The following is a 121,315-nucleotide window of genomic DNA, read 5'->3' as shown; positions in this document are numbered from 1 at the left end:
TTGGATTCCCATGCTAAACATGGACAAAGTTTCAAAAATTAAGTTGTACGTTTGAAGGAGTATTTTTGTTCCCAAAATACTCCTTCCGGTTTGTCACAAGTTTTGGAAAGTTTTTTTTGAGTATGGCTCTGTGTGACGTTAGATGGAGCGGAATTTCCTTATATGGGTCCTGAGGGCGCGTCTGCCTGAAGAGCGCGCGCTCCCGTATAGCAGAGCACTGAGAGCACAACAGACTTTACTGATCAGAGCGAGAGCGTAGCGAAATGTCACAAAAGGAGTGTGTTTTTGGTTGCCAGGGCAAGACATCCCTGCACAGATTACCAAAAAAAAAAAACAGCATTAAGGGACCAGTGGATGGAGTTTATTTTTACAGAGCATCAGCGGAGTTGTGCAAGTGTTTTTGTTTGTTCCCTGAATTTCGAAGATGCTTGTTTTACAAGCAAGGTCCAGTTTGACGACGGATTTGCGTATCGTTTATTTCTTAAAGATGATGCAATCCCAACGAAAAAGGGTCACAATCGTGTGTCGGAACCGCAGGCGGTGAGTAAAACTGCTTCAAATATCTCTGCCTCCTTGTTAGTGCGTCCCCTCCCATGCCGGAGACCCGGGTTCGAGCCCCGCTCGGAGCGAGTTGTTGCTGCTGCTGCTCTCGTTCAGTTTCAGCCTCTGGATCTGATTCTGGATCATAAATATACGCTGAATCTGACTGTTAGCCATGGTTTGTTTTGGATGTTTTTTTTCCTCACGGTGTCACAGCTTCCAAACGCTATCAAAGCAAAAGCCTACTGGCGCTCGTGATTCTTTAGCTCCGCCCACACGTCACGCCTCCAGCCGGTCGTGTTTTTCCGGGAAAAATCGGTACAGACTATCTTTCTCTTATGAATATAATAAAACTAAAGACTTTTTGGAGTTATGAAGGATGCAGTACTACTCTATAGGTACTCAAGATTAACAGGATATTGAGTGAAAACGAGCATTTCACCCCCCCTTTAAAGTTCACCAAAATTGAGCTTTCAAATGCACTAATGCTAAACTTCTTTGCATCAGATAGTGCTTCCAGTCTCTTGCATTCATGCGAATATGACTCTATGGACTTCATGGTACTCTATGGAATGAAAAATCTAACGTGACCACCTTTTTAGTCGCAGTCCAGTCTATGCTCGATGAACAACAAGTTATTTATGCTGTAAAGAATTATCCTGTCAGTCTTAATGTTTACCTAATTTGTTATTGCATACGAATCTCAAGAGCTATCATACACAGCCGCAGTAGGAGCTGGCAGAAAACAGACAATACAGATTAATGGCACATTAGGGCAGATTGAAATCGTGTCACAACCTAGAAGAGGCAAACCCATGATGGCTTATATAAGATATTTTAATCAATTTATTTTTCCAATAATGCCTTTTTTTTAAGCTGACGAGGCAAACCATTGTATTGAGCAGCCAATACTATACAAATTTCGTCCAACTGTAGGTGAACTGTTGGCAGTTCTGAGAGATATCACAGCTTTTAATGTGGAGCAGGACTACACTTATCTTGTCATTTGTTTCTATGGAGTAACGTGTCAACCCATAACAAAATTCACCGCACACAATCTTATACACTGCAGATTCAGTCTGTATCCTCATTAAAACCACAATGTGTGACTAACCTGGGCTTTTTTAAAGTTGAAATGAATCTAAAGTAGCTAAAGATCAGTTGTTCTGCATTGTGATCCGAGTCAAACTAGGTTGCAGCAACACAATAAACCAACAAACATCAATCGTATATACACACAAATATTTGTATATGATATATATGATATGATGTTTGTTGATTTGGTGTGCTGCTGCAACCAGTTTGATTCTGGTCACAATGCATCACAACAGATATATATATATATATATATATATATATATATATATATATATATATATATATATATATATATATATATATATATATATATATATATATATAAAACGGTGTGTTCTTAAATCTGATTGGATGATAAGAGTGTGATATTCTAGTGTGAACAGAACTCCAACCATTTCACAGTTTGAATCACTCTGCTAGCATTATTTCTCACAGGGAGTCATGGCAGATGCCCAAATCCACTATAAGTGTTAAAATAATGCTGTTTTTGTATCACAAAATATAGTTGTAAGTTTTTTAGGAGATAATTTACTTTAGAATGCACTTTAATGTAGACTTTAAATATGCAGTTTGTTAATAAATACTACCTGCAGCCTCCAGCCGAGTCACAGCCGTGCCGATATACAGCCATATCGCGCTAGTGTGATTTTGCTCATATATACATATATAACTACATATAACTGACATACCTGGCTGTCAGTTAATCAGCATGCATTAGAAAGAAACATCTGCTCCTCTATTTATTTTTTATCTTATTTTATTTTATACTGTATTTTATACCCTCTCCATAAGCCTTTTTCAATCTTTCCTTTAGATTTTCCTCTCTGTTGTCTCCGTTGAATTTAAAATCACCATGCATTTTTGACGAGACATGAATAACGTGTTAAGGTTAAGGAATTTGGGCAAAAGCATGAAAGATGGGAGAACGGTAAAGTCTTACTCTTTTTCGTTTTTTCTTCCTCTTTACTTTCCTCCCTTAAATGATTCTTGTAATCACACAGCTTTTTTGATGGTCTAGTTAAAGCACTTTAAAAACACTGCGTTCTTTGGGAAAATGGTGCGTGCACATTCAGTAAACAAGACTGTCAGAATAAATGGCATGGTTTATACCTTATATCACAAAAGCAATAGGAGTTGTGGTGGTGATTGAATGTTGAGCTCTAGAAAGTATCGGTTAGCTCTAAACTGATGCAGAGGCATTTGGTTTTCTCTGAATGTGTTATATGATTAGGATCTATCGATCAATAAACAAACACGAGAAAGCTACACTTCCTCACCACTGCTGTTAACAATTACGTTTGTCTTTTGAAACATATGCTGGGCACAACAATTGTTTCATTGTACATCATGACTTGGCTCAATCAAACATATTCAAAGCAGCGTTTTAACCATAATGGGTAATTTTCTCCATTCTTCCCCTCCTACTCGTCTTCCACAAATCTGACAGTGCTTTAGTGTTCTCAACCACTAATTGCTACATGTGGTTTTATACAATGTGGAACAACAGTGCATTCAGCTTTACATGAGAGCAAAACATGGCCGTCAACTGATTGCCTCCAATTTCTCAGTTTGACCCAAACGGCAGGCTGTGTTTATACTGAGACTGTTTATCATTGTCATTACTACATGAGTGCTCTGTTGTACGGTTAAGAGGCCATGGAAAACAAGACTGTTTGATGTTACTGGATAGGAGAAGTGTGGGAATAGTTGAAGAAGTGTTTCTGTAGGTCTGACACATTGTATGGGCATCGTCTCCAGGGCATGATGTCGGATAATACTACACGACTGTAAGTACACCAGTGTAGAGTTTCTGCTGCATTACAGAGAATGTAAACGTGAAGGATCATGACAAAGCCAGGCATCTGTGCTCTGAGGTAATTTCTGTAGGGTTCATAATAGGTTCACTCAGCATTATGCAATTCTGTAGGCCTCCTTACAGCTGAGAGCACACCACATACCTATTACAGCTCAAGCACTGACTGTGTGCTGGAAAGTACATACTGTACATGCATGCATAATAAATGGTATAGCCTTTTATTATTATTTCATGATGTCATTTATAGACTGTTATAACCTCTGCTGTCTTCTGTTTGAATGATACTTCATTTATCATTTTTGAATGCTATCACTAGTCTTTTTGAGATTTTATATACACTACAATTTGAAAGTTTGAGGTAAGTATATATATATATATATATATATATATATATATATATATATATATATATATATATATATATATATATATATATATATATATATATATATATTGGTCTCATTGATCTATATCTTCCAGAGCAAATAGGTTTGGCTGAGGGCAAAATCTCATCATGTTATATTTTGTGCTACTTCAAATCAGAATGCTGCCTTTGTATTTTTGACTGAATTGCCTATATAGTAATTTTTATGATTGGTGTTGTTGTTTATGAAATATTATTATTCAATAAATAATATTTTATATAAATAATAGTAGTATTTAGTACTGCAAAACGGTCACAATAGATATACTTTTTTACATGTTTTGAAGTAGCTTATTAATTTGAAGTATTTCATTTTGATTAATCTTAAGCCCAAAACAACACACTACATGATTTTAACAATCCTATAAGATCACTGCATGTCCCACTGTGCAACATGGATCTAATAAACTTGGCTACCAAGTTTGTGTATTGTAGACTGTACGACGATGACACTTATCAACTCGTACGCTACGATGCACATTACTATATAAGAATAAAACATTATCAGCATATGCTAGTGGTTAACAAAAAGAGCATGATAAATCACACTTTAACAATTGTAGTTTATATGTGTACTGAAAAAAGCGGTGTAAGGTTGAGGTTGAGTTTGAGGTAAGCAGTTTTATGTTTTAGCGCAATGTTGTGTTGATTTCATGTCACATTTTTAATGGTTGGTCAAGACCACTGATTAGGAGCCACGATCACAGAAATCACTTCGACTGTTTTATCAGGTTTTATGATTCCAATCTTTTTGTCTGGGACAGCCAAAAACTGTCCAGTGTGTTTAGGGTTTAAGATTAATAAAAAATGAATGATAATCCCAATTATTTGGAATTGGATGATAAATATTTGTTCATATTGAATTTTTTTTGGGAAATTTGAGCACAGTTTGAGAAATTAAACTAAGAATTCAAGTTAGATACTTAAATGTAGTTATGTTGCAAATAATGTTCTGTTTCTTCTATACAGTAGACCAATCATTTCGTGTCATAAGACCACATGCATTTTATGAATTTTTGCATTTCTATATTAATGAAATCTTATTTGTGTTTGTTTTTTTGTTTTTTTTTACTTTCTTTCCAAGTGACTAACTGATCACCTTCTTACGAAAGCTCATGTGTCTTTCTTTTTCTCTGTTTTGTATTAGTTTGAGCTGAGGTGGTTGACACAGGACATAATTAACAGAAGAACTCAATAGGATCATTGGTAATGTCTGGTCTCTGTAACATTCAGAATGATACAGTGGCATTTGAAAGAGCTGCACAAAGAGTGTGTCTTGACAGTGAGTCTTCAGCTCAGATGAGAAGACTTTTGGACTTCACCAAGGCTGCTTCAGAAGGAACTGATGGCTCTTTTTTAGCAGAAGAATATATGCTCTTGCATCATTTGCAGCCTACCAGGATTCCAGTCACTAAATAGGTAAGTATCTGATATGATTGTTAATTACATGTGGCTGTAAAGTTGAACAGAGATTAAGGGTTTTTAACACACCCAGTTGTCCAGTTCCTCTCTTTCAGCTGTCCTTTAGGACTATCAAGACTGTAGAGGCGTACCCTTTGGGTCAGTAACATGAGCTGTGAAGAAAGACTTTGCGGCTATCTGTGCCAGAAATGGGAGAGGAGATGGGTAGCTGTAGGTGCTGGCTAATGGCTTGTGTCATTGTAATGTAGTGGACTGTGTGGCAGGATGGAATTAAGATCAAATGACAAAGTCTGGTCAGCACTTCACCAGGGCCACTTTCAAAACACAGTTTGTATTATTATTAATAAATGTGTAATTTCCACTCCCCTCATTTTCATAAAATTGAAAATCAAGTTTACGGTAAGACATTTACAGTTTTGTTTAGCATTTTATAAAAGCTTTTCCATTAGTTATTTTGATAAAACTTGTTTGTATTATTTGAGCTGTAGAACTATTAATAATTTTTGCAGTTGTTGAAGTGTTTGTGATGTTATATGGTCATAGCAAAAGGCTAGTTAGGTTTTTTCACACTAAAATCGTTTACTTTTTGTGGTGATATTAGTAAAAAAAAATGTTTATTTCAACATTTACAAATTTTTTTAGAGAACTTTAGGGAGAACTTATTAAAATGTATTTATAATATAATAATATAATATAATATAATATAATATAATATAATATAATATAATATAATATGCTTCTCCTTTGTCATATTGTGATGACATTTGATTCTTTTCATCAGGTTTCATTTTTCCAAAGCATTTGAGTCCCACATGCCAGATAGACACAAAAGTCATGGGATCAGAGTGATGACATCATGGTGTGTGTTATTCTGAGCTGCTTTGACATTGGGATCTTGGTGAGCGGTGATGTGTATGGGGTGTAAAAGGGAAGCAGAAGTGTCATCCTAAGCAACCGCAGCGGCGCTGCAGTGACAGTCACACTCACATTATGGCATCTGTGTCTCCCACATAAGGATGATCACTCTGTTACAAAGCACAATTTGTACAGACACACTGCCTCACACACTAAGGATGTGTGAGTCGATGATAGTAAGAAGGAGCCAAATTTGACAGAGTTTCACACTGAGCATTTCCCAAATTGTTCTGCTTGGTTAATACAAGGACTGCCCTAGGTTTATATTTTTGATCAGTCATATTTCAGAAAAAGTGCATATCAAAGCAAAATTGTGTGTGTGTAATTTGCCAGAGGTGTAAGGCTGAAAGACTGATTTTTCAAGTGGATGACTTTGAAATTGTGCATCTCCAGAGATATCTGGCAAAGTTATAATCACGGCATCTGTGCCTCTGATCATTCATCATAGGGAACATTATTTGGGCACAAAGGAAGAGGAAGTGTGAGAGAGAAGACGCTCTCATTGTACAGTTTATTGTCATCCCTGACAAATAGGATTGCATGGTTTGGATGAACAGCAGAAGTTCCTCAAAAAATAAAACTATTCAGGTTCATTGCAACCCCTAACTGTATATCTCATGAATTACCACATTGAAACTATATTAAATATTGTTTATACAGTATATTTACATGTACATGGCTATTAGCATAAAAAAGATCGTCAAATGCCAAGGCTGTAAATCAGTGTGCCATCACAAATTTACCAAAAACTCGCTCATATGCTTCTTCCTGCTGAATTAAGTGTGTGTATCATCCACAAGTCTTAAAATCACAGATTCTTTTCCTCTTGCTTTCCTTTTATTTTGGGGTTTGAGGAATCCGAACACTCTTTTTATATGTCACTCACAGCAGAAGTGAAACTGCAGTAGAAAAAAAAACAAAAACAAAATGGCAGTATTCTGGAAAAACAACATAGTCAAGGTAGAAGGTTATAGGCTTTCTATAAAATGTATATCTTCATTAAATGTCCTCCATTATAGAGAAATCTAAGAAGAAGCAAATTTTATAGCAAAGACTATATACTATACAGATGTTTTGGACACTTTAAATGCATGAATGTCATTGTATTTTACATATACATTTCAAGGAATAGTTCATAAAAAATTAGCATTTCCTGGAAATGTACTTCGATGAGGCTGCATCTTCATCCCAACAGATTTGGAGAAATTTTGCATTACATCACTTACTCAGCAATGGATCTTCTGCAGTGAATGGGAGCTGTCAAAATGACATCATGACAGAATTACATCAAAATAAGTACAAGTAATCCACATGACTCCAGTCCATCAATTAATGTCAGATGTTTTAACTCTCATTCTGACGGCACCTATCCACTGCAGAGGGTTGATGTAATGCTAAATTGATCCAAATCTGTTCTGATGAAGAAACAAACTCATATACATCTGAGATGGCCTGAGGGTGAGTACATTTTCAGCAGATTTTCAATTTTCAATTTGCTATTCACATGTTTTCAGGTTCAGTATGTATTGATCCAGATTAAAAACAGCAACAATTCATTGTCAGAGTGAAGAGATCCCTTCTTTATATAACAAAAAGAGAAAAATTGTGCACCCATTGCATATAGACCTTTCTTTTCATGTTTAAAATACAGATGTTCATCCAATTGTACTTAAGAGTGACACCATCGCTAAAGCAGCAGACTGCACCCGGAGTCCACTGTTAAGCTCCAAATGGCTCCAATTGAGTTTAATGAGCATGTTCATTGGAGGGGGCATGTGAGGGTGAGAGGTTACACCAGACTCTTGGCCTGATGATGGTGGAGCGCCTGTGAGTTGACCTGACTCTGACCCAATCTGTAGTGAAGTTCGCCTGACTGTGGCCTCTCCAGGGCATTACAAAATGGAAGAGTCTCAGTGTGAGGGGGCATCTAGGGGAGACTGTGATGGCCAACATACTGTAAGCAGCTGTAAATCAACCTTGGACTTGGGAAAGCTTTAAATAATACATGTAAGAATGTGGTAAACAAGGACAATAAATGCATTGTTGTTTCTTTTTTATTCAAATTATCTTCCATGAAGAAAAAACAAGTCAGTATATACAGTAGCACCAAAACATTCAGACACTTAAGATGCTCATAAATTTGACTGTGCTCGATATAAAATATCAAACCTATTTTTGCAAACAGTATTATTTTAGTCTCACTATTAATATTTTTTTTATTAGTTTTAATTTTCCTATTTTTAGTTGAAGTTTTGTTCATTTGAAAAGAGCATGGTATTAGTTTTATACTAAATATCTTTTAATATCACCATCTTTCCACTTTGCTGCCATCTGGTAAGCGCTTCCGTAGCCTGATGGCAAAAACCGAGAGACTCAGGAGGAGTTTCTTCCCCCAGCCTCTTATCATCTTTTTATCTCCACTTAATGTTCACTTTATCAGTAAGATATTCTTTATTTACTACCTCACATAGACACACTGACAGTGTCAACCTTGGATATTTGCCTCTTGTACATTCCTGTGTATCTTAATATTTAAGACTACAGTTTACTTTCATTTATTATTATTTTGCTTTCTATATTTAATTCTACAATATAGATCTTTTTTATATTTTATTCTTATATTTTTATTGTTTACTTTTATTTCATTCCTTCATAGCTATATTTATGTATATTTTCATCTGTATTGTATTCTTTAATAATTGCACTGTCCATGGAGCGGATCTGACTCACATTTCACTGCTGGTTATATGCTCTATATAATTTTGTATGTGACGAATAAAGATCTTGAATCTTGAAAAAATAGAATTACTCTCCTTCTAATGCATTCGGATCTCATGGTTTTTAGTGGATGTATAAAGACAGTTGTTTTCAAGTTCAAGCAGATGTAGTTCATCACATTAATTATAAACATGATCCACAAATGTTTGACAATCAGACATATTTTCATTTCTTTAAAATCAATTACACTTGGTTTAGATTTAGATTTAGAGCTCAGTTTGTCATAATTATTTTACTTTTCCAGATTTATTTTCATTGTCGGCTCTTTACATTTGGTTTAGAGAGTTTAAGGTGAGTCTCACCCTCTGGTCGCATCTGTACCTTAAGTATTTAAAGGACAGGTCGTTCACATTACAGACTTGGAACTCATATCATAGAGCCAGGTGGTTTTCTAAGCACCCTCTCCATATGGTGCCCTTTTGTTTGCCTCGGTCTCTCTTTCTCTCACTCTCTCTCCTTTGCCTTTTACATCTTGAGAAAGTCCTAACTGTTGACAGCTCTTTGAGCAACAGCAGGCTGTTGTTGTGAATGTATATAGAGCGAGCAAGTGAGCGGGAGACAGAGAGGGAGCGTGTGTGTGCTGGATGCTAATGAAAAGCAGATGTTGGGTCAGTGTCGGAGCCTGTGGTTCTTTGTGTGTCTGTGTGTGTGTGTGGGTCCGCACTCATGCACATTTGTCTGTGTGCATATGTGTGTGTGTTTACATGTTTTCCCCCCTACTGTCTCCTAACCGCTGAGTGCTCTTGGTGTCCCAGCACCTGATAGGACGGCAGTTATTGATAAATAATATGCAGGCTGCATGGTGTAGCTAGCCCAGGGAGTTCATAGTGAGTTGACCATCTGGATACACTGGTGGAGATGCAAACAGGGAGAGAGTGTGCCAAGTATCTAGGGCTATGGAGAAGTCAGCCACACTTCACTTACAAATTTTTCACAGCAGTAAATCTTTCGACTCATTCTGAAGCTCATACAGTGGGACTGGGCCTCAGCGCTTTGAACAATGTAGTTCAGGACTGTGTATTTTCGTTTTACTTTGTGTGTGCTCTGCTGGCAAATACACACCCCTTGTCAATTTTGGATGTGGGTTTTGAATAAAACATGAATCTTATAGCATTTGTAGAAGCAAGCGAAATAGATCTGGTAATCTAACAGAGAGATGGATCTGGTCAAATATAACTTTAAGCCAAAAGTACAAGGAAAAATGTTTAAAATTACATTTAGAAATAGTATAAAAAATTTAAACACGTTTTTGTTTGTTTGTTTGTTTGTTTTTAAATTAGTACTGTTATGCATTAAATTTATCAAAATGTTACGTAACATTCCTATTTGAAAAGAAGCTGTTCTTTTTCACATTCTATTAATCAAAGAATCCTGAAAAAAAGTATATCATAGTTCTCAGACAAATATTAAGCAGCACAACTGTTTTCATTTATAATGAGAAATGTTTCTTGAGCACAAAATCAGGATAATTTATATACAGTATATATATATACATATATATATATATATATATATATATATATATATATATATATATATATATATATATATATATATATATAGTTTTTATTTTATATTTTGAATCAATTGTTATTTTATATTTGTAATGTATTTTTAATAATAAAGTTTGAGTTGTTAAAAATAACATTTTAATAATTTTGTTGTTTACACACACACACTTTTGTTTTAATTGTAGTCATTTTAGTTCATTTATTTAAACTAAAAGAAGATTTTTATAAAAATGGGACATTTTAAAAAATATAAACACTTCTTCTTGCCAGCCCCCACCAAAAAAAAAAAAATCACACATAAAAGTTTGATGTGTGAAATGCTACTTTATGTTTTTATGTGCGGTTGGATAATTAACTGCATATGGGTTTAAAATAACATGAGGATAAATAAAAAATTACAGAATGTTTCTTTTTCCATGAGCTATTCCTTTAATTTCAGCCTTTTCTGTAATGCTTTCATACTTTCAGCAGTCCAAACATTTTTATATTTAGTTCATGACACTTTTTTTCCAGAACTCTCATGATGAATGCAACGAAGAGACATGAAATGACTGATTACTTGCTGCTGTGTCAGACTTCAGCGGATTGTGTGTGTGTGTGTGTGTGTGTGTGTGTCCAGGGGCAAACAGGTTTAATGGGCTGTGTACGAGGGGGTTGGGGGTATTTCTCTTGAACTGGTGATGGTGGGAGGAAGTGTAGAGATTTATGACGAGGCTGATTGCCCCTCTCTTTCCTCCACAGTGGCTGACCAGCAGAGAGAGTGAGACACAGTAAATCACTCTTGCCACTGAGCCCCTGCACTTGGCGTTGATCCTTAAGGGATCAGTCAGTCAGACACATCTCAATTTGTCTCATTGAGAAAGTCACACTGCACAAGGATTTTTGTTTTCTATCACTAACCCTTGATAATACCACTGTTTGGTGGAGTCGCTTCTGTTTTGTGGGGTGTGATGTGCTCATGTGGCCTGCACCATCACTGTTTGTAAATCTCTTTAGGAAAGCATAGTTCCCGAGAGTACAGACTTATTCTGACAGAGTAATTACAAAACCTGAAAAAGCCAATATAAATAATAATTTATGTAATTGTATTTATTCCTTTTTCCTTTATTTTAGTATTTATATTTTCATTTTTGTTTATTTTATTATTATTTATAAGCCTTTCTGTCTCCTCTCTTATTTTTATCCCTTTTTTTCGCCCTGCATGAGTATTGAAGTTAACAGGAAAGACTGACCTCAGGGCTGTTTCTAGCTCTTGATCGATAGTGAGGGATGTGAGCCTAAGACTTCCAAACTGACCAAACTACTGTTCTACTGTCATACACACAAGAATAAGAAAACACTGAGCTTGCTTCATCCCGCCCAACCCTGAAACTATAAATGAAATTATGCCAGTTTAAATGAACAATTGTAAAAATTCAACATTCTTGTAGAAAGATAGCAAGAACTGAAAAACATTTAATATAAGTGTACATGAGTAGAACTGAATGAATTATATAAGTATTTAAAGGGACAGTTCACCCCAAAGTGAAAATTCTGTCAACATTTACTCACCCTCAAGTTGTTTCAAACCTGTATGGGTTTCTCTCTTCTGTTGAACAAAAAATAAGTATTGCTGTAGCAAACATTTGCACTCCCCATTGACTTGGTAGACCCTGGGCCACAAAACCAATCAAAGGGCTCAATTTTTTTAAATTGAGATTTATACATCTCCTGAAACCTGAAAAAATAAGCTGTCCATTTATGTATGGTTAGATAGGATAGGACAATATTTGGCCGAGATACAAATGCGGGTGCAAAAAATCTAAATATTGAGAAAATCGCCTTTAAAGTTGTCCAAATGAAATTCTTAGCAAGGTATAAGACAAATCAAAGACGAAGTTTTGATATGTTTAGGGTAGGAAATTTACAAATTGTCCTACTGGAACATGATTGTTACGTAATATTCTAATGATTTTTGCCATAAATGTAAAATCTATAATTTTGACCCATAATGCATTGTTGGCTCTTGCTACAGATATACCCATGCTACTTATGACTGGTTTTGTGCTTCCACACTATTAACATCAGTGGCTACCATAAACTATTTGGTTCTATATTTTTATAATACATTTTTGTGTTCAGCGGAAGAAAGTAACTCATACAAGTTTGGAACAACATGAAGCTGAGAAAATGCTGATTAAAAATGTTTTTGGGTAAACTATCCTTTTAATTTCAGTGATACATTTAAATAAAAAGGGATTGCATTCTGAAATTGAACTTATTCTTATATTGCAATTTATTAGAGATACTGATATCATATTAAAACCACATTTAGATTTATTTAGCTGGATAAATTCTCTCCATAAGGGTGCTTGAACTGAGGAACAATTGCAATCATTCTTGAAAAGCCATTTTGGTCTCTTCAGAGTAAGATGCTGTTTGAAAAGTGAGTATGCTCTCCCAATCTCAGCAGCTGTTATTGTAACCTATGACTCTCTCCTCATCCGTTTTTACAGCTATGAGTTGCCGTATAGCTAGAACTCAGAAGCTAAACTGTGCCATTTGGTTTGAAAAGCTTTTCGACCTCTAAACTTACAATTTAATTAGATCTGAGGCAGCATTTTCTTTGCTCAGACAAGCACTATTGGAGAGGTGTCAAGTTTGCATTGAAATAGTGCAGTATAATGTGAACCTATAGGATAGAAATGTCAAGCCATTTAAACAAACATCAAATCTGATCACACAGCTAATTACAGCTTCAAATAATCTAAAGAGCTCCAAACTATCAAAACCAAATTTGTTTCCTTCCGTGTCAAAACTTGTGTAAAAGCTTGCTGTTATTGCTTGCTGTATGCAATAATTATGATACATTTTCCCATTGAAAATAGTACAAACTATTTTTTTCTAATTATTTTTCAATGAATGCAGTATTTCAGATTAAAACAGAGACTGCATCTTTTTTCCTGGTGAGAGCAAAAAACAAAAACAAAAAACTGTGATTTCATGTTGTAACCACTATATTCCTGTATAGGACTTGGGAGGCTTGTTCCCAAGTTGTAAAAAAAAATCCCTAGTTGTTTTTATACATAATTGTTTACTTTTATTAGGTTGATGATTTAAATGTATATTAAGGCATTCTCAAAGACTACTTTTGTCAAGGTTTATATTTTTTTGTTGTTTTAAATGTTGATTTGAAGTGTAGGTTTTTGCATTATTTTTGCATTATTATCACTACATTCAAACCTGAAAGCATTTTGTTACAAAAAACATTACAATTCTATAAAAATGTAACAAAAATAAACAGGAATGCTATAGTTCATCCCAAAATGAAAATTGCATGTTTATCTACTTACCCCCAGGCCATCCAAGATGTGTAGTTGACTTTGTTTCTTTCTCAGATTTTTAGCTCAAACCGTTGCAGTCTATCACTCTTATAATATAAGTGGATGGGAATCATGGCTAAAACATAAAATAATACAAACAAACAAAAAAACACACACAAACGAAACCAAATTAAACCCTGCAGCTTGTGATGATAAGTTGATGTGTAAAGACACAAAACGATTGGTTTGTGCAAGAAACTGAACAGTATTTATATCATTTTTTACGTCTGATTCACACAATGTCCAAACTGTTCCAACTCGTCCTGTTGTGCACGTTCTCAGCAGCAGGCAAGTGAGGCGTCTTCATCTTCTTCTTGCTTTAGGGTGGATTGCAGACTTATAAGTGTATTACTGCCACCAATCTCTCAAGTAGACCATTGACACTCCTAATTGAGATTGTTGATAGAGCACACACTTGCTGCTGAGAATGCACACAACAGGACGTGCTCAGGAGAGTTCTAACAGTTCGGAACATTGCACAGCAAAGTCAGATAAACATTGGATTTTCATTTTGAGTGATTTATCTCTTTAATCCTTCTGGGTCTTTAACTTCAGTGTGATTATAGCCATACCAATTCATTTGATGTATAATTCTATATGTGTGTGTCTGTGAGTGTAAGTGTGTGTGTGTGTGAGTGGATGTATTCATTTTACACTGTTGATGTTTTAGAGCAGTGATCCTCAAATCTGGCTCGCGAGATCCACTTTCTTGCGAAGTTTAGCTCTAACCCTAATCAAACACGCATGAGTTTGCTAATCAGTGTCTTCAGGATCATTAGAAAATCACAGGCAGGTGTGTTCAATTAGAGTCGGAGCTAAACTCTGCAGGAAACTGGATCTCGCGAGCCAAAAGATAAACTAAAGGAGCCAAAGATAAACTAAATAATAGTTGTCAAAAATTACATAATCAAGAACCTAATATTAGAAATAATATTAGAAAATAATCTAGGATCTATACACCTTTTCCTTGAAATGCAGAAGTAAGATAAGATAAGACTTTAAATTTATTAGCCATTAAAAAACCAAGAACAAAGGTTTTAAATGGTACAGTAAATGGTAAGAATATTTTCCTGAAAAAACAGTTTGTTCATGAATACGATAATAAATAAAAAGCAGTTGATAAGAAATAGCCTACCAGTTTGCAATGTCATGCATCAAAAAGGAGCTAAAATAACTGGAATTGAATGACACCGGAAACTTTTTTATTCATTTGAATATGACGTCTAAAACGAATAAGGACTATAGTGATACCAGTGGGCCTATAAATATTGCTAAATACATATTTTAATGGAATTATCTTATAGTCTGAAGGGGGTGTTTGCAAGAGTACCAGCAACACACACACACACACACACACACAAAATTGAAGTGGCTTGTCGCTGCAAAAGTGCTGGTGGTCAGAGTTCCCCTCGGTAGGGTCCCTATGGTGAGGCAGTGCTTGATCGCTGAAGGAATACTGGGAGTGAGTGAGCGAGCGCTCTTGCGGAGTTACAAACTGGATGGAGCCGATTGAAGTAGGCTAGATACTTTAGTTATAATAAGTGGATTTTGACAGCGGATCTCTGGCTTCAGTCTGACAGCGTTTCCTACTGGATCTAATAGCGTGCCCACTGGAGAAAATAAATCTTTATCTGCAAGAAACATAGCTGGCATGCGCTAATATGGAAACCAAACCATTCTTGTCTCTAGGTGAGTTGGACTCTAGGGAAATATGGTTTCTATTATGTTAACTCTGATGTCACGCAGAGGTAGCTACAGACATCTACCAGTTTCTGCTCAGAAGTACTGAACGAGTTGAAACTCTAAATGTTTACGCTAGTGCCTTAAACATGTTGTCCTCGAAATAGTAGCATTTCTTAATTTTTCGTGGGCAGGTAATGGGAATGAAATAAAAGTAACAAGCAAGCGTGCTCGTAGAGTTAATAAAATGATGATGAGCGAGATTTCCATGTAAGTTTAAATGCTATGATATTATCACTATACTAATAAGATAAGTGTTATTAGGTAAGTTAAGGTGTGTGACTAATAATTCATGTAGTGTAGACTCGATGACTTCTGTCAAACAGTTAATGTTAACAGTTTATTGAAGCGCGCTTATTCTTCAGTTGTGCGCTGTCACATTTATCACTCTAAACGCCTATGGCAAGCTGTTTCAACAATTATTTCTGTAAACGAACAAGCATTTCTTTCTACTTCTCTAGTACCTTTTTATGCGTTTAATTATGTATTTGCTAGTCACTATATTAACAATGACAACTGGTAACTATTTCATTGTTACTGGTGATAAGTAGGTTTTTAATTATTTGAATTATTCTTTTTTTATGTCATTTAATTCAGTGGAAATCTACTCACTTTAGACTAGTGTGTATTCCAGTTGTTATAGGTTGAACTGATTTTACTAGTAATTTATCTGGTGCAAATAACCTACTTCAAACTTTTCAAATGATTATTAATGTATTTTTCCAATCCAGTTTTCTTAGTACTAATTTAATAGACACTTCTGCCTATTTATTAACTGTTCTTTGTATTCTTTTTGTTACTGGTAATATTTGAATCTTACTATAAAGTGACCACAAAGAAGCAATTCTGACTAGTCTTCACATATAGCAAGTAAAAAAGCAACTTAGTGAGATAATTGCTATTGTAGCAAATGGGACAAATGCTAGTGTCTTGTGAAGAAGGTCTAAAATCTAATATATAAGTAGTAGTAAAGCTGAAATAGATAGGTGCTATTTGAATAGTTACAAATAATGCTGATTTATAATGGAATACATATGGCTATTAGTCAGAAGTGGATAGATTATATCTGAACTACAGTTCCCATTAGAATTCAATGGCAAAATGGCAACATAATAGTTACTTTGCACTACTGGAGTAGCAACTAGTAACAAAAGACTAGCAAAGGAAAAAGTACTGTTGACCCTAATCAAATTAGATGCCATACTGAATTTAACAGGAATTAAAACTAGCCTATAAAGGATAAACTTGGAGTCTTTACAATGGCAAAATATATCATCATTAAAACTCCTGGCATACACTTTATTTACATGTATTTACTCTATTAGTAGATATGCACCTATTGCAATTTTTTGTCTGATTACGATTTCTGAGTTTTGTTAGTCAGATTTTTGTTGATTTAGATTTTTTTTTCTAAGAACTATAATTGACAGCATATACAAACAAAAATCTACTTTTCTTCAATGCAAAGTTTATTACACAACATGCCTTCTCTTTCTTAACTATTTAACATTCCAAAACTGTATGTGTTTAACTGCATAAAGACGGGCATTTTGACATAATTTGATATGTATTTGAAAGTTTTAGCTCAGTTAGCCACTCACTTTGGTATTTTTGGCTCACAAGCTGTTTGAGACTGACCGCGGATTGTGCGCTCCACTAATATAGATCAGTGATGTTGCGTGCACTTTTGGTGTAAGCGCGAAACGTGCAGGAATTACTAAAATAATGCGCAGTACAAGCACTATTTAACCGGTGTGAATGAGACATGTGTGAGAGAGAAGGGATCGTCGGAGAGAAGAGAGCGAGAATGTGTGGCAGACATTATTGCCTGTGCCACTGGTAACGAAATGGATCGGCTCAAAATCAGAAAGAAGTAAGACTGATTGGCCAGTAACCCATCCGGGCTGATGATGAGGAATCTCTAATCATTGTATCTCGAACTATAAGTAATAGAAAAGTAATATAAAAGTAGTCCATTTAAAGAAATAAATGTTAAAATGGCTTGCCATAAAAGCTCAACAAATCAATGCCAGCACACTTCAGTAGTTATCTCAACCACTTCAAAGGCTGGTCCAGCAGGCTCTGAGTCCAGATGAGAATTGAGAATTTAACTAGATCTCTCAGATTTATTAAGGTCTTTCTTTTCTTCGATTTGCTTGGTAATTATGTGCTGCATCATGATAGAGTGCATTAGTAATCTGTTCTTACCAGAGTTTTTCCTACACCACATCAGCCTCTTTTAACTCTCAAATGAGATGACTTACTCATGATGACTGTAGCCACTAAGATTTTTAGAGTAATAACTCATGACATATGTGATGGTACAGAGCTTGTTGTGTAAACTTGCACTGAAATTGTATTGCAACAATATTAATTTTCCAAGCCACCTATTTATACATTCCTTCTGCATGTTGGAGTCCCACTGTAAACAGCGAGTTGAGTTTTGAGGCTTAATGTGCACAACTTTAATGGCATTTTAAAAGTTTACTCTCTATAGGTCTCTGGGGGCCACAACCTTTCCCTGGAGCGTCCCAAGTCCATGAGCGTTATTAAGAAATAGAGGGTCCCATTGTAAGAAGTCCCATCTGTGGTAGTGAGGGGGCTGTATACGGGATGCCGGACCACCCCAATAAAAGAGAACCAGTTTGGTTTATGGCAGGACAGTTTTGTGTTTCTGAAGAGGTGATTGGTCCTTTGTGAATGTCTGCAGCTGTCAGTTTTATAAGAGTGGCTTTAAAGAGAAAGTTAATTGCTTAAAGTGACAGCGTCTCTCAGACACCCTCCAGCCACTGTCTGTGTCCAAATCAAAAGCAGTGTGGGGTGTTTCTAGACAGAATTACACAGAAGGCCAAACTGCACTTGAGAAAGTTTTTCTGAATTGTCAGGTGATACACACACTTTGGAGGGGGAGCGAGTGTTTAGATCTCTTGTTTCACTGTTGTACAAACTGTTGCAATTTAAGCATCAGCTCTTAAAGCCTTTTGAAAGTGATGAGTGATGGCAGAGGAGGTATATTTGATCTACTGCCCTGTTAATCATTTGCTCTATGCAGTGTATGCATGGCTCCTTGATAAAGGCAACTCTGCACCTTGTACTGTGGATCTTGTTTGGTTGCATACATTTAGAGTATGTTTACAGTGTAACAGTAGGCACCAAAGTCTGAGATCACACTGAAAATCTGGATTTATATATTTTTTATTTTTAACATGGAAATAAACTAAGAGTTAAATATTTTGAAACATTAAAAATGAAGAAACATTATGAAGTTGAATAAATACTATGAAAGCTGTTTTTGTCACATAATAAAAAAAAAAATGGTGATTGTGATTTTTTTTATCTCACAATTCAGCCTTTTTTGAGAAAAATATTTTGGATGAGTTTGTATCTCACAGTTCTGTTTCCAACACAGAATAAAACAATAAAAAGGTAATTGCAACTTTATATATCATAATTTTCTAGCAATCGTGAGTTTGTATTTCACAATTCAGACATTTCAGAATTGCACGTTTATATCTCTCAATTATGAGTTTTTACCTTGGCGTTCTATAAACAACAACAACAACAAAAACACTAAGAACTGTATGGGGAAAAAAATGGTTGGCAGAATGGTTAGGCTTTTTTGTGGCATTGAATATGTGAGTCCTTGTGGAGTTTAGCCTGAGTCCTTCTGTAATTAAAGCAAAAGAAAGACAAATCAGTCACTAAAACAGTGATGAATATTTGTCATTTATCAGTTCAGCGTAATTTTTGTATTCATAAAATAAAATAATCGTGTTGGTTTAGCTAATTAACCAAATGTACTTACTAGGGGTTTGGGTTCGCTGATAGAAAATATCATAAACCTGATAGAAAATCTATACAATATATACAAAGTCTATACAATGTCCTCACTTAGAAGGGGAAACTATCATGTGTGTGTGTGTGTGTGTGGGCATGTTTTTGTGACATCAGGACACAACTTTGTATAATGACATAGGTGTGACACAGGTATTACAAGGAGAGGGTGACTTATGAGGACATAAACCCCATTTTTCTAGTTTTTTTTTTTTTTGAGAAAGTAAAAATGCACAAAGTTTCCTGTGAGGGTTAGGTTTAGGGGTAGGGTTGGTGTAGGGCCATAGAATATACAGTTTGTACAGTATAAAAACCATTACGCCTATGGGATGTCCCCACTTTTCACAAAAACAAACGTGAGTGAGTGAGTATGTGTGTGTGTGTGTGTGTGTGTGTTTGATTTGTAAAATATTTATGTAGGTGGATTATGTCATCAGCAGCAAACCTCAGACAAATTGAAAATAGCATGCATTAACAACTTCTTTAAGAGAGTGTTTTAGGCCAGTAAAGTTCCTTTTTCTCTGGTGCGGTGTTAATGGGATTACACATGACCTTATGCATGGCAATTCAGTTTAACTTAATGGATTTGGAGAATCTAAAGAATGTACAATACTCTTCCATCCCCACTTTCCATCTTTATGGCACAATAAGTACCGTGTCATTTAGAGTGTGAAGGATGTGTGTGTGTGTGTGTGTGTGTGTGTGTGGACTGTAGACTCGTCTGAATTAAATGCTGCACATTGTCTAGGGGCAGGTCACCGCCAGTGTAATTATCTAATATGTTTAAGTCTGTGTCTATCTTTGTTTTTGCGTGCAGCAACAGACAAGTTAATGAGAGGTCCAGCTGTCTAATTACCAGGTGCAAACTTATGAGGTCAACTTCTTTAGTGCACATGACACTGATATTTACAAGCTGATCTCTGTCTGTGGTTGAGCTGAGTATAGTGTATGCAAGGCCTGTTTCGGGCTGCGCATACAAGCAGTATGTAAGCAAAGCAGCAGTAACATGCCAAGCGTTTATGCTGTCCCCCCAAAAGTGATATGTATTCAGTAGGTTTTTTGCTTTATTATTACACAATTCAGCAAGTAAACATTAAACTTAAAGGGGTCATATAATTGAACCTTTTCCAAAGGGATATGTTTATAAAAAATTAGTCAACCATGCCCTTCTAAAACGTCTCGTCCTAACACGCCCCCACGTCTACATCACAATGTGGGAAGATTTGCATAATTCCACCCAAAGGTTCATGCAAAGAAAGAAGGCGTGACTTTTATTCTCGCTGTTGCTGCCGCTGCCATGCTTTTTTTTTTTATAAGGAAACGCTGTGTGTTTCCTTGTAAAAGCAAAACTACTTTGTTTGGCCTTCCGAAAGAGGACACAACTAGAAACCAGTGGTTAAATTGTATTTACAACAGTGTTCCAGAACAGTTCAACCCAAATATTGAGATGTGTGCAGTGCATATTATGGAGGACTGTATCCTAATCCTAGGAGAGAAGAGTACAATGCAGACTGTTCTGACTCACGGTCTGTAAGTACGTTTACATATTTAAAGGATTTGCCACTGATGATTCAAACACGAGTTTTGAACGGTGTAGAGTAGCGCTTGTTGTTTTTCATTTCTCATTAAATGTGTGTGAAGACGTTGTGCATTGCAAATCTGTGAATGAATGTTCCGAAGTGAAGTAAACTTCAACAGATTTCCCCTGCTCAGGGAGTAGGGAGCAATGAACACTGTGTAGAGACCATGTCAATTAGAACACAGTTCATGCACGGAGCTCACTTCTAATGAGCTGATTATCTGAATCAGGTGTGTTAACAAAGAGAGACGTGTGAATTATGCAGAGTTGTGGGGCACGAGGACTGGAATTGAGAACCGCTGGTATTGTCATTATAATCCGTAATTATGTCACCACTGGATGCAACAAATGCCTTGTTTGGGTTTGGGTTTGGGTTTTAGTGTTTTGTCACAGTATAGCAAGGGGCGTAACATTTCCGTCAATGTACAGTATGTGGAAAATAATGTGTATTTTGATACCTGAACCACATAAACACATTTTATTACTCCAAATACACAAAATAATCATATGACCCCTTTAAATCAAAGTATTGAGCCATTATAAATGACATTTACAAAATGTTTCTACTTCAAATGAACGCTGTTCTTTCAGCTTTCTATTAATCAATGTTTTTTTTATATCACAGATTCCTTAGAAATAACTGTTGTCAACATTGATAATATGAAATGGTTCTTGAGCACCAAATCATAATTTTGAGTGATTTCTGAAGGATCCTGTTACACCAAAATGTCTTAGGACAACTTTGATTCACTTTTATGATCCACTTCAAATGTTGACTACTGTATATTAAAGAAAGAGCTAATTAAGTTGAAATTATATTTTATAATATTACTATTTTTATTTTAAGAGACTTTCAAAAGCATAAAAAAAACGCCTCTCTATTTTTTTTTCATCACTTATGTTATGTTAAGCTCACCCTTGTGCATATGGTTTAATGCTTTCATCTGGTTTATGTGTTTTGTTCCAGACAGTACATTCTACAAAGTGCAAGTCTGAACATATCGTAACTTAAACCTCTACTGACTGTAAATACTGTCCATAAAAACCTACTATGTCTGCTTAAGGTATCCTTTCCTCCCTTTTCGCCTTTCACTGCTCTTTTCGTCTCCTCATCCTGTACACACTCCACTTCTTTTGAAGGATATGTTACAGGCCGAATGCAGAACAGTCAGTAATTCAGATAAGATCTGATGGAGATATGGATCTTGCATTTCTTCTCCCATGAGAGCAGCAAATTATACACACCGAAAAATTCCATTAAGCAGCAACGGGGCCCCCAAACTACTGTTCATGTGATACTCAAACAGGTGTTATTTGCTGCACTTACACCCTACAGGACAGACGGATCCAATTTGCACCCTGGAGGAGACGGCCATTTGAAAGGAAGTTCAGTTCCTCTGAGTCACTGGCTTGTTTTAGAATCGCCTGTAGTGCGATTCTGTTTTATATATATCTTTGATAATTAGTTAAATCATTGCTATTTTAGAAAAAATACTTTATGACATTTAATATAGAAAAAGGCCTTTTAAGGGTGTCAATATTAATTTACCCTCATGTTGTTTTTAAACCTTTAAGACTTTCTTTCTTCTGTGGAACAACTGATGACACAATTTTCTAATTTGGGTGAACCGTCCCTGAAAATTACAGCAAAACTGCTTATCCACAGACTGAGGCTAAAAAATGAAACGCAGATTAGTAATGGCAACTCAGGTGTCACACAAATTATGGTTCCTACTGGACATGCTGGGAGTATTTTTATGCTTAGATTGCTATGTCCATGCAAGCGTGAGCTTCTGTCCCTCTTCATGCTCCACATATGAGCTCTGTTGACAGGAGACACACTTGCGCTATGTGTCTTTAGCTCTGTTACCATCATAGTAATGAGCATCTACCACCACATATGTGTTTGCTAAATCACTTTTTCTGACATTAAAGAATTTTGAAGGCTGTTCAAAGCACTTTGAAAGCTCAATGCTGATGCAACACTTTTGGTTGCCTTCCCTTCATGTCTATGCAAATACCTCATATATAGACCCATTTCAAGTTTCCATGTGAGGTTGCCTCTATAGATTTCATTATAAACTTGATATATTTCATAACACATGCTCAGAACATATATTAAAGGGCCTGCAAGCCTGGGTTATAAGCAAATACTGGTTTTGAATAATACTGACTTCTCTTCTTATGTAAATTGCATTAAAAATGGAGACTGGAGCTTTCAATCTTCAAAACCGGCACACCATAAAAGTATCATAAAAGTTGTCTAGACGTCTTCATTCTATTTTAGGTCTTTTAAAGCCATAGCAGTGCAATTTAAGTATATATACATTTTATTATAGTATTTATTAATATTTTAAATTAACTTTTTTTTTTTTTACAGTTTTCATTTCAATTATAGTTTAAGTATTTTTTTTTATTTTATTATTTTTTTTATTTTTTGTTGAGTTCTTCTATTTAGCTTTTATTTTTATTTCACTTTTAGTACTTCAACTTAAACTTATTGAATGTTTTCGCGTGTATATCAAAATTTTGAATAGTTGTTGTTCCAGTTTTAGTTTAGTTTAGTTACAATGAACCATAGATAACTTTATAACCAGACACCACAAAAAAATATTGACATCTTCTTTAGCTCTGTATGATGTGAGAGAACAGTTAAGTCTGACTAATGATTTTTTTGGCATTGTGTGATTTGCTCTCAATGATTATTTAGTAAAATATATGTACTGTTTTTTTTTTTTAAACCAACAGTGGTTTAAAATACTTTATACGTTATATTTACATGTCAAATGCTAAATTAAATGAATGTTAAACCTTTTTATTGAAATGTGTCCTTCTAAAGCTGCAGTTTACGTCAGTTCTCACTTATGAAGGTCATACTTTCATTATAAATGAAAAATGTCTGACAAATCTGCAACTTTACCAAGATGAGGACAAGATTTGCTTTTACATTCTCCTTTTTTATATTCTCAGAAGCAAGATTCTTTCCCAAGTTTTCATTAAACTTTGCATTGTCAGAGAACATAGAAGATTGTCATTTACAACAGCACTGAACATTGTTAGGCTACTATTTCTCTCCACTTCTGTACTGCACTGGTAATTGCAACAAATGTTGACTGTGTAAATGTGCCAGCTTCATTTTGTACCTAATAACATAACTGAATCATGACTCATGTGGTTAGATTGGTCCAATAGCTGTTGCATGACAATTTAAAAAGAGGAAGACAATGTGTTTTCCCTTTTTATGATTTTTACATTAAACAGTTAAAAATCAATGTTATTTTTTATGTATTTAATATTAGTTTTTAATGAGAAATGGCACTTGGAGTGTATTCTCTGGCTGTAGGTGTCACTTCACTTTAAAATGATGTGTGGCTTTGACACATGACACCTTCTCATGTTCATGTAAAGTTCATGTTCGTTTGTGTCTAATATGCGTTTGCCCCAAGGTGACACTCTTTCTCTGGAAGAGAACTGGAGGTGCATAACTGACCAGATCTCATTCCAGCTCTAATACCTTGAGGCCTTGAGAACCCCCCAAATTCACCTTCAATCCAAACACTTTCTGGTTTGCCTAATTAATTAGCTTGCCCAAGTAAACTCATTAAAACAGATCCTGAAGGGCACTGCGATCTGTCCACCTTTTCTTCAGTAGGAGACATTTTTACATTATTCATTCAGTACAATCTGTTTTTAGAGCGTAATTAGGATGTGTGATTCCCAACATGGCTGCAGTCCCTAAAGCATTGCGTCTTTCAAATGAAATCATGGCATCGCTTTTTGATTTCATTTGAGATGATTGTGTTCACAGAATGAGAGATGCTTTGTCCTCCTCATCCTTGCTTTAAAACTCAACCTCTGTGCGGTTGGAGTGTGTTTTGTGTATGACATCATTGTAGATTGGATATAGGTTTTTGTTTCTTCCTTGGGCGTGAAAGATAAGACTGAATTGTGCTATACATTTCTTTCGGCTTTTTTACGCTTGTACGTTTCCTTCCAGACTTATTTAGATGTCTCTGGGGTGAAGTTGCACGTTAAAGAATGTTTAGGAACAAATGAACCTTTCACCCTTTGCCCTCTTCCGGTCAGATGATTTTCCGAGCCATCAGACCCATCCGATTTAATTGTTTTGTAATGTGATACAGCATCAGGACCTAATGTCGATGGAATGATATGATATTCCATCATTCTTTTCGCTGTATTTTTCCTGTCAGAGCTTTTCCGAGTGATGCAACCGATGGCATGTTTTGCAGGACGGGACATGAAGCGTTCGCTGTCTTCTTTTTACACTTTTTTCCACTCGCCGGTTTATTTTCCCTCCGAGTTGTTTACATTGGTGAGTGTGTGATTTGGTACAGCAGGAAGTCATAAGAGAACAATGAGGAGGCGAGGAACAGGATGTGAGAGCGATGCGTCTGTGTGTATGTGTGTGCCTGGAAGGGGGGCTATTTACCTGCTGGAGACACAGCTCTAATCGGCTCCTGAGATGAGAACATGCATAAACGCATGCTAATTAATGCATACCAGTTATCTGCTTTCATGTCAAATAACCATTTGAGTAAATAGGGCTCTAGTGTGTGCATGTTTATGAAGGAGTGGATTACAAGAGATTAGAGGTAATTGTAACTGAGACTAAATTGAAGCTGAAAACGCTGTGATATTATCGAGAAGTAGTGAGAGATTTGTTATGGAATGTTGAAAAATAAATAAATGCAGGACAAGGGACTTGGTTCTTTGCATCAGTTGTTTATTGGATATTGCTATGTTGGCATTATTCAAAAATGGCTTGCAACCAAACATCTGAAAACGCTTAAACCACTTTGCTGCATATGTGTAAAATGTCATAGAATCTCACTTAGATGATACTGATAGACCAGACTTAAAAATAGTCTTACACTATTCTTCTGGTATCCTCATTTTAGTTGAAAAATATCCCACCTAGGTCGGGAGGTGCATCTACTGTAGGTTGTAATGTTCATTCCATGTAGGGTCAAAAACGCCACTGTCAACATTTTTTTGTCGCATGGCAGCAAATGCAAAGTGTAAGTGGCCTAAAAAATGTAAGTAGCCTATTCTGTAATCTTTGCAGATTGTGCGAAGTAGCATTAGTCTTTAGCAACACTGTGAAAATGATTAGCAACCATAGATATATGGGTACGGTATGAGACACATGAGTAAACATGAATCTTTGTTTTCACAGTTCACACTGCAATGCAAAAACAGCATTTTTAAACTGATCCACTTGGTAAACCATCTTTAAAAGCTACTCAGTGTAGAAAAAAGGCCAAAATACAGAGCATTTTTTTTCATATTTATCTGGATTGTTTGTTGACATATTTATGACATTTTGATGAATACATTTTTGTAAAAACTGAATTATATACACAGATAAATCATTCATAGTAAGATCTATAACAAGCATTTAAAAAATAGATAGTGTGAAATTTCATATCATGCCAAAAATTCTCCTGTGCTTCGAAAGAGCAATCTCTGAGAATTTCGAATAAGGTTTAGAGGGAGACTGAGTTGAGCAGCTTCTCCAGCACACTAACTGTCCTTCATTCTCCCTGTTAGATCTGCTCTGATGATCTATATCAAATATACCTATATTTCTTGTAAATAATAATTATAACATCTTCTGAGGAACTCATCCAATTATTTCCAATCCTCTGGTTGCTTCCAGTATTCCACATTGCCCTATATAATTCTTCCCCACTGCATAATTAATGTTAGGATTGTAAGCAAGCCAAATATTTCCTAAAATTTATTCTTGGTATAGCCAACATACTTTCCAAATGAACTCAGCTCACAGGCCCTCATGTGTCTTACACCAGGGATATATGGACCTCATCGCTAGCGAAGCAGGCAGACTGAAAAATGGATGGCACATTCTGTAGTCAGCCAATCATATATCTAGAAAAGAGTGTGTGCGTGTGTTTACACATGTGCTTGCTGGTTATTTTAAGTGTGAGCGGTCAGATGTTCAAGACTGAATTTGTTGTTTTGTATTGATGACGTCAGTTATTAAAAGCCTTTCCACAGTATTTTTCCACATAATTTCATTGAACCGTTGCTGTTGAGTGGCAGACTGGTGTATCTATGGAGAGATTAATGGACAGGACGCTCCAACAGACATAAACTCTCCACGCTCTTCCTTCCATAGGAAATAGAAAAAAATGGGCTGATGAAAATATTGGAGTAGATTTCAATAAGCTGGAGCTTTTTTGTCATTGGTCTGCAAGCTCTTCTCTCGTTGAACTTATTTCACTTTATTTTCCTATTTTAACATTTCCTCTCTCATATTTGGATTTGAGTGATCCAGTTATCAGGAAGTTTCTTACGTCAGGGGACTCAAATTTTGGAAATGTTTAAAAACCTTCTTTTCAGACTTCTCATAGTCCTCGGCATTGAATAATTTAACAAGCTCATATTGAAATTATCATGCGCATCCCGTCAATAAATCTGGTTGTGTGATTAGTAGTAAATTTCCATCACGTGCTTTCAGTTGGAGTGACATTTAATACACAGAGCCGTAAAATCACTGACAATATGTAATATCACGTTCATAATTGCAGATGAATCATATCGATTATGAATGTGATATTGCTTAGCTTGTCAGTGAACTATGGCTCTGTGTATTCAAATAATATAAATAAATAATATAAATATAGTATTATAGGAAAGCACAATCTATCCTTTCACTGTTATGCTGATGACTTGCAGATTTATTTGCCTTTAAAACCGAATGATAATGTCTCACTAGACTCCCTACTTAGTTGTATCGATGATATTAGGATGTGGTTGTCACAAAATTTTCTTAGTTTAAATAATGAAAAAACGGAGTGTATCATCTTCGGCAACCCAAACGGTTCAGCGGTGACTTTGGGGGCTTTGGCTCCATACCTTAAGCCTGCTGTCAGAAATTTAGGGGTTACTTTTGATTGCGACATGAAATTTGACAAGCAAATCAGCAATATTGTCAAAATGAGTTTTTTTCAGCTTCGTCTTCTAGCTAAAGTTAAGCCTTTTCTTAATAGGCATGATCTAGAAAAGGTGATTCATGCTTTTATTAGTTCGAGGTTGGATTATTGTAATGCTCTCTATGTAGGTTTAAGTCAAGGCTCTATTGCACGACTTCAACTTGTGCAAAATGCTGCCGCTCGGTTTTTAACAAATACACCTAAGCGTGTACACATTACTCCTGTCCTCTATTCCTTACACTGGCTTCCAGTACAGTTTAGAATAGATTTTAAGATTTTGTTGTTCGTTTTTAAGGCCCTAAATGGCCGAGCACCGGAGTACATAAGTGAGATTTTAACCCTGCGTGAGCACAGCCGGTCGTTACGGTCTTCAAATCAACTGGTTTTAGAAGTCCCAAGGTCAAAGTACAAGCGTTGGGGTGATCAGGCGTTTGCAGTTGCTGCCCCAAGACTTTGGAACAAGTTACCCCCTGATATCCGTACAACTGCAGATGAAACTCTTTTTAGGTCTAAACTTAAAACCCACCTGTTTAGGATGGCTTTTAATACATAGTAGTGGTGACACAATTTCCCTCTTGCTGTTTTCTTTTTTGTTATATGTATTTATTGTATGATATGATGTTTATTGTATTCTATGATGTGAAGCACTTTGGATACCTGACAGTTGTTGTAAAGCGCTATACAAATAAATGTTGATTGATTGATTGATTGATAAATGATATGATTACAAAGATATACTTGTAAATATGTAAATATTTTCAAATATACTGTATGTGTATGTATTTATGTATACATAATATATATTATGTATATTGTAATAATACATGTACACAGTACACACACAGCTTTATTTTGGATGTGATTAATCATAATTAATCGTTTGACAGCACTTATATATAATCAGGGTTCATTAACACATTCATTGAGTAACACCGATAATTATTTTATTGCGCATTAATGCAGTTTTTTTATTATTATGAAAGTCCGTTGTTCACTGGCTGTGAATACACATACATTGTCATGGGTAACATGACAATCATGGGTAACAGGAGGGGATACTGCCGATCAAATTATCTAGGCTAAGCACCAGCATTCACAAACTACTGTCCACTGTTATTTTTAACAGAAAATAATGCAACAAGCTCGTAATCACGTCTTCATAAATGGGAAATAGGAAGTTTCCTGTGAAGCGCTTGCTCAGCAGAGTGGAGTGCAATGTTTTGTTAAGTTTGTGGTTTATTATTTTAAATCGTATGGGACACGGTAACACACAACCCTCTCACAATACATTAAGTGTTGTCCTGCACCGCACTCTGCTGTGTTAGGTCCCACGATCGTGCAGGTCTTTTCTCGGAAGATGCCAGTTATAATGTTATGAACGAGGCTCTGGACTCTGAGCATAAGTTATTTTATATCTATAAAAAAACTATAAAATATTTTCTATAAAAACGTTAATGTCCTGGCAGTGACAAATAGCTTGTTTTATATTTAATTTAATTGCATTAATGTTATAAGTTAAGATTTAAAATAAATATTTTAACTGCTATATGTAAAAGGAATACTGCTGTAAAAAAACACCTTATTTGTTTAAAGTGTTTGCAAACCAAATGTGACCCTGGACCACAAAGTGTCTTAAGTGTCAATTGTTTTTAATTTATACATCAATAATAATAAATAAGCTTTCCATTGATGTATGGTTTATTAGGATCGGAAAATATTTGGCCGAGATACAACTATCTCATTCCAGAAAATCTGGAATCTGAGGGTGCAAAAAAAAAACAACAACAAAAAAACGAAATACTGAGAAAATTGCCTTTAAAGTTCAAATTAATTCTTAGCATTGCATATTAAAAATAAAACATTACGTTTTGATATACAGTAAAAATTTACTAAATATCTTTATGGAACACAATCTTTACTTTTAATATCCTAATGATGTTTGGCATAAAAGAAAAATGGATAATTGTGACCAATACAATGTATTTTTGGCTAAAAATACACCCCAGCAACTGAAGACTGGGGCACTTTTGTTCATATAGCAGTACTTTTAAATGAAAAAAGTGCATAATGCTCTACTTTTAAATGCATTATTAGTTTTGTGCATCACAATGTGATTAATTGTGATTAATCGCAGACAATCATGCGATTAATCGCAATTTAATTTTTTTATCTTTGCCCAACACTAATATATATACACTCACCTAGAGGCGGGCGTACACGGTGCGATTTTTGCTGTCGTACGAGTTCGCATGCGATTTTTTTCAATCGTGTGGAAATCGCGTATTCTCGTATGGTCGCGGCTCGTATCATTTGCGATGAATTACGAGCTGAGCAGAGTGGCTTACGAGCACTTCCCGACCTCCCGATCATTTTTAAACATGTCTAAAAAGTTTGTGAGCTATCGGTTTGAATTAGTGCCATTTGTGCTGTTGAACGAGCCGATTTGTTGATTTATCTGAAGTTGACCAATCACGAACTACGAAAACCACAGAAGAAGAAAGACGAAGACGGCAGCTGAAGTCTGTCAGCAACAGCGAGCGCTGTAAGATGTTTCTAGCAACGTATTCCAATGCCTTCTCTCTCTCCCTCTCTCTCTCACACACGCATACGTAGTTTACAGGGACTCTCCATAAACGTAACGGTATTCTATACTGTATATCCCCATACACTACCTCTATCCATCACGGAAAATGCATGTTTAAATTTTCTATTAAACACTGTATAGTATTTTTTAAAGCCATTTGGTTTACGAGGGCACAGTAATTGTCCTCATAAACCATGTTTACATTTTAATACCCATTTCAGATATTTATAAACCATATACAAGAACACACACACAGGGTAACCAAACGTCCCGGTTTCCTATTTCTGAAAAATAACCTGTACGTGTAGGAAACAGTCACGGCTCGTATCAATATTTTATATGCAGTTATAAGAGAGGGAGAGCAGTTATATTAGGCTCGTTCCACTTGCACCGCTGCACGCACAGAATGATCACCTGTATGGCATCAAAGTACCGCGAGAGTGATTCGAATGCATTGGATATGTGTGCTGTCATATCGCTCTCGCGGTAATGTCATACAGTGATCCTTCTGTGCGTGCTGCGGTGCTTCAAGTCGAACGCGTCTATCAATTTCGTGCGATTGCTTCTGGAATTCGCAGGTTGTAAAATCATGTCGTATATCATCTCGTCCGTACGATTTTCAGATAAACTCACTCGTGCCGTGTGCGTGGACATACGATCTTCCGACCATCCGAATTCGCACCGTGTACGCCCGCCCTAAAGGAATTTTACAGTTACTGGGATTTTCACGCACAACCATTTCTAGGGTTTACAAAGAATGGTGTGAAAAACATCCAGTATGCGGCAGTCCTGTGGGTGGAAATATTTTAATCACAGAACCGGCTTTACTGACAAGATGAGCATGACAGTCACATGCGATTTATCGTGCAGCCCTTGTTTGTTGATCAAAAAGTACAAAGTACATGAGGAAAACTGGGATGCCGGATGTATTCAAAGAGCCCCCATTACTGTCTAAAATGTGAGTGGAATGGTGCGTTGTGATTTTATGAAAAATTAAAAATTGACTTTTCAATACCGACCAGATACAAAAGTGATTTTGGCGGAAATGTAAAAAATAAAATGCTGTTTATTGGGTTTTGGAACCAAACTCTCTCTCTCTCTCTCTCTCTCTCTCTCTCTCTCTCTCTCTCTCTCTATATATATATATATATATATATATATATATATATATATATATAAACTGTAGATAGATAGATAGATAGATAGATAGATAGACATAACACAATATCATGTGTTTCGTAGATGTTATTGTGTCATTGAGCCATTTTCCTACAGCTCTGCTTTTCCTGTCTGTCTCGTAAAGATTGTGTTTATGTTTATGTGTGCAGCTATAAGGAGGATGGTTGGAATTCTGCAGCTATTTTAAAAGCCTTTCTTAGTTTAGACTGCTTCTCTCGCCATCTATTGAAACATCTATGTGTCTCTTCCTGGCAGCGTCTCATGAAAGGTTATGGATCAGACCTTTTGTTCCAGCAAACTATCTTGACTATTTCAACTGCACTGCCAAAGAAAGAAGTTATTCTCATTCCCATTTACTGACAGGTTATGACACAACACAACCTAAAAACAGCCTCAGGCAGTCATTACTACATCTTATCCCAGTGTTAATGTCATTTAAAAAATATTATGGTTGCCTTGTTGTGAATAATAGCACATATGTGGCAGATCTTCATTATTCTGACAGTCATTGATCTTTAGCACAAGCATCTTAGTATCCAGAACTCATTGCAAATGCTGTCGTCAAATCACACATTCTAATCAATCACAAAGAAGATAAGGTTTTAAACTAAAACCCCTCAACCTCTATGCATCTCTAATGCAGCTTTCAAGGCTACTAAGAGGCACTTGAAGGTTGTCTAATGTTCACATGGTTAAGGCAACAGCTTCTGCATGTGCTGTGGTCCATCATTCAAGTCACTTTCTAAGGAGCTAATCAAGAACCTTTGAAAGAGAGATTTTTATGACGTTCATGATGAATTGAATGGCAGGTTTGATCTTTGACCTTGAGCTTGATTGTCTTAGAGATGAGATGGAAACCTTGAAAAAAAGAATCTGCTCTTCGTGCCATGGCCTCTCATCAAGGTCTCGTAAATGAGGGCTTTGAAACGAGCAAATATCCCGGGTCTCATAAAGAGACCCTGCAGATTTTGCCTTTAGCCTGTTTGTGTGTGTGTGTGTGTGTGTGTGTCCTTTGTTGCTCAAGGTCATAGTGAGTCAAGAGTATTGGGTGGTCTGAAAGTTCATATTCAGAGATGGATGAAAATGAGGCATTTGCAGTTTTACTAGCAAACAAATAAAACCTCTTGAGGTCAAGTTATTTCCATATCAATCAGAGATATGTAGTATTGGCCACACACATTTAGTCACAAACACATGGGTCTTTCTCATAAAAATGTATTCTAGTTAAGTTATACATGACACTACACAATTGTTGAAATGTTGAAAAGTTTTATTTGTGTAGGACACTTGTTAATTGCAGATGATTTAAGTACAAGTATTGAAGCCCAGTTCTCCTCCATTGATGTTCATTCCACCAAAACTTTGACACTTCAGATTGCTCATAAAAGAAAATGTAATCCATATGAATTAAGCGTTTTAACCCAAGTTTTCTGAGGAGACACAATCACTTTATATGATGAACAGATGTCAAACATACTTTGTTGACACAAGAGACAAACCTCTGTGTTCTTGCATATAAGCAAGCACGGTTGAGCTTACATTTACCATATTTGATGAGCTCTATGATTGTGTGTGGTGAATAAAATGCTAAATTACATATGTTCATCATAAATTTGATTCATATGAATTACTTTAACAATGTCTTTGTAAACTTAAAGGTGCCATATGCAAAAATTTAGGTAAAAATATCCATAACATGACCTACACGCATCAAAAGAATGAGAAGAAATAAGGGCGATGATGTCATTAAAAAAATATCAAGTTATAGTGCTGCAGAGATATCAACCTTAATTAACATTAGCATTACTAGCCCCGGCCCGACAGGTGTCCTAATACCAGTTTCGGTCATGGGAGGCGGTATGCGGGCAACATAACCACCAGCCAACCTGCAATACACGAATAACTCGCACGGCTTGTGGGCGTGCCTGAACCTGATGTCAATCATGTGGAAAGTACAGCCCAGTACTTCATTTCAGTTCAGGGAAGAGAGAGAAAGGATGGCTCAAGCCCTTGGCAAGAGACCACCACCCGCTACAGGGAAACAACCACGCTCGGAATCACAAATCAAATCCGATAAGAAAGGGAGTCGAACCAGAGTAAACATCGGCACTGCTTTTAATCGCTGGAGACAACTGATGGACCTGAAAGAAATTAGGTTCGACTCCGAACTTGCAACATTTCTTTTGGATTGGTAAGTTAGATGCTGTTAGTATTTCGCTAGAAGTTTGTTTTATATGTTTGTGTATTTGTTTTAGGGAAGTTATAACATAGAAATGTATCGAAGGCTGTTCGATAAACGTGCTAATGTTAGTGATGGCTAACCGTAGCTGCGTTTGATAATTAGCTAGCTATAACTTAACGTTACCCATTTTCCTCTTTGCTTCATGTTTTTTCTGTGCATGAAAAAATTGTGTGGCGTGGCGTGAAAGCGTGTGAAAAGAGTCAATTGCGTGTGTCTCACGGTGAATGCTTGAGAGTTGGCAGCTCTGGTTATGTTGGTTGGCGCTAGCTTGGTCAACATCAGCTGTCTGATGTTGACCAATGATGTTGACAGAATGCTGTCTGTCAAATTAATTTAATTCAAATAATGTGTATATACAACTCAAAATGTAATATGAACAAAACGTATAGGAACATATTGACTGGTAAAGGTGAAGGGGAGTAGCTTGATGTTTCAAAAATCACTTGACATCACCCAACGTTCCTCTGGAGGCAAAACGTCCTCTTTGCTTCGGCTATGGCTTTAGTGTTGTTGTGAAAGAAGGGGCGGAGCATAGAGACTATGCCGTTTCTCGTTTGTTACTCTAGAGTAGACCAATTCACTTTATTGAGGCATACTGCCCCCATCTGGTATGGAATGTGGAGTATGACTTGATTTTTTTTTTGCCAAACATTACAGATGGCATCTTTAAAGCTGCAGTCAGTAAGTTTTGCCTCTTTGTCGCCATCTCTATTTGAAATGCTGCAATTGCAGTTATTTGCGCAATTATCTTCATTACGTGGGTCGTGCGCCGGCACAGCACCAGCGCGGATGAATCTTGTGTTAGAGTACGTGTGGCTGTCATTCACTGCACCAGTGTGGATACTCTACTTCAGAATCACAGATTCTAGCCTACGTCTTGGAATATGTGACCCAAATAAGAATTTTCACCGGATATTGTCATCTGAACGAGTAAGTAACAAGCCTGCCACTTTTGTTCTGACCATCTGAGGAAAAAACATTACAATAAATTGTGCTATCAATGGGGATTTAATCTAACAATCAGCTAGCTCATATCACTTCAAACCGTATATTATTGCTACACTTTGTTATCAAATTGTTAATATTATCAACATCAATATTGCGTGACTAGTATGTAGTGTACTAGCGTGCAGATTTCAATTTCTGTACAGTCTAATCTCAGATTTCCATACCATTTGAATTTTATATTGAGAATTTTTTTTAACCCAAAAAGCAAATTATTCTGGTTCTCTTTAAAATCCAAATCTTGTGTAATCCCAGGCTATCCCTAATCAGATGCATGTTTAAAACGGGAATATAATTTAATTTCAGTCACATGTGTTTCAGTCTTTTCTGGATTACAATCCACCATCAAAATGATAAATTAAATGTTTCCAGCTGTGGTGAGGAAATGCTATAAACGATCCGCCACCTGCAGGATCCTCACATGCGATAGCCTACTAGTTGTGAAAACTTCTTTTTATTTACAGACGTAATCTAATGATGCAGCAACATGCTCAGATTTTCGTGTAGTCCAGTACTACTCTGGTTATGAACACTGGCTCGTTATGTACTTGCTCAAATATTGATTTTGGATAAATGAACTTTTGGTGGAATGGCTTTAAATGGAAAGAGAGAAATCTTTCAGGTTTCATTGAAAAAATATCTTAATTTAAACTTAATTTGTGTTTCAAGGATGAACATGGGAAATAAATTTGTGATGGTAATTTTTGCCAGAATTTAGATTTTTGGGTGAGCCAACCTTAAGTGAAGGCTTGATTTCTGCTTGATTTTTTTTTTTTAAGTTGTAAATACAACAAAGATTATGGGATTATGTTTTATATATAAAAAAGTACTATTTCAGTCTTTCTACTTCAAAATTTCACATTTAATTCAGTGTGGTACTGGCCATTTCTTTGTGATTATTTGTGAAATGTATTATCAATTTCTGAGTAAAAATTGTTTCAAAGACAGATTGTATTTTCTTTTGTACTACCAAGTAAATTAAAGCACTGCATATTGAAGATTCAACTGAGATCCATTCATAACAGTTTTGAGGAATATTGGTCTGAAATCCTCACCTGATTGTAGTTGAAGTGAGTGACTTTCACCCACTTCTTTTGTGTCACACACACAGGGCTCCTGAAAAACCCCTGCTCAGTAGCACCGCCGTGTTTGCGGAGCCGGCCGGGCGATGCTGGCAGTTCGTCCAATGGCTGCTCAGGCTTCACGGGTACATACCCGCTACAACAGCGCAGGATATCCACAGGTATAAAACACACATTCACATGTACAAACACATCAGAGCACCTGTGCTTGCCACATAGACACATTCAATCAGTATTTTAATTCAGAGGAAAGCCATCTGGTTTCTGTTGAACTGATTTTGCCCTACAGTTCTGAATCATCCACGCGTAACATCAGCGATTCAATGCTGTAGGGCAAAATCAGTCTTCATTCCAAGTGTAGGATGTCTTCTCCTGTCATTCCCAAACAGAGCTCAAGATACAGTTTCTCTCATGAGAAATAGTTTCTGGTTCAAACGTGTTACAACAAAGCTCTTGTAGAGAGCGTCTCCCCTGGCCCCGGCATTAATGGACACGTTTCACTGGTCTTATTCCTGCATGTGATGTTTCAACAAGATGTATTGTCATGCTGTAGGTCTCTTTGTTTTCAGTTGGTTTTCAGCTGTCGTACAGCAAGTTTGTTTTCCCCCAGGTTTGTTGATTCTTCAAAGTCAGTTGTCAGTTTCAGAGATAATATATGAGGCTAATTGGCAACACTTTACAATACAGACACATTAGTTAATGTTAATGTTAACAATGAGTATTATATTTGTTACAGTATTTATTCACCTTTGTTAATATTGGTTAATAAAAATCCAACTTTTCATAGCCAGTTCATGTCAGCTCAGGTCCATTAAAGGGTTAGTTCACCCAAAAAAGAAATTCTTGTTCTTAATTACTTACCTTTGTGGTGTTCCAAACCCATAAGACCTTCATTCATCTTCGGAATTCACATTTTCGATGAAATCCGAGAGTTTCTGACCCTCCATAAACAGCTCGGGTCCTACCACGGTCAAGGCACAGAAACGTATAGGACATTGTTAAAATAGTCTATGTAACATGAGTGGTTCAACCGTAATGCAACCGAAGCTACGAGAATACTTTTTGTGCACAAAGAAAACCAAAATAGTGACTTTATTCAACAAATCTTTTCCTCCGTGTCATCATTCGCGCAATTAATGAGAGTACCATGATGCAGGAGGAGAAGAATAATCGAATAAAGTTGTTATTTTAGTTTTTTCGTTGCACACAAAAAGTAAAAAATTACTTGTGGTAATACTCTTAATTTGTTAATGTGTGTTCCGAAGATGAGCGAAGGTCTTACAGGTTTGGAATGAAGGTGAGTAATTATTGACCGAATTTTCATTTGAACTATCCCTTCAAATATTCTTAACAGATGCAAGTTTTGAGTTTGCTGATATGGTAGTAAATGTTAAAGTCCTGCAGTCACAGGACCTTAAAACTTATCTTTGATCATCAAAATAACATATTTCAATTATATTCCCAGTGAAAATATTGTTTTTATGCCCCTTAAAATTGCTTGAATATAACTCTACATCAGTGGTTTTATGTATCACTCTGTACATCATCAGACACACAACATTAGTTGATATCATTATGATTATGTTATTAAACTGCTAATTATGTGTTGCTAATGTTACACAAACCATGTTACACACCCCCTCGCCATCTCAGACAGCTACCTCCTAGAAATCAACATCCTTCCTTATGATATAAAAGCTCCAAGCCGTAAGTTGATGGGTTTGGTTTTGTATTTGTGACTGCATTGGAGTTGACTGATAAATATGCATGTTTTATTTTTAAGCATATTCAAAACTGTTAGTTCATTGGTGGTTCACTTATTATAACGAATAGAATTTTACTGTAAAGCGTTTTGGTTAATAACTGGTTAATATGAAGCATATTAAAGAAAGCTTCTCCAGCGCGATCACTCAACGGCATGTTTAGGCAGGATTGTGTATCTCAGGCGCTTAACATGAGGACTTATGTAAATATTGTGCTTCAGAATGCATGAAATGTGTGGGTTGCATCAAAATGACCATCCCAGAATTCACAGTAGCTGTCATTTCCACAGCTGGCACAAATCTAAACAGGTTCCTGTAACCTCTAGCGAGCAGCCGCATTTGAAGTGTGAGAGAATGCTATAATATGGCTCTTTCTCTCTAGTTTGTGCCCACCATAATTACAGCCTTTTGTTGCAAGTTCAGAGAGAGCGAGCAGAACAAAGACTGGGATGCTGGGAAAAGTAGGCGAAGCTCCAGAAGCAAACATAGCTCAGCTTCTCTCCCAAACCTTTGTGATGTGGTGATGGCCCTAATTCGGAGGCTCATATTACTAGCTTTCTGTAGAAAATAACTTTACTGGAAGGTGCAGGGAGAGCTGGGAACGAAGGCCGATATGTATTTCAGCTCCATACGGTTCACTTAAAACACACTGACTGAGTCAGAAAGCGCTAGTGAAGAGGCTACACAAAGCCAGCCTTGTGCTGTAGTTGCGCTTTGAGGAAAACAGACTGAGTGTGAGAGGGAGAAAGACAAGAGAGTGGAGGGATGGAAAAGATTATCCATTGGAATGTCTGAGCTGACCTCAAATGGAGCGGACGGGCCCGGCAGCCAATAAGATCATGCTGCTTAGTGCTTCGGCTAATTTCTTCCTGATGATCGAGGCAGTTGTCTCCATAAAGCAGACGGAGGTGCTGCAGCGGCCTGAGCTAACATCACATGTGTAATGTGTTGGATGATTCAAGTGACAGATGCTTCTGAGGGAAAACGAAATATTTTGCTGGCATTTGAGATTTACTTTAGCAAAGTTGTAGTCGATGTTGAGCTGAGCGGTGCTCTCACTGACATGAAATTGAAAATAGTTCAACGCAGCGTTGATAATTGATAACTGGATATTTCCTCAGCCATGGGCACTTTTGTGCTTGGGAACGTTTAGGAAATGAAGTCTCTTGAAAAACTTTTCACACTCAAACTAGTTTCTTTCTTTCTTTGAAATTTGTCTACTCAAAATAATAAACATAGATCATGAGACAATTCATTTTTGCCTTTTTCTATTCTAAAAGTCATGGTCATTTCCACCATACTGTTATTTCCAACATTATATCATGTTGTTATACATTCTGTGATGTGGTAGAAATGGCATTTTTATAACTGTATTTTTTAATAAAATAGCTGGTTTCTTTGTCTTGCTAAGTGCAAATTCCTAACTAATATTTTATGCATGCTAAATACACAAAATTAAATAATTTCACAATTGTTTAATAATTTGACAAAATGACAGCTTTTTGGAAATGATATGCTACCTAAATATTCTTCTGAATCATATTAACCTCAAACGCATCTCAAAATGTATTTATTTTTTAATCTCTTTAACAAGTACACCGACTTTTGGTAAAAATTAGATATTTTTTATTTGTATAAAATAACCAGTCTATATACAGTATGTATATATACTGTATAGTTATTTCATTTTTATTAAGTTTTTTTAGGTTATTTAGCTTTACTTATTTTTAGTATTTTCAAAATAAATGAAAATGAAAATAATGTTGGCTTTGTAAATCAAACAATGCCGTTTTTTTTTGTTTTTTTTTTTGTTTTGGTTTAGTTATTGATAACCTTGAATGAGGCACAGTCACAATTTGCATTAAAATTATATCCTGTTGTATAAAATTATAAATTATATTATGTCTATTTCATTCTAATTGTAGATTGTCATGTTTAAATTATGTAAGAATGTTTTCTATTTAACGTTTGAAGGTGATTGGGGAAAAAAAAGATAACACCATTACATTCATGCAAAAAAAAAAAAAAAAATTAGAAGCAAAAATGTATTATAATAGTATATAAAAATAAGTTTGTTTAAAAAAAATCATCTCTAGTTAGAAGAAATACAGTACATGAATCTCCTCAAAAGCAGCAGTTTCCATTTAGTGCAAATCTTAATGAGTCAGAATTATGGAATTAGATTTGAAATTGAATCTAATTCCATAATTCTGACTTTGTGGATATGGTACACAAATGGTACTGAGAGGCAGCCAAAAGCAAGAGATTGAGAAAATGTACATTATCGGCAATACAAATCACTCATCAGTATCAAAACAGTATCATTTTTCATTGTGAATTCTTGCACTTTTTGGTTTAAGAATCTGGAAATAGTTTCTCTTGATCTTTTAACAAGAGCAATGTGACAAAGGCTTTTTTCAGAAGACTCTTTAGTGACTGAGGTTTATATTGGCCTTTTCACAGGACACCGATGGTCTGTGAGAATGAAATGAAATGCACATGCCTCCCCCCAAAACAGCTTGTTGGGCTTAGATTGGCAGACACACAGTATAAGCTCCAGTTCTCAGGGCATCAGGCCAGACATCCAGTCCCACCGGTGATTGTGCAATAGTGTGTGTGTGTGTGTGTGTGTGTGTGTGTTTGAATCCTAAAAGTGGGGCAGCTTGCAATCTTACTGCAGGGATACACTGAGAGAGAATGACAGGATATCTACTGTACCGATTTAAAGGAGAGATCTGTAGAGATGATGGTCTATTGTCGGGCATTGAGGGAGAAGCTTATGATCTACAGCACACTTCAAATCATCAGACATACATCTTTTATTTGTTGCTGATGGAAGTCATTTGTTATACTCAAACCTTAGGCTGTATGTTTTTTATTTATTATTATTATTCATTTGTTCTTCTGTCTATATATTTTTTATTAGGTTTTAATTTTTAGTTTCTTAAGTTTTACATTTAAATATATATATATATATATATATATATATATATATATATATATATATATATATATATATATATATATATATATATATATATATATACATATATATATATATATATATATATATATATATATATATATATATATACATATATATATATATATATATATATATATATATATATATTGACAGACTTTTCTGAGAGTGTAGTTATTTTCGTATTTCAAGTCAACTAAATGAAAATGAGCTATGTTGTCATGGGATTTATCTGAAATAAAATATGTTTTAGGGTTTGCACACACACACACACACACTCACAAACATACTTTAATTTATTAGTTTTAGTTCTGGTATGTGATAAATGATACATGATAAATGATGGTTTATCACATCCAAATTAAATGCTTTTGCGTACATAATATATTTGTTTAATATGTATTATGTATATAAATGCATACACATGTATGTATATATTTCAGAAAATTATGTTATGATTATATATGAAATATATTTATATATACATATATTTACACATAAATACATGTAAATATTTTCTAAATATATACTGTATGTGTGTCTTTCAATATATACAATAAATATACTTAGTACACACACTTATATTATGTACACAAAAACTTTTATTTTGGATGTGATTAATCGGGATTAATCATTGCTCGGCAGAAATTAATCAAATGTATTTACTTTTTTTTTTATACATTAACCATGATTGGACATTTATATATATATATATATATATATATATATATATATATATATATATATATATATATATATATATATATATATATATATATATATGTAATCTAATCTAGTCATTTTATTTAACTAAGCAAAATGTGTAATATTCCCAAATATCCATTCTAGTACATATACCCCAGTTTATATATGATAGGTTTAGTTTTATCTTATAAAAATGTTCAAACAGTCAAACCAGACCATATTTTAAATCATTCATTCATGAATTAATCATTAAAGCAGTGAGTTCAAAGCATGTCAGGTCTGTTGCCACTGTATGTTCAATGTGTCATGTCGACTAATGCAGTGCTCTGTCACTGGCCCCTAGACTCCTGCAAGCAGTTCTCTCCATACCAGCAGTTCATATCTGTCCATCTCTGTGCAAACACGTGTAGCCGAGTGTGTCCGATAGCACTGGCTCAATCTCACAGGTGGCTTATAGAGAGCGAGCTTTCTCCCTGCACTACATAGACCCTTATCTGATTGTCTCATTCACTCTAGTCTTGTAGTGGAAACTGATAACATTTGAGTTTCAGGGACCAGCTTCCCATGCCCTGAAATCACACAAACATTGGAGCTATGCTGTGCCTGTAACCTGTGCATTAGCGTGGTTCGCATGAAGCCTGTGTTTCTGCAAATAATGTAAAGAAAATGTTTTGTTTAACATGCCAACACCATAAGGACAGCAGATGCTTGGCCTGATATCTGACACAGTCAGCAAGATCTTTAAACAGGTGCATCACCTTGGGCTCTGCTGCTTATATTAGCTCGACTAAAACAATCTGCTCCGACTTCAAAAATGTGCGGCAGCTTCCTGAATCAACATCCTTGGTGGTACCAGGACAGTAATTTTTTCATCCAGTCATGAACACAGTTTGTGCTATGGACATTTCTGATGAAATCCAAGAGCTTTCTGACCCTCCAGAGACAGCAAGGGTACTACCATGTTCAAGGCCCAGAAAGGAAGTAAGGACATTGTTGAAATTGTCCATGTGACATCGATGGTTCAACTGTAATTTTATAAAGCTACTTTTTGTGTGCAAAGAAAATATACTCACATTTCCTTGATAATTTGAAGGGAAAGTTCACCCAAAAATAAAAATCACTTTAAGTCATTGAAAAGAATATATGTGAAGTTTTACTTAAACCAGTAGATATTTTAACGTTTACTAGCATGCACTTTTAAAAAATAACAGTTCATGTACAAAAAAAAATAATGATATGGGATAACTTTTAAGATTTTTTTTTTTCTTTCAGTAAAACTTACATGTTTGCAGGTTTTCTAAGTATCCAAAAAATCTATGTGAAGTTTGAAGTCATTTGTTACAGTGAAAGTGGAAAAAGTGAAAGTTGTGACATTTGCCAGGTATGGTTACCCATACTCGGAATTGGTGCTCTGGATTTAACCCATCCGAGTGCACACACACAGCAGTAAGAAGTGAACACACCATGAACACACACCCGGAGCAGTGGGCAGCTATAGATCCAGCGCCCGAGGAGCAACTGCGGGTTCAGTGCCTTGCTCAAGGGCACTTCAGTCTTATTGAGGGTGGAAGAGGGCACTGTCCATTCACTCCCTCCCACCTACAACTCTTGCCATGACGAGACTCAAACCGGCAACCTTTTGGTAACTAGTCCGGCTCTCTGACCATTAGGCCACAGCTGCCCCCAGGACAAGGTCCCACCCATCTATTTATGAGTCTAACTGAAGTCTACAATGAATTTTTGGACTCCCAGACTCAAGTCACCATCTTTGCCAACAAAAGTTGTAAAATCTTGGGAATCACCGGGGGAATGTTGATGGCTATTATTAGTCATTCACATATGAAATTTCTCAGTGATACTAAATCAGATGAAAGCAGTAAGATTAATATCAAGCATCCAGTTGAACATTTTAAGGCTGACCACTCTGTCATATACGTGATGTACTGCCTCTGTCTGTCAGTTCTAGATAAAAGCTTGTTTAAAAATGAATTCTCTCTGGAACTGAGATTGAAACATTATGGTGGTCGTTTCACATGAAAACCCAGAGGGGGGAAGAGGATCATGAATATTTCAGATATCTCAGTGGCTGCCTGTGGTTTATACCACCAGGCAAAAAATACAAATGCTGATGCATAGCGTTCATCAGATCATTTTTCCTTTTCTTCTCTGAACAGGATGAGGTGTGTTGTAAATCGTGGGTCCTATTTATCTGTTTTTAATTTCAGAGCAAGTCGTCACATTTTTGCCATTCGTCATGAAATAATTTGCCCGAAGAATGAATTCAAAAGATTTTGTGTCTCAACCAGGATTAAACCTGTAGAGGAAATCCTGGATGTTCAGTTTCAAACTATTTATCCTGTCTTTGTTCAAGGTTTTCATTAAAAGTGACAGCTGGAGATGAATCATATAGATTAGTTACAATGCTGTGTGTTATTCACCAAACTGCTTATTTTGCATTATTCACCGCATGAGCAACTGCATATTTCCTTTAGCGCTGATTATCTGGTTATTTTGAAGCGGTCGGATGAATCTTTAGTCTAGACTTGTACAGTATGTTACCAAATTGGCAGTGTAGTTAATTTTCGGTGGGTTGGATAGTCTGGTACTTTGTCTGCAGCTTATGTATATGTGTGCGCGTGTGTGAGTTTATATGTGTGTGGGAGTGAGAAATGGTGTGTAAAGTCGACTGAATGTCCTTCCTGGACCTGATGGCCACACGCACTGTGTTTGAGTAGATCTGTGTAGATCTGTGAAGGAAGACGAAACCGAGAGGAGAAATAAGGTGCTGAGGAAGCGTCAGACTAAACACATTAGGGAGGTTTTGATTTAAACTCTCTGTGCTGATTGAATGTAGGAAGCCACGAAAACCACTCTCTTCCTCTATATTCAAATGACTCTGCAGCACTGCCAAGCACAGGGTGAATTGAGAACAGACTCATCTGGGTTGTTTGACTGATTCCCCACGCTTTTAGCTCAAGTGTCTTGTTTTGTACCTGCTTAAAGAGATCAGTCCATAATCATCTTTGGAGTTGCCGAGTGTTGACCTCATCAACAATACTGACTCAGTATTTACTCATCATCATGCTTTTTTATTAATAGGTCTCATAACAATCCCATAACCCTTAGTATTACACTGGCAGGTGACGAGCTGATGATAAAACATATAAATACATCCCAAATGGGCTTGCATCTAAGAACGCCCCAAGATGTCATAGAGGCATGGGCTTTTTTGTGGAGATTTGGCAACCACCTAGCAATGCTCCAGAACAAGCAGCCAGAACTGCATAACAGTGCATTAAAAAACACTCAATACGCCTTATCAACAACCTGGAAATAACCAACTACACCCTTCATTGCAGTGGTGAGTACACAAAAAAAAAAAAAAAAAAAAACATAACACCCAACATAACATAATATCAAGAAATAAATAATGCTAAAATAAAGTACAATTAAATAGGCAAAGTTTTTATATCTTACATAAATAATAGAATGGAAATTCAAAGTGTTTTACATATCACTCATTTAAATTGTCAAATAAAATAAATAGAAAAATAATAAATAATAAATGGCTCATATGAAATAAAAATAGCAGTGAAGTCAGTAAATACACAACTCACTGTGTTTTTAATCTGGATTTGTAGAATAAAGTTCAAACATATTAGAAGGTTAAAAAAATCTCACTCTTTCTGTGCTTCAAGTTCAGTAGCATTGTGAGTTGTGTGTCCATGTGGTTCAGCAGTGTGTCAGCGCTTCACATCATCCCTCATCCTCCGACTAATCAGGCCTGTGCTTCGCTCCTCGCTGCCTCATTAGCGAACTATAACGTTGTTTTGCTCAAATCCTTTTTGCTTAGGCTGGCGGTATATCCTTATCCCCTCGTCTGTTTATCTCCCGCCCTTGATTTACATTTCAGTGAGTAGGTGTTTGTGGTGATTGAGTAAACATTTTGTGTGGCAGTATTTATACAGCGGTCGAGTCAAGATTGTTGTGTTTACGTGATAAGACCAGATCATTTTCTCAATTGACACAAAGAGTCTACTGCTTGTCTATATTCAAATAAAACAGAGCCAAAACCCAGGGTTGAGATAGTAATGGCGAGTTTGTGTTTTCCATGAGTTTAGCTTGAAACTGGACATATACTTGAGTTTTTCAGAAAATTGTTAAGAGTGTGTTTTACAAGAAAACACCATGTCAGTCTTTCAAGTGCTCATGTTTAATTCAGTGTGCTACTTGCCATTTCTTACATTTAATAGCAGTTTTTAAGTAAAAAAATCAATTCAGAATAAATCCTAGACCAAACTTTGTAGGCCGGTTTTTCTAAGTCATACTTATGCTGCAGTTCTCAGTGGAAGAATTTGAGCTGTAAATCTTGCTGTCAGCATGTGGTCATCTTTGGGAGAAAACCACAATTCTCTGTTCCTCAGAATAGCCCAGATTCTCGTTCAGAATTAGTTTTGTGGTGTGTAAGTGTGTGAGCATGTGTGTGTGGGAGGGACTACACTTTGAGCTGTCTAATGATCTTCCTACACACCTTGTTTATGATCTGAAATCTTCTTCCAGTGCTCTTGGAATGTGTGTGTAGGTGTGTGTTGATGTTCATAGTCTATGTGAGTGTAGTCTGCATGCCTGTATGTACCTGTGCCCACAAGTTGTGTAACGCTGTAGGCTGTTGTATAGTGTGTTCATGTGTGTGGTGTGTCATCAGAGACACACATTGCCAGTAATCATTTGTTGCAGACTCTTACTCTGTCATGTAGATGGGGTGGGAAGCCAGATCAAAACCCATTTAAACTGTCCATTGAGGGCTCTCCGCCAGATCTTTGAAAGGAAACATGAGTTCTTGTACTATTCAACATGTCCATTCACCACTTTTGAGTCTTCTCATGAACAAATGCTGCTGACAGTCTGCAGGGCTGGTGTGGGTTGGCGGTAAGAATTCCTGGCGGAAATCCAACCTGACAAATCTTAAACTTACTGTAGCTTCTCGGATCCTTCAGTGGCTTGGCTTCACGTTGTTATGTGCATCATTAAAGGGATAGTTCAGCCAAAATTCATCATTTACTCACCTTCATGTGTTCCTAAACAGTTTGACTTTATTTCTAAAGTGAAACATAAAAGAAGATATACCAGTGTTTTTTTTTTTTTTTTCAGTGGTGACAGTTTGGCTACCAACATTTTTTTTTAAAATAGCTTCTTTTGTGAAGAGAAGAAGGAGGTCTGGAATGACACGAGACACATAAATGATGACAGAAATATCATTTTTAAGTATAAATCTTTTTATAAATCTTTTCTGGGAGGATTTTTATATCATGGTAACAGAATCAGGCCTTTTGATAATCCAGTGAATTCAGTATTTTACAAATTAACGGTTCTTATTTTCTCCTTTTATTTATAACTTGGTGAATGCAAACCAAAAGATACGATTATCCAGAACAACTGAAGTATGTCGTAACTAGAAGCTGATAACAGCACACATATATTTACCCTAGTATTTATAGAAAAATGTATTAATGTCTGTACCTGTAGGTGTACATAATGATTTACATCTTATAGCATCATTCAGCCCAGCACTATTCAGTCCTATATGGATATTCTATCAACTTAAACTCACTGTAAACTTGTTTTAAGGTAAGTACTGTAGTCTCCATTTCAGTGGACTTTTCTCTGGACTTGTTAGGACACGTCTTATAAAAAGACCTGGCTGATTTCAACAGAATAACTTGATTGTGTTCATGCCTTTTCAATAGACACAAATCAAAATCATATTACAGACATTCTTTTTCCCGAGAGTGACTAATAATGGCCTTCAGAAGGTTTCACAATAGACAGAGTGGGAAAATGAGCTGGTGTGATTATATTATTATTATATATTATATTATATTATTTGCTATGACACTTGAACATTGACCTTTTCCTGATATGTGCTTCTGGATGTATAGAAAGACTGATATTGTGTTCATTTCACTCAAGGTCTTGTAGCTGTGGGGGGAAAACAAGGATGAGTAATTAAGCCCTCTGTGTTTCCTCCGCGTGTGTTTACTGTCTCTGTAAAGAGAAGGCAAGTTGTGGCTGAAGTCCACTGTGTTATCAGAGCAAACAGTGTCAACAAAACAACTGACTGTACTGTATATAAGTGCATATGGAAGAGCAAACACACACACACAAAAAGAGCATAACGAGTGTGTAAGAGGCCTCACACATGATTACACTAAATACATGATAATTAATGTTTTGGGGAAAAATAAGGTATTTCATGCTAACTATTGCTACAATTATTTGATGATAAATCCTGTAAAAACAGCAATATTGTGAAATATTATACAATTTTAATTAACTGTTTTCTTATGTCTTCAGTGTCACGTGGTCCTTTAAAATCATGATAATACTCTGTGGATAAGGAAAAATTTATTATTATTATCAATGCTGAAAAGAGTTTTGCTGCTTAATATTTTTGTGACCAACATTTTTTTGTGAAAACCTTGAGACTGAGATGTTTTGATGAATAAAAAGTTCAAGAGAACATTCGATTTTAAATAGATTTTATTTGTTTGTAATAAAATAAAAGTTTTTACTCGTTTCATGATAATTAATGTTTTTTACACTTGTCTTCTTCTGCATTGAAAATAACTGTAATATAGTTCATTCATCATCTGTTTATTTGTATTATTTTATCATATAGTTTAATATAACGTGACTATGTTATTTGTAATTACATAATGTAACAGTTTTTCTTGCCACACAGTTTGAAAGAAAAAAAAAACAAAGAAAAAAAACTTGCTGTTTAGTTTGAGTATGTGGTCTTTTTGGACAAGAGTGAAATGTTTGAAGAGCAGAAGAAATATTTACATTGTACATTAAACTCTTATATTTCTAAAGTTAAAGGAAATTGTGCCTTTTCGAGATAAGAACTTTTAAAATGAAAAAAAAGGTATTTGTACATCAAGTTCACATTCTTAAACATTTTTCCACATTATTCATCCATTCAGCTGCTCTGTAAAAAGACCGAACCAAACCCCAATGCCATTGTTTACCTCACAAAGCAAAATATTCCTGAAATTTCCTGTGTGGGTTAACACTTTTTTCCTCTCGCCGTCCTGCAGACTCCTCTGGTCAGCTCTCGTCATCTCCTCTGAGCTCCTCCTCGGGTCACCGAGGCATCAGTAACCATCCTCTCCACCCGCCCCTGCTCGGCCCTTCTGCCATGAACTCCAGCCAGGGTCAGCTGCACTCGCCCATCAGCACCCTCAGCTCGCCCATCAACGGCCTGCCCTCGCCGTTCCCCATCATCAACTCACCCATGGGCCACCCCTCCACTAGCATGACCTTCAGACCCAGCCTGAGCCCACAGGTAAGACGTCACTGCACTTACTCTGGACTCATTTCTGAGCTTTAGCACTGATTGCTGTGGGCAGCAGCGTCGAGTCCTATTGCAGATTCTTTTGAGAGGCCTGCAGCTGATCAATATTTTTTTTCTTGGGTGTGCTCGGGCTGAACTTATACTGAATTTTCCTGCTAAATTGGCTAAACTTGACCTGAACTCTGCTGGAAATTAAAGATCTATTTTAAAGCATCTGATTGCTCAAATGAGTTTGATTGCACGAGTTCGTGATGCACAAAATCACACAGACGGACACAAATATTTATTCGAATCATTACCTCTATTATTTAATCAATCAGACAATTTAGCAGGGTTTTGAAAAATTGCTTTTAATTTAAAAAAAAATGTTTCCTACAATGAGATATGATAATCTGCTTGTTCATTGTAGATGTAATTGATTTGGCAGTAGTGGCAAGGGCTGTCTGCATAACTCAGAGCTCAAAAAGCTCTGCTAAAATTTCTCAGCGGTGAAAAATGCCAGCAATTATAAAGTCTGGACATTCAAGGTCTTTAGAAATGCATAAATAGTTTCATTGCATTTTCCATATGGTGCACACATGCATACACACCGTTTACCTCATTAATTTTAGCAATCAGAGTTTAGTGATGTTTTGAAAAATCACAGCAAATGAGCTTTTTTTGCACACTGCAGTCTTCTGCTTATTCACAGAAAATCTAATCAATTCAGCATCAGTGCTATTGGCTTTATGACTGGGTTTTATTTAATAACACATAGCTTAGCGTTTCATTGGTGGAAAATGCAGCTACTTGTAAAATTTGGTGGTGTTATTGGATTTCTGTTAAATCCCTCTCAATATGAGCTGGGTTTTATGAGACATCATGCAAGAAATATTACAGTTTCCAAGTGATGTAATTCCACTTTTTTATTATTATTGTCTACATCTGGTTTCCAGGATACTAGCTTGGTTTAATCTGTTATATTTAAGCATATGTGTAGGTGGTTCAGGTTTATTTCAAGGCTACATAGATAGGAAATAAACAGATAAACACTTAAAGTAGGAATTTGTGCTCAAGTATTTATGGAAGAGCTTTCTTTTGCAAGGTTGAGTAAAATAAAAAAATTATTAGAATGCAGGCGGAACTATTTCTGATCGTGTTCTTTGTAACATGTAGCTTCGTCAAAAATAAACTTCATGCTGGATTTGAATAATTAACGAATAGACTAGGAAACATAAAGATTATTAAAACTGCAGTCTATAACTTTTTTTTTTGTAAAAGAATTATCCAAAATCAATATACGTATGTGCAAGTATGTAACCAGCCAGTGTTCAAAACTATCGCCTAACTTTAGGAAATTCAAACATGGCACTGCGTCACTACATCACATCTTTAAATATAAAGACGTTGTCCCAGCTACTAGGTTATTGCATGTGAGGATGCTGCAGGTGTGGGATCGTTTAACTATAGCCTATTCCCACAGCAGCTGGAATAATTAAATGTCAAATATCATTTTGATGGGATTGTAATCAAGAAAGATTATATGAAACACGTGAATTAAATTAAATGATTACAGATTTTATACAGGGTTTATACAAGATGTGTATTTTAAAGACAACCAGGGGTGTGTTTCCCAAAAGCATCATTAGCCAACTATTGTCGCAAGTTCCGTCGTTACCAACACAGTTCAGCGATTCGGTGTTTCCCGAAACCATAGTTCAAACGAACATTCGCAAACAGCATCGCAAACTTACGTGGTTGGAACTACAGCCCTCGACCTGGGGTTAGAAGCATAGTTTCTTGTTAGAAAGGGATATGGGCTTAAATAAATATGCTCTCGGGCACAATAACCAAGCTAACATGAAGTGCAATATATATATATATATATATATATATATATTCCATTCTATCTAAATATAGATGCATTTTATTCTATGTATGTTTGCGCTTCCTCTAAAAGCGCCGTTTCTGAATAGTGCACATGAGCACAAATACCTAAGGGAACCCCCGGGGTTATGCCGTAAGAGGGAACCCGCGGTGAATCAAACATCAAATAAAGCTAAATACCAGGGAACAAAAAACTGTAAAATAGTCATCAGTCTAATCGGTTAAATAGGTGGAGTTATTCCTCCACCACATGCTTGTGACGTCATTAACAATGGCTCTGTGTTGTTGAACTAATGTGTTTCAAACGACGGAGATGCGACCCTGTTTGGGAAACAGTGATAACTAGCCAGTTTGTTTCAACAACAATGCATCGTACTATGGTGGTTAATCAGCGAGTAACGTCGTTGTATGGGAAATGCACCCCAGTTTGATGGGAGCATAGTTTGCTATTTGAGTTAAAAGAATTTCTTTGGGTCATATATTCCAAGACTTAGGCTAGAATATGTGATTACTAAGTACAGTGAATATCCACAGCGGTGCGGTGACTGACAGCTACACATTCACCTCAAAACAGATTCATCTGCACTGGAAAACAACCCAAGCATGGAATATGATTCCGCAAGGAACTGCAATTCCAGGTTTTCAAACATAAAAGGCGACTAAGGGGCAAAACTTATGGACTGCAGCTTTAAATTTAAAATGACTTTTCAAGATTTGAACACCAAACCTGGTGGTTTTGTACTTTTTAGAACTTTGCATACATTCTCATTTACTACAGGGGGAAAAATCTGATAAAAAAATTACAAAGTAAATAATTTAGATGTTACCTTTTGCCTTTATGATACTATATAATATCGACGTTTAAAGCTCTGATTTGAGAAGAATTATAGAAAGACAGTTCTGAATGTTTGAGTTTTTCTTTGTTTTTATTTTATAGTTCCTGTTTATAAAATATTACCTTTTTATAGAATATTTCACATCATATTACATTTTTAAATGCTTGTCTTTGAGGTTAAATACAAGAAAGTAAATTGCATACTCTTCATAATAGACAGTTTTCATTTGAGGACAATATTTTGGCAGTGTATGATATGATAATATAATTGACCGAACAAATGTTTCGAACACTGGATTTTTTTTTCATTGCACTGGAGTTGTAGAAACGCTTTATTTGAGTGTGTTTGAATTACAGATGTAATCATTAACGTATAACTTTAAATCTGTAGAGATAAGCGAGATGGATTCGAGTCAGACTTTGGCACCGTGAAATCACTGAGTGCCTGCCAGAGTCATTGGAGAATCAGTAAAACCATTTAGTGTAATTCAAGTCATATCAAATAACAGCCTTTTATAAATTCAATTGAAGACCATTGGGTTTTATCAGACACCAGATGGTATATGAGAACTGAAATCCCTGCAATACAGTTTAAGATAAACCACATGCTATACTCATTATAAACATGTTATTGTGGAGGGCTTTGTCTTAACATTTTTTTTTCTCATATCGCCTCCCTCCTACAACCAGTAGTGAAGTGTTCAGTCGTAACTGTTGTACACTGAAATGGAAACAAGTTCCTATTAACAACAAGTTTGGGTTGGCATAAACACAATGGACTTCATTTTTTTCTTCCCCCACCTAAGTTTCATGCCAGACAGCTTTAATTTGGCTACTAAATGGGGAAGGGGGAGTTTCACATTAATGGTGTTGCCTTAAATAATGGTGTATGGGCTTAAGGAGAGGCGTCTTGGAGGTGCCCTGGCCCCCATTCATCCTCATTAGCCCCGTCAGAGTGCTTGATCTCTGACCGCATGGTGTCAAACATGGCCTTAGTGTGCCACATGGGCTTTCTACTTTTTATTGGCATGCTAAATGGGTTCAGAAGAGGCCTGGTTGGGGCCTGGTCAGGGCCCAATCGCACAGGAAATGAGCTGGCTTGTTAAAAACTGCAGCTTAGCCATGTGGTGTGTGTCAGAATGAAACTCTTTTAACACCCAGCCAGTCGACTCTCCTCATACACACAGACAGATACACAAACGTCCAGTTAGCTTCTACTTTTGTCCATATACACTACTGTTAAAAATTTTGGGATTAGTAAGTTTTAATTGTTTTTTAAAAGAACACTCTTATGTTCACCAATGGTGTTTATTTATTTTTATTTTTTATTAGGAGTAAGTATTATTACGATTTAAAGTTGTTTTATTAAAGTAGGGCTGTGCAAAAAAAAAAAAACTAATGCAATTTTCATGCGCATCTCGTCAGTAAAGTCAGAAGTATATCAGAAGTATATCTCCAGCACATGCGTTCAGATCAGGGTTGCCAGGTTTTCAAAACAAATCCTGCCCAGTGCTTCTCAAAACTAGTACAAAACTAGCCCAAACGCGTTTACAGGAGGTTACCCTGATAAAAAATTGCGTCCCAGGGTTAAAATACACGTGCTTCAACCCGCGGACATGAAAAACAGCCGCAGACTTGGCAACACTGGTTCAGGTGGAGCGGCATTTACTACAAAGAGCCATAGTCCACCGTCAACTAAAACAAAATCGCTTTCAAAATCGGTAAAAATCGCCTGCGATTTTGAAATCGGTTTTGTGCGGCTCTGGGAAGTAAAGGCCAAACAGTGTTGCCAAGTCTGCGGTTATTTTTCATGTCCGCGGTTTGAAGCGACCTCAATACAAATCATGTAATGTTTAGCCACTAAAATGCAAATTTTACCAAGGGAACCCTGCCAAAAAAATTTGTATTTTAACCACGGGACGCAATTTTTATTGGGGAACCTCCTGGAAAGGCGATTGGGCTAGTTCACAAAGGCTGCTTTTTTTTTAATCAAAAACATAGTAAACCTGTAATATTATGAAATATCATTTCAAGTGAAAATAACAATTATGCAAATCCTGTGATGTAAAATACTTACTTACTTACTTACTTACTTTATACTTTATTGTCAGACTGTGTCTGAAATTTTTCTTGCATAACAGTATTTATGTTTACAACATTTAACATACATTCTACATTGACATTCACTCTAGAACGTACAATTATACATTTCATACAACATTTATACATCCGCAACACCGTCCCAATACTCTTGATCTCTGATTAGGTGTTTTTGTTCAGTGCAAGGATTGCCTGGTGCACAAAAGAATTTTTCAGCTTCACTTTCTTAAATTTGGGAACTCTATACCTCCGTTGTGACGGTAATAATTCAAAGTCTTTATGCAGTATATGCGTAGGATTAGAGACTATATTGTAAGCAAGCCTAAGCATCTTCTTATAATAGGATGAATCGTAAAGCTTCTCAAGCGGCTGACCTACTATCTTTGAACAGATTTTTAATTGATTAAAAACCTTGTTTTTTAGCGCAACAGATAAACTTTTATACCAAATAGAGTTGCAGTATTGCAGTAAGCTCATTATCACAGACCTATAGAACAACAAAAGAATCTGCCTTCTTACTCCAAATGACCTAAGACGGCGAAGAAAATAGATTCTCTGCTTTGTTTTTTTACATAGAGTATCAATGTGATCTTTCCATGACAACATGTCATCTATAATTACTCCCAAGTATTTATAGGTCTTAACAAATCTAATTGTCTCGTTATGAATAAAAACAGGAGTTATATCCGCCATAGACCCGAATACAATCTCCTCAGTTTTACTTGTATTAATGATAAGGGCATTATTGTCACACCACTCTATCAATTTAGTTACACCTTGTTGATGAACCTCAGAACTATCCGAGTCATTCAACACAGATATTAAGACAGTGTCATCAGAGTACTTCAGAATATACTGATTAAACATGTCCGTTCTACAGTCGTCAGTATATAAAGTAAAAATTATAGCAGAGCTAACGCAACCTTGCGGTACTCCGACATTTGTAATGATTTCAGACGACACGGTTTTATTCACCATGACTCTCTGAACTCTATCAGTGAGAAATGATCTATACCACCAAATCAGATAAGGATTTACCCCCAGCTGTGCAAGTTTTAACACCAGTCTGTCAATCTGTATTGTGTTGAAGGCGGAAGAGAAATCCAAAAACAAAGTTAAAATATACTGCATCATTACTTCTTCAGTTCTAATATGCTGATTTGGTGTTCTAGAAACATTTCTCTTTTTTTTTACGGTTTTGTATTTAAATATGTAATAAACATTATAGTGATCCCAAACTTCTAAAAAGAAGTGTACTACCTGGTAAAATAGAGAATTAGATTTTTGTTTTAAAGAAACTCTCATACTTTCAGGTTCAGGATTGTAACAAATATAGTTCACATTTTCACTCACATTTTCTTTGGGAAATTAAAACCCTTTTGTTTAAAATCCTATCTCAAATGTTAATATAGGCATACATTTGTAAAAAATGCATTTGTGTTAAATCTCCCATAACTTTTTAAGACAAATATTCATGCATCATATAGAGAAAGGTTTGTAGCATGATTCAAAGTGCAGATGATATTTTAAGGATGTTTATGGCTCTAATGTGCAAAGCATCTCATGACTGTGATAGACTGAACAATTCTGAAATTCTGAAATACACTCAAAGCAGCAGGCATGAGATGATCATATGGTACATGTGATCTGTCTTGGAACAGCTCCTGTGGGCTCTACAGTGTAAGACACGATAATAGACTTTTTTTCTTCTTTTCATTATGTCTGTCTCCACTCACTGGACATGCTACTTATTTTAATTTGGACATCATAGATGCTTCTCATGGTTATGAAAATGTTAGTTATTCACTTTTTCCACAGCACTATAAAATAGAGTACATTTTCCCAGCCTGAATTGGCATATATTGTATGAAAAGTCATGCTACTACCTAATTATTTTAATCCAGAAGCATCCTGCCCCACATTTTTTCACATTACACAAAAGAGAATTATTATGGAAATGTCAAAGCTGATCTTTTCCACACAATCTTTTCTGGGAAATTCAGTTCACTGAAGAAAAAATAAATAAATAGTCTAAATAATTAATATTTTAAATTATATTATTTATAATATAAAATGTGTTTTGTTTTGTTTAGCTTTTTTTTTTTTTTTTTTTGCCTTGGTTCATGTTGTTTTTCTTCTTGTTTTGTTTTACTTGTTTTGTTGTTTTGGGTTTAGTTTATTTATTTTTTTGTAGGCTTTGTTAAATATATTTGTTTTGTTTTGTTTTGTTTTCTGCTTTGTTTATTGTTCATGCTTTTTCCCTTCCACCATGTGAGGAATTCCACTTGATTCACCTCAGTTTAAACATATTTATGTTGCACCTCCAATTCCTACATTTACACATTTGACAGCTGCTGTCATCAAAATGTATAATCCAATCAGTATATTCATGCAATCCCTGGCAATCCACCCCATAACCTTGTTGTTTCTAGAGCCATGCTTTACTTTTCAAGCTACTTTTGTATGATTTTGTTTGATTAAAATTTTTCGTATTTTATCTGGCTGGTAACTTTTTCATGCATTTTTAGGGATGGTTCATGATTACTGATCCTGGAGTGTGTAAATGTGGGGATCTGAGACTCTATTTCAGGGCTTAAAGTTAAGACTGTTAATATGCTCTCTGTTTCTGGTCTAAATCTAGATGCTACTGTCCCGTGGCACTGGCACACAGAGAAGCCAGGAACATATTGAATTACAGTTTACCCAAAATAGTGGGGGGTGTATGTGTGTGTACGCTCACGTGCCCCACCAGGATTTGACAAGAGCCTCCTTAAGATAGATTATGCCACTGAACAGGACATGTCAAAAGAGCCATGCCTGCATGCAAAACGAAGCAGACGGCAGCAGGTAGATCTGTGTGTGTGTGTGTGTGCAGGTGCATGTGACTGTAAACGTATGTGCAGGTGTGTGCATTTTGGTATGTATCTGGGTTCCCGCCACTCCTTTATTATCACAATTGCGTCGGTAGCTCTTTTGTTTTCGGTATGTATATACATGGCATAGTTTGTGAAGTACTTTTGGCTGAATTTGCATTTAGATTTATTGTATTGTTTTGTTGTAAGATTTTAGATTAAAAAGTCAACGGTCAGGATCTCATTAAACAAATTTAGGTCACATTTATATGTTATCCCTACCTGTGGGAGTAAGAATTCAGGGTTAAAAGCTTCATGTTAATGCATCATATTATGTAATGCTAAAGATGAATTTCTGTATGCAGGACAGTGATGTCATTTAGTTTACACCAATAGTACTGACCACAGGTGTGGGCATGTGTTTTCAAGCAGAAACGTTTATCATGAGTCAGATTTTCTTTGATTGTGTCAACAAAATGACACTGACACAATTTAAGTTTGCCAGGAGAGGGGTTTTGTTCAAATGAACACAGTTTTTAATTCTCCATGAAGCAAATCTCTTACATTTTTTTTTTTTGACATTTCAACACTAATTTATATTTTTATCACTTGACTCATACGTCATGCACTTTGTCTTTGTTTTCTTTTTGTTTTTGTTTGTTTGTTTGTTTTTTTTTGACAAAAACTGTAATTATTGTTATGTTTAGTTGGGGTGAATCGTTTGCACTTTCCTTCGTGAATCATTTGAATGTTTTCCTCGCTTCAGGAAGCTGTACAGTTTTATTCATATACAGCCTCTCAAGAATTACCAAAGAAAAACATAGCGAACATTCTTTCATCATAATGTTTCCTGTAGGCGTGTCTGTCGTGTCTTTCAGAGGGCCGCTCATCTGTCATCAAAGTTTTTGAGACTTCAGTTCTGGATAATTAAGCATGTGTAACTGATTCTGTTCCAACAGACATGTTAATGTGGAACTATACACTACCATTCAAGTTTGGGGTCAGGAAGTTTTTTTTCTTTCTATTTCAAATAAATGCTGGTCTTTTGCAGTTTCAATTAATGTAAATAAATAAAAAATAATAATAATAAATAACACAGAAATACTAAGGAGCCATTTTCAACACTGATAATAATAAGCAATGGTTCTTGAGCAGCAAATCAGCATGTTAGGATGATTTCTGAAGGCTCATGTGACACTTAAAATTAATTGAAAATTCAGGTTTGCCATCACAGGAATAAATTACATTTTATCTTATTAAAATAAAAAACAGTCATTTTAAATAGTAAGAATATTTCACAGTATCATTATATTTTTGATCAAATAAATGCAGCCTTGGAGAGCATTTGAGTCTTTAAAATATAAAAACACTGGCCCCAAACGTTTGAACAGTAGCGTATGCATAATATCTGGAATTTTTCTCTTTGTGTCATATATAAATTATACGAGTTACACAGTCACAGTGTGTTTGTTTATAGACAGTAATGATCTCAGGGGATGTGATTTACTCCCATTTCTATCAGTCCATTAATTCAGTTATTAGCAACTTCTTAATGGTTCAATATCTGTTTTTGTTTGGTTTTTTAGCTCAGTTCACCCATGAATGCAGTCAGTAGTTCGGAGGACATTAAACCCCCTCTGGGTCTGAACGGGGTGATGAAGGTCCCAGCGCAGCCTACAGGCACATCCCTCTCCCTCACTAAACACATCTGTGCCATTTGCGGAGACCGTTCATCAGGTGACACACACACACACACACATTGGAACACACATACTTAGATGATTTTAAAATTATAATAATAATAGTGTCTGTTACTACAGAACAAAATAGCTAAATTATCACAATAACCTATGAGCAGCATGATTTTTTAGTAATAAATAAATAAGTATTTATATTTCCCATTTACTTACCAAATGAAGAAAGCACATAACATATAAATTTAATTGAAAATAGTATTTATCAGTTTATTATGTGAGAAGAAAGAGCCTGCAGATTAATATAAGAGGAACAACCGTGGGATTATACAATACTGTATGACCACAGAATGCTCAAACTGACCAATCAGAATCAAGTATTGCAGAGAGCTGTTTAACTTGTTAAACTGCAGTCATGGAATTGGGCTATATATTCTGTCTTTTAGAGTAGTGTGTGACAAAAACAGATGTGGTGCTGTTGAATTATTGATATTAAATGCCAATTAAAGATAGCCCTGCTGGGAAGAATACTAAAGCATGTGTCTGCTGGCAGGTAAACACTACGGGGTGTACAGCTGCGAGGGCTGTAAGGGCTTCTTCAAGAGAACGGTGAGAAAGGATTTGACGTACACTTGCCGAGACAACAAGGACTGTATAATTGACAAACGCCAACGCAACCGCTGCCAGTACTGCCGTTACCAGAAGTGCTTAGCCATGGGAATGAAGAGAGAAGGTGCGTTTCTTTCTTTTAGTGACTGAGCACATTTAGATATCGGAATATCAGAATTTGATCCTACTCTGAATATGGATCGATCATTAACTCTTTAACATGATCAAACAGAGCAAATAGTGTTTTGATATTATCTGATTCTGAATATCTAATGTTCGTTTTTCTCTGCTTATGTCCAAATTAAAAGGAACCATCAATGCTATGAGATACAGGCGGTTTTGAAAAGCAACACAGTTTTTGGAAGCGACAGATTCTTTTTAAAGAAATCAACATGAATCAATTCGCAGTACAGATGGCTGAAAGCACTAATGACCTACCATTTGCAGTTCATTGCACTCCTGTGTGCTGTTATCAAGAAAATGAAGGCGACTGATTAATGTGTTGATTAAATTACACATTTTAAGTCTAGAGTCGTCTAAAAGTAATTACATTAGATTGCAAGATATTGCATTTCCACTATTGCCACCAGAGAATACTGGGAATAGAATGTACCTGTCATAATTTATTCAGAATACTACATGAATTTCAATATATCCAGTAGCTGGGAAGCATGTAAACCATTCATTGTTTATTACTAGAATATGATTTACGCTTATACATTTAGCAGATACTTTTATCCAAAGCAGCTTACAAATGAGGAATACTATAAGCGTTTTGATGTTCATAATACTATCCCTCATGTTCTGTTTCTTAAATTGCGGACCCAGTCAATGATGCATGTGTGAAATGGCATTTAAAAATTAAGATTTTCAAAAACCTGACCCTTGAAACTGAAAAAAAATCTTCTGAAGTAGTTAAAACCCCATATAGACAGAAAAGCTGTATCCTTCTGTTTGACCACAAAGTGGGCATGCGCATTTCAGAAATATGACTAATATTCATTCTAGTAATATGGTTCCCATCCAGGCACCACCAAATAACACACTGTAGAAAAATACACAAATAGAAAACACAGTACACAACCGGCAGCAGTGTGTACACCAGTAAAACAAGTTTAGCATGTGGAAATTGATATTGCATATATTCAATGTTTATGTCTAACACAACGTGTTGTATTAACGGAGGACAGTTGTTATCAAGTTTATTATTTTGTGCTATCAGTTCAGTTTGGAAATCTGTTCTCAAAAGAGTAGAAGAATGCCATGAAGAATAAGCCTGATATGAATATGTTAGGTCTGTTTTTCAAGCTATTAAAATAGTCTAGAGAACAAGGCTAGACCCCCTATACCGAGGCCTCTGAGAAAGAGGTAACCTGACACACTTCTCCCCCACGAGTCACTCTCTGTCTTTCTGTTTCTGAGGACGATAAAGCTGAAATAATTTCCTTGTGCCTCTCTCCTCACCTCTCAGTGACTCCTGGAGTAAAGCTTTATCCTTCAGCTGACCTCCACGGCTCCCACTCAAGAATTCCCCTCATGATCTGCTAGTGGTTTCTGTCGAACAGAAAGAGAGTCATAAAACAAGGCTTTTTACAGACAGAAGGGAAAGCTGAAATGGTCCGCAGCCTGACGGCAAGCCAGACGGGGCTCATTTCCACCAGGTCCAGACCACAGTAGACCGTCTGTGTGGTTTAGACCTGGCTCCCCCTCCGAACCAGGCCAAACATGCACACAGTATTTACTGTGTACAACTCACATTAAAATTCACATACACACACAGACCAATGCATTTGTCAACCTTCATAACCAATCATTTGAACGAGTGACGGTTTTATTGCCCGTGACTTTGTCCGTAGACTGAATAGAAGCACAGGATCATGTTTGCGCTGGATCGCACCCAAATAAAATATACATATTTTAAAGAGCCGTATACTAATAACGTCACTACAAAACGTAGGCTGACCTCCTCAACTCTCAGCCCTCTGAAGTCGGTGAATAATGGTCTGGATGCACATGCAGCCCGATGAAAAACAGCCTGAGCTGTTTTGTGGAAACGTGTAGATTAAGAGCAAACCAAAAGCAGCTGCGTGTTATTGTGCGCAAGGTCACAGTTTTGTTTGTGTATGTAACTGTACGTATTGCACATGTGAGCCGTTCTAATTCTGTTCCTGCACGTGTGCAGCCGTTCAGGACGAGCGACAGCGAGCGAAGGAGCGGAGCGAGGCTGAGTTCGGCAGCTGTGCCAATGAGGACATGCCCGTGGAGAAGATTCTGGATGCCGAACTGGCAGTGGAACCAAAGACGGAGACCTACGTGGAGGCCAACCTGAGTGCGCCTGCCAATTCTGTAAGCCAATCTCTCCCTCTAAATCTCACTCGGTGACATTCAACTTATGGAGAACATTTGGCTCATCTGAAATGTGCTGTTTCAGAGTTACACTTCACAATTGGTCCTCAGTGAGTGAGCCGGGCTTAATCATGTTCTGAATGTCAAGGCTGAAGCAAGGCTCCAGCCTGCGTGCAGATGTACAAAAAGACAGTTTTAAGAGTTTTGCAGCTGTCCAAGAAAGAGTCGGAGGCAGATTTGAGTATTTCTGTTTGTGAATAAGAAGGGCTATTTTTACAATCCCAACTCCCAGTGGATGGATTCGGGTACATAGCAATGCACTTTGGCATTGAAGGCCTCTATACAGACCCCTGGAGAGGGGACATACTGCAGAAGAAGCACATTGTCACGTCACTAGATAAGAGCGTCAGCCATTAAGCATGTCAGTTAGACACACGGAGGTTAGTGCTGTGTGTATATTTATGCCTTGTGCACATGTGTCCTCTGTTTTGCGCAGTTGTAAGCTCTAAATCATGTAGAGGTCAGGGAGAAAGAGGCATATGCTTTGTCTCCCCTACTTTGTATTTTCAGATTGTTTGTTTCCCCCACAGTTGTTTTTTTAATGGCTGTTTGTGTGTTTGTCCTTGAGCCCTGGGGAAGGTCCTGGTACATGAATAGGGCTGTAATGAATTTGAGTTCCTCTTGGGCTGAATGGAGAACTTTTAAGACACGATGATCTGAACTGAAAGCTGTGTAAATTAAGAGACTTTCGAGAAAGATGTATATCTTCTTGTTATGATATTTCAGTCTGTGGGTGATATGAACTCATGGAGACACTTGATAAAAAAGTGCGCTTAAAGGCATAGTTCAATCAAAAATGAAACTTTTGTCATCATTTACTCACCCTCATGTCTTTCCGAATGAGTATGACTTTTTTTTTCTGCTGAACACAAATAAATATATTATAAAGAATGTTAGGTTAGTGTGTTTTTAGTTCTATCATAACAACTCTCAGAAGATGTGGTAATGAATATGACAATGTTAATGTATTTGATCTTAACAGAAATAGTGCTTTGCTGCTGCTGCTGCTGCTGCTGCAAAGTGCTGTGAGTATTTAAGACATACTGCTGCTGCACAAATAGCATATATATGATAACCCATAGCAGATCTATAAAGGTGGAGCTGGGGAAGGTGAAGGGTTTCAGAGGACCCATGAAACTAGCCAGCGATTTAAATGTAAAGCAGCAAGCCTATTGTCTGTGTATACATCATAAACCAGTCAGCTTGTTCCAAGTAGCTATGAACATCATCAGTTTGCGTTAACGACCATTCAGCCTGCGCCATCTAGAGTTTAATGTCAGAACTTGGCATATGTACTAAATTACAACATCTTTACATATGTGAAATTACAAATAAATGCCAATACATGACAGAAATGTTTCAATAGAAATGGCAGTTTAGTTTACCTTAGTACTCTTGAAAGTAGACTTTAACCAAATTTCAAAGACACTAAGTCGTTAGTGAGAAATTACATGCGATTGAGTAACTCCTACTCAAGTATGTTAAAAAGTGCACAAAATTCCAGTGACTGCATTTAATATGAATTTGGTTTGAATTTTCATTTAATTGCAATTAACAAGCACATAAGTGTCCAAAAACATTGCATTAATTTCCAACTTAAAGGTCAATTGAAGTACTTATAGTATTATTAAATGTGCTGACATGATTTTAACCGAAACAGGAAGACAGGGCGGGACATACTGAGCAGCCCCGCCCCCTTTTTAAAATAGTCCAATAGCGTTTTGTTTGTATCACAGCTTGGGCTAGTGCTGTTGAGCTCTGTAAAGCAGCATTAGACAGCTTATGGTTTACCCCTTTGGACTCAGTATGAAACTGTTATTAAAGTAAAACAGTGATTATGATGCTGAGGATGTGTAGTTTGTAAAGTGTGTGATATATTGGTGAATGGCACCGGTCTTATCTCTTCTACTCATCACTGCTGTTTCTAATATGGAGAATGTCTCACCGTTTCTCCTCCTAATCTCATCCATATCACTACAAAATATAGCATTCTGTATAGAATTCAAATGATCCCAATATGTTTTTTTGTTTCTCACGACTCATGCGTACACTGCACACTAGATATTGTGTCTTGTTTCCAGCCAAAATATCTAAGCATTCTTAAATCGAGAAGGTTTTTCTAGACAAGTAAAAATTATTGTCTTATTTTCAGAGAAAAACAAGTCGAATTTAAGTATTTTTTGCTTGAAACAAGCTAAAGAATCTACCTGTGGGGTAAGCAAAATAATCTTATTTCAAACAGAAAACAAGATTATTTAACTTACCCCATTGTTTGGAAACGAGAAAAAAAAGCTAGAAAAGCATTCTTTGCTGTTTATATGTGTATTATATAGTATGCTACGTGCCATTCGTCATATTACAGAAAACTGTGAACAGGTGACCGCTCGCAGATTTAGTGTGTAAATAGTGTAGGGGCGGGACGGGACATTTTAGATTCTAGAGAGTGTTTGTTTGGACAGAAGTTGGGTGATGTCATCAAAATCATTGAGACTGTAAGTTTTGGATGTTATATTTTCTAAATGTAAATTTTATCAATGTTTTGGAGCACACTAGCTACATATTCATACAAAAATTCATACCAAAACATCCATTTTGATTTCATGGGGACTTTAAGTTATTATTAATGACTTTTGTTGTTATTATTATATTATTTCTGTTATACTTGCTCTTTGTAAAAGAGTGATAAAGTCTACTTTTCCACAAGGGTATGTTACCACTAAAATGAAAGAGCTTTTCACTCTGGGTGGAGGATGATGATGATGATGATGATGATGATGTGATTTTGGGATCCTACTGGGAGAGAATTCGCTCCATGACTACAGCAGAAGACGCACAGAGTGCTCCGACATGCCAAGCTGCGGGTGCATGAGCGCTTGCTCTGATTGATTCTGGGCTGGAGAGTTTGGGTTACTCAAGCAGAAGGAAAGGCTTTTAGAGAGCACGAGTTAAACCGAAAATAAAAATGTTCCATTGGGGGCCAATGACAGGAATGATTTCCACAAGACTTCCCACAAGATATCTGCTCATTTTCCACTCACATCACTGAGTTTGACAGCCGAGTTTCTCTTGGTGATATCTATGCTGAATGCAAATAACATAAAGAAACATGTCATTTTGTTCTTATTCCAGGCAGGCAATAACATTGTTTGTTATTGCGCTCTCATTAAAAGTTCTATGTACTTTACAATAAGACATTAGTTATCATATTTTTCGAAGACTTTTCTAATGAAAATGAGATTAAATTAAAGTGGATAGCATCATTTAGTTGAATCTATTTAGAAATGTTTTAGTTTGTTTGTTCATATATAGAGGCTTTCTGCATATGTTGGGATCTTGGCATATCTTATCTTTTCTGAAATTAGGAGATCACTGGGGTCTTTTTCAAGAAGAAAATCGGAGAATCTGAGACAAAAGCAAAAGTTTGCTCTCCATACCTGTCTAGGAGAAACAACGTGAGAAAAGAGGATTGACAAAAGAGAACTCTTTGCATTTTTTTCTTTTGTTTGTGTCCATGAAGCTATATTAATAGTTCACCTCTCTCTCTCTCTCTCTCGCTCTCTCTCCAGCCTAACGACCCTGTAACAAACATCTGCCAAGCAGCTGACAAGCAACTCTTTACCTTAGTGGAGTGGGCCAAGCGGATACCTCACTTTTCTGATCTCCCGCTGGACGATCAGGTCATCCTCCTGAGAGCAGGTGCGTCACTAAAAAAAAAACAGACCACTTTTGTTTGAGTCCTGCAGACACTGACCTGATGAGACCCTTGTGCTGAACATCTAGTCTTCCAGCTATGGAGTTACAGCTCAGAACAGCATCGGATAATGAAATGAGTACGTTTACGGCCATGTGACATTATAGTCTATTCCAGAAACATTTATATGGATTCAGAGATACATTTGATCCAGCCTCGGGCCACAGCATCGATTAAAGAAGGAATTCCATCTCATTATCTTGGAGTGAGAGTCCTTATTCTGTTAAGGATGATGGCTTCAGCATAGACGGAGGGAGAATAAGAGGCTGGATTGTTCTCGCTGTTCACATGTTGCATTTATTTCATTAGGCTGTAGGTTGCCTGAGGACAATCGAACTCTATTCAGTGCGTTTTATTCAGAGCCTCTGAAATGGGGATCGCAGTGTTTGAAACTGTGACGATGTATCAAACAACTTAAAATGTCTTCATTAAAACTTAATATTTTTAAGAAAATGAGCTAGAAGATAAAGCCACCACGTGCACACTAATAGACAGAGATACACATGTTGCTCTCTTTCCTGTTACCTTTGTTTGTTTGTTCGGTTATCAATGTGCTTTTGTGCTTCTGTCCTCTGTTGCCAGGGTGGAATGAACTCCTGATCGCCTCTTTTTCACATCGGTCTATAGCTGTGAAGGATGGGATATTATTAGCCACCGGCCTTCACGTCCATAGAGACAGTGCACACACGGCCGGTGTGGGAGCCATCTTTGACAGGTTAGTAAATGTTCGTTTTCAGAGAAGAAGCATCAGTCTGTATCTTTCTTCTGAGGAACACAAAAGGTGACTTTCTGAAGAACATCTTGGCTGTTATTTTTACCGTAGTGAAAGTAAATGGGGAGAGGGACTGTCAATGTTACAAATGGCAAACCCCCCCCCCCCCCAAAAAATACCACCTTAAAGCTCCAAAAAATATACAAGTAAAAGTATAAAAATCTTAAGTAAAAATACCATTAATTTTCTTCCTTGGGGAACTGATTTTCAACCATAACTTGTGAACCGTTGAAGACAGACTGAATGTGAGCTACGAGGTTGTTAATCGATAGCATATGCTTTTCTTGAAGCCATTAGATGGTTTTATTTCAACATGTCTTTTGAATGATCATGTTGAACAGCTGAATTCCTGTTATAAAACTATACATTACTCATGATTCTGTAGAGAAACCTCCATGAATCAGAGAACTGAAACAAGCAAACTGCACCAAAAACTTTTATGCCAAAAATCATTAGGTTATTAAGTAAAGATCTTGTTCCATGAAGATATTTTGTACATTTCCAACCGTAAATAAATGAAAACTTAATTTTTGATTAGTAATATGCATTGCTAAGAATTCATTTGGACAGTTTTAAAGGTTATTTTCTATGTATTTAGATTTTTTTGCACCCTCAGATTCCAGATTTTCAAATATTTGTATCCCGACCAAATATTGTCCATTCCTAATAAACCATACATCAATGGAAAGAGATTAGATTAAACAAAAATTTCCATCATTTTGCCATTAACTGTAATAATCCAGTGAGATTTTTGTTTGCACAAGGATGTTCTTTATCAACTAACTTCTATTAACTAAATAAAATCAACATTTGGTGTGACCACACTATGCATTAAAAAATGCTTTTGTCCCAGGTGCACTTGGGCATTGTTCTTTAGCTAGCTTTGCAAAAAGGTTTCTTGAAGTGTTTTGGAGACATTGCCACAGTTCTTCTGGATTGAGTCTGTCTCAGTTTCACCTGTTTCTTCATGTTATTCCAGACTGACTGGTGATGATGCTGAGATCAGATCTCTGTGTGGAGCACTGGCTGCTGTCAGATTCCTTGTGCAAACAAAAATCTCACTGGATTATTATAATTAATTCCTAAAATAATGTTTGCAAATGTAAACCTATATTTACTACTGACACACTACAGCAAAATATAGAAAGAAATCAAATAAATAACTGACATTGGTGGATACACACTTGGTGGAAATACTTACTTTTGCACAGTACTGTATATTTTTGTATTTATTTGCCTTTTTAATTTGTCATTTGCAATGCTTTCCCACATTAAAGCCATTAAGTACAGAGTCTTGTACCTTTGTTCTTTTGTCAGCATTTACTTTTTTTTTTACTATTTGTAATGTTGCGATTCGCCTTCTAGCTGGTTGGATTGGTTCTTTTAAAAATCCATATGGGAAAAATGAATAAGAAAATACAGATGAAAAAGTGGGTGGCTGCATTCTGTATTCCAAATCATCATGGGATAGTTTTGTGTGAGGGACAGACCAAAATTTAAGCCATAATTCACTGAAAATCTCAAGTCAAATATGTCTTTTTCCCACACAAACCTTTTATTTATTCACTTATTTATTTATTTTTAAGGGCTTTATAAGATTATAGTGTGTGAGTGTATTAATAAGTTTTACGATACTTTCATGCCACTTCTTTTTGTCATTTTGGAGCTTGATAGCTTCAGTCCCCATTCACTTTAATTTTATGGAAAAGAGCAGCCAAAACATACTCCTAAACATCTGCTTTTGTGTTTCACAGAAAAGAGAAGTCAGACAGGTTTGGAATGACGTTGACATTGAATTTTCACTTTGGGTGAACTGTCCTAACTAAATTCAGTGTCATCATTCAGTTTATGGAGGGCATGGTCTTGTGATCTTCTAGGAGACCCTTCAGTGTCCTCACTGTACACCGTGTGAAAGATTTGTGATATAAGTCATGCACACGTGAATTTTTGAAAATAACCTCCATAATGATATTAGACGCTGCATCATGAAAGTGTCCTCCACATCTTACTCGTGATTGATGTCATTTTTACATTAAGCCATAAGGCAGTTTTATGTAGCGCTGTGATAATGTTTCACTGGCAGTGTGAGATATGCTGGTGTCCTCACTAATGAAATATATGCTGCCCGCTCCGTCGGCAGTAGAGATGAATGTGTCTTAGAAGACATAATGACTTTGATTTTCAAGGCAATATGAAAACGAAATATAAAGGTGGAGCGATGACTCACTGGGCATGTTTAATATGTCACAGAATATTTCCTGACGTTTTTAGGGGTATATTGGAGAAAATGAATTTGCAATTAATCAGTTTGCTCATGTTGCCTGTGCCCTTTTTTACAGAGTGCTGACGGAGCTTGTGTCAAAGATGAGAGACATGCAAATGGACAAGACTGAACTTGGATGCCTGCGGGCCATTGTTCTGTTCAATCCAGGTACAGTAATGTATACTTAGACAAACACATGCGCACACAGCACTCTTATGCAAGTGCGTTTAAAATGCCACTTCAGTTTGATCGACCTACCTTGCTATTTGTTTTGGCAAATTCCTAAGAAATGTGTTGAAGTAAAGCCAGAAAGAGTAAATTAGATTCCTATGACTGTAAACCACAGTAAACCGAGCTTATAGAAAGCAGTATGTTTCGAGTATTGCATAAATCGAACAGTAAATTTGTGCAACATTGTGACCTCAGTATTTAGCCCCGAACAATAAAAATGGTCATTTTGGTATGTAAAAATGTCGACAGTCCAGTCTAGGATGTTAAAAATCACTGTTGATTTTCCATTTCATCATACTGGAAACTATACTGGAAGTTTCGTTCAATTGCATTGTATGGAGAAGTGATGCTGTGGTCTTCCAAATATAATATGCCCAACAGTAAGTGAAGATCATTTGTAGTCAGCGATTTGCCTTGTTTTTGATTTCTGGAATGTCTTTATCTACAGCTTAAAGTCATTGATTCAGCCTTGAAGTTATAGCAAAACCCATCAGCCACAAGACAAGATATGTTTGCACATCACACAAATGTACACCAGTGTTCAAAGGTTTAGGGTTGATTTATTAATATTAATAGAAGTGCTCAAGAAACAATTCGTAATATTATTAGTGTTGAAAACAGTTAACCATGATGAACTAATATATGTTTTTCAGGACCCCCAACTTCTGAATAGTAGTGTAGCATCTAATAAAGTGGCCCAGAATGAAACCTTAACATAACCTTTTTCTTTTTTGTCGGTGCTTTGCTGTCTATCATCCTTCAATCCGTCCTTTTTTCTTTTTCTTTTTTTTTTATCAACTCTTAGATTCAAAAGGACTGAGTAATCCATCAGAGGTGGAGGCATTAAGGGAAAGAGTGTATGCATCTCTAGAGGCCTACTGTAAACACAAATATCCTGATCAGCCTGGAAGGTACACACACACACACACACACTTTTTTTTCATCTCACACATGCTTATGTATCCTTCATTATTTCACTTGCATGTAAAACTGAATGTTTGCACAAAACAAATTGAATTTTATAGAGATTTAACTGGTAAAACAGTAATTGTGAAATAATATTATAATTTAAGATAACTATTTGAATATTTTTTTTAAATATGATTTATTCTTGTGATTGCAAAGCTTAATTTTCAGCATCTATTACACCACCAGTCTAGTCCAGCGTCACATGATCCTTTAGAAATCTTTCTGATATGCTAATTTGCTGCTCAAATGACATTTTGTGGAAACTTTGATACATTCTTCCAAGATTCCTTGATTAACAAAGTTCAAAAGAACAATATTTATTTGGAACAGAATTTTTTTGTAGCATTATACATGTCTGTACTGTCACTTTTGTTCGATATTATTAAGTAGTAATTTCTAAAATATATTTTTTACAGACCTCTAACTTTATTATTATTAAAAAACTATTGAAGTATTACACTGTGCTTATCCAAACACTGACATCCATTGTTTCTCGGACAGATTCGCCAAGCTGTTACTGCGTCTGCCTGCCCTGCGCTCCATCGGCCTGAAGTGTCTTGAACATCTCTTCTTTTTTAAGTTGATCGGAGACACACCCATCGACACTTTCCTAATGGAAATGCTGGAAGCGCCACACCAAATGACATAAGGGAATGATTTGTTCTGCCAGAGGGTGCAGCTCATGTACAGGAGGCTACAGGAGGCCACAGGACACATCTCTGATCTCACAGGAGAAGACTCAACTCATTGGCTTTTCATCAGGAACATTGCGCAATACACAAAATACTGTGTAACTGTTCATTACGGAATAGCACGCAGGATGGATTGTGTGAGTTTTTTCCTGGTTTGCATGCAGTTCTGGAGTTTATGGTTTCTCATTTCTTCTGCCTTACAGAGGTCTACCTCTGCTTTTGTACACAGCCAAACCGCCTCATCCCTGAACTCACAATCATTGAGCTGTGAATTTTCATGAGAGGAAACAAAATACCTCGGATGCACTTCTTCATGCAGCTGTCTTTAGAAAACACATTACTGTATCTGCTATTGGAACAGTGAACAGGACCACAGTAACTCCCCCAGGCACTTAGAAATTCTTTAAGCGGTATTGCCATACATCAGGATTCTTAAAGTCCATCTTCATGAGGAAGAAACTGCACGCAGTTTGGTTTCAAGTCCTTTTCTTTTTACAAGATATATGGGCCTATGAATAACAGAATGGTCTAAAAAGAATGAAAAGTACTCCTGGCTGAACTCGCACTGGATGAAAAAATACAACGATTCATTGTTAGAATTGTGTACAAAAAATTATGGAAGATTTTTCATGGCTCAGTAATTCAGCATAAATTTGTATTAAGTATTTCCAAAGATTTTCAATAATGTTATATATATTTATCATCTGATGATTCCCAGCAAGTGGGTTTTTGTGATTTGAAAATAAGCAAGGAGTTAAAGGAATCCAGATGATGGTCTGGCCTCAGGGAATTGCGAGGTTTGGGAAGTGCCATGCCTGTCCCCTATTGGAAAAGTTGTGACATTGCAGCTGTGCTTATTTGCTATTACATGAGGTTTAACAGTTGGTTCTCTTTCTAACTTTCCATGTTATCAGAGAACCGGGGTTACGTCAGTAACCTAACGATTTTTACAGACTGCTTGGCAAACACTGCAAAATAATACTTTCTAAGCCTCAGGTTGATTCAAATGCAATTTTTTGGGTTCTGTTGTGCAGTCTTATCTGTGTAGTAAGGAAGAAACTGTAATGATGATAGATTTCGTAACATTTGTATTGATGCATCAAACCTCAGTTGCAGATTGAGCCAATCTGAACCAGTGTTTTTATGATGACAGTGAATTTTAATAACTATTATTGGAATTCGGAAGGGTATTTGAGCCGCTCAGCAGTTGTCATTAGCAGACCTACTGATTTAGATGACATTTTCTGCTGATGATAACGCCAGGCCTCACAGAAACATGAGTATTCAGTCGAAGATACACATAAACAGCATATACTGTCTATGTGATTGATATACACAACCTGAAGTTCTAGAGGTCATGTTTTCAAGCTTCGTCCAGGTTGAAATTTGAATCTGTATCATGGAAGATCAGTGGACTTTTGTTTGTTCTGTCATTGTACATCTTTGGCCTTTTATTACTCCAAAACCAGCATATTTAGAATCTGCATACAAGAACTAAAGACCCCTTTGCTGAGGTATAGAGAAAACGCAGACATTGTAAGCACTCTTGGATTCGCACTGTGTCAAACAGGGTTTGTTAAACCATCAGGAGCCGGGCACATTTAATCTAATATCAGCTAAAATCCTGATGTGCCGCTATCAGACATCTGTAATATTTCCCTGTGAGACACCAATCCATCACAGGACATGTCAGCAAAACACAAAAGAGATGCATTTTAAGAGAATGATCTATTTTTGTACAAAGTGTAATTTTTTTTTTTCTCTCTACGTCATTATTTTGTCTGTTCTATATTGTACACATTGTTGGTGTAAATATTCATTTTTAAGTGGAGCCGTGGCCTCAGAGCTGGACTGAGGGAAGGGTTTATGTGCAAAGGCTTCTCTGTTCCTCTGCCATTTGTTTTCATGGTACCCTCACCTGAGAGCTGAGCACAGCTCACTCCTCCTTTTTTACAAGACAAACGGAGAGTGTATTGTGTATTGACCTACTATATTATGTCCGTTCAAAGAAATATAAAATTTCAGATTGTAAAAAAGACTGTTATATTATCTTCAGCAAACAAAATAACTATTTGAGAGTTTTGAATAAATGGTCTTATACAAGATATCAGATACATATATAAACATTAAATAAAATGAACATTTTCATAAAGCAGAATATTGCTGCAACAACATTTACATAGATTTTTTATATTCCTCATATATATATATATATATATATATATATATACACACACAGTGGGGAAAATATGTATTTGATCCCATGCTGATTTTGTACGTTTGCCCACTTAAAAAAAAAAAAAGAAGGGTCTGTCATTTTTATGGTAGGTTTTTTAACGGATGGAGACAGTATCAGCCAAAAACAATCCAGAAAAAAAGACATCATATAAAGGTTAGAAATTGCTTTGCATTTCAGTGTATAAAATAAGTATTTGATCCCCTTCCATCCAGCAAGAATTCTGGCTCCCACAGATTGGTTATGTGCCCATGTGGAACACAGATTAGTCCTGGCACTTTAAGAAGTTACTCCTAATGTCAGCTCGATTTGTGTATAAGACATCTGTCCTGTCCACACAATCTGTATCTTCTTTTCCAACCTCTCCCACCACCATGAGCAAGACCAAAGAGCTGTCAAAGGATGTCAGAGACAAGATTGTAGATCTGCACAAGGCTGGAATGGGCTACAAGATCATCAGCAACACGCTTGGTGAGAAGGAGACTGCTGGTGCAATTATTCAGAAATGGAAGAAATACAAAACGACCATCAATCGGCTTCGGTCTATAGCTCCACGCAAGATCTTGCTTCATGGGGTAAAGATGATCAGGAGAAAGGTGAGGGATCACAGGAGGAGCTTGTTAATGATCTAAAGACAGTTGGGACCACAGTCACCAAGTAAACCATAGGTAACACACTATGCTGCAATGGACTGAAATCCTGCAACAAACACCCATGGTCCCCGGCTCAAGAAGGCACATATACAGGCACGTTTAAAGTTTGCCAAAAAACATAATGATTCAGAGATGGCTTGGGAGAAAGTGCTACGGTCAGATGAGACCATTAAGATGAGCATTAACTCGATTCGCTGTGTTTGGAGGGAGAGAAATGCTGACTATGACCACAAGAACATCATCCCTACAGTCAAGCACGGAGGTGGAAACATTATGCTTCAGGGCTGTTTTTCTGCTAAGGGCATGGCACAGTTTCACTGCATTGAGGGGCAAATGGACGGGTCATGTACTATAAAATCTTGGACTCGAACCTCCTTCCCTCAGCCAGAACACTGAAGATGGGTCATGGATGGGTCTTCCAGCATGACAATGACCTGAAACATACTGCCAAGGCAACAAAGGAGTGGCTCAAGAAGCAGCACATTAAGGTCATGGAGGGGCCTAGCCAGTCTCCAGACCTCAATCATATAAAACATCTGTGGAGGGAGCTGAAACTTTGAGCTGGCAATCAACAGCCAAGAAACCTTTGGATTTAAAGAGAATCTGTAAAGAGTGGATCAAAATCTCTCCTGAGATGTTTGCAAACCTGGTGACCAACTACAAAACACTTCTTACCTCTGTACTTGACAACAAGGGTTTCTGCACCAAGTACTAAGTCAAGTTTTGCTTTGGGATACTTCAATATTTATTTCACTCACTGAAATGCAAATTCATTTCTAACCTTTATGTAATGTTTTTTCCTGGATTTTTTTTGGTTTGTATTCTGTATCTATCGGTTAAAATAAACCTACCATAAAAATTACTGACCCTTCATTTCTTTATAAGTGGGCAAACGTACAAAAATCAGCAGAGGATCAAATAAATATTTTCCCCACTGTATTTAAATTAATTTTATGGAAATGTACCTACTACTCCAATGGATCAAAGCCATGTAGACTAATTTATGCCTTCAAATTCAAAGCTTAAATAGTGGAAAACAATGTTTAGAAAGAATTTAAAGCTCCTTAGCACATTGGTTATTCGCACATCAACATCAATGATTCCAAAACACTTGAATGAAAAGCAATAACGGCAATCATTTGATGGCAAAAACAAAAACAAAAAACAGATCAATAAAACAACAATCGATGGTTTGAAAGAAAACATTTGTTCTTCAGTAGCAAATTAAAACGAATTGAAAACATTACAGTAGATTACTGTATATTAAGGGGGAAAAGGCTTGAGTGAGATTGTCACTATTCTGAGCAGACAGGACCTGCCCATCTCTCCAATAATAACCCTGCACTAAGTGCTATCAAATCATTGTAAAACACAGACACTACTGGAAGTCGTCATTCTGAAGTTTCTACTCAAGCCTCTGAAGGGCAGTGCTTTAACTTAACAATCACTTTTCCACAGTTTGATGGTCTTGTCGTTCTCCAGGGCTGCAGAGGCAATGATGTTCTCTGTAGGGTGACAAGCTGTCGAGATCACTACATCTAAGGACAAAAATGCATCATACTTATGTTAACAAAATCAAAGAGGCTGCCGTGTGTTTGAGTCTGGGAGGTGTAGCAAATGTCATATACCTGTGTGCCCTTGCAGTTTCTGAACAATTTCTTTGGTCTGCAAGTTCCAGATATACACCATGTTGTCTTCAGAGCCTGAGACGATCCACTGAATGATAGCAAGACGCATTCAGGTTACTCAAAACTGGTCTAAATAACTATATACCTATGTATTAAAACAAATACTTCGACAAAGTGATACTGAACATACCTTTCCTCCAGTTACAGAAAAATTGGCAAACACACAATACTTTTCATTCTTATGTCCAGTATATGTCTTGAGACACTAAAAAAAGAAAAGAAAATTAAAAGCTACAATAGTTCAGTTGAAGCATGAAAATTACCTACACACATTAACTTGACTTAATATTTCATTATGTTTATATACAGCTTATTATAAATGCTTTAACATAAGCCTAAGGAAAAAAAAACTTTAACATTAGAAAAACACTTTATTTATATTTAGATTTATATACTATATTAGCAGTCAAGATGTATGGTAATTCAATGACATACCTTTCCCTTGCTGTAGTCCCAGAGCTTTAACGTACTGTGAAAAAAAAAAAAAAAAAAAAAAGGCGGCGAATCCTTTCATTGTTGGCAGTTTTTCCAAAATTAATATAGTCTCAGAAACTCCACTGAATGGAAAAAAAATAAATAAACAGTCACTAGGGATATGTGTTCACTTACTTGTCCAGTGTCGCAGCAAGAATGTACTTTCCATTTGGAGAAAACTTCACAAATGAGACAGGAGGGTTATCATCATCTGGAAATAAAACAGATTCAGTTCACCATCGACACACTCTCCTAATTTAAAAAGGCTACATGTATCCAAATTATGCAGCACACACCATCCGGCCATCTGGTACCACAACAAAACTCAAGATTTAAGGCTAAAAGTCCAACTATGATAAGAAAACTTGATATCATGCTCTCCAGCTTCTCTAGTACATACAATAAAGAGAAAACAGTCACATACCTATAAGAGTTTTCAGACATTGTCCAGATGCAGTGTCCCACAATCGGCTGAAATACAGTCCATAGTGTTAAGAAAAGGTAAATAATGTAATCATATGTCTTAAAGTATTATAAGTGTGAACGGAGGCTGACTTAAAGGTGCTGCAAATAAATGTTTAGTCGTAAAATACAAAAATAATGTCTCTTCTAACTGACAGATTTCACTGAAATAAATATCCAATAGCAGGATGCCCCATGCCACGCTATCTTTCATGTTTTGGGGTTTGTCAACATTCAGCTAGCAGAAAGTTAGTGCTTACAGCACTTTTAATAGATGGCACTACTCAACTTACCATAAACCATCATAGCTACTGGATACTATTAGAGATCCGTCTCTGTTGAAGTGAACCTGGAAACATTACATTAAACCCACATCAACAAAATCTGCATGCAGACTAACAAAATATTTTTAGTAATTGGTGTTTACCGCTGAGACGGGATCCGAGTGAGCAGGCAGGGTCTTCAGACACTTCCCAGTTTTGACGTCCCAAATCCGTACGCTCTCATCAAACTGTCAACATGAACCACATAGCTTGATCCCTCAATGACTTATGAGTACAAACACGGTTTCATATTTATTTTTATTCATTTAAAAAATGAGAAATCTGTTTGTTTGCTTACAGATCCAGACACAACAAGGTTCGACTGTGGGTTGAAGTTACAACAGAAGACGTAGTTGCTATGGCCTTTCAGTGTCTTCAGACATTTTCCCTTCAAAAGCATGACAGAGAATTAGGCTACTGAAGTCAGAAGCTGATATGGATGACACCTACAGCATCAGATCAAATTATCTGACAAGTTTTACCGAACTCATATCCCAGATCTTCAGTGATTTGTCATCTGATGCAGACACCAAAAGATTTGAATCTGAAGACCAGGCCACGTCTGATATTCCCTGCAAATACAACATGGGTTGTAACAAAAAGACTCTTAAGACGTTTTATACAATAGCATATCTTAATTACATCTAGAATACATTTACAGCTTGAGTCTTTAAAGGGTAAAGTCACCCAAAAGTAAAATTCTGTCATCATTTCCTGCCCATGATGTCTTGCCAAACCCATAAAACATTTATCTTCAAAACAAAAAATAATGCTAGTTTTTACTAAATAAAATTATGTGCATGTAAAGTCCATTCCACTAAAATGTTTACACTTTAAAAAGACCTAAGGCCTAAATAAATGCTTTATATGATATTTATGTTTGAGTGTTATTTACATTAAATTTATCAATAAGCATACATATAAATCATCAACTAGGGTCCACGGCAGCTCTTCCTTTACAATGTCTTTATTAACTTTTTTAAGCATGAAATTTGGTGAAATAAATTTTCAATGAAGGAACAGAAATGTCTCAGGTTTCTTATAAAAAAAATCTTAGGTTTGTGTTTTGAAGATGAACCAATATCTTATAGGTTTGAAGCAAATTAATGACAGAGTTTTCATTTTCCTGTAAGTTGACCATTTAAAGGAAGTACATTTTCAGCAAACGTTCATTTGTGGGTGAACTATTCCTTTAACTTAGATTAAAACTCACAAGTTTATGTCCTGCAAGACTCTTCTCAAATTTTCCATCAAAAGCGCCCCATATTTTGATGAGCTTGTCTGCCGCTGAAAACAAATTTTTAATTTCAAAATCTTCAGACTTTGGTTTTCTTTCTGTAGATTAAAATTGAACATTATAAATAGCCCTACTTACATGAACTGGCCAACCATTCACCACTGGGGCTAAATTTGACTGATGATATAGCTTTTGTGTGACCTGCGAGGGTGAACTTCAAAGAGTAGTTTGGCTTCACAGAAGCAGACTTCAGAAAGACATAAACCACATAAACAGAGAACCAACTTAACTTTTGAATGATGTTTTGCATTTAAAAAAAATCAAAGTAGCCAAAAGCCAGGCTTTCTACCTTGGAGTATGAGGATCCTGAATGTGTCTTAGGTGTTTCTGTCTCTGGCTTCTTCTCCTCTGATGCCATCCCTGCACCTTACGTGGGTCAAATACAGGGGCTCTTAAAAAGAGGAGACCATTAAATTGTTAAACAGATTGAAAAGATGTACAGAGTTTAGACAAATGCCATTTATTTAAATTGTCCATCGTCAAAACAAACGTGTACACTTAACAGCATTGGAGTGTTTCAAAATGCACATGGCCTAAAAAGAAAAGTCTTATAGACATCTTAGCCAAGCCCGTTACTTCCTCTTACTAAGTCAAATGTTTATCTAGTACTTTGAATGGTGCCGCGTATATTTTGACCGTCAGACACATAGAAATTAGTTACATCAGTAAACATGTTTGTAGTTGCCGCCCTGTCACGCACACACGCCTGTCACACACTTAGCAAGGCTAACAAGAGACCCAATATTTGCATGCAGCTCAGGTATTCCACATCACATAAGCGATGAAACACGAACAAACGAGTAGAAACTTACCGGAGGCTTCTGCAGCAAACTTTTGGTTTCAGACGGTTCGCTCCAAACGACTGTGTTTACAAACTGCTAGAAAAGGCGCTTCGGGGCACTTGCTGAGCCAAATAGAAATGACAAATGACACGCGCGTCACCGCGCATGCGCAGTGTGTATGACAACTTCAGATTCTTATGATGGTGGCTGCTTTTTCTTTATTTTATTCGACGAGTATACATTTCTCACAGCTTTGGTTTCTATGAATAAAACTATGAACAATATCATCAATTTAAATATTTTGCAAGTCATTCTATTCAAAAATATTTCCACTAATGGAAAAGAAGGTGTTCATTTGGTTCCGTTATTTATTTGTATAATGTTTTATTTCCAAGGCATTTTGAAATAATATGTTTTATATAAATTTAACCGGTGTTGCAAGATAAAACTAGTGCAATACTAGTGCCTGAATTTATTAGATATTATATTAACGTCTATCTATCTATTGCCTCATTACAATGGAATTGCATAAGTATTGGAATAATTGTAAACAGCATCGGTTTGTGACAGACAGACAGACAGACAGACAGATAGATAGATAGATAGATGTCGCTAATAAGGTCATCAACCCACAACAAATCCTTTCAATGTTTTTATACATTTTGACCAACGGATTGTATCTTTTCATCGTCACTTATTTGGAATAAACAAAAAACAACATTGTATACTGCACAGGAGAACGATAAAGGCTAAGCGGCGCAGACCGCAGAGAGCGACAGTTATTCATTTACACAACAACAACCACAATACCCTGCGCCGTAGCGCGCATGCGCCCAACCAGTGTCGACCCCAGCCATCTATTATGCTTCTTCGCAATAAAAGCTACCCGAAAATCTGCAAGGAAAACGCTACCGGAGCCGGTTGGAGTGAAAGTAATAAAGTACAACATGCATATTTACGTTTACCGCATTCCGATCGAAGTTTATATTCAGTTTAGGTGATGTATATTGGTATTTTGGGGGGGAAACACAGCTGAATGTGGCTAGCAGGATCTCCTCTTGACAGAGTGGAGCTGATGAGCGGCGCTTTGCAACAACAATGTAACAAAACCTTCTTTCACGCGCAGCAGTTTCGATCCGTGAACGCAGAGCTTGCTGTAAATGTTTGCACTGTTTTTCTCTCGTTCTATTAAGCGGATGAACCGAGCTGGAGGATGCATTGTGGGATGATTTCAAATTAGCCCGCTGAGTAGCTAGCTGACTGAACGGCATGCACACACAATGGTTGTGTTAGAGACATGGTGGGGCTCGATCCTCGGCATTCCTCACTCGATGCCCTGTCTCTCCCGTGCCCGCCATCTTTTCAAGAACTTATACACACGCCTGATGCAGTTACTTTAACGCGCGATTGCAAATGCGTTTCCAGTCAGATTTACAGTTCGAAAGCTCCGTTTAAGGGCGCGCAGGGGCGCAATTTGCTAGCTGATGTTTTGGTTTAATTCCGACTAAACCTGCAATTATTCATGGCCTCTCATAGGCAAGCGAAATTTAGTTCTTAAAACTAAAAGGTTTTTAAAACTATTGAAAGTAACGTTAGTTCGAATGAAACGCACAAGTGTGCAGAAATGTTCAGCTTTTTCCTTTTTATTTCATTCATTTGTGTGAACCCCCCGATATTATAGTTTAGACTTGTAACTAAATTAAGTTACTGGTGAAGATGCATTTAGCTGGAAAATGTACAATAAATAACCTTAAAATTATTTTCGTTGTGTGAGTGATTATAAATAATAATGAACACAACTACTGTTTTAACAACATGCACGTGAACTTCCACCATGATAGAGGTCTCGTTTTAAATTATATTACAATGTATATTATAGCAATACATTTGCAAAATAATTAAGCAGTATAATGTGTGGCTTTGTAAATTTATATGATTCTGAATTTACATTTTGATTGATGCTGCATGTGTGTGTGTACAGACATACACTCTCATACATATCTATATATTTTTCACGTATATTTAATAAGTTATTTCTCTACGTTTATTGGCAGCGTGCGGACACCCAGGTCCTGAGATGGGATGTGTGTGTCGAGGTGGGACTAAGGAGCAGCAAGAGGATCATTGTAACTGAGCTAAGAGACGTACAGACGTCATTCAAGCAACTTCTTCCCCTAAACTGAGCAGAATGTCTGTAGTCACATCCCCTGCCCAGGTGCCTCCACCTATTGTGAACCCTCCCCCTCCTGAGGTCACGAACCCTGGTAAGCCTGGCCGAAAAACCAACCAGCTACAATACATGCAGAATGTGGTTGTGAAGACTCTATGGAAGCATCAGTTTGCGTGGCCCTTTTACACACCTGTGGATGCCATCAAATTGAATCTGCCAGTGAGTAAATTGTTTCTGGCTTCATTTCATAAATACACACTTCAGAAATTACATGACATAAATATACTCTATAAGTTTGGAATACATTTTTTTTTTTTTTATGAAGACAAAGTCTGCATGTATTTGATACAATACAGTGAAACAGTAATACCGTGAATTTATTTCGGTTTGAACGAATTTTTTTCTTTTAAAATGTATTTTAAAATTTAATGTATTCCTGTTACGGCCAAGCAGAACTTTCAGCAGCCTTCACACACACCAGTCTACAGTGTCACATGATCATTCAGAAATAATTCTAAGATGTTGATTTGATGCTCAAGAAACATTATTACATATTATTATTACCTATATATATATATATATATATATATATATATATATATATATATATATATATATATATATATATATATATATATATATATATAATTTTTTTTTTTTTTTTTTTGGAAACCGCAATACACTAACATAAAAAAATTGGGGGTAATATATTTTTTAAATCAGTATTTTTTTTTTCAGCAAGGACACATTAAGTGGGCTAAAGTGAGAGTTCATGCATTTATAATGCTACAAAATATTTATTTTCCAAATAAATGCTGTTATTTTGGACTTTCTACACATTAAATAATCCTGAAAAAAATGCATCACAGTTTCCACAAAATGATCAGCTTTGTCACCACGGGAATAAATTACATTTTAAAATAGAAAACAGTTATTTTAAGTTGTAATAATATTTCACAATGTTGTTGTTTTTGACTTGAAGGTGTCATGTCATTTCTGTGCCTCTAGTGTTACCAAATGGAATTGCAAAAATATTGACTGTTTTTAAAGGGTCCCGTCTGCTATTGGTTGGGCTGCAAATTGAGTCAGTTTTTTTTTTGAGTCAGAACATTTTTATTGTTGTTGTATTGGGATTTTCAAAATAATAATAATTTTAATGTGTACAGTGTTATTTCTGGGAAATCAAATATAAATGACATGCTAATAGATTTAGTATTTGAACATCTAAAAAAATGTATAGATCGCCCATAAATGTTTGTTTTCTTCCAATCAGTGCATAACAGCCTGTCTATTTTATTATCTTTGTCATACAGGACTACCATAAAATTATCAAGAATCCAATGGACATGGGAACCATAAAGAAGCGACTTGAGAATAACTACTATTGGACTGCTGGAGAATGCATGCAGGATTTTAACACTATGTTCACAAACTGTTATATCTATAACAAGGTAGATTTAAGTTCTTAATATTTACTCTTTTATTATTATTATTATTATTTTTACCAGGTGTTTTATAATGTGTGATTTAAATGAAATTCCCTTGAAATATTGTCCTAGCCCACAGATGACATTGTCCTCATGGCTCAAGCCTTGGAAAAGGTTTTCCTCCAAAAAGTAGCTCAGATGCCCCAGGAGGAGGTGGAACTTTTACCCCCACCACCGAAGGGTAAAGCACGGAAACCTGGAGCACCCCCTGCTTCAGGTAACTGACTGGATGTCACCATTAATAAACCTTTGGAGTTCCCAGTGAAGAAGAGCTTCCAGCTGACCTTGTCATTATCACATCCAAACAGAAATCCAACAATCAATAGCACTGACTACTGGCTCCCCATCCTCGTCATGTCCGAGCTCCCCTCCTCAGCCGGCTCCGACTCCTGTAATAGCTGCGACTCCAGTCTCGACCATCACCTCCAATGTCCAAGCTGTTCCCCCTGCCGCGTCCATGATCCCAACTGCACAGCCAGTTGTCAAAGTAAGACCAGCTCAAACTATGTGGAAGCTGCAGGTCTTTGTTTATTTGCTCTGTCTTTATTTTGCAGAGTACATTTTGAGGTCATCTGTTGCCAAGAGGGGTAACAATTAAAAAAAAAAATATTTATCTATGAATTATAAGACATTACCGTATTAATATCTATCTATCTATCTATACAACATTTTTGTTTAGATTACACAAACAGAGATTTTTTATAAATATAACACAGTTTTGCATTATTATAGCAACTGACTATTTTTATTTATTAAATATTTATGTAATTGTTTTTTATATATATTTCTTCTTTTCCTTCTATTTTTAGCTTTATTTTTAGCAGCTAGGCTTTAATGAATTTAGAGAATTTAGATGCAACTTCTTTGAGAGGTCTTTAGTTTTATGACAGCATGCTGTGCTTTAGTGTGTTAACAGTCTAAAAGCAGCTGTTAGACTGTCAGCACACTGAAACCTCTTATGAATCTCCAAATTCATCTCCTAAAGCACCATGTTTCAGCCAGATTCACTTCCTTCAGAATACATTTCACATCACCTACTATGAGCAATGTTCCCATAATTATGCATTGAGAGTAATGTGATAGTTTGTGCAAATAAAATTATTTGTAGGCTGTTTTTTTTTTTTGTCGTTCTCTAAAAAACATGTTTGATGGGTGACCAATTTGACCCTAAACCAGACCACTTATAAAAGGCTTCCTTAATTGTACCCCACTGATCATCTGTTTATTTTTTCATTGTGGTCTAACACACATGCCGATATAATTTTTCTCAGAAGAAAGGGGTGAAGCGGAAAGCAGACACTACCACACCCACAACCTGCGCGATCACTGCCAGCAGAAGTGAGTCGCCCACTGCGATGTTGGAGTCCAAACATAGTAAAGTCATTTCCAGACGAGAGAGCACTGGTCGACCCATTAAACCTCCCAAAAAGGACCTGGAGGATGGGGATGTCCAACAACAAGGCAACAAGAAAAACAAGCTCAATGATCATCTCAAATACTGTGACACTATCCTTAAAGAGATGCTTTCCAAGAAGCATGCTGCCTACGCCTGGCCCTTCTACAAGCCTGTAGATGCAGAAGCCCTCGAGCTGCATGACTATCACGAAATCATCAAGCAACCAATGGACCTCAGCACTGTCAAAGTATGGCACACAATTTCACCTTGTCAAGACAGATGGTATTTGAGTATATAATAGTAAATGTTCATATGAATCTAATATATTTATTTACATAAGCTTTATAACACACAAAAAAGAAAATAATATACTATATATATTAAATATTAAAAATGCCTACATATATAAAACTTCAACACTATATTACGATAAAAACATTATACATTTTTTATATATAAACTAGTAGTATTCAATTTCTAGTGATATAGTGATTATATTTATATAAAGAACTTTTCTGTGAATTATTATTTTTGCACACAGTAGTTTATATTATTTTAACTATAACATTAATAAATGTATAATTTGATAAAAATATTATAAAAATGAGTAACAAATTTGTTTAAACAAATTATTGTATTTATATAAATAAACGTTCTAAATAAATTATATAATATTTATTTTATTACATACGTGTATGTATGTATATATATATATATATATATATATATATATATATATATATATATATATATATAAGTCAGTTATTTCTATCTTTCGCTGTAGTGTATCAGTAGGAAATATACGTTTACACTTCCAAACATAATTTTTGCCATTAATTATAATAATCCAGTGAGATTTTTGTTTGCACAAGGAATCTGACAGCAGCCAGTGCCACACACAGAGATCTGATCTCACCATCATCACCAGTCAGTCTGGAATAACATGAAGAAACAGGTGAAACTGAGACAGACTCAATCCAGAAGAACTGTGGCAATGTCTCTGAGACACTTCAAAGAAGCCTTCAAAGCTACAATTCCAAGTTCTAGGCATTTGCTTGTTCTGTTTCTTCATGTTATTCCAGACTGACTTGACGATAATTGCACAGTACTGCGTGTTTCTGTGTGTATATATGCTGAATTCAGGTAAATTGGGGCACTTGAATTGAAAGGACTGAGAAACAAAATTCCCCTTAATTCACCATATAAATATATATGTGTGTGTATGTGTATGTTTATTTATTTTTACCTTATTATAGCTAAACTGTGTCTCATAGAATGTCTTTTTTTTTTCAGAAAAAGATGGACAGTCGAGAATACCAAGACGGCCAAAGTTTCGCAGCAGATATTCGGTTAATGTTCTCAAATTGTTACAAATACAACCCACCCGATCACGAGGTCGTTGCCATGGCAAGAAAACTCCAGGTGCAATGCTTGACAATGAGCCATTGTGCCTTATCATGAGCTTTCAGATCTCACCAATCTTATCTGTCCATGTCCTGCAGGATGTGTTTGAGATGAAATTCGCCAAGATGCCCGATGAACCCGCAGAGCCGTCCTCGCCCAGTGCGGTATCAGCCACGGCGGTGGTGAGCAAGAGCACCGGCAGCAGCGAGAGCAGTGCCGACTCTTCCAGTTCCAGCTCCGACTCGGAGGAGGAACGGGCCACTCGGCTGGCTGAGCTGCAGGAACAGGTGAGTGACAAACAGGTGGGTGTCACCACTTGAGGACCAAGATCCAAACCAAGGGTGGAGAGACAGGCAGAGGCCACATCCGCACCCCCTCACATTCACCACCACCTCCTCAGTCTGACTGCTTGTGTCAGAGTCATTTGGACTTTTTTTATTTTTCCTTAATGTCTCGTAATGTTTTGGAAATGAGTGCCCATTTTCACCCTGGACTGAACGTTTAACCCTCTACCGCCTCTGCAGTTTGTGTTGGCATCTTGGTATACATTGGCCTGCATGCTGTCAAACTTCAGATGACAATTTTTAATCTCTCAGTGTCAAACGTATTGGTGTCTATTGTAGTAACTCTGCTCTCATCTTGACAGTCTGTTGTTAAAATACATTTCTGAGAATGACTATTTTGTCCGTTGATTTCACTTTGGCTTTTTTACCAGCAATTCGCTGTGGAGCACCCCAATGGTAACAGGGCGGGGACAAAAAACGGGTGTGCCAAACATTTTCAGGTGAAATATATTTTTACTTCCCGGTCCCCAACCCCACTAACTCCTTCATTTTCGTACCTGCTTCTTATGTGAGCGGTAGAGGGTTAAGGTGGTGCTTTATGGGGTGTATTTGAGCTGGGCATCTCCCTCAAGTGAGCTTGCTTTGTCACTCAGCTAGTCTTTCGGCTCTGTTTCCCTCTTCTGCTCTGTGAATGACATTGATTGGCATGTATGACAGTGAGAATCCAAATCTTTGCCGGGACATGGTCTCCAGTGCTTCCAAATGATTATGGTTTTTCAGTCTGTAAATGAGGTTAAATGTTGCAATGAAATAGATTAAAAGTAGAATGGATTTTTTTTTTTACAAAATAAGACAGAGACCTGATTCTGTTCATTGGTTGTTTATTGGATAGAGGCTGATTTGAATGTGAGCTTGCAGCTAATTGTAAGAAAGTTGATGAAGTGATAGGAGAGGTCACTAGAAAGAAGTCTGAAACATACACAGATGAATCATTCAGATAAATAGTTTGCATTTGGAAATAATGGTGAATGAGGGATGGGTGATATGGCCAAAAATATTATCACAAGATTTTTCCCCCATATCATATGAAATCGATATTTATCACAGTATTTAGGAAATGCTTTCCACATGTTTTCTATTCATTCATGAGAATGAATATATTAATAACTTCTTTGCTTACAAATAAATTTAGTGCCCCATTAAATACATTTTATTTTCCCCTGAATTCCGTTTTAAGTAAAAAAAAAAAAAAGAAAGAAAGAAAGAAAATCCAGGGTTCTGTGTTTTATGATTTAATGCAGATTTATAATCAAAAATGGTGACTTCATGAAATGAAGTAGTAAAACTTAAAAATGTAATCAAATTAAAATGAACAATTTACAATAAAACGTAAAAAAAACAATTTGTCAAATAAGATGCTGCACAACGTAACTCTATAGATTGACGAAAAATTTATTTGTATGAAATATTTTGAAAAGTACATTTTAGTATATAAAAATATGTCTCTGTCATAAATTCTTCAAGTTGAACCAAATTTTTATTTGTCAGACAGATCTTTTAAATGTATGTGTTTGACAGTTTTTTTTTTTTTTTTACAGTAAAAAGTTTGTGAAGTGACTCTCAGAACAGCTCTGGAAAATACATTTATGCGTTCGTGTCCTCATAATTTGGGATGATTTATAAGCCACATACGCTTTCATTTCATTTAGTTTAAACTCCTTACATGTGGGTTTTTTCAGAAACACCGTACTACTAAATGGAGAATGATATCGTCTTTGTAGAATTGTTTGATTAATGTGCTGGAACTTTAAAGTACTTACACATTTTTATGACTATTTTGTTGCAAAGAATTCAGAAGCTAATAGAATTATGCGAGGCTTGGTGAATGTTTCAAAATAAGAGTCCTCTTTTCTGGGGAGAGTATTTCCATGAAAATGAGAGATCTGTAGGTGACAAATGTCATTCATTATCCTTTAAACTCTTCCCTTCATCACCAGTCCCGTCATCTGTCCCCGCACAGCCAAGATCCTAGTCTTTTACGTTAGCATCGATGCAGCATGCCCCATCCCCCTGCTTGCTAACCATTCCCTCCACCTTCCTCCTCAGCTGAAGGCTGTTCATGAACAGCTAGCCGCTCTGTCACAGGGTCCTGTGAGCAAACCAAAGAAAAAGAAAGAGAAGAAAGAAAAGGAGAAGAAGAAAAAAGACAAAGAGAAGGACAAAGACAAAACCAAGGTGAAGGTGGAAGATGACAAAAAGGCCAAGTCCTCACAACCGAATAAGCAAACTCCGCAGAAGAAGACCTCTGCGCGGAAACCCAACAGCACATCCACCACGAGGTTAGCTTGTTTTCTACAGCTGGGATGTTTATAACTAACTGTATGATAAATTTGTGATCCCATTTGTGGTTATGGATTTGGTGTGATATCTTAAAAGAATGGCAACAGATATTGTATATAATGCTTATGTATCTATGTGTTATGATACCAAGTAATTAGCCATTCATTGTAGTATCAGGCTATATTATACATTCTGAATTTTATTATAGAGGTTTTAGGCAATGGGATGTGCAGAAATTCATTTTAATTTAAATTAATATTTATTCAGGATCCCTCTAAAATATCTGAAAACTATGGAAGCCTGTTTCCACCTCAGACTAAAACTTGTTGTAATTTCTCATAATTGGACTTAACTCTACCAATCAGGTTTTTTTTTTTTTTTTTTTGAGAGAAGTTTCTTTTTGATTATGCAAGGCTGCATTTATTTGATCAAAAATACAGTAAAAACATGAATATTTTGAAATACTATTGTAATAAATAACTTTTATATTTTAAAAGGAAATTAATTCCCGTGGTGGCTAAGCAACATTTTCATTACTTCAGTCTTCACATGATCCTCCACAAATCATTAGAATATACTGATTTCCTGTTTAAAAAAACAAAAACAAAAACATTTCTGATTATTTTCCATGTTGAAGACAGTTGTGATCTTAATATTGGCAAGTGGAAACTAGTTTTCTCAACATTATTTAATGAATAGAAAGTAAAAAAGAATAGCATTTATTTGAAATAGATATGTTTTATAACTTTGTAAATGTATTTAATTTTACTTTTGGTCAGTTTAATGCACCTTTACTATATAAAAATAACTTCTTTCTTACAAAAAAACTATATATAAATCTTACAGATTCAAAAAATTTGAACGGTAGTGTATATCTCACACAATTTTGGCCATCTTTCATTATTGCTGAATTATTTCTCTGTGACATTATTTCTTAATTAAGTTTATCTTGTTCTGCTGAAAAAATAAAATAAAATAAATACTTGCCAGTATGCCAAGCAAGCAGAATTATTAACCGAAAATATCAGCTGATTATTTGGCCTGCCTTGTGTATGTGGATCAATACCAGTTTTTAAGTTATAATATTGAAATATGACATAAGTCAAAGCAATGCAATAACACACAATGTACCATTTATTGGTAGTAGTAGTAATGTAAGCTAACGGTTATCTCAATCCCAACATTCCAGTTCAGTTTTATGCATAGAGTTAAGGTTACAAAGCCTTTGTGCAAACTACACCTCCAATTCACAGGCAACAGAAAAAGGGGGGCAAACCTGGCTCTGCAAACTACGAGTCTGATGAGGAGGAGTCTCTTCCCATGTCTTATGATGAGAAACGGCAGCTCAGCCTGGATATCAACCGTCTGCCGGGTGAAAAACTGGGCCGCGTGGTCCACATCATCCAGTCGCGTGAGCCCTCGCTGCGAGACTCCAACCCAGACGAGATCGAGATTGACTTTGAAACGCTCAAGCCTTCCACGTTGCGTGAGCTCGAACGATACGTCAAGTCGTGTTTACAGAAAAAGCAACGCAAACCTTTACGTGAGTGCCTTTCTTTTCCTTCTCTGCAGATGTTGTGGTAATGCTAGTCTAGGCTTATTTCAGTATTTTATAGACGAGCAACTCCCTTTTCTTGCCTGGTCCGTCTGCTCTAAAAGCTGAAATGGGCTGTGCTGTTTCCTCCTTTGAGCTGGGAGCACTCACCTTCTCCAATGTGTGTTGCATGACTTTTGGTGGATTATCTTTTTTGTGCTTTCCCTGGTATTAATACCTTCAAGTGAAGATTCGAGGGGTTTAAAGAGTACATCAGTATAAAATAGAGAACATTTGATTAGACTATGAATTTCCAAATTGTACAGTGTACATGTAATTAATGTGCACTCTGCGCTATTCATACTTCATGAAGGAATATTCTGGGTTCATTACGAGTTGAGCTCAATCGAAAGCATTTTTGGCCTAATTTTGATTACCACAAAAAGCAATTTCCACTTGTCCCTCCTTTTCCAAAAAATAAAAATTCCATTAGAGGGTCAGTGTTAAATACACATTGTTGTTTCAGTGGCGTGCAACAGTGCCCGCACACCTTGGTTCCAGGTGAACCACATTACACAAGTTGATGTGAAAAGTATTTGTAAATCAGACAAAAATAAGAGAAGAACTACAGGTTACCCTTGATTTTAAGATGTAGTGTTATTATACAATTAAGTACTGCGTTATATTAATTAACCACATGTACTAAGACCAGTATAAACCCGTTTCGGTCTCATGTTCGGTCAAACAGTGATGCGGAGCCTATCTGGTGGCAGAAAATCACATTTTATAGTAATAGTGTATGGAAGCCATTGAATAAGAATAAAAGAAGGTAGTTTTGAATTTATATTTCAAAATTCTGCCTTTCCCCCCCACATCATTATGTCTCACAATTCTGAGAAGAAAAATCAACTTGTCATTCTCTCGGCTCAGAATCATGAGTTCATATCCCACACTTCTGGCTTTTTCCCTCAGTATTGACAAACTCGCAATTGTTGAGTTAACTCGAGTTATAAAGTTCGAAATAGGACATACAGCGTGGAACATTATTTATATGATCCCCACTTACAAAGAAATTAAGGGTCTGTAATTTTTATGGTAGGTTTACGATACATATTGAATTAAACCCAAATTTTGAAAAAAAAATGGACATTCTACCTATTTTTTTTAATTTCCTGAAAACATCACAGCACGACATCTGACAGGTTTTCACCTCTAATGGGTGAAGATTACTTTGCAGAATCATGGGTAATTTAGTTTTTCACCAAGAATTACAACGTTAAATATTATTACTAAAAAATAACAAGTTGAAATAATTCTATATGCCATCCTAATAATTCTCTATAGTTCTTTTTAAAGGTTTATCGATTATCGATAAAAATTGGTTCCTCAATGGGGGAAAATGTAGATGTAAACAATGTGTTAGCATGGTTTTAGTGTGAAGAAATGGCTTACTAGCCTTTTCCTGTTTTTAAGTTAAATTAAATTTCAAAAGTTACAGCTAATTAAATTAGTTATATTTAATTTATTAAACAATGATAATAATAGTCCTCAAATAAACTTGAAAAATTATGAGCACTTTCAACTTATTCTGTTAACATTTTTGTATTATTTATTTCATTGTTTCATAATATAATCCCATTTATTTTAAATCCTGCAAAAAATGTCCCCATTCTGTTCTTTTGTTGGTGCCTAAATGGACCTTTGATTTTTGAGGGATGAGGCTAAATAGTTTTTTTATGGTAAAAAACAAATGCTGCCATTTAGGCTCAACTTGCACTGAAGCCGATAGATTCCTTTAACATAAATTTGTCATCATGGAGTTAAAAACCAGTGTAGTATAGTGCTTTTTGCTGCTTGTTGCCACGGCGGTGGGCTACGAGGGCAACCCGTTTCTCACCGGTCACCGCTGTGTGTCTCCTGCAGCGGGCACTGGGAAAAAGAGTGCCAAGTCTAAAGAGGAACTGGTTCAGGAAAAGAAGAAAGAGTTAGAAAAGAGGCTACAGGACGTGAGCGGACAACTGAACAACAACAAGAAACCACCTAAAAAAGGTACCTGTGTGGTAATGTGCAGATGTGAGCAGACAGGTGACCAAACTGGGTTAGCTAGATCTAGGAGGTAGGATAAGAAAGCAGAGATAAGGATAGGCTTTTTGCTTCACTAATCTGACTAACTTGATCGAAGGGGCTTTGTCAGAGCTTCATATGTAATGCTACTCACACAATGGAAAGGGTTTACAGGGCTCAACAACAAGGATGGACCACTGGCCTCAGTTTTGGACTAATTGATGGGACTCTCTCTTGCCCTGTTGGGTCAGCCTTATATATTTTTTCTTCTTTAAAAATTTGCTTGCAAATTCTGTTTGTCAACTTTAACATGTTAACTAGATTAAAGGGTTAGTTCACCCAAAAATGAAAATTATGCTGCGTTTTACTCACCCCCGAGGTTTAAATGACTTTCTTCTTTCAGACGAATCCAGTTGGATTTCTTTAAAAAATTGTCTTTGATCTTTCAAGCTGTTTCATGGCATTCAACAGGTGTTGCATTCCTTCTGTCTAAAAGACCTGAAATAAAAAGCGCTCTTCTATAAAAAAAAAAAGTGTCTCTAACGGCTCTAGGAGGTGAACACAGGCCTCCTGTAGCAAATCGATGCATTTTTGTAAGAAAAATATCCATATTCAAAATGTAATAATCACTTTAATCTAGCTTGCACTCACAGTTAACGAAGCCGTTCCGGTGGAGTTACGTATGAGGTCAACACTGTGTATGCATCTCTCAGAAGTGACGCACGCGGAAACGCAGCAGAGATCAAAACAAAACAAATGTCACTAATTAGAAGTACAAAGCAAGGATTTGTGTTGGAGAATATTGGAGGATTTTGATATAAGCCTATAGGAGACTGATTTTCCTTTGCTAAAGTAAAGAAGTTTTGCTTTGTTTGCTCCTGTAAACAAACGTTGGTTTTCACGAGACTCACCGATGCATGCGCAACGCTGACCTCATGTGTCATCCTGCTGGAACTGCTTCCCTGTACAACTAACTGTTGGCGCAAGCTACATTAAAGTTGTTATAATGTTTGGAATATGGACATTTTTCTTACAAAAACACATTGATTCGATAGAGGAGGCCTTGGTTCACCCCCCGGAGCTGTGTGAGACTTTTTTTTTTTTTTTTACATAGAAGGCCGCTTTTTATTTCACGTCTCTTGGACTGATGAACTGCAACAGCTACTGACTGCTGACTGAAAGAAAAAGGTTATATACACCTAGGATGTTTCGGGGGTGATTAAAATGCAGCCTAATTTAAATTTTTAGGTGAACTAACACAAATTATAAGATTTTTTTGATAAAAACTGAGAGCTCTCTGACCCTGCATAGACAACGCAAGTGCAATGTTCCCAGACCCAGAAACGTAGCAAGGACATCGTAAAACAACCCATGTGACATCAGTGGCTCAACTATACGCGAATACATTTCAGCATTGTTTACATTCAAGAAAAAAACATGCACATGCTGAATGTAAACAACACTGATTACATTCTGTAGAAAGCGCGCATATGCATCATGGTACTCTCAAAAATGAAGAAGAATTGTTCAGGGCTCAAAAAGTATTCTCGTATCTTCACGAAAATTGAAGTTGAGCCACTGATGTCACATGGACTGTTTTATGTCCTTGCTACGTTTCTGAGACTGGGAAGATTTCAGTTGCGTTGCTGTCTATGCAGGGTCAGAGAGATGTCAGATTTCAGCGAATATTTCTTAATTTGTGTTCTGAAGATTTGTGTTTGGAACAACATGAGGGTGAATAATTAATGAAAGAATTTTCATTTTGGGATGAACTATCATTTTAACTGCTCATCAAAATATTCTGTTGAGAAAAAAAAGTAGTTTTCTATGGAAATATTAAGCAGCTCAGCTGTTTTCAGAATTGATAATAAACAGAATTAGGGCCGGGACTTTAATGCGTTAATTGAGATTAATTAATTACACAAAAAATAAAGCGTTAATTAAGATTAATTAATTACAGAAAAAAAATTCCCGCATTTTTAATAACTTATTTTTGCACCGCGGAACGTTTCTCACTGGATGAGTTTCCGCGGACCGATTATACTGAAGCACCAACTAGCGTTCGCATATCACCGCAGCACATCGAGCCTCAAGTATCACCTCAACGCAAAACATATAGCAGCTAGCGTGGACTTTAAACTTTATGTTGAACTATGTATTATTTTGTTGGTGCAACTGGCAGTTTATGTTGAACTCTTTATTGTTTTGGCCAAGGTTGTTGAGAGTTGCACTTAGTATGTTATGGCCTCTGAAGCAACAGAGAGATGTTTTCTAATAGTCAGTGTTTCCAATGTTCTGAATGTAATTGACAGTATTGTGTTTTACTTAAAAAACTCTTTACACAAGGTTCCAGCACCTATAAGCTACCTGAATTTCTGAAATGTACTATTTCTAAATTGTTTCTAAATATGCTATTGCTACACTTCATGGCAAAAATTGCACTGGTCTGCTAGACTTGGTTGAACAAAAATAAACAATATTTTGTTGCTTAAGCTTATGTATTCAGTCATTATTCAATGGTATACTATAAATCCATGTGAAAAAAATTACTTCTCACTGTTCTCAGGTCAAATATTTATATGCGATTAAAATGTGATTAATTTCGATTAATTAATTACAAAGCCTCTAATTAATTAGATTAATTTTTTTAATCGAGTCCCGGCACTAATCAGAATGTTTCTTAAGCACCAAATCATCATATTCCAATGATTTCTGAAGGATCATGTTACACTGAAGACTAAAGTGATGACTGCTGAAAATTCAGCTTTGCCATCACAGAAATAAAATATATTTTAGAATGTTAAAATAGACCTTTTAAAATTGCAGTAATATTTCTTGATATTACTGTTTTTACCATATTTTTGGATCACATAAATGCAGCCTTGGTGAGCACTGGAGACTTATTTCATAAAGATTAAAAAAAAAAAAAAAAAAAAAAAACTTTCTGACCATACATTTTGTAACAGTAGTGTATTTTGTAGATGTATTTTGTACTTCTTAAATAAAAATTTGAAATTAAAAATTCAAAGTTCTATATGTAAATATTATATTATTATTTTTTTATATTTATTTTAATAATGTCAAGTTTTTTTTTGTGTAGGGGCCAGTAAAAAGTATTTGACAAGAATTATATATCTGAACTACTGGTAGAAAATAAAAACCTTGCTGTTGAGCCCTGCTTTGGACAATTCATCTAATTTGGTTAAAACTGCTAGAGAGGCTAATAACTGATAAAAGTGGTTATGTGTGTGCTGTAACTAACTGACTTCACTTGATATCAGCTGCTTTGGTGGGCACGTAATATATTCTGTCCTTTCGACATCAGTTCTTTGCTTTCTTTGTGCATGTCTCTGCTTTATCGTAATACACAGGTGTGGGTAGAGCCCTTTAATGTAACAATATAGGGACAAAGGTCTTAACGGAAATGATTTGCATAAAATATGTTCATTCAGTGTTTGTTTTCCTCATACATATTGAGCCTTGCGATCTCTTCCCTGTTCCCAGCAGAGAAGGCGGGGTCAGCTCAGGGGGGCGGGCCATCTCGTCTGAGTGGCAGCAGCAGTTCTTCAGATTCGGGCAGCTCCAGCTCCAGTGGCTCCAGCTCCGAGAGCAGTGACTCAGACTGAACTCCAATCGGCGCGTCACATACTTCAACCTCCTCTATTTTCTAACCAGTAGTGTGTGTTGTCATGATAGTATCTGTCTGAAGGCCCATTTTATAAAGAACTAGACGCATTGCAGAAGGCAGAGGATATTTTAAAATAGTTTGTAGGATGCTCTTGGCTCAGACAAAGAGGAGAGTTGGAATAGTTCAAGCGATTTTAAGGTTCTCGCTGGCCCTCAAAGGGAAACGCCTGGTATCACCAGAGGAAAAAAAAGACAAAAAAAAAAAAAAGATATTTTTTTGAAAATACGTCAATTGTGGAGGTGAAACGGTTGTCTGTATCCGTTGTTTGTTTATTTTTTTTTTATCTTTTTTAGGTTGCTGCTCGTTAGATCCATATTGGAAACATGCATTACTTGTTACTTAAAAAAACTGACAAATGCCTGGCTGTATTTTACTGATCGAGTAGCTATACAAAGTCTGAAGGAACAAACAATGAATTATCGGCTCTCATTCTGGTGTGGTTCTGTCATGTTGGCATGACTTTTCAGCTCATTCCACATTTCTTTTACTGACTTTGATAATACTTGTCATTGAGTTTTTTTTTTTTTTGTTTTTTTTTTATCCAGCAAGGCACAAAGTTATGTGTTTTTCAGCAGAAATGTTTCCAGTTGACCAGTTTAAATGTAAGAAATTTGGCTCAACATAACTCACTAGTATTCTAGACCACATCTGGAAACTCTTTATTATCATTATTGAACCATTTTCAGAGGCTTCGCAATCATTTTTGGCTATTTCAACAGTGTAAATGTTCCGGTGCTGTCAGCTCAGTATTTGATATAGAATTATGTCTAATTTTTTGTTTGTCCGTTTTTAATCTGTATCATACGCTCATTTGTTTGCTTTCAATTTGGACTGTCGTCTTCCTACTTTTTTACTATTAATTTGTAGGCTTTAATTTCCTACCCTCTATCTAATATGCCTCATCTTTACTAAGTCCACTCATAGAACAGTCAAAGTTGTGAATTAAGTTCAAATAAATATGAGATATATGGGATTATATTTTTCAAAAGTGATGGCAAAAATACATTCAGCCCATAAAGCTGCAGATTAAAATGAATCCGCCTCTGTGAAACTCCTACATTGGAAAACCAAGTGAATACTACCGTATTTTCCGGACTATAAGTCACACTTTTTTTTCATAGTTTGGCTGGTCCTGCGACTTATAGTCAGGTGCGACTTATCAAAATTAATTTGACACGAACCAAGAGAAATGAACTAAAACAAATGAACCAATAGAAAACATGACCGTCTCCAGCCGCGAGAGTGGGCTCTGTGCTGTGCTCAGTGTTCCTGTAGCCTACACTGAAAACATAGAGCGCCCTCTCGTGGCTGTAGACGGTAATGTTTTCTCTTGGTTCTAAATAAATGTGACTTATAGTCCAGTGCGACTTATATATGTTTTTTTCCCTCATCATGACGTATTTTTGGACTGATGCGACTTATACTCAGGTGCCACTTATAGTCCGAAAAATACGGTAGGTCTCTTGGACAAATAACTACTTAGAGAAGATCTCCTTTAAGGAAAGACAAAATTGGACCGTTCTCTTTGACAAGATTTCAAACAGCTATGCTAGATGTCGTTTCAGAAGGATATGTGTTTGATAATGGTTCTTTTTAGTTGACAGTATTACAACTAATGTATGTTCTCAGTTTTAAAGGTGCTGTAAGTTTTTGACTCTACTAAAACATAAAATACCATTTGTTTGCAGATATTTATGAAAGTTAACTTGCTTGTTTATCTGGAAAAAAAAAAAATGCTACAGTCAGTTATTCTCCTTTAGAAAATGTGTGTTCCGGGTCGGAATGTTGATCTTTGTTTTGGTTTGTGAAACACACCCACTGCTAGTTTACCCAATTGTATTCATTGTATTAATTTCATTCATCTGAAGTGCGCTTGTTCCTGTTTGTGTTGTCAATCTGGCAACCTGCATGTGCTTGAAGTGTGAGGAAGGGGGGCCAAATAATAAAATAACAAAAACCCTCTCCAATATTTTGAATTTGGACTGCAATTTCTAATGTCAATCCTACATACAGCACCTTTAATAACTTTATTTTACTTTAGTTTTTCTCAAATGGTGTATCGAATGCTTTCAATGGTACCTAGGCACTTCTTGCTATGTATTCAGAATAGTTTGGAAATGGACATATGTATTCAGAATAGTTTGGAAATGGACAATGACTGATAATCTTTATAAAAAAAATATGAATGTATTAGTTTTATTTTTTCTTCTTTTCATTTTCTACTTGTGGCTGCAGTAATGCCACTCATTCACTGGGTTTGTAGCTTTGGCAAGGTTTTATTTCATGCAACAGCCTTGAATTTAACTCTGAACCCCTCAAAATCATTGGATGTGCTCTTCTTGCCTTAAGTTTAATTGGCACATTAAAAATAAAGTCAGATTGGTCCGGTATAACTAATCAAAGTTGAAGACAATGTGTATATTTTATTATTATTATTTTTAATCATGAAAACACAAAAAAATCGCAATGTAAAGTGTTTTTATTGGTTTTCTTATATGTAGGATGCTTTTAATTATGGTTTGATTTTATTCATTATAGCACTGTATTGCATTACATGTTTCTTGTGACTATTACTTATCTTGTCTCAAAGATGATTTCTGTTACAGTTCCTCTTCATCAGTTCCTCCAGCAGAGCCCAGTAAATAAAACTGAGCTTCATGATGCAGACAGAGATATAAAGATACATAGGATATATAATTACAGATATAAATGTATATTCACTACTTATAAGTCAACTCTGTCTTGGGTCTAAGTATTTTGGTTCTTTTTTATGAGCGAGAGAGAACATTTGTGTATTGCATGCCAATTTACAGTATATTTCTTAAACTTTTTGAGCAGTTTATAACATGTAAATGTCATTCTTTAGAGTAAAATTTTAAAATTGGTAGTACTGCATATGTTAAGGTCAAGTTAAAGCAAGTTGACAAGTATGTTTTGGCACAGACTTGCGTGGTAATATCTGATGCATAAGCTAATCTGAGATTTGGACACTGAGCCCCTCGTTTTTTCATAAATAAATCACAAAAACCCATAGGAGTGTCTTTTTACTATCTAGATATATTTATTTGAGTGCACTTAATTTTTCCATATACTTACTTTCTTTTTAGAAGACATTAAAAAGAATAAAATGAAAAAAATACTGTCTTGAGGAGTGTACTGCAGTCTAGTTGTCAAAATGTACCAACTTAAGTTTGTAAACCTCATTTAAATCTTGATTTAACAAACATTTATATTTTGGGAGGCTTCCAAGCTCCATAAAATGAACCATAAATACTTCATACTTAAAAGGTCTATTATTAGTGTGTTATTTAAATTGCTTTGTCATATAGAAATCATATATTAGAGCCGAGGACACCATTTTAAGTGAGGACTTAATTCACATTTCAAAATTATAGAGGTTTCGAAGTTAAAATCACACATGCGCAGTATCATCAGCTCCTCGGTTCTCGAATCGGACACATCTGACAGAAACAGTTCTTGACTCAAGAACGAGTCAATCTTTCGTTCATTATCTGGCTCAGCTGGTGTTCATCTTCAGTTCTCTCTTCACAGCAGTTCAGTCAGTGTACTGTTTGAGTAAATGAATTACTCCGGAATATTGGTTTGTTTTAACTCGGGCGGATTGTCAGCCACATTAAAAAAAAAAAAAGTCAAAAGCTTAAGTCATTTGTGGATTAATTCTTATTGGAGATGCGAACCGTTTCAAACGATTCAGTTCGATTTGGTGAACTGGTTCAAAAAGTTCCGGTTACATCGAATGATTCGTTCGTGAACCGGATATCACGAACTGCTTTGTTTTGAACTCTCTCATAACAGACACGGAAGAGAATACAATGTTGAATAAAGTCGTAGTTTTGCTATTTTTGGACCAACATTTATTTTCGATGCTTCAGAATATTCTAACTGCTCCTCTGATGACACATGGACTACTTTGAAGATGTTATTACCACCTTTCTGGACATGGACAGTAGACCGTAAATACGTTTTCAATGGAGGGACAGAAAGCTCTTGGACTTAATCCAAAATATATTGTCTTACGGGTTTGGAACGACATGAGGATGAGTTATTAATGACAATTTTCATTTTTCAGTGAACTAACCCTTTAAGTAATAAAAAGGTTTCTTTTGCAACGAAAAAAAAGTATTGCCCAATCATGTATCTACCAGAGATAACATACTATGAAAAGATTATATAGTTTGTTCAATTGTGGGATCCAATTATATAATGATGCTGTGTGTTCACTTTTAATATGGGTTAAAATTTTGATTTTTAATTGGTAAAATTGAGTTTTGGTGCTCGTTTGTCTGTAACTATAATAAACAGGTATTGTTCCTCCAACGATACTGCCTTTGCACTGTATAAATGTGAAATAAATACTGTATAATACATTATGAAACTCAAGTGTAAACATGAGCACGCGACTGTCTGAGTAATACCATGTGGACAGATCACAGCTACTTTAAACTTGACCGTAACACTCAAATGTGTAGCGAGATAAAGGTCACAAAAATAATGCTGGGATCACATAACGGCACATATCCGGGACTGTCCAGTGCTGTCAGAGTCTTTGAGTCTTGTTTTGTCCCGTATCACCACTGACTGGTTGCCGTAGCGGCTGTACCGGGAGCTTTGGCTGCGGCTCAGGTAGTTGGTGGGAGGCGCCCTCTCCAGCTCCAGCTGCTGCTGCTGCCAGATCAGCAGCGAGGTGTCCTTGAAGCGCAGCCGCGCGAAGCCCTCCGACAGCGCCTTCTCGGCTAAAGGACCGCGCTCCGTCATTGCGAGGCACGCTGAAGGCCTGACAGACTGATTGATGGAGCTCTCGTGACGGTGGACATGCCAAACTTCGCCTCGGTTTTAATCATGTGGATAGAAAATGGTCTCGAGGCAGAAGGCTAGATGAAAGGAGAACACGGACTTCAAACGCTGGACTTCACCAGTTGCGCAAAAGCAAAGCGAGGCAGTGATGCTATTCACCTCGGCGTTTTGCTCGCGACTTTGTAGCAATGAACGACCCGCTGATGGTTGAAATATCGAAATCAAGTAGTTTTATGAGAACCTGGTGTTCTGTTGTATTCGGATTTGATCAACCGTTCACGTTTTCCTCGTGTAGTGATTCGAAAAAAAACATCAGCTTCTTAATATAACGCCAGGCGGCTGCCTGTGGCAACAACGTCCGCTTGAATGAGAGTCCGACTGCAACCACGAGACGTTTAATGGTTCCGAGTGCAAATTAATTTGCATAGTACCACTTTTTTTATATATATTATAGAAAAGCATTAATGTTAAAATATGCGTCTAACAAATTCGATTCCCAATATTTCAAATAATGAGTAAAAAAAAGAAAAGAAAAAAAAGGGCAGAATCATTTAGAAGACAACTTAATCAGACATAGAAATTAAGTTTTTATTTCAAAGCAGTGAGCAAGCTAAAAAATAAAATAAAATATTTAATCCAAGTCTTCATCATCTGACATAAAACGTTAGATAATAAGCCTTTTGTGTGGGTGGCAATATGAGCGTGTCTGATCCACCACTGGATCGGGAAAATATGAAGTAATGCAGCAATTAATAAAGATTAACTGTAAAGATCATACAAGTACTGAAAGGTTTCAGTGAATGGTGGATCTTTCGAGGATTTTGTTCTCATTTCTTCTTGGGGTCAGCATCAAGAGGCAACCCAATGTCCTTTCCACGCAACTTAAGGCCTAAAAAGGAAAAAAATAAACAAAATAAATATATAAATATATATATATTTGTGTGTAAAAGCAATGTGGTACTTTCATAATATATATTTAATACATACAAATAATAGTAGTTCTTTTAACAAATGTTTAAAATGATCAACTGATGCATCATTAAATTAGAATGTTGTGGAAAAAGTTCATTTTAGTAATTCAACTCAAATTGTGAAGCTCGTGTATTAAATAAATTCAGTGCACACAAACTGAAGTAGTTTAAGTCTTTGGTTTATAAGACCAATAAAATTTAGCTCTTTGCTTTAATTACGGCCTCAATTCGGCGTGGCATGGAGGTGATCAGTTTGTGGCACTGCTGAGGTGGTATGGAGGCCCAGGTTTCTTTGACAGTGGCCTTCAGCTCATCTGAATTTTTTTGGTCTCTCGTTTCTCATTTTCCTCTTGACAATAGCCCATAGATTCTCTCTGGGGTTCAGGTCTGGTGTTTTTGCTGGCCAGTCAAGCACACCATTTAACCATCGTCATTTAACCAATTTTTGGTGCTTTTGGCAGTGTGGTCAGCTGCCAAATCCTGCTGGAAAATGAAATCAGCTTCTTCGTAAAGCTGGTCAGCAGAGGGAATCATAAAGTGCTCCTAGATTACTTTGTAAATGGGTTAAGTGACTTTGGTTTTCAAAAAACAAAATGGATCAACACCAGCAGATGACATTGCACCACAAATCATCACAGACTGTGGAAACGTAACCCTGGACTTCAAGCAACTTGGGCTATGAGCTTCTCCACCCTTCTTCCAGACTCTAGGACCTTGGTTTTTAAATTAAATACAAAACGTGCCCTCATCTGAAAAAATTACTTTGGACCAATGGCAACAGTCCATTACTTCTCCTTAGCCCAGGTAAGACACCTCTGACGTTGTCTATGGTACAAGAGTGGTTTAACAAGAGGAATATGACAACTGTAGCCAAATTCCTTGACACATCTGTGTTTAGTGACTCTTGATGCCTTGACCCCAGCCTCAGTCCATTGCTTGCGAAGTTCACTCAAATTCTTGAATCGATTTTGCTTGACAATCCTCATAAGGCTGCGGTTCCTTCAATTGGTTGTGCATCTTATTCTTCCATACTTTTTCCTTTCACTCAACTTTGTTAACATGCTTGGATACAGCACTCTGTGAACAGGCAGCTTCTTAGGCAATGAATGTTTGTGGCTTACCCTCCTTATGAAGGGTGTCAATAGCCGCATTTCCACTGTTGGGCCAGTGCGAGCCAGGGCTTAAAATGGGCCAGGCCAGGCTTATAGCCTCGGGCCAGTAGCACTGAGGTCAGAATAGCACAGGGTTTCCAGTCGAGCCTGAAGCTCCGCTGCGCATCACTAAAACACGCCCTTTACACACCTCTCAGGAACAACGTCATGCAACCTCATCACTTTGCCGACAAAGAAAAGTTATCTGAAAACTAAGAAATAAATCACTGGAACTAGCGCGATCACAAAACGAACATGATAAAAGCGGCCGTTTGTTTGCATTGTTAAATATTCAAATTCAAAAGCATCAATGTTTTACTATAGAGTAAGTAATACATTGATCATAACGAATTAATTTATCAGGACTCAAAATTAATCACACAGAAATACATTTCTATTTTATTTATTTTTAACGCCTATGAAATCAGTTTTCTGTTTATTTGTAGCCACAGTAGCCTATACATCACATTTAGAATGAATGGTAATCTCTCGACTTTTATAAAAGCTCCCGGACAAAAAGACATTATTCTATTTTGATGACATATCCTACACGGAGCTAAACTCTCGAGACGAGACTCATGACAGATAAAATGTTACTAATACACAGTTGTGATAGAGAATTAAGAAGCTGACACCTGATTTATCCAAGTGGTTGCATTTACCATGTTTACTGTTGTAATGTTAGCCTAATGTTTAGCGTGCACAGTCTTTTACATCGCTTATAAATATTTCTGCCTTGTTTAGAGATTATAATCCACATCGGATCAAGTTATTTCAAACACTCGATGCTGACTGAAAGTGAGTTTTGAGCTCAACTTATTTATATGAAGAAAAAAAAAAAAAAAAAAGTCTTTAATACTGGTATTAAAGCTGTAATCTTTCTGTAATGATCTTCAGCGCTGAGCTCTCCAGATGCGGAGACACTCCGTCTTTGTTCATAACCCCTCCTCTAGCCCCAGCTGGCCCGCTTTGGCCCAAGGTTCACAATCAAGCCCCGGAAGTGAAACTCTAAACGTGGCTAATGATTTTCTTCTGGACAGCTGTCAGATCAGCAGTCCTCCACATGATTGTGTAGCCTGGTGAACCAAACTGAGAGACCATTTTGAAGGCTCAGGAAACCTTTGCATATTCTAGTTTGTTGAAATAGTGAATTGGTGGGTTTTTGTTAAAATGTCAGCCAAAATCACCACAATTAAAAGAACCAAATACTTGAAATATTTCAGTGAATACACACGTTTCACAATTTGAGTTGAATTACTGAAATAAAATGTACTTTCCACAACATTCTAATTTATTGAGATGCACCTGTATACTACCATTTAAAGTTTGGAGTCAGTAAGATTTTTTTGTTTTAAATAAACATTGTCCCTTTAAACATTCTATTTCATTAAAAAATCCTGAAAAAAAAAGCACTCTACAGAAATATTAGGCACCACAACTGCTTTCAACACTGACAATAAGAAATGTTTCATGAGCAGCAAATCAGCATATTAAGATTTTTCTGAAGGATCTTGTGACATTTTAGACTGGTGCAATGGCTGCTGAAAACAGTTTTGCCAGCAAAGGAATACATGGCACTAAAAAAAAAAAAAAAAATTAACTGTTTTTCATACAGCCCTAATGAGTATAAGAGACTAAGGTTTATAAAAAAAAAAAAAAAAAAAAAAAAAAAAAAAACCTTACCGACCCCACAGATTTTATTCTACATAGATCTATGGTGAATCCATAGAGAGATCACTACAGGCCAAACAACAAATGAACTTTATCTTGGGATTCCCGTTATCAGAAACTTGACTGCAGAATTAATTTCAAGTGACACTTAGGCCTACAAATAGAACATTTCTACAATGACCCTCCCTGGGATTAAGCTATGAGAGACAGTATATAAGATAGCAAATCATACCAATGGCTCGCTCAATCTTCCCCATGACTTGGTTATTGGGAATGGCCTTCCCAGATTCATACTCCGCAATGATTTGCGGCTTCTCATTGATTTTCTGCCCCAAAAAAAAAAAAAAAAAACACAATTATAATTTTTATTTTTATATTCATACATACATACATACATACATATACACACACACAAGCGAATAGACTACAGATTATACAGTAAATCTGTAAATGACTCACAGTTGCCAGATCTTTCTGGGTGAGGCCTTTATTCTGTCGGCCCTGCTGGATCACCTTCCCTACTTCCAGAGGCACTCTCTGATGGCTGAGCTCCTCCGTCTCTCGGTCCAGCTTGGCGGTGTTCTTGGTCACAAGATGCTGTTTGTTTTGTCCAGCAGCCCCTTCGAAGGAGAAATTCTTCATTTAATTCCAGTTGGAAAATACACGCAATACACACGAAAAGGTTTTAATGTTCTTACATTTCTTGGATGTTTCGACGGCTTCTCCTTTCCTCTGAGCAGTAGTTATAGCCTGAAACAAAAGTACTGCTTGCGTTATAGAAATCGAAACTCCGTGTACATCCGTGAACAGCTTTTATTAGGCTTCCACCTCGTTCATTACCCTGATTAAGTCGACGATTATATTTCTGATGCATTTATACCCAGATCGATATTTTAAACTTTGACAGATTAAAGCCATTGACGCATTATTCGAGGCGAAACAATTAAACGCTGGTCGCAGCAACAATGTGTTTGCCAAACATGATCTAATAGCGTCAGCAAACTATGTAACGTGACGTTAGCAGATGGCTGTGAAATACCTGCTTAGACTTTGATTGAGCAGCTGATCCCTTCTTCCTCAAAACAGTCACGGTATCCCAGTCGCTCTCTGCCATGTTGTCGAAGATTACTTGCAGAAGTGTTTGATTTTTAGGCAACAACGGGGCGTTCAGCTTGTCGTGCACGTCCCTGCTCTTTATGCTAGTGAACTAAACCGGATATACGTCAGGGTATAAGGCACGTGTTAACGAGCCCTCGTAACGTGCATTAACCTGTATTGTGTGTGTATGTGTATTTACAAAAAATATATATACATATAAAAATTATATATATAATTATATGCAGAGAAATCTTACTCTTACTCTTAATCTGTCTTAAATTCAGTTTTTCAATAAACTGCGTTATGAATTGCAAAAGCTCTTAATTTGCCCTGCGTGGTATCTGACGCAACAATATAATGGAATGGCAAACTATTTTTTTTTTTTTTTACTTTTCATTACAAATTATACTTAAATTATACGAAGGAAAAAAAGAAAAGTGTGTGTGTGTGTGTGTGTGTTTAGAATGGTTCGAAGAGCATCTATCTATCTATCTATCTATCTATCTATCTATCTATCTATCTATCTATCTATCTATCTATCTATCTATCTATCTATCTATCTATCTATCTATCATAGTGAATGTCAAAAAACTAGGTAACACTTTATTTTGATGGTGACTTATGAACATACTATTGACAATAAGTAACACTGCACCTGTCAACTAACTCTCATTAGAGTATTAGTTGTCTCTCTGATTATTATCTAATAACTCTTTATTGTGATGGTCTCCCAACAGACATTTTAAGTAACTTTGCAAGAACGTCAACTTAACCCTTACCCTACCAGTCTACCAACACTCTACTAACACTCTAGTGAGAATTTGTAGATATGTAGGTGCAATGTTACTTTTAGTCAACAGAATGTGTTAAAGGGACAATCAAATTAAAGTGAAACCATTCTTTTTTCTTGATTAAGTTTTTCATGCTCTTAAAACTTATTCTTTCTTTTCAGGTAAAATATGTTCTTTGTAAATCATATAGTCAATAAATATATCTTTGGAATTTAGGCATTCAATTACATTTGTAAATTCAAATTTAGAAAAAGGTCCAATACATTTCATAATAATTATATTAATACTTGTCAATTAATATGCGGAGCTTACACTTAATGTAAAATAATCTTAAACCGGAGGGTTTGATTTTGGCCTTAGTCCTCTCTGTAAATTATAGGTGAAAATAAAGTCTAATAATAAAAAAGATAAACGCATGTCTGCTGGAGTTGTATTTATTACTTATGTTAATGTAAAATTTGCCTGAACCTTCACATTTAGAGCTTAACTGAATCCTTTTATTACATTCCAAAGATATATTTATTGAAACTAGACAGAGAAATGAAAACAGTTCATTTTAAAACTACAGATCAACATATAGGCTATTTCCTTAAACTCTTATTTATTTATTGTTTATTCATTCATTCATTCATTCATCCATTTTTCATCATGTGTTAAGGTTGTGTAACTGTTCTTAAAGAACAATAGTATTTTTGTTTGACCAAATTTGACTTTAATACCTTTAAGAATGTAGCACAATCTGCAGTGGAATTTTGCTCAAAGAAACTCTATAAAATGTATGATGCTTATTAAACAAAAATCAACTAGTGAGCAGTCTTTACATGTGTGTGTATGTAGGTCACAAGAGCATTGATGGGATCCTAATAGTTGGTAGCATGAATATGGACTGATAGAGCCTGACCCCTGCTGGTATTTATAGACTGCTGAGTCAGGGTCAGGGACTGGCAGATCACTGCTACAAGCAAAAGAGGGTGGGGAGACTGACATCGACAGCTGCTGAGATATTAAGCAACCATCTCAATAAAAAAGCTGGAACTCTTCTGTTGCACATAAACATGCAGTAATTTTATCACAATAAAGTAATGATTTTCTTCATCTCTCTGTCTCTCATTTTCCATCTGCAGATCATAAAAGCTTTTGACATAATCTTGAGATTTTCTTGAGATTGTTTAATGTTATAATGCACAAAGTTTTCATCACGTTCCATAAAAAGTATTTTATTCATATCACATCTGTTGTAAGTATTTATCTCTCCATTTTTAGGCATTACGAATCCAACACACACACACACACACACACACACACACATACACACACACACACACACACACACACACACACACACACACACACACACACACTTGTCTTGCATTCATATTCACATGTTTTAAGTTGACACAAAATTAATAAATTCTGTTCATAAAAGATGTAGAACTTGTTTGATTTATCTATCTTTTTTCCTCAATCTGTACAACACTATAAGATGTTTGGTTTACAATAATCATGTATAAAATTCAATGAAGGGATTAATTTATTTCCAAAAGGTCCATACCATACATAACACTGCTGTGGAAATCATACAAAATGGCACATCTGGGGCATGCAGTGATTGGAATTAAACAACATCAAATTTCATATAAACAGCATTGCAGTTTTTGGTAATGGTGAAAAATGTGTTTGAAATTTTCAGTTTGAATGCTTAAGTAGTTTTATTCATATAAATGGGATGCATTCAGAGTATCATGAAATGTCAGTACAATTGTATTTAAACTCCAGACACTCAAAATAGTCCATAAAATGCTGAATTATCTGTGGTGGTTTCATTTACAACTTTTTCTCAAATGCAAGGTAAATAGTCTGAAAATTATATACAATTCCAAGAAAATAGACATCTGAAATTACTCATTATGCTACTTTATGTAATCCCTGAGCAAATGTTTCGCTCACTTACTGTGATCAGTAAAATTCATCAGCCGCTTTGATATAAATCACACATACTGATTTGGCCTTCATCAGTGTTAGCGATAATAAGAAAAATATTTGCATCCATATCCTTTCTTTTAAAGTGAAAGGGAAAACTGTGCACCTGATGCTTTTGCAAAGCATTTCTTAATACTTTTTGTTGCTTTGGCAGAAATGGAACATGAAATGTTCAGATCAAACTTATGGATGTGTGCTGCTTAGGTTATGTTTTAGAAAAGTACATGTTTCTATCACACACTTTTTAGAATAGATTTAGGGTGCTTAAAATGAATAGAAAAAAAAAAAAACTATGGCGACTTCAAAAATCCTTCAAAAGACAGGTACTGATCAGTAGAGGGGGCTCCAGTTGAATGTTCCTATTGATATTAGAGTCTGGCAAGTGTTGGAAGACAGCCACACCATCTCCACTAAACTGTAATGAAGGAATCCTAAGGCAAAGCCGCATCCGACATCTGTCAGATGGTGACGACCTAGCAACACACGGGACATGCCAACTAGGACTGCCCATAACACAAGCAAAATACGCAGGGGAACTGCAAGCACCAAGTGTGCCAACAGGAATTTAGATACCATGATTGCTCGGCTTGCATGGGCTGCTGGGAAAGAATAGATGTCCATGGCCAGGTAGTCGAGGAAACCAGGCGCCATTTCCCATGGCCCTTTGCGCTTCACCAACTTCTGCATGCCTGCTACAGTCATCACATCCAGTAAGAGAGCTGTAAAGCAATGACATTTACATTTACATTTTTAAAGCAATAGCAAACTCACAGGAATGTTTATGGTCATTTGGCCACAAGTTATCACATCTGACATGATATACAGCTATAACACACTCTTGAGAGTGTTATATTGCTTTTACATAACAAATAAGTAGAAAAATCAAGGAATGTTGAAAAAAAAACCACTTTAAAACTTTAAAACTTTGTGGGCAAAAAATCTACGCAAATGAATAGCTCACAGAAAGTCACTTTCAAGCCAAGATGCTTTCGGGTGATCAAACCTGGCAAATTCATGAAAACTTAAAACAGTTACAAAATCTGCATAAGGAAATATTTTGCCCTTACCTCAAATTCCTGATCACATGGATTCCTATTGAAATTACTAGATTTTGCTTATGAAAATTTGCAGACAAATGAGAAAAAACTCTAACAGTGTGGTGCTGTCCCACTATGCTGTTCAGGGAGCATGCTGGAGGCACAAGAAAACAGTCTTTAATCAAGAAAACACTGGGAATAATCCACAACAGACCCAACAAACACTGAACGCAAAGGCAGAGACTTAAATACAAAGGATAATTGAGGAAACACAGGTGCATAGGATCATAATCAAACTAAACAAGGTTAGGAACATGGCCAAATAAGGAAAAACTGTAACAGAAACAGAAGCAAAACAGGTCCAAAAATCCTGACAAATCGGCCCCCTCCTGGAAGGCTCATCCTTGCACTGTAGATAACAACAAAGGGAGGCAAAGGTAGAAGCTTGGGAGGATGCTCAGGAGGAGGATGGATATTTGGGAGGAGGACGACGGGCAGAGACCAGGGAGATGACAATGGAAAGAGGAGCCAGGGAGACGAAAGGAGGGAGCTGGAACATGAGGAGCCAGGCAGGACCCAGGTGGAGACGATGGAGGGAGGAGCAATGGAGGAGGAATTACCGCCGCTCTCAGGGAGCCAACCAATGGTGGCAGAGCAGGTGGCGGGGGAACCCAAGGCGGAGATGGAGAATGGAATCCTGAGGCAATGGTGGGTCAATGCCCAACCAAGGTGGAGGATGAGGGACGATGGAGCCTGGTGGACCTGGTGGATTGACGGGTGACGGTGGTGGTGAGGGAGCTAGGATCCAAGGTGGAGCTGCTGGGTCTACTGACTCGGAGGCTGGAGGTGGAAGTAATGGATTCTCCAGCCACAGTGACAATGGAGGATGGCAGACCCATGGCTCTCGCACCGTACTGGTGGTGGGCTGAGGGTAAGCAGAGGGGCTGCCAGGAGCAGGCGGGTGGGTATACATTTGTGTGTATCCGGGCTCTCAGGGCTTCCTGCTGGGATCAAAGCCTACTCCTGGCTGGACTTGGTGACTGAGTCTTTTGTTCTGCTGGACTGGGAAATGGGAGTCCACTCAGGGCTGGATGGAACCAGCAGGGATGAAGGAGAGAGGAGAGGGGGCAGTTCAGCTCTGTTTCTCAGTCTATAAGGTCCCCCTCGAAGTCCAGCAGTCCCAGATGAACTATAAACTCACTCTCAGCCGCGGTGCAGTGGGCGGAGCTCCACTCTGTGCTCTCACCATCCATGGCTTGCTTCCTCGCGGTTGGGCACTGTCGCTGACTCTTGAACCTGGACTGATGGGTTCAGCTCTATGTCCTGGGCGATCCTCTGCTCAGTTGCTCGGCGTTGCGCTGGCTCGTCGATCGCTGCGGGAATGGGCTCTCCGTCATTGGTGGGCTTGAGCTGATACTCCACACTGTGGAGAGATGGTGGGCTGGGCTCTGGGTCGGCAGTGGTACTACTCCACAAAGGGGGTGAAGTCCTCTCGAGGACTATCTTCAGACCACAGCGCTCTGCACGCAGTGTTTAAACTGGCATCGTAGAACACACAGAGCGCATCGTCCAGGTAGCTGGTGGTGTTAGCTACAAACAGGAACATATGGTCTCATGGTCCTAGATCTGTCCCCCTGCTCCAGCAGGATGAGGAGGAATTTGGAATGAACAAAGGGATCCATAGGGCACCATGGAGAAAAAGACACTGGGTAAAATCGAACAAACATAAACCGTGGGTAGACACAGAGGTATCTGTCTTCTGTCTTTAATCAAGGAAACACTGGGAATAATCCACAACAGGAGTTTCAGCAAGAGACATAGAAAACAAGTAGACCCGACAAACACTGAACACAAAGGCAGAGACTTAAATACAAAGGATAACTGAGGAAACACAGGTGCATAGGAAAATAATCAAACTAAATGAGGACAGGAACATGACCTAATAATGAAAAACCGGTAAAGAAACAGGGCCAAAACAGGTACATAATGTTGACAGGTACATTGTAAAGGAGACAAAAGTACCAATCGTCAATAGAGGACAGACTAGTATGGTGAATAAATTGTTTTTGAAAGGAAAGAGCTTATCTCTTAATTAATATTTGCCATTAAACATTTGTTTAAACATTGTTTAATCTAATTTTAGGCTTTACAAAAAATTTTTAAAATAAATAAATAAACTGGAAAATTAATAGATAAGTCACAGACAGTTTTGTGACAAGTAGGCTTCAGCATATGACGCATTGATTTTTATGTTATCTGCAAACAGCAGTTTACTGAATGCTCAATGACATCCAGGCTATAATGTGATTGGTTATCAAGCACACATAATCTAAGTGAACCTTTAATATTACTCCATGGTAGAGCTCAAGAGGTTGGTATTGTCCCATAATAGGAACATCTCTGGCAAGACTGATATTTCAAGGTTTATATTTGAAACATGCGCAGAGCACAAGACTGCACTAGTAAGTGTAATATAGTTTGAAACTGTGATCAAAGAGACAACTATAAAATAAAGATGTCAAAATTGACTAAATCACTTTAAAAAAAAATTGTAAGCCATTGGAATACAATACAAGTATGAGCTTTTTGGAGCTTTTGAAGTTTTGGCACCATTCACTTGCATTGTTTGGACCTACCATGCTAAAATACTTTACTTTATGTGTTCTGAGAGCAAATAAAGTCATCCTTCTGGGATGAGTAAATGATGAGAGATTATAATTTTGGGGGGTTTCAGTTTCCATTCAGTTTCGTTATAAGAATGAAATTAAAAGAATAAATTCTAGAGTGGCTTTTCGTTATGTTGGAGTGTAATGGACTAGTCCAGTGGTTTTCAACCTGTGGTCCGCGGCCCCCTAGTGGGCCGTGGTGGTATTGCAGGTGGGCCGCCAATTATTTTCTGTTCATTTCCAGTCCATTCTAGGGCTGTGCGATTAAAAGAAAACGTCCTAAAATCACGATTTGAGCGTGCGCATATGCCTAACTCCCAGGTTCACACACTGTCTGTGATGCGCCTTTTTTCTGAGCCAATGTTGACGGATCAGAGCGTTCTCACTGCGGTAAAAGGCTAGAAATAAAAACGTGCGAAAATAATTCATGTCTAACACATGAGCATAGAGTGAATTTGTTAGTGAACAGGATGCAGTTTAAGTGAGAGGAGACACGTTTTAAGTGTGCACACTCTCTCCTCGCAAAGCAGCGTGTATCTGAGCAAGCACGACCGGTTTTGTGACAGAGCAAAGGAAATCTGCTGCGAACAGAGAGATTCGCACTCGTGCATTATTTTAATGTGCTTTCGCGTTATATTTATGCGCTCTCACTGCTGACCGCATACACATACTGTATACACACTGCAAACACCTGAGGCACCCCTACAATTAATGAGCTCTATGAACAATGCATGGCAAAAAAGAAAAAAAAGTCCCTGTATACAGGATTTAGTTTTTATTTATTTATTTTGCCAAAAGTCTATACATTTTTTTACATCTTCACTATAGTGATAATTTTGACTTATGTCTGTTCTAGAGATGTTACAACTTTTTGATAAAGCTCTGATTGGTTTTCTTTTGGAAATATGTTTCAAATTAATCCTGAATGCATTTATGACTGTAAAAGCACAATTGCAAAATTGATTAAAAAAAAATTGCGATATTTTTTTTTTTTTTTTTGTCCATATCGCACAGCCCTAGTTTATTCAATAAATATAGTTTAAAATCTAGCTTCTGAGTACTAAGTTATTAACCCAACAATAGCGGGGTCAGTTAATTTTTTTGAAGTGGGCCGCGCAAACATATCTGTTTGGTTGTGTGGGCCGCGAGTTGAAAAAGGTTGGGAACCACTGGACTAGTCACATGCGGCTGTCAGTCAGAACACATATACTTGTATTCCCTCATCCACTGACCTACAAACCCAACAGCATCCTCATACGCTGAAAAAAAAAACCCTGTGATTTCAAATTCATCAAAATCTTCTGTGATTGACCTGATCACCATTACAATTTTAGTCAGTCATTCTCTTATTTACATTCTCAGTTATGTACATGATTGATTTGAATGTCATTTTAATCAAATAATTAATGTAAACAGTGGGTCAAAAAAAAAAAAATACATTGCATTTCAATTCATGTCCAGCTTTCAGATAAAGTTGATCAAATACACATGAAGTCAACATGGCATGTAGGGTATCTAACACTGAAATTCCTGAATTTATTTATTTACATTGTCCTAAAAAATATCCTAAAGTCAGTCGTCTATATAAAATTAGAATATACTCTCTCTCTGTCACTATGGTGGTATGGTTTCCAAAGATACATTACTACTCAATAGTAGCCTATATGTGTGACCAAAATAGTGATGTTTTTATAGCCACACACATTTTCAGAATAACACTCGGACGTTCTCCAAAGCGCCAGTATTTAAATAATTAGAAATGCGTTAAAACTCACCTAGCAGCAAATTGACCAAAACCTCTTGACCGGCCAACGTGTTGCTTCTCGTGAGACACACAATTGTGCCGAAGATCCACGGGATGCCATGGCCAGTGAGCGCCAAGAGCTTGACCATAGAGCGCACGCTTCCCCAAGAGGATGTGCTGTACGCGCACACGCCGAGCCGTTTAGACATGCAGATATCAATGGCCAGAAGAGAGTTCATAGCGATGCCTTTGAAAGAGGGGTTTAGCTGCATGCAGTCTTCTTCTGGTAATTCCTTCTTTTCCTTATTGTTCTCGGGCGTCTCTTGCTGCGCGTTTGCGCCCTGCTGGTTTTGACTTTGCTGGTATCTCTGCGACGGCCTCCGTGCAGCGCCGCGAGCTTCAGCGCTCGTGCTCTTCAAAGGCTGATTTAGAGACAAAAACTCGGGTCTGTTCAGCACATTGCTTCGTTCCCTCGCCCTGGATCGAGTCTGATTCGCAGGCATTTTGATTTTCTGCGGACTAAATGTGTTTTACTGTCTTGTTCTTCACACAGAGAGACGGTCTACCATGTCCATTCCCAGATCATATCTTGCTCTGTTCTAAGTGTTGCGACTTCTATTCCAGTTATACTAAAAATAGACATTCCAGCCGCCTGGATACATGAGACGCATCCACATGCTGCAAATCTATATAAACGAATGGCACTCGGCGAAGATAACCACTGTCCTTGCTTTCAAAAAAATAAATAAATAAATAAAAAAGAAAGAAAGAAAGAAAAGGGGTAAGCTTGAAAAAATGGTAAATATATTATAATGTTTATTTGACTTTAAATCACTATGCCACACGAGCAAGTGCCTTAAATGTTCCTAAACTATTATCAGCATATAAAATGTAAATTTTAAAAAAGTGCCCTTTTGATAACGTTAAAATCATATCAAACAAATATTCAAAAAATCTATTAGCCTACCCCATGTAGCTATATCTCACCCCATTTATTTGCTGTTTTATTGTTGCTTTCCTGAATGTTTTCAGAGAAGAGCGTCTGGAAAATTGTCAAAATGAAAGCTTATTTGTAGCTTCGAATTTAATACTGCCACTTAGTACAATGTCTATACACACAGTGCACTCGATAAGCTTTATAAATAAAAGTCATCCACTGCAGTCTATTTTGGTTCTCATAAAATGGCCCATCATCTGTTTCATAAAAAAAAAAAAAAAATAATAATAATAATAATAATAAAAAAGATGACTGTTGAATGTCTCTGACTCAAAACTACACTACCCAGGATGCAAAACGTCGCCAAGAAGGGAAGTCTAATTCTAAGCCGCTTGGATAAAAAAAAAAAGCTAACAGCTGAAGTATTGTATTACACCAGAGGAACCTGACTAGCCTATAATAGGACAAGGGCGACACTAACCCGACTGGTCACGCTCTTTAAATCTGTCAAGATATGACGCGGAAATTAAGGGCATCGACATTTGATTTGACACCAGAAATTTTGGTCTCAAGTTATGCCAGAAGACACAGCGTGGAGTTGGACCTGTAACGGGACCATTGATTTCAACTTCAAGTAATGTTGCTTATTCTTCTTGTCATGGAGCGACTCAACCTCACAAGACTGTTGACTGGAGCTCATCGTAACAGTTTGTAATGTCGCACTGTTGGACGGAACCTGTCAGGTGCTTCTTACATATTTCTGTTTTAAGTCAAAGGCACGTATGAGCTGACATTTATTTTAACCAACCGACACGATTTGATATTTACTTATTTTAAATGTATTATAATAACTATAATATTAAACATGTAAGGTTTTTATTGTTATTTTAGCCTGACTGAATGAAGGAAGGGAAAGACCTGGGATTTATTAATGGTGTATTAAGAGATTACAAGACATGTGAGATGATCCATTTTGCTGACATGCCAACAATCATGTCATAGCACTGTGACCACAGACTTGGGCCCTTTTTTTCTCATCATGAATTTGACTGCTTCATCTGGATACTAATGGGTGTTTGTGCTGCCAGTCTAAAGAGGCTCCACCATGGGATGTGTACAGAGTGTAAAACTCAAGCCAAGTTTTCATGAGAACATCAGGGTCCTGGAACTGCAGGCCTCCATTGATGCCAGTCCAACGGTCGTCGATGAGTCATCGAATGTGGTTCTGCGATACCGCACGCCTTACTTCAGGGCATCAGCTCAGGTGCAGGTGCCACCCATGCTTTGCAAAGAGATCTGGACCGTTGGCTGGATCCAGGCTTGCAATCAAATGGATTTCTTTAATATATATGGGAATGAAGGAGTGTAAGTGTGTTCATTGTACAAAAAGATACACCTAGCTCTTGAATACTTTACTGATTTGAGCCCTGGGAATCTAGAGGCTGATATTCAGATTACCAGAAACACTTTTAAATATCGTTTAATATTCACATATATGGTTCAAGGAAGAACCTTTAACAACCATAGAACTTTTCCACTGCACAAAAGTTTCTATATTGTGGAAAAGTGTTCCTTAAAGTATTGTAATATCACAGAATGGCAGAAAGCTTTTTTTGTGGAACCCAAAATGGTCCTGCATTTCTACAACCTCCCCTTTGGGAACCTTTATTTTCAAGTGAACCCATAAATGGCACACACTGTGGGTCTCTGAAGATTTGCACCCAACAATATCCATTGGTAAAATGTGTTATTTAAAGTACTCTTTGGGTGATTACTCTTAACGTTTATTTAAAAATGTACTTTATGAATAAAGCCACTCATTCTCAGGTAAAAAAAAAAAGTACACTTTAAAAATCGAGACAAAAATGATAATAAATTTACACCTATGTAAGTTGCAAAATTATTTAGCCTAAAAGTTATAATAATAACATGAATAATAAGCATTTATCATGCATATTAGGATGCATATTAAGCAGAAATAAAACAACAACACAGTTCTGCATATCTGTATCAGAAACTACCATCATTTGGTTTACAGGGCAGTAAAATATCACTGAAATATTGTAAAAATGAACTGAACAAACTCAGCTGCTTTTTTCCCCCTGTGTAGTTTAGGGGTGGCATGATGTAAAAATGGAAATATGTAAAAATGCTTTTTCAGGATGTTAGTGATGTTTATGGTGCAATTTCCTGAGATTGTTTCCTTAAAAGCAGCAAAGTTGAACACACCCCTAACAGGACAAAAGGCTTGTCGGTAAAGACCAACGTCAGTCCTGAGAGAACTAGCGGAGGCTTTATTTTTACCTAAATTATTCACAACTTTCATTCTATAGGAAATTACTGAGCTGTTGATTAAGATCTTATTAAGTCCCCATAACTTTCATGATTTGAAACCTAAACAAACAAAACAGTTTTACTGTTAAAAGCTAGTTTGACCAAAAATTATTACATTGCTGGTGCAAGAGTGTATTAGCTCACTTCTCTATATAACATCTGATTAAGAAGTTTGATCTTTCCTCTTTAGATCCAGCTGGGAGCTCCCAGAACTGAAATGTGGGCAGATCCAGGCCATTAGTGATTCAGATGGTGTGAATTACCCCTGGTACGGCTGCACCACTGAGATGTACACAGTAGTGGGTCCCACTAAGAAGAGCACCAAACTCACCGTCAGCATGAATGATAACTTCCGCCCAAGTGTGACATGGAGTGTCCCAGTGGGCACCACCAGCAGTCCCCCTCTCCTGAGCTCCATCCAGAGGGACCAACGCTTCACCACGTGGCTAGTGGCCATGAACGAAACCACAGCTGAGATGGTGCTACTCCAAACCATCCGCTGGAGGATGGAGCTCTGCATTAAAGTGGATCCAATGAAGCCTCTGGGTCAAAGAGCCACAGTTGTGGAGCCACTGATCCAGGAACAGCCTCAAGTCCTAGTTAAAAATGAACCCATCCCAACAAATGCCTTGCTTAAGCCTAATGCCAATGATGCCCAAGTTCTAATGTGGCGGCCTAGAAATGGGGAGCCCATTGTGGTCATACCCCCAAAATACTGATCTCATGAAGGATATTTACTTCCAGTTTGAACTGCAATGATTCAGTAATTCTCAGTTAAATCAAGAATGGCATGGCGTGAGTAAGAATAATAGTCAACAGGGTTAACATTTTAAAGGAACAAATATATTATTTGTGTATTTATTGATGGTTGATAGGCTGTTTGAAAGGATAGTCCACCTAAAAGTGAAAATTCTCTCATCAGTTCCTCAACCTCAAGTCATTCCAAACCTGTGTGACTTTTCTTCTGTGGATACAAAAGAAGATATTCTGAAAAAGGTTGGCAACCATTGCAGTTTTGAGTCCCATTGACTTCCATAGTATTTTTTATCCATGAAACCATTTAGTAACCAACATTCTTCAAAATATCTTCTTTTGCATTCCTCAGAAGAAAGACAATGCATACAGGTTTGGAACAACATGAGGAAACAACTGATGACAGAATTTTCCTTTTTGGATGGACTGTCCCTTTAAGGGCACACATTTATCATATTGTGTATTGTTTTGTTTTTAAATATTTGTAATAGGTGTAATTTGTAAGACAAAACTGTGAGTGGCCTTTGCACACTTGGCTATGGACTGAAATGTGGCCTTATGAAACCTCGTGCAAATCTTATGAAATCACACCGTACGAGTCGATCATTAAATGTATAATGGAGGTATATTTATTTTTAGTCTGGTGTGGCCAATGTTTTACAAACAAATGTTGCCTTTTTATTTTGTGCAAATACAGGACACACATTTGCAAACATCACTTTTGTCCGTGGCATCTTACAGGATGTTCTGTGAACTAGAACTGTGAATAATTTAGTTGTCTTCTCATGTTTTAAGAGGCAGCTTTTCAGGTGCACAAGCTGAGTTCCAGGTACTTCATCTTGCTTGTAGACTTGGAGAACCTTAAGGTGGAAACTCTACAATAAAATCATTATGTAACAATATATATACTTTACTGTGTTTTTTACATTTTATCACATCTTTGAAAATCAAAGCTTCACTAAAAAGCAGATAGCTATACTGACTTTGTTAGTTTAAATAAGACATAAAATTATCGTACAAGTCAAATTTGCTTAACAACTTCCTAGCCCTGATTTATTTGATAACTATGACCAATTCTTGTATCAGAATCACACAATCTTTGTTCTTTGTTTGAGAGCTTCCTCTCAACAGGGACCATATGACCTGATTCTAAAATACTCCAAGTTGTCCTATTTTGTTCTCTTATGAATTCATTTAAATCTCAAAAGTCTTGTATCTGCACAGACTCTGTGGGCATCCTTATTTGTCACATTGTTTAGTAATATTACTGTGAATTAATCAATGACTAGGAAATCAGACTGTGTTTAATTTAGAATGGGTAGGGTGATTTTTTATTTAATTTCAACTTCCAACAAGAAGTTCCCCCAAGACTTACAGGCATAAATCTGTTCACATAAGTTCTTACAGGAACAACAAATGACAGTTTGTGTATACCTGTAAGTAATCAAGTTTTAATTTTAATGTAAATATCCAAATTAACTTACTGCTTTTACAATGAACAGTACAGCATTAACAGTACATTTTCTGATAATTATAGATAACAGTGGGACCTTCAGCTGTGTCCAAAAGTCTAAAACCACTGGTGAAAACATTTTTTTATAATTGAATTACAATTAATTACAGATTATGATACAAGCGTGTGATACAAGTCTTCTTATTTTCTAACTATTTATTTATTTTACTATTTTTGAAATCCTACAACTTGTTTATATCCAGGATTAAATTTGATCTTAGATTTATTATTATTATTATTATTATTATTATTATTATTATTATTGCGGTTTTTACATTATATTAATACAGCAATCATGCAAAAATGACATGTTTCTTAAATGTTTTGTTTATCTACTGAAGAGAGAAGATGCTTCAATTAAGAAAGCTCATGATATAAAACTGTATGAGAAGTGTGTTTAAATGCTTAGAAGACACACTGAATTATACACGAGTTTAGTGATTCTTTGTGCTCTTGCACCGTGACTGCCCCTCCCTCCATATCTCATACTTTCTATTGTTATAAGGCTCACAAACACACACACACACACACACACACACACACACAAACACACATGGAGAAAACATTGGAGATCACTCAGTACTTGTGAGCAGGTAGTCCAAATGACATTTTCTGACCACCCAGCTTCACACATGATTCCTGAATGGAAAAAGCAATATATAAGCTATGAGGTAAGTTTGAGTTCTTGTTTCTTGATACATTATTTATGTTTTAAACTTTTAGGGTTTTATAGACTCTAATAGTTGTATTCGCAACTTAACATGATCACTTAACCAAATAAAGGACAACATGTTGTTTTTTTAGACCCTGAAATCTCTGTTGAACAAGGAAGATAGGCTTAGGCTCGTTTGTTATGGTAAGAGCATTAATATGTTGGGTCGATTTCACTGCTGAATTCTAGTTACGTGTGACTATTCCACTATTAAAATAATGTATCTTAGTCATTTGCATATTTGCAAAATTTTCACACGGTTAAAAAGAGTTAAATGAGTAAAAATAAAATGCTGCCCGGACATATTTATGACTGTCATATACAGCAGTATAATCTCATAAATTATTCCCTTTGAAATTAAATGCATGATAGATTTTGACTTTCTATGGCAGGTATCCTCACAATATCAAAGGTGAAGCAGGTCAAATGAATAATTAATAACTTGGCAAAGTTGAATGCTTAAAAAGGGACAGGATTGAGATGTGAATGGCTGTGTGAAGGGAGCAAGTGAATAACATCATTACTACATTTTCCTTCATCCATCAGTAATAATGAAACACTTTATAGGAAACAGACAAAGGTGTGTGAAAAAAGAGTTCTTCAAAAGCTGTGAGGAAGAGCTGAACAAGGTGAACCTCTTCTTTTCAGGTAAACAACTCTAAAGTACTGTTTGCGGATCATTTACAATTCATGTTGATACATATTCAGTATTACCTATTTCTATTTTATAGAGAAGCTATCCGAAGCTCAAAACAGACTGGCAACACTTGGGATTGTAGCTCAGGAAGTTTCTGGACCCAAAGTTTCAGGAGATAACTGTGTCATCAGTGTCCCACCTACCAAAAGAAAAAGAACCCATCTAAAACAAATCAAAATGGCAGTTGGTGAACTATACCTGAGCTTGGCCTTTCTGCAAAAATACCAGGTGCTCTTTAAAAATCTTGAAGTTCCATGTTATTAACATACAAATCTCTGCATTTCTTTGACGACAAATAACTTTTCTGTTTTAATATATATATTTGTACTAGCAATTTCAAATAAAATTTACCACATATTACTATACTGCCTACAACATTTTCTTTAAAAAATGAAATGGCATAAAATATGCCCAATTGTGCCAGTACTTTTTTTCTTCTTCTAGGAATTCAACTACAAGTGTTTCTGCAAGATCACCACAATGTATGATTCAAAGTTTGGTTGTGAACATGGCCTAAAATGGAGAAATGAAAGGCTTGACACATCTCTGCTCAACACAGACAGAGGCAAATGTGAACATCTCATGTCTAAACTGGAGGTGAGTATGCACAGGTAGCACTGCAACCGTTCTGTTAGTTCACTTTATTCATCACAAGACTCCCTGCTCCTGGATAAAACACTCAATGTGATTCTACAGACGTTCATGATTCAGCTGGAAGGGGGTGACAAATTGAGAGTGATGAAAAGACTTGAGGTCCCACCAATGGACAAAACACCGGTAATAACGAAAAGCCTCATCTGTGAAATAAAACTATTGGCTGTCATACAGCAAGCGTACTAAATCATGATTTCCAGTTAAACAGACTAAGGACCAGGTTTACTAAACAGGGCAAGTTAGCGTAAGACTGCAATGCCAAAAAATAAATAAAACAGGCACCCCTGGGAGTGGAAAGTTGATCTACAGATAATGTGCAAATTAACGAACCAGTGACAGCACCATGAGTGAGTCGGAGGGGGTCTGGCCTTCAGTCCCTGTGACCCCCACGACCCTAACAAACATTGCTACTCTTTCATTCTTGAGGGTTAAATAATGGCACGAATACCAGTAAACTGACTACTGGAAAACCTTCATAAATCGCTTTGCATGATTCATTTAAATACTCTACTCCCATAAACGTTGTGTCTGAAAAGGAAACTCTATGAATGCATATCCAATAAGGTCAGTCCATGCCTTTTCATCACTAATTTTTACACTGCGTATCTTTACTAAATCCTGACAGCAGCTTTTTTTTTTATGCCAAAAGTGTCTGCATTGGCACATGCTGATAGTAAAAACTTTTTTTTTTAAACAGACATTAAAAGTAAAATATTTTGCTTTAAAGGGTGTATTGCTTCACTAAAAGATTCATATATTTTGTTGTTGTTTTTTTGCTCTACTGTAACACTCACACATTAAATATGCTATAGTAAAAAAAAAAAAGATTCTGAAATCTAAATCCATCCTACCAAAAAACAGATGCGAGATTTATTGTTGTTAGATGACATAATTTGGTTTATTTATTTAACATGTTCTACAAACTTGTGTTCTCCCATGCTTTTTAAAATGTAAGCTTAACACCAGTTAATGAAGTTAAAGTCATTTTTGACCAGTGAAGCCAGTTTAGTCAGAATTTTATATAGAAAGATACATTTGTCCAAAACATAACTTCTGGATTATTTAAATGTTCTACATGTTATAGTCTTTTTTTCCCTCTGTACAAAGAAAGCCGGAGTGTGGATAATGTTTCGGATTGGCTTTGCTTGCGGCCTCATCATGGCTTTACTCACAGCTATAGCTTTCAGAGGTTGGTAACATCTTTCATTTCCCCCATGTCTTCTGTAAACTGTAAACAAACTATAACAATGTCATCTAATATCTGATATTCGATTACATAGTCTCCATTCCTTCTTAATAATCCATATACTATGCATGCAAAAAAATAATTATGATATAATAGCAGATTTCAAGTCATATGCCTCTGTATCTATTTGTTAGTTGGTATGTTCTAAGTAGGTAACATATCTAGTTGTCTTGAAAGTGTTCAGTGCAACAGACCTGGAGCTCATGAAGCCTCAGCTGCAGCTTTACAAGGGAAGTTTGCTGCTGATTGAATTTCTGTTCCTGATTGGACTGAACCTGTACTGCTTTAATATATCAGCAATAAACCACCCGCTCATCTTTGGACTGG

At 36.5% G+C, this 121,315-nt stretch overlaps 7 protein-coding genes across 20 annotated transcripts; 3 read left to right on the top strand and 4 right to left on the bottom strand.

The window, feature by feature from the left end:
• The first annotated feature begins 15,328 nt into the window (after nt 1-15,328).
• Nucleotides 15,329-72,015, top strand: rxrab (retinoid x receptor, alpha b). 3 transcript variants are annotated; one of them, XM_052555410.1, is made up of 11 exons: nt 15,330-15,555; nt 36,118-36,249; nt 48,640-48,887; nt 58,136-58,286; nt 58,797-58,976; nt 61,035-61,198; nt 64,825-64,954; nt 65,592-65,724; nt 68,121-68,212; nt 69,081-69,186; nt 69,746-72,015. In XM_052555410.1, the coding sequence occupies exons 1-11, from the start codon at nt 15,528-15,530 to the stop codon at nt 69,891-69,893; spliced, it is 1,512 nt and encodes a 503-aa protein (XP_052411370.1). In that variant the 5' UTR covers nt 15,330-15,527; the 3' UTR covers nt 69,894-72,015. The 3 variants fall into 3 exon arrangements, with proteins under 3 accessions (XP_052411371.1, XP_052411370.1, XP_052411372.1); XM_052555411.1 differs by lacking the exons at nt 69,081-69,186; nt 69,746-72,015 and adding an exon at nt 68,724-69,065 and having other exon boundaries at nt 15,329-15,555; XM_052555412.1 differs by lacking the exons at nt 15,330-15,555; nt 36,118-36,249; nt 48,640-48,887 and adding an exon at nt 56,468-56,544.
• Nucleotides 72,016-74,016: 2,001 nt separating this feature from the next.
• LOC127957058 (WD repeat-containing protein 5) lies at nt 74,017-78,043 on the bottom strand. Its single transcript, XM_052555414.1, has 14 exons — nt 77,882-78,043; nt 77,359-77,460; nt 77,148-77,256; nt 76,986-77,059; nt 76,255-76,344; nt 76,071-76,160; nt 75,877-75,960; nt 75,743-75,798; nt 75,412-75,458; nt 75,123-75,198; nt 74,949-74,982; nt 74,644-74,718; nt 74,454-74,541; nt 74,017-74,363 (listed from the first exon to the last, which is right to left on the bottom strand). Exons 2-14 carry the CDS (start codon nt 77,425-77,427, stop codon nt 74,263-74,265), a joined length of 993 nt encoding a protein of 330 aa, XP_052411374.1. The 5' UTR covers nt 77,428-77,460; nt 77,882-78,043; the 3' UTR covers nt 74,017-74,262.
• Nucleotides 78,044-78,616: 573 nt separating this feature from the next.
• Nucleotides 78,617-97,249, top strand: brd3b (bromodomain containing 3b). Of its 10 annotated transcripts, none has more exons than XM_052555402.1 (13): nt 78,617-78,791; nt 79,906-80,240; nt 81,335-81,472; nt 81,581-81,725; nt 81,817-81,995; nt 82,783-83,151; nt 84,198-84,326; nt 84,407-84,595; nt 85,024-85,092; nt 86,699-86,931; nt 88,186-88,475; nt 90,390-90,515; nt 94,035-94,552. In XM_052555402.1, exons 2-13 carry the CDS (start codon nt 80,040-80,042, stop codon nt 94,154-94,156), a joined length of 2,190 nt encoding a protein of 729 aa, XP_052411362.1. In that variant the 5' UTR covers nt 78,617-78,791; nt 79,906-80,039; the 3' UTR covers nt 94,157-94,552. The 10 variants fall into 10 exon arrangements, with proteins under 10 accessions (XP_052411362.1, XP_052411363.1, XP_052411361.1 ...); XM_052555403.1 differs by having other exon boundaries at nt 78,619-78,791; nt 82,780-83,151; nt 94,038-94,552; XM_052555401.1 differs by having other exon boundaries at nt 78,620-78,783; nt 82,780-83,151.
• An 818-nt stretch (nt 97,250-98,067) lies between these two features.
• LOC127957060 (putative uncharacterized protein BRD3OS) lies at nt 98,068-99,410 on the bottom strand. The gene has a single exon (XM_052555416.1). The coding sequence runs from the start codon at nt 98,992-98,994 to the stop codon at nt 98,740-98,742; it is 255 nt and encodes an 84-aa protein (XP_052411376.1). The 5' UTR covers nt 98,995-99,410; the 3' UTR covers nt 98,068-98,739.
• Nucleotides 99,411-99,600: 190 nt separating this feature from the next.
• On the bottom strand, nt 99,601-104,041 carry edf1 (endothelial differentiation-related factor 1). Its single transcript, XM_052555415.1, has 5 exons — nt 103,866-104,041; nt 103,525-103,576; nt 103,286-103,446; nt 103,059-103,152; nt 99,601-99,922 (listed from the first exon to the last, which is right to left on the bottom strand). The coding sequence occupies exons 1-5, from the start codon at nt 103,938-103,940 to the stop codon at nt 99,861-99,863; spliced, it is 444 nt and encodes a 147-aa protein (XP_052411375.1). The 5' UTR covers nt 103,941-104,041; the 3' UTR covers nt 99,601-99,860.
• A 2,187-nt stretch (nt 104,042-106,228) lies between these two features.
• On the bottom strand, nt 106,229-112,756 carry plpp7a (phospholipid phosphatase 7a (inactive)). The gene is made up of 2 exons (XM_052557721.1): nt 112,174-112,756; nt 106,229-107,414 (listed from the first exon to the last, which is right to left on the bottom strand). Exons 1-2 carry the CDS (start codon nt 112,643-112,645, stop codon nt 107,026-107,028), a joined length of 861 nt encoding a protein of 286 aa, XP_052413681.1. The 5' UTR covers nt 112,646-112,756; the 3' UTR covers nt 106,229-107,025.
• Nucleotides 112,757-112,888: 132 nt separating this feature from the next.
• fam78aa (family with sequence similarity 78 member Aa) lies at nt 112,889-117,068 on the top strand. Of its 3 annotated transcripts, none has more exons than XM_052557724.1 (3): nt 112,889-113,822; nt 114,168-114,444; nt 115,604-117,068. In XM_052557724.1, exons 2-3 carry the CDS (start codon nt 114,185-114,187, stop codon nt 116,130-116,132), a joined length of 789 nt encoding a protein of 262 aa, XP_052413684.1. In that variant the 5' UTR covers nt 112,889-113,822; nt 114,168-114,184; the 3' UTR covers nt 116,133-117,068. The 3 variants fall into 3 exon arrangements, with proteins under 3 accessions (XP_052413684.1, XP_052413683.1, XP_052413682.1); XM_052557723.1 differs by having other exon boundaries at nt 112,891-113,822; nt 113,971-114,444; XM_052557722.1 differs by having other exon boundaries at nt 112,891-114,444.
• Nucleotides 117,069-121,315: the final 4,247 nt, after the last annotated feature.

Source organism: Carassius gibelio, chromosome B5 (assembly GCF_023724105.1).
Source record: "Carassius gibelio isolate Cgi1373 ecotype wild population from Czech Republic chromosome B5, carGib1.2-hapl.c, whole genome shotgun sequence".
In the NCBI taxonomy this organism is placed as follows: Eukaryota; Metazoa; Chordata; class Actinopteri; order Cypriniformes; family Cyprinidae; genus Carassius; species Carassius gibelio.
The sequence above is the reverse complement of the archived record's forward strand: the minus strand, read 5'-3'. Positions and strand labels throughout refer to the sequence as shown.

What these genes read in the sequence shown, in the direction of transcription:
- rxrab (XM_052555410.1), top strand. Translation starts at nt 15,528, where the DNA reads ATGGAAACCAAACCATTCTTGTCTCTAG. An exon ending in GACCCAGCCTGAGCCCACAG is followed by an intron (nt 48,888 to 58,135) that starts GTAAGACGTCAC and finishes TTGGTTTTTTAG; the next exon opens with CTCAGTTCACCCATGAATGC. An exon ending in CATTGTTCTGTTCAATCCAG is followed by an intron (nt 68,213 to 69,080) that starts GTACAGTAATGT and finishes ATCAACTCTTAG; the next exon opens with ATTCAAAAGGACTGAGTAAT.
- LOC127957058 (XM_052555414.1), bottom strand. Translation starts at nt 77,427, where the DNA reads ATGGCATCAGAGGAGAAGAAGCCAGAGACAGAAACACCTAAGACACAT. An exon ending in ACCTTGTTGTGTCTGGATCT is followed by an intron (nt 75,961 to 76,070) that starts GTAAGCAAACAA and finishes TCATGTTGACAG; the next exon opens with TTTGATGAGAGCGTACGGAT. An exon ending in ATGTCTGAAAACTCTTATAG is followed by an intron (nt 75,199 to 75,411) that starts GTATGTGACTGT and finishes TTTTATTTCCAG; the next exon opens with ATGATGATAACCCTCCTGTC.
- brd3b (XM_052555401.1), top strand. Translation starts at nt 80,040, where the DNA reads ATGTCTGTAGTCACATCCCCTGCCCAGGTGCCTCCACCTATTGTGAAC. An exon ending in ACTGTTATATCTATAACAAG is followed by an intron (nt 81,473 to 81,580) that starts GTAGATTTAAGT and finishes ATATTGTCCTAG; the next exon opens with CCCACAGATGACATTGTCCT. An exon ending in CAAGAAACCACCTAAAAAAG is followed by an intron (nt 90,516 to 94,034) that starts GTACCTGTGTGG and finishes CCCTGTTCCCAG; the next exon opens with CAGAGAAGGCGGGGTCAGCT.
- LOC127957060 (XM_052555416.1), bottom strand. Translation starts at nt 98,994, where the DNA reads ATGACGGAGCGCGGTCCTTTAGCCGAGAAGGCGCTGTCGGAGGGCTTC.
- edf1 (XM_052555415.1), bottom strand. Translation starts at nt 103,940, where the DNA reads ATGGCAGAGAGCGACTGGGATACCGTGACTGTTTTGAGGAAGAAGGGA. An exon ending in CTCAATCAAAGTCTAAGCAG is followed by an intron (nt 103,577 to 103,865) that starts GTATTTCACAGC and finishes CTTTTGTTTCAG; the next exon opens with GCTATAACTACTGCTCAGAG. An exon ending in CCCAGAAAGATCTGGCAACT is followed by an intron (nt 103,153 to 103,285) that starts GTGAGTCATTTA and finishes TTTTTGGGGCAG; the next exon opens with AAAATCAATGAGAAGCCGCA.
- plpp7a (XM_052557721.1), bottom strand. Translation starts at nt 112,645, where the DNA reads ATGCCTGCGAATCAGACTCGATCCAGGGCGAGGGAACGAAGCAATGTG. An exon ending in TTTGGTCAATTTGCTGCTAG is followed by an intron (nt 107,415 to 112,173) that starts GTGAGTTTTAAC and finishes ATTGCTTTACAG; the next exon opens with CTCTCTTACTGGATGTGATG.
- fam78aa (XM_052557724.1), top strand. Translation starts at nt 114,185, where the DNA reads ATGGGATGTGTACAGAGTGTAAAACTCAAGCCAAGTTTTCATGAGAAC. An exon ending in ATATATGGGAATGAAGGAGT is followed by an intron (nt 114,445 to 115,603) that starts GTAAGTGTGTTC and finishes TTTCCTCTTTAG; the next exon opens with ATCCAGCTGGGAGCTCCCAG.